Here is a 142,080-nt window from a genome sequence, read left to right on the forward strand (position 1 = left end):
GATTAGACATGTGACTCATGGAGCTGCTTATCCAATAGCTGATCTTTGTTAAGGTTTTTTTTTATTTTTATAATGTCAGATTCACTCTGTTATGTAGTCAGCTAGCTGAAAGCGTTATCAAGATTTGCATATTTCGAGGTTTACAAGTGCTTGCTTGTTTTTTATTTATTTCTTTTTTTATGCAAATCAATTCATAATTAAATAGTTTCAAAAGTTAATAAGATAATTCAACTTTATATTTTTTTAATAAATTGCATATTTTATAAAGCCAGAGAAATATTAGCACAATACTTGTTTGCTCTATTGAAATGAACATATAAGGTACTGGAGGAGTGTAGAACTTGCAGGCCCTGAAATTCTTTTAATTTTACATGGTGACAAAAAAAAATACCTTCTTCATGAAAATTGTGTTTCAGTTTAGCTCATGATCACACACACCAAGGTTACTGGTAGTTAAGTAAATTAGTTCTGTACCGTTTCCTAGCAACAGTGGGGCAACTAGCAAGAGAAAAAAACTCATGCCTGTGGGAGAGGAGGTTAGTAACAGAGGAGCAGGTGACAGCCACAGGTAAGACTTTCAGCTTCAGTTCAGTTTGTAGAATTAAAGACCTTTTTTTTTTTTTCTTTTTTTTTTTTTTTTTGCATTAGTATTATACATTCAAATACCTTTTTTTTCTGGTTAGTTTTGTGTTGAACGCTGCTTTTGAAATACACTGATGTTTTTGTTTTCTTCTTCTGGCCATATTAAAGTGGTTTTAAAAAACAAACAATGTTTTAAATGATTTACAATATTTTTAAAGAGCAGTTAACATCTTTGTGAATTACTTATGTTACATTTATTTGGTTATAAATAAGTAGTTGGAAACTATTCATAATGTTATCTGGCACTGCCAGTTTGCATTTTGTTAAGTGGAGTGATATTTATAGTTAATTGTTTTTGCATAAAGATAGATTTAGTTTGGTATAATAACTTTTTTTTTTTGCATGCTAAAAATAGTTAATTGCTTTTCTTCTCTGGCTTTCTTGTGCAAAACCAATATGCAGAGTTCATCTGCAGCAGCCTCATAGATAATGTAAGAGGTAATGTTAGAGGATACCTACAGAAAAGACACAGGAGAACACACAAACACATGCAGCATATCAAATGACTTCGCATGCAGTGTTACGCTCATGCAAATGTCTATTCACATTTCTGCTGCGATGCAATGGTTTAGGCTCCAGTGTTCTAAATTCACATACAAGAGAAGTACCGGAAAACATAGACAACACTGACATTCTTTTTATAAATCATCTTTGACTGAATTTTCTTTGTGCCATTACAATTGCCCACTTTCTTAAAAAAATAAAAATAAATAAATAACTACACACGGAGAAAAGTTTGCTGATTTGGCAAATAAAGTGACTAGAAACAGTCCCTTATGCCATTATTTCAAATATTCTCCTGCTTGGCATGTCTTGCTGACATCTATATCTCTGCATTGTCCCTCCTCTCTTTTTTTTACCGTTGTCTCTCAAACTGAACCAATCAGGACTAGTGCTGTAAAATATTATTGCATAAAGTATAGGCTCTATCTCTAATTGGATGGGAAGAATGGAAATATTGTACTACATTACACAATTTCGCTGATAAGCTTTTCGTTAGATTCAGGTATATTGCTATTTACCCCACTTATAGTGTGGTTTTTACTTATAGTTTTCAAATCTAAGTGCAGCTGCATTATGTTTATCATGCATCTCAAGTATGCACAGTTATCAAACATGAATATTCATGTCCTCTGATAATAACCTAATTTTCTTTACTTGCAGTATCTCTTCCTCCCACTACCCATGCACACTTTGGACTCCACTGCTTTAAACTAAATCATAAATTAAGTATTAGAGCGTTGTGCTGATGTCACACTGGGCCTGAAGAGCTGAGATAGAAGGCTGCAGAGTGAGAATACAAGTGAGCAAGGGAGAGCAAGTAGACTTCTCGGTTTTGCGATGACATTTTTTTTCTTTTTAGTCTATCTTTTGCCTCCCACATATATGCTGTCCTCCTTCGTTCACTGCCTGCCTGGCTGAATTTGAAATGCTAATAATCTCCTCTGTGCTAGAAATATTCTGACTCTCTTTCTTCTATCTGTCTCTCCCTCTCCTTTGCTCACATTTGTCTGTCTGCCACACGTTCTCTGTGTGTTTTCCAGTAGTCTTCCTCTAGCCATTCCTTGGTTCCCTCGATTCATCAATTCTGTCAGCTTCTCGGCTTTCTATCTGTCAGTCAAGGTCAAAGCTTTGTTTATCACATGCATATCAGTACAGTGGAAAAGAGATACTTTCTATGCATTACTTCAACATGGAAAGTTATTAAAATAAGTAATATTAATGCTAACACTAAAAATACAAACAAATAATCTGTAGCAAAGTAAAATGTTCCATATATAGCTGATACATCAGTAATATAAAGGCAGTCAGAAAAGACAAAAAAGTGCATTGTTTGGTCTTGTTTCACTGTTTGCCCTCTCAGATGTGCTCGGCAACTGTTCTGCAGGACAGCAAACCATATCAAATTCCAGAAGTAAGCCGCTTAAGGTTTCCTACTTTCAGTCAGTTCAACAGCCTGAAACAATGGCTTGAGTGTTGTGTTGTTATCTCCAAGAAACTTCTTAGCTATGACAATAAAAATGGGTAAGATGAAATGACTTCTGAGATATACTTATTTAAATGTTGTAATAATTCTGAAGTTATAATCCAGCATATATTTTGATGTAATAACTGGTGATAACAGTCATAAGTTATTTGGATAATAACTGTATCGTAGTGAACTTACATTATTCCTGCACTACTGTCACCTCAATACTTATTTTAAAATATACATCTCATTACTGCTATATTATACATAATTATATGTTATGCTAATTATAAAAATACAATTATTTAATTGGTGTATTTGTTATTTGTGACCCTGGACCACAAAACCAGTCTTAAGTCACTGGGGTTTATATGTAACAATAGCTAAAAATATACTGTATGGGTCAAATATATTTTAAAATTATAGATTTTTTTTTAATGCTAAAAAATATTAGGATATCGAGTAAACATTATGTTCCATGAAGTTATTTGGTAAATTTCCCACCATAAATATATCAAAACTTCATTTTTGATTGGTAAACTGCATTACTAAGAACTTCATTTGGACAACTTCATAAGTGATTTTCTCAGTATTTTAATTTTTTTGCAGCCTCAGATTCCAAAGTTTTACCAAATATTGTCCTATCATAACAGACTATACATCAATGGAAAGCTTATTTATTCAGCTTTCAGGTGATGTATAAATCTTAATTTAAAAAAATTGACACTTAAGACTGGTTTTGTGGTCCAGGGTGACATTTATTTATTTTTAGTGTGGTATCTTCATGTTGTCATGGCTGATGTTGTCATGACTGTGGTTGCAGCAAAGCAACTGCATTTTTTCCCCCTAAACGGTAATGAGAGTATTGATGATGCACGACAAGGTGTTTTATTCACATAAGTAGGTCTTTGCATTTTATTTTTTTTTTACTTTTAGACTCCAATATGACAAGAATACTTAATACAGTATAAATTAGTAATAGCGGTGCCATATACTGTAAAGTTCAGTTTCAAAAGATAGCTGTTGACATGCTTCATGAAATGTTGATTATGTGTTCCAGCACATCAACTGCAAGCTGGATTTCTTATGTACTTTTTCCACTTGAATGTTTTAGAAATGTTGGCTAATTTGAGTGTTTGCAAAGTTGGTGTTTGACAGTAACATTAACAAAATGAGAGCATCAATGAATTTTCATAACCTGTTTGTTTTGTGTTTAAATGTCATATTATGACATTTTCAATTATATTTATTAAATTAATGTCATTACCATGTACTTTTTTTTATTGTAAATGCCTTAACATTAAATACAAATTTTTGCAATGAAGCTCATTTTTCAAATGGCCTCAGTATTAAACCCTTTTTCTCTATACCTCTCCTAACAGGTCCAATAAGGTCTTGATACAAGCCTTCTCAAATAGCCTCTACAAATTCTCTGCAAAGATGTCTACTGGATCTCCAATGAGCAACAAGACTTCCCCTAGCACATCTCCACAGCCCGCTCTAAGCCCATTAGCACAGTCAGACATAGAAGGTCATGAAGACCCAAAGCCTACTCCTGCAGCCTCTTCGTTTTCCTTACCGTGTTGGGCTACCCAGGCCCTATGTGATTTAGCAAGATGTGAAACAGACCTCAGGCGACTGAGAGAGCAACAAGTGACTGAAGCACAGATGGTAAGTCGAAGAGTGGAGTGTGCACTGCTTGGAGCTCAAAGGGAGGAGCGCCGTCTACTGGAAAGGGTAGAACAGGATCACAGAGACCTACAGCTCAGACTGGAACAGGTGCAGAGGGACAATGGAGCAGCCATAAGGGTTGGACAAAGATTGGTTGACCAGCGGTTATATAAAGTCATTAAACTTAGAGAGCTAATAAAGATATGTGGTGGTGGTGGTGATGGTAATAAAGATCGAGAGGGGGATCTGAAGCGGGACCAGCTTCTTAAGGGTGTTGCAGAAATAGTCCAACCTTGGGAAGTCTCGCTTGCGCTCAAACGTGTGTCTTTTAAACCAAGTGCTCAACCAAACACTGTAACCTTTGGTGAGATCAAAGTACAAGACCACAATGTCCATTTTCCTGTTGGGGGCTGTGGGTCGCAGGGTCAAATGTGTTCCCTCCATGCCAAGGAAGCACGCTATGGGGCTCATGTCATTGGAGAGGGCCAGAGCACACCTGATGGAACAAGTCCTGGGCTAAACCAAGTCCTATCTCCTGTGCCTAATCCAAAGCACTCATCAACTAGTAGTGGGAACTTGAGGGTTGTCCGGAAGCTCCGTTTGTCAGCCCGAAGTGATGAAGAATCAGGGGAAGAGGTGAAGTGTCATTCGCCACAACTGTGTCACATTTCCCCTAAACAAGTCCCATGTGAACAGGATTCATCACAGGAGGATGAGTGTGAATCTCCTTCATCTGAATGCAAAGGAGATGAGCTCTTTTTGGCTGTACCACCACTTAGTCATGGTGAGTCAGAGGGTGAGGATTTTGCCCATATAGAAAATGGATCAATCGCACAGTGTGCTTCACAGAGAGCAAGAAGGCAACACGAACTCTCTCCATCTCCAGAACAAGGTCACCAAGAACAAGGTGGCTGGTTCTTGCATCACTTTGACCATAAAAATCATGCCAGACAGACTGGATCTACATCACCGCAGAGCCCCAGAGAGATCAGCTCTAGTCAAGGCACCAATAACCACTTCCTTCGTGGCAGGTCTTGTTCTCAGTTAAGTGCATCCTCAGATGACCACCCACTAAATCGTGCACCATCCCCTGCAGACAGTGTAGATTCTGGGTACACTTTCATTGTCAGCTCCCCCAGAGATTTTTCCAACTCCCTGCGTCCTACTGCTCGCCTGTCCAGATCAGCCGCTGATCTTTCCTACTGCAACAGACCCCTCAGTGAAACCAGAACACACCAGTCAAGCACATGGAGTGTAACTAAGAGCCATATGTCCTCACTCTCAAACCCCAACTTCCAAAAACGAAATGAGGTATCACAGACTAAATCCTGCCCTAGTCATGGAAACTTCTCTCAAAAGAACACCCGGCAGCAGGCTTCTTGTTCCAGTACAGTGTCCCGTTCACTCTCTATGTCTGTTATCGATAACTCATCTCAGAAAAGACTGAACCACTTCACATCTGGACGGCAGAATTCTCTAAATGAGAACAGACTGCGTGGAGAAAGGAGTGAGCCAGCTCTTCTAGAGTTAGAGGAGGATGCCGAATCATTGGGACGAGAAGAAGTGCGTCTTATTCGTCAGTTTGGTAAACAAGGCTCAGGACGTGCCGATCTCACGTTGCCCAGTGGTGTCCATGCAACCCCACAAGGTCAACTATTCCTTGTGGATTGTGGGAATGCTCGTGTACAGGTAACTGATGCCCATGGCAATGTCCTACAACAAGTGACTTCTCCAAGTAATGAATTGGGAGGCTCCTCACGACGTTGTCGCAATTACTTTGATGTGGCTGTTAATGCCAAGGGTTTGATTGCTCTGAGCTGTGCTGCTGAAAGGGCTCTCCTGATCCTTAGTCGGCATGGGCGTCTCCTCCAAACATTTGGAGGGGGACCCTACATTGCAGGAGTACCTCGAGATGAGTTGGAAGCACCGAGGGGAGTGACAGTCACCCAAAGAGATGAATTCCTAGTTGCAGATATACGAAAGGGTACTCTTACAGCACTAAAACTCGAACCTAAAACTGGTTCCAGATTGGAACGCACTCTGGTGACTGGTTTCCACAGGCCTTATCTAGTCGCAGCATGCTTGCATTCTGGTCTGGTTGCAGTGTCTGAGCGCGGCAGTGAAATGGGGCAGGAACCTTGTGTCAAGATTTTAGGACCAGGATGGGACACCCTACGGATCCTGGGTGTTTGTTCTAGCTTAGGACCCGTACTCTCCTGTCCCTGGGGCCTCTGCATTGATAAGGATGGGTCTGTTTTGGTGGCAGACTGGGGAGATAAACACCGGGTACTTCTATATCCCTCTGAAGGGGCAGGACGAGTGATTTTGTCTGATGGACTGAGCAGCCCTCGTGGCCTTGCACTTTTACCTAATGATCTCCTAGTTGTGTCAGATAGCATGCACCACTGCATTAAAATTTATCAGTACAAATGAAAAGTTACCACAAAGCTTGAAATTCAAAAACTGGTAAAACTTTAGTATAGGGACCAATTCTCATTATTAACTAATTGCTTATTAGCAGGCCCACTGATAATATATTAGCTGTTTATTAGTACTTACAAAGCACATTCTGTATGACCATGTTCTACATCCCTAATCTTGTTCAGTACCTACATTTTACAACTACATTGATAACTATTAATAAGCAGCAGAATTGGACATTAAAATAAAGTGTCACTTAATGAGATGATTATTTAGTATGTATATATTATTATATAATATATATTTCATTTACTATTTGCTGCCAGTACAATATCATCTTGCATAGTGTATAGCAATGGTTGACAATCTACAATAAGCAAGAATAGTAGTAGAGATGAGTAATATCTGTATTTAGTTGTTAACATTGAAATCCCTCAAATATACATGCCAAATAACTGCTTAATGTAATCCTCAGTAATACAGTCTTATAGTTACCCATCAGTTTTACTTCCACTGCAATCCACTATATATATGTGTGTGTGTGTGTGTGTGTGTGTGTGCGTGCTTGTGTGTATGTGTTTGTATACATATAGTAGCTAGGTTCACAAAACACTTCACATAGTCACAAAAGAGCTTGGAAAAGAAATGTTTTATTTACTTGTATAGACAAGTCAGACTGAATGCATATGCTGACTAACCTAGGGTTTTGTGTGTTGTGCTTTGACATTTGTTTCGAATCCCTGGTGATTTTTCTTTATATCGCACTTGTTTGACTTTTTAACCTTTCCAGCAGGAGGCAGTAATGACACATCAACATGTTAATGCATTTGGAAAGGAACTGTTCATCAGTGAACTCCAGACTGAAATGAATAAATGAAATAATAATAATAATAATGCGCAAATAAATAAAAACTTTCCTAACATCAACACATAATGGACAAGCCTCCTGTTCATTGAAAAAAAAAAAAAACTTTTCAAGGATGATTAGAAAGGATGCTTTCTAAAATATCTAAATTTATATGTCTTTGACTGTTCTTAAAACATCATTAAAGAAGGTTTTCTATTTGAGCTCTTCTGTTCATCATTAGTATACTTGGCCCATGAATAACAACAGGAATGTAACTACTGAACGTGAAACATTCTTGGTATGACTGTAAAATCTTAAAAAATGAACCAGACCAGTTGGAATCTTTTAAATAATTCTGGAATTCTTTCCTGTTAGCTCTAGAATCCTCTGAGTTCTGTAATGACTTGCTGCATGAGTGAGAGTCTCTCAAAGCTTAACAAGGAATGTTGACTAACACACCCAGTCTGCTATTCCTTTTCTGTTTGATTTTAGAACACGTTCTCTTGGCTTGGTCCCAAAATGGATAGCTATAATCGAATCAAAATGACTTCTGCTCACTTCTTGAAAGGTCAACACAAATATGCAGACATATAAATAACATAACATATATATATATATATATATATATATATATATATATATATATTATAAAAACTTGATATACATTTTGTGATATCCTTCCTCTGTCCTAAAAATGGTTTGTTATTCAGCAGAAAGGTTTTCCTCTCACTTGTTTATGCTGTCAGAGGATGTGGTGTCTCCTTGTCGGTCAGGAAGTGGAGCCTTGTCTTTGACTTTGTGTGGGACTGAAGCCGGAATTAATTAAACTAAGGTTTTCATTACAATTCCACATGTCCCTTTTTTTTTTGCCTCATGTGCAATGAAAGCCCTTTAACAGTAGTTTGAGATACTTTTATAGTAGATTATATGTTTAGTTGTCAGGTCACAATAGTGTGAGATGTGGAATTGTGAGAAAACACAAGGCAGATGAACTTCCCAGAAAGAGAAACCCGTTCTACCTGTTCCATTCTTAAATTGTTTTAGGAAGTTAAATGTATCAGCCTCTTACATTGACTATTTAACCATAAGCATTTTAACAGGTAACATTTCTTGCATTCCTGTAGCTAAAAATAGTAGATCATGTCTTTAGCAATGTCAAGGTCATGGATTTGATTCACAATGAATGAATAAACTAATCAAATGTATATTTTGAATGCAACCTGAGTCGCTTTGAATGTTTTGTAAAGCTAGATTCCATCTTAGTAAAGATATTCTGGTGTGCATTATTATAATCAACAGGAATAATAGAAGAAATAGTTTTAAACCTGTGAGGTCCCATATAATGGTTGCAATGAATAAACCTTCTACTAAAGAATGATATTCAGAAAGGAATGTTAAATGGCTCTTAAAATTCTCAAATAAAAATATATCCTGCAGTGTCTACAAAAGAGATAAAAAAAACACCCATAAAAGAACTGGGTGCAAGTTGTCCTTCATTATAGAGGAATGCCTGAGTTTGCAGTTTATCTACAAACCCCAAACCACATCATCCCAGATAGGGTAAACACTAGTTATGTCTTGAAGAAAAAAAATAAAAATAAATGAAAGCACACACAGATAACCTACTTTCAAAATGAAAATGATATGCTTTAAAATGTTTCAGCAGTCTGAGGAATTAGAATGTCTCTGAGAATTTAAATTATATGATAATGACATAGTAAATCTTTTGATATTGAGTTTTTGAGGTCTAGCTTGTTGCAACAGTAACAGTTTTGCCACAAGTGCATATTTGATATCCACATGCAACCTATAATAATGTGCTTTTGGATAAGAAATAATTATTAATATGGAGCAGGAAGTCTCAATTGTTTGTATTGTGCATGTCTTAAGGAAATGTACCATTTTTTCTCAAATAATTAATAAATATTTCTTTGCAGTGTGTGTTTGTGTGTAAGATTCTTAAATATGGGTGGCTAGTGTGGGTGTTTTGTGCTGTACATATGGTTACAGTGTGTACTGTATATTACAGTATGAACAATGTCTGTATCTGTGCCGGCTTGCCTGTATGTGCAACAGGCAAAATGCCAACTGAGTGGCATTTTGCATGTTGTTGCACACAGCCACGGTTGTTTGCTTTGAGGGGATTTATGGAAGTAGCAAGTAAACTTTAGAGGAGCAATAAAAAATACCCCTCACAGCGAGAGATGAAAGTGAGTGTGTGTGTGTGTGTGTGAGAGAGAGAGAAAAAGGTCGGTTGGCACGACAAATGTTAGCCATTACTGAGAATGTACAAATAAGGGAAGGCTTGTTGAAGAATGTGCAACATTTTTACATTTAGAGTATGGGAAAAATATAGGCTACACTAACTCAGAAGGACAGAAAACAGAATTCTTGAGCCCATAGATTAAATTTAAATGGCTTGGCCCAAAAGTGTCCATCATCACCCTCATGTTTTTCAAAACCTTTTTTTTTCTCTCTTCTGTTGAACATGAATGTTCAGGCTTTTCTTTTCCTTGCAAAATATCTGTCAAAGTGACTGAGATGAAGTCATTATAAACTGAAAATGTTTCCTTTCAAAGCTCATTCATTCTTCATGCTTTATAACTTGGTGCATTCAAGAGACATGTCAACCATATTTGCACAGAGTAATTTCTGTTGAGAGAATCGCCAAGAATGAATTGCGACAAAAAATTTTTTGTCTGCGTCTAAATAGTTTCTTACACCATGGTTCTTTCCAAATAAATGACAATGACTGAATAATATTTTGTGATGAACTATACCTACTATTAATCTTTATTTATGTAACTTTGTAATGTAACATAATGATAGCTTATTTCTCCATATCATCAAAGCACCATTTTGGAGAATATGAGCTGAATACAAGCAGTGTATGTTCTTCTGTGTGAGCCACGCTGCACGGATGCGCCATTTTCATTCTCCAAAATGGCGCCACGTTGATGTGGAGAGACACAGAGGAGACCAATTGTTGAATAAAGTTATTTTTGTTTTCATAATGTTACGGTTGAACCACTGAAAGCAGATGAACTATTCTGATGATGTCTTTCATACTGGACCTTGATGGTGTAATTTACACACAGTAGCAGTCAATAGGACAGTCACAAGCCTCCCGGTTTTCATCTAAAATATCTTAAATTGTGTTTCAAAGATGAATGAAGCTTTTACGTGTTTGGAACGCCAAGGAGGTTATTAATAACAAAATTTGGAAGTAGAGTATCCCTTAACAAATGCTGGAAAAAAAATTGAATGCACAAATGGTAATTCCATAGCGTCAGGTAAACTCATATAAAAACTGTATAAAAAAAGTTGAGAAAATGCAAAAGTTTAAACTTTAAAGAGTTTTAACTTTTTGTTGTATAAACTGAAAACAATTCAAAGATTCAAAAATCTGCTGAAGCTGTTCTGAAGCTGCTCAACTTTAGATTTTGACAGTGTCTTTACTGTGTCTATATGAGAACTGAATAAATGTGAGGGACAAAGGTGCTAAATGATCCATTTCATGTAAACCAAAGCGATGCCAGGTTTGCTTCTTTCTTGTTCCCACACAAATTTGCACACAGACACACAAAATCATATACAGGTTTAATTAGTGCATCTCAATAAATTTTAACATACAAAACAGTATAAACATTATAAATTACCTATGGCAAAATGTAAAATTCACATCACTGTCTCCCGTCGCACCTCCTTTAAGTTTTCAAGACTTTCCACTTAAATTTAGTCATCCTTTGATGAGCATGCATGGGAGTTCATATCTTCCTCTATAACTGCTTGTAGAACATAACTTCTCACTTTCTTTTTCCCATCTATTTCTGTAATTCAACTGGAATAAAGCTTTAAAATTTGCCTTGGTGATAGGTCAACTGGTTTGCTGTTGACAATATGACATAATGCGTCATTTAAAGGGGTCATATAATGTTGCTAAAAATAACATTATTTTGTGTAGTTGGTGTAATGAAATGGGTTTATGCGTCTTAAAGGAAAATACTACAGTTTTTCTATATTTCTCTATGTCTGTCCCTCAAATTAAACAAACTGATATGCACCTTTCCCATCTCAGTGCGTGCACTCAATCGCTGTAGCACACCGTGCCACTATGATATGCTTAGCTTAGCACCATTCATTCCTTAGGATCTAAACAGGGATGAATTTAGAAGCCACCAAACACTTCCATGTTTTCCCTATTTAAAGATGGTTACATGAGTACTTACACGAGTAAGTGTAGTGACACAAAATAAAACGTAGTGATTTTCTAAGCGGATAAAAAATTAAAACTATAATGTCTGGGCGGAAGAGCACCTCGGCGCAGTAATATCATCACTCCTGAAAACTCCTCATGATGGTTGTACTGTCGGAAGTTAGAGGGAGAGGGGGAGTTTCCATCAGTGATTATTACTGCGTCGAGGTCAAAGTGCTGCGAAGTTCTCTTCCGCTGTTTATTTTGTGTCACCATACTTACTCGTGTAACTAATTATGTAACTGTCTTTAAATAGGGAAAACATGGAAGTGTTTCGTAGCTTCTAAATTCATCCCTGTTTGGATCCTAAGGAATGAATGGTGCTAAGCATAGTTGCGCCGCATGCTACAGCGATTGAGTGCACGCACCGGTACGGGAGAGGTACGTATCAACTCATCTAAGATGAGGGAAGAACATAGTGGAACATGGAAAGACAGAGGCGTTTTCAAAAAACATTATATTCCACATAATGTACATTATTGTTTCTCCTTTATGCCCCACCTTTCTGAAACAAGTTGATTTTTATAAAGCTCATCGTTCTGAAAAGCGAGGTATTCACTGATTGGCCAGCTATCCAGTGCGTTGTGATTGGCTGAATACTTCAAGCATGTGACAGAAATGTTACACCCCTTACTATACTCTGATGCCTTGTGTCCTGAAAACATTAAAACCCATTAAAAACAAGGCCTTTGTTGCATCCAGTGGGGATTCATTCTCGGAACATTCATTCACAGATTTGCGTTGAGCAACGTCTTCACACATGGACAAGTGTGACATCATATACCTCTGTAAATAAATACAATTCAAATTCACATATCGCACACTTCAATGCACTTTGAATGGAACATATACTAGGACTGTGCAAAAAATTGAATGCGATTTTCATGCGCATCTCATGAGTAAAGACGCTCCTGTAATTAGAAGTGTATCACCAGCACATACGTTCAGATCAGGGATGCCAGGTTTTCACAACAAATCCTGGCCAGTTGCTGCTCAAAACTAGTCCAAAACTAGCCCAAGCGTGTTTCTAGGAGGTTCCCTGATAAAAATTGCTTCCCAGGGTTAAAATATAAGTTTTTTGGAAGGGCTGCCTTGATAAAATTAGCATTTTAGGCACTAAATATCACGTTATTGGTATTGGGGTTGCTTCAAACCACAGGCATGAAAAACAACCACAGACTTGGCAACATGGGTTAAGGTGGAGCAGCAGTTACTACACAGAGCCGTAGTCTACCAACAACTAACACAAAATCGCTTTCAAAATTGACAAAGAATCACCTGCGATTTTAGCAGTGACTTACGGCTCTGTGTAGTAAATGCCAACCAGTGTTGCCAAGTCTGTGGTTTTTTTTCATGTCCGCGGGTCGAAGCGACAATACCAATAATGTGATATTCAGCCCCTAATATGCAAATTTTACCAAGAAATATAGTTTTGAGAAGCAAAAAACTTATATTTTAATCCCGGGAAGCAATTTTTATTGGGGAACCTCCTAGAAACGAGATTGGACTAGTTTTGAGAAGCAACTGGGCAGGATTTGTTGTGAAAACCTGGCAACCCTGATCTGAACGCACGTACTGGAGATATACTTCTAATTACAGAAGCATCTTTACTGATGAGATGCGCATGAAAATCGCATTCGATTTTTTGCACAGCCCTAAATACGTTAGCTTCGAAATGGAATCATGGAGGAATATCCTGTGATGTCCACTTTGCAGGGCACATACGTTTAAATAGAACAAACATCTGAAGCGACAAGAGAAACATACAAAATGTGCAGAGCAGGGGACGTGAGGACTAAAATTGAGAACCGCTGACTTATACTGTCTTTTAACATGTTGCATTCCATCATGCTGCGTAAACATAAAACCATGTCTGCATTTTTGATTGGAGAAATGACAAACAACAAGTGCTACTCTACACTGCTCAAAACTTGCATTTGAATCATCTGTGGCAAATGCTTTAAATATGTAAACGTACTTACAGTCTGTGAGTCAGAACATTCGGCATTGTAATCTACTCTCCCAGGATCAGGAAACAATTCACCATGAAATGCGCTGCACACATCTGAATATTTGGGTTGAACAGTTCTGGAAGAGTGTTGTAAATACAACTTAACAAAATATTTCTAGTTGTGTCCTCTTTTGTAAGACTAAAGAAAGTAGTTTCACTTTAACAAAGAAACATGCAGCATCTTTACAACATTGCGCCGTTGGGAACACAGAGAATAAAAGTTACACCTTCTTTCTTTGCATGAACATTTGGGTGGCATTATGCAAATCTTCCCACATCATGATGTAGACATGTGGGGGCATGTTAGAAAGAGCCAGTTTAGGAGGGTGTGGCTGACTCAACTTTTATAAAGAATATCTCTTTGGATTTGAGACTTTAGTCTTTGCAACTTTACAGACCTTCTTTATGCACCAACAGCTTTTAACACTCCAAAGATAAAGGAAACATTTTATTTGCATCATATGACCCCTTTAAAAAAATTACATAAATAAGGAATTGCAATTATGGACACATCTATGTTCTGAAACAAATAGTATATTTAATTTAGCACATCTTTAAAAGACATAAACATTGCTGAAGACTTCCATTAGTCATGAAAACATATCTGGAGTATAAAGCCACTAAGTGACAGTGGCGCTTTGAAAAAGCCTTTTTTTTTGGTCCCAGCAAGTTCAAGTCTGTGAGTCTGAGCAATGTACAGCAGGTCACCCAAAGTCTGTTCTAAATGTAGATTCACTCCAATTTCAACAGCATTCTTATTAGCTCTTATAATTCACCAACATAAAACAAAGATGGCACTGCGGAGCCACAATGTGTAAGAAGATGAAAGAGTGAATAGCTCATTAGTCTATGAAAATTTGTCATTTATGTTGAGTTATGTGCACAGAAATCCCTGGGGTATGTATATGTTGACTTTTGCAAATGCATAACACAAGCAGAGCAAATATCCATACGTGTTCATCTTAATGTAAAAACATTTTCCTGTGATTGTATGACAGAGTATGGGAGAGTGCCAGTTGACCCCTTTGTGACAGCATGAGGAGCAAAAGCTCTGGAATGTACACAGCTTGAGCCTTTGAACTCCAGTTCCTCTTTGCTCTCTATGTCTTTCCCTTTTCTTTTGTGCTTTGGGGTCAATGGGTTAAAGAGAGGTGGAGGTTAGTGTGTTACGACTCTCTCATCTGCCATCTTCCTCTACTCATAACACCTCCCACACACAGTACAGTGATTACCCACACAACCCTCATCTCCTTGAATTCCTAAATGTCCAGGTTTGCCTACAAAAGACAAAGTTGTCATTAGAATTCCAGACATTCCAAGTCACAATCATAAAGACTGCAGCTTAAAAGCAGAATGTGGTTCACTTCCATCTGGCATATCTGACAACTGCCTGATAAGACACATTATGTACATTCAAAGAAATAACCCTGTCTTTGATCAATTAAATAAACTTTACATTTACAAGACAATCGACAAATTAGAATTAAATCTAGACAAATCAAATGTTCTATATTTTGTGAAACATAATGCCTCACCTCAGAGAGGGGTTTCCCGCTTGTAAAGTGCTGCACTAGTTGGCCCTTCAAATTGCAGCTTAATTGCCTGTTTGAGATTCAGCTGGGGGTCAGTAGTTGTCATGTTAAACACAGACTCATTAGATAAGGCACTATTTGGGGAAATAGCTGAAAGGTCAATGGTTGGGGACTTGGATGTCATTTGAATTCCTCCCCAATCCTCTTTTTGTGCATGGGATTGGAAGTGAAAATGTGGGTACCCCAAAGGGGGGCTTTCCCCAATTTTTGTTTGTCGAATTGGGCCCTCTTGGTTTGGCATCACCCCTAAGGAAGCCATAATGGAGTTCCACTTTAGATCTACTCCACCAGCTTGTTTGAGGTTCTTCTCCATCACATCCTCTATTATGTAAGGAGTTTTAGGTTTTAAGAGGTAGTTGCCATTCCCCGAGTATCCAAGCCCTTTTAAGGGTTTGTCTGAGTCCAGGAGTTCAGTGAGTGTGTACTGTTCATTTGTGGGACTGCTCTTTGGAACAGCTTTTTGATTGTGCCTAGAAGCTCTGCCCTGAAGACTGGCTGGATTGGAACCAGGTAGAGGCAAGGTGGATGGCCGACTGCGGCAACGAGGAAGGGAATGTTGTTGAATTTGCTGGATGAAATTTAGGCTGTCAGCAGGCACGGTCTGTACTGTGGCCAGGGAGTGGCAGGTGGAGGAGGAAGTCTGTGAGGCAGGCATGGAATGAAAACGCTCTGCAGTGGAAGCTGGGGAACAGGAGGCAGAAACTGAGGTCGAAGATGAAGAAGATGTGGCTGGGACTCCATCAACACCCACTTCTCCTGAACTAATAGATGCTTGGGTCTTGACTGTGGCTGAAAGATAAGAATTGTTGGGAGCACCACTAGGTGTAAACGGTATGAGACCTGAGAAGGCCTTTGCGCCATAGCTCTCCAGAAGTCGCACAATTGTGAAATTACCTTGTTTTCCTGCTACCTTGACTGGGCTGCGGCCATAACGGTCGACATGGTCTGGTTCTGCACCTTTCTCTAAAAGCATGGCCACAATTTCAGCATGCCCCTCCTGAGCAGCAATGCTAAGGGCTGTGGCACCCTGCTGTTTGCAAGCCAGATCTACATTAAGACCTTTAGCCCTAAGCAGCAGCCTGCCAGCAGCTGCATTCCCTCTCCAGGCCACAGAGTGCAAAGGAGGCCGACCATCAAGATCTCTAGCATTTGGGTCAGCACCATACTTCAGCAACAGTTCAATACCTTCCAGATCTCCTCGCCAAGCTGCTACATGTAGTGCAGTTCGCCCTTCTGCATCTTTTGACTCCAGAGGGACACCCCCTTTTTCAATGAGTAACATGGCCATGTCTAAATGGCCCTCCAGGACCAGCAAATAAAGAAGAGGTCTTCCTTCAGCATCACGGACATCAGTGTCTGCCCCTCTACGCATCAATAACTCCACAATCTCCCGATGACCCTGGAGAGCAGCCGCACTGAGAGCAGAGTGTCCATCATATGCACGATGATCAATGGGTGACTTTCGATCTAGAAGTAGCCTGACTGTACTGCAGTGACCTTCTTGTGCTGCTAGTATTAGAGGGCTCCGACCCTCTACATCAAGCTCACCCACACGTGCCATGCTACCTTGCTCTGTCAATATTGCACACACACTTTTGTGACCTTCACAAGCTGCAGCATGCAATGGAGTCCAGCCCAGGTCATCTTTGTGATTCTCATCCAAACCCCTGTCCAACAGTGCTTTTACAACTTCAACACTACCCTTGGCTGCAGCCAAGCAGAGAGCAGTGCGGCCTTCTCCGTCGATGCCATCCACTGCTGCCCCCCAAAACAGCAAACGGTTAACTGTGCCAGCATGCCCCAGAGCTGCAGCTGCAAGAAGAGGAGTGATAGCAGATGGATGAGATCCAGAACTTTCATCTACATCAGCTCCAGCTTCCAGCAGGAGTTCAACCACTTCCTCGTGCCCTTCGTAAGAGGACAGTAGTAAAGGCGTCATTCCATCTCTGTCCTTATGTTCTGGATTGGCACCTCGCTCTAACAGAAGGCTTACAACCTCTCCATGCCCTCGTCCTCCAGCTGCTGATGGCACACATAATGCAGCAACAGACAGAGCGGTACGTCCATCCCCATCCGCTAGATTCAAATTGGCCCCAGCATTCAAAAGGATCTCCACTGCATCTTTGTGACCCATGTAGGCTGCAGCTATTAGTGGAGTACGTCCCTCACGGTCTGAGCAGTCTACTTCAGCACCATGATCAAGAAGGGTCAACAAAATTTCTTCATGTCCACCCCATGCTGCTGCTCGTAAGGCTGTCCGGCCATCTGAATCACAGCCGTCAATCTCTGCCCCTGCTTCCAGAAGTAGACGCACAGCTTCCTTGTGGCCACCCCATGCAGCGGAGCGTAGAGCAGTCCATCCCTCACTGTCTACATGCTCCAGCAGGGCTTGTGCTGCAGGACTCTTGGTCCCTTTCTCCTTCACCCACTTTAGCAAAACCAGCAGTACACCAACATGGCCTTGTCTGGCAGCAAGCGTCAGTGCAGTCTGCCCCTGGTTGTCATTCAGTAAAGGGTCTGATCCACGGCACAACAGCAATGCTGCTACATCTACAAGTCCAGCATGGGCTGCGGCTGCCAGTAAAGTCCGTCCATCTGATGGGTCTGTACAGTTCACACTGATTCCACTGTCAAGAAGTGCTCTGACAGAGTCTTCCCTTTGTAATGCTCGCCGAACTATCTTGCCGCCTCCTCCAACACAGTGTACCCTGACACTGGAGCTATTGTCAGTTGAACAGCTTGCAGGGTAAATTCCACTTTTCATTAGGAGTTGTAATACATCTTGCTGAACTAATGCAGGTGTATACTTAGAAGAACAGTCTTTTCTGGCACCATTAAGTGCTGGAACTCCAGTCCATAGCAACCACAGTGCCAGGAGGGCTGGTTCCCCTTCATGGACTCCACTGTTGAGGAGGTGGTGGGCAAGCTGGCAAGTGTCCTCTGTACCCAGACTACTGGCTCGAAGAGAGAGGGACATGGCCAAAGAAAGGTGACCATCCTTCACACAACACAGAAACTTCTGTGTGCAGTATTTAACATCAGTTAACCATTCTGCAAAACTGCTATGAAAGAGGAGTTTACTGCCCTCAGGGCCATCTACAAACAGAGATGCCAGAGCCCCCATCTGTGCTTGGAAGTCTCCAATCCCAAGGTAGAAGTCACGGCTTTTGGCAATAGTATAGAGCTGCTCAGCTGTTAGTGGTTGTGGGGATGCCAAAAGGATATTCAGCAAAGGCCTAATATGGACAAACAGCCTTCGAGGAAAGAGGCGCTGACATAGCCAAAGGTATAGGCCATTCAGTGTGCCAGGAATGTCCCGAATTTCTCGAAGTCCAACTAGACCATGTGCAACACCATCTAGTACTCGCTCAAGAAACAAGAAACAGCCACCGCTTTTGATGTGCAAAAGATTAAGCATTTCAGCTGTCTCTGGTGTAAGTTGTCTTCTCAAAGCCCCATCCTGGTCAAGCCTGCGAAGGATATATTGTTGTACATCTCGTACAGTTGCAGGCTTTCTTAAGTCATCCAGACACAACCTCCTAAAACCTAAAGGGTATAGAAGCAAGAGATAAAATAAGACAAAACAATTGTTAAAGCATCACAATGATTTTTTTACGGTTGCACAATTAACACGGAGACTGATTTATACAACAAAAGCTGTGATTTAATTTTAAATATATTTAGTTGGCAGCATATCTCTGAGTTGTATGGGTGAGCTACACACAACTGATCCGATTACTTTTAATGTGCATTATGAATGCAGTACTATTACTCTAGTTCATTGAATTTTTTTTGACATTTGTGTAATTCCAAACTTTTTTTGGCAACTTCAAGTTACTATACAATTGAACAACAAAACCATTTGTCTGAATAATTTCAATATGTTTTTAGCAAACTGCAGTTATTTGTTTTCCAGTCTTTTCATCTCGTAGGCTGAGGAAAAACATAATGGCCCTCGAGGCTTTCCAAGCCAAAGTTAAGGACCTTGAATTCAAATGTGTTTATAAAAGCAGAAATATCCACACAACTAGTGCACAATAGATTGTAGCCTCTTAACGCTATAATTCAGATGTCATCCACAAGAGCTAATGAGTGTGTGGGACCCTCATCTCATAAGACCAGGTCATTTCATCTAGTAAAAAACAAAGTACTACAAAAGCCATAATATATTGCTATAAGCAAAAAACAGCCACAAGCTGTTGTGACTGATGTTTGGGAATACAGAATGTTTTGGTGGCCATACAAGTGTTTCTAAACAGAACATAAAGTCCCTGTACACAGTCTTAACTAAGATAAACAATGCTCAACACTTCAAGAAACCCATAAAGCTAACCATCTCACATTTCACTGTGCTTATGAAGTGATTTGTGCATCATCTAAGAGTGTACCTGAGAATATCTTGCAAATGGCTTTGTTCTGGCGGCGTGCAGAGCAGACTAGCAAGATCCAGGGGGGCAGGAGCTGTATGTATTTTAGCAGGAGCTCTGCAATAGAGGAACTCTGAGTGGCCACAGCTCCTGATATTGAGCCTTCTCCAACTCCATTACCTCCACAATACCCCGAGTCCAGTGAATCAACCACAATAAACACACTGTGAGCAGGTGGTGTCAAGGACAAGAGGGGCTCTAATACTGCCCTAAAGAAAAATGAAAAGGAGAAAGTGTTTAAAATAATAAAGCATTCATGTGCATAACCTAGTTACTGTACCACTGCTAGTATCATCTCATCTTTAACCACACAGACAGATGATTTTTAAATTAAGTCAATCCAGGGAGGAGGAAGGAGAAGGAGAAGAAAGGAGGGACATATTTCTCTCAACAACAGTGAGTAAATGAGGAATTCAATAATTTTAAGAATCGCAAATAGGAAAGACATGTCATCACATATGAATGAAAGTCAATTCAGAACTAAAACAGAGCTTATCCAAGAAGGAAACAAGTGCACAAATGTGACATTGTTTTGTACAGAATGCAATTATAAGAGCGATTTATTTGGAATTATATACAAAATGCTTGAAAAACCATCCAATGAACTCCCAGCTTTTCAAAGTTGTCTTATTCTTTAGCATTTTTTTCTTTTTGCCACTTCATCTGACTTGAGGTGTGGTTGCAGACGCATCGTGACTCAGTGTTATGGAAGCTCAGTGATTTCCTGTTGCTTCCAGGGCAAACAGACGGTGTGAAGGTGCTGCTTCCTTATCAAACTCACATTCACATTTATGTGTTGCTCTTATCACTGACCCACTTGACTCTGGTATGATTGCCCTTTTAATCAACACTTAAATGTGATATGATTTATGATAATATGCTTTCATCTATCCAAGATTAATATGCAGGCAACTAAACAACTTGTCGGTTGATTTCCCAAAACACCAAGGTACTCTGTTAGTTTGAGCATCATGATACAGCCAAATAATGATTCTATTAAAACTTACAACATCTTTCATCTTAATATTTTCCAATACATGTAAAATATACTATTTTCATAATCCATGAGTAAAAGTCTTGTTTTATTGAAAATGAATTAAAATAATACTCAGCCTAATGGAAATACTACATTCTGTTATGAGTCAGCATAGCTCATAGTTCTGATAATAATTAACATCAACACTTGTTTTCTTTAATAGTATAGCATTTTAAACAGCACACCTTATTTTGTCTGTTTTGGTTAAATGGTTCAGTATCAAACTTCCTGTCTCATACATCCACCATAAAATACATAGTTAAAAGCATGCCGTGTTTATCGTTTCCTTATCTCCAACACGTGGGCTCACACAATTTGTTGAGCTAATGCCCTTTTAACATGCTCACAGATCACAGCTTGAGCCGAACAACCTAATAAATGTTCTTCCTGACACATTCTGTCTACAATGACAAGCTATGGGCTTGTCTTGACCCCAGGAATGGTCATGCAAGTTAAGTCATCAAACAGAGAAGGGTTAAAAGATCAAACCTAAAAGAAGAGTTATGTGAAACTTTTTATATAGTGAACAAAATGGGAGGTTTAAGGCTTTTGGCCAAGGCCAGGCAACTGAAGGTTAGGCTACAGGATTTACAACCAACCACTGCTTCAGCTGGAAACATTTGCAAGTCCTAACTGCCAAAATCAAATGGAGTACAAACTTGAACTAAGAAAAGGTTACCGTTGCTTGGCAAAACATTTAGTCATTTAATCTACTTACAATGCAATACTCTAAAATAATAACAATAACAACCATATCTCTATTTATAGAGCCTCAAAATGATGAACAAGTCATAATTGTTTCCTGATGACAGAAGTTCATGTCCTGATAAAATAAACTGTCCTCATCCTTGGTTGCCTTTTCAATAAACAGTGTTAATGATAACTTATTTACGTCAGAGAGCATGTTGAATACAGCAGGGACTGATGCTCGCATTTCACTCCTAAACGAGCCCTTTTTACATTCTCTTGCCAGGACCAAAGAAAAACATCACAACAGTTTGTCAGCATGTGTAAGGCAAATGTGGAATGTGGGCCTGTACGTCAGATCTGTAAGAGAAAACTGAAAGAACTAGTGTAAGAGCAAACACTGAAAGAAGATAGATAGAATAGAGAAAAGTTGTCAGTGCGGCGACCTCACCGAGGGACACAAACTTCACAAAATAGTGGCACGACTCTTGGTCTTCACCCCCCTTTTTCCCCCCGAAGGCTGTAAATAGCGTCATCCATCTGCACTGAACGCTGGGCTATTGTGATAACTGTGAATAGGCGTCATTATTGCGACGAAAGGAATAAATAAATAAATATATGTGGCAGAAAAGCAGAACAATAGCCCCTTTTCCTGCTTTTGACAAAGTCTTTCTGAGGGGTATCAGACGAAAATGAAGGAGGAGAATATAAGGGGTGGGAGGGTTTACTAGGAAACAATAAAAGAAACCTTGTTCAAGCAAAATGTCACTGAGTGCATTTACAACAAACACTAAAAACATCAGCTTACTATGAATAACCAGAAAACGCAAGAAAAAGTATTAACATGATTTTAAAATTTTAAATTTTTTCCCCCTTTGGCTTAAACAACCAAGTATCACAGACCAAAATGCACTCATTTTTTGTCTTTTAAAAAAAGACTAAGAAAAAGTTGTGTGGATTATATTCAAAACAAGCGTCTTCTGCAATGACGCTTTATTTTTTACACAAATGTCACAAATTGAAGGTATAATTTATTATTTGATCGATTCCATGTTAAATGCTAAAATGTTCTGGAGCCTGACTCTCTGTTAGACAAGAAACATAGCAAAATGTCTAAGTCATTTAAAGGCCCCACTGAAGTGTCATTTTCCTTGCACAAACAATGTGAAATACAGAGGGAGAGTGTAAGGTACACCAAAGGCCTAGCTGTGAAACATCTGGGATTTCTCACAGGAGTAGTGCTTGGAGAGCAAACATGAAATGCTTGGAGAACTAAAGGCTGACAGAAATGAGTTCAAAGGGATCTTGAACGGTGAGTGATTTGTTGCAGAGCAAAAGCAAGAGAAAAATGTGAGAAATTCAGAGAAAGGAAAGTGTTTTTTAGATATACTGAAATAGTGAATTTCGATATAGTCTTCTATATTAAAATGTTGTAATTTATACATTAGATAAAACTATTTTCGAGAAGAAACTAAGTACTTACTGAAAAATAAGAAGTAGTACTATTATGGCAGAGTCACATAGGCCATATATTGATTATATATTTTCTCCTCATGATACTGCATTTATACATCTGGTTCTAATAACATTATCATTGTATTTACTCCTTAACTTTAAATATAATTCATTTATGTGTTCATTCACATAATTTCCTACAGTTCAGAAGAAACTAGAAGGCTATCTAAAAAAGAATCTAGCTTTTAACTCTGGTTTCTATCCAATTATGACATTGTGATGTATAAACCAACCTTTTAAAAGTGTCATCAGGTTCTCTTTGGCAGTGGAGGGGCTCCAGTACAGCAGCAATAGCAGCACTGCTTATCGCTTTCACATAGTTCGGTCCCAGAAGTGGACTTTCCTTCAGCTGTTCAACCAGTCCCAGGACAAATCTCCACACTTCAATACTGCCTGCATCCTCTCGCTGGCAAAAGTGCCAGGACAAACACCGTGATGCCAGCCCTGCCGCCCTGCATGCTTCCGACTGAGGCCAAACCAGTTCTGTGAGCAGGGCTGTCTTACCCGTGCCCGGGCCCCCAGTCACTAGGACCCCTGGAGAGACACGGGCTGTTCCCTCCGCGCTCTTGGTGGAGTCTCGCGCCTCTAGGCATCTTTGTAGCTTCTCAAGGGCCCATTCTCGGCAGTAGAACCGCCGGCCCCGTAACAAGCTGGGTAACATGCTCCTCATATGGTCCTCAGGAGATGAACAGGGAAGGACCATGAGGATTTACCTTCTTCCATAGTCCCCAACAGAACAATTGAAGCAGGTGGCTCTTGGAATCTCTTCAAACAACTTGCACTGATGTTAAAAGAGAAAAAGCAGAGTGGTTTGGTTGGGCTGTATGCAAATGTTCGCTACTGGTACTGCATGGAGAATCAGAGACAGTGTCCTCAGATGACTGCTGGCTGCAGGTGTGTTTGTATTTTGCAATCGCGTAGGTCCAAGTCATGCTGCTAGTCAGAAGCCCTGTAAGACAAAACAAACATAAAGCTTGATGAGAAGGGTGTAATTCGGTCAATGTTTAAATACTTTCTCCTAACCCAGTTTAATATGCAGATACCAGTCGTAATAATAATATATTTCATATATAAAATGGAGCTCAAATTGCTTCAGAGGTCAGAAAAAATAGTGTTTACACCATTCACAGATTCATTTTTGAGTGGCTTACTGTACGAATGTTTTCTTGGCATAGTCTACTGTAATGTAGATCTCTTTTAATGTAAATCTCAAGCAATATGGAGGAGCTGCATTTAGCCATTATGCTCCAAAAACATGGAAGCTTTTACCGATTGAAAACAATCATTGTTTTCACAATGATTAATTACACAATTAGGTGATGCTAGCGGCACAGAAATTACACACTTCACCTTTAAATGAAAGCTTGGCATTTAACTCAGCCATGACATGTGAGAAGGAAAGGTTGAGATGGAAACAGAAATAGAAATAGGGGTAGAACATGTCTGTCAATCTCCCATGAAAGCGAGAGCTCGGATATGCAAGTGAGTCAAGGTGCTGACCCAACCCTCAACTCAAACTGTCCTAAGCAATAAAGAAATAAAGTTAAAGAGAGATCAAGAAAGACACTGAGTGAAAGAGAAAGACAACACAAAATCTTACCTTTGAAATGTGTGGTTTCATGTTTTGCCTTTATGTTTTCTCCATGGCAGTGTTCAGTCTCGCCTCAATGTATTACTCTCTTTTCACGTCTTTCTGTTGCTCCTTTCTTCCAGCTCACAGGTCTTATGGTTTTAATGGAGAGACTGAAATCTACTCCTTTCACATATTCTTCTCGGCTCCCAGCTGCTTACCGGTTTTTCTAGTCCTTTATCTCCTCCCCTCCTGCTCCTTAACATGTCAGGGCATGAAGTGAAATAGCTGACTGCAAGAGAGAGAGAGAGAGAGAAAGAGAGAGAGCACATGAGTAAGGGAGGAGTTAGGCTTTGGGGTCAAAGTTTAAACACAGATGCAAGATCATATAGTGTTTCTCTTTCCTTCTTGCTTTCTTTGTCTGTACCATTCTCTTAAGAGAGCTAGAACTCATGGACAGGATCCAGATTGTTGCTCTAAATATACCTCACATGTCTGCAATTTATTAGAAGCCATAAAACAAAACAGAAGAGCCTTCAGTGAAAAGCAACCTCATTACAGTAAATGCAGTGCTGACAGTGTATTTTTTTACACAATGTCTAAATCAACAACCAACTAATCAACGACATATGGTGGGGGGGGGGTGGATTTGAGGGGGACAAAGTAATGGTTGAAGATACAGGCTGTCTGCCCAGAGGTCAAAGGATCAAATTGTTATTGTTGATCCATGAATCCTCTAACCATTGCATCCTCGAGGGAAGCGCCCATCCCAAGATTGCTCCTGGAGGACTCTCCCTGTAATTACTGTACTGTGGGTATCTCTGGATAAATTACTCAATTGAATAAGTAGTTGAGTAATATATGTGTTTTAACTATGTCAGCATACAGGGAGTGGGACTCATTTTCAGCCCTGGAGTGTTGTGCCGAATTCTGCATCCCAGCCAGATTATGCACCCCCGTGTTGGAAGTCTCTACCTGATTGCCTCAACCCAACCCCACTCCATCCTAATCCTAACCCCTCCCCCAAACATACTCCTTTACCTACCAATACTAGGGGGTGCATAATCTGGCAGGGTCAAAATTTCGGCACTACAATTGTTCACACAAAAAAGTGCCAGTACGCCAAAGACTTGAATACAGACGTACAAGTACTAGTGCATACTGGCCCACTTCAAGCACTGGGGGTTGTGTGTGTGTGTGTTTGTAAAAAAATATAAAATATTTAAAAAAAATAAGATATATAATATGAATATATATATATTAGTATATCAGTCTCAGTTTGAGATTCTCGTGAGATCCGATGTGTCATGATGATATCCTCGCAAAGCAGTTTACATTAGAGCTGCAAGATTAATCGTTTAAATATGGCGATCTCAATTCAAACACCCACGCAATCTTATTTCTGATTGACAACGATTCAGCTATGTCTACTATGACTGTTTCACATTGCAAGTGTCAGTGGAGCGCGAGAAGCACATTTTGTCGTTGCCCATGTTAATCATTCATGCTGCCTGCAGCTGATCCAGAAAGAGCAACCACAGATCATTATTTCTGTGTTACAGACATTTAGATAACATAAGTACTGGGATAAAAGTTTATATTTGGGTATAACACGTATTCTCTCTACAGTAGCGATTAAAACGAAAGCATCTTAAAACGTGTATGATTTGTAACGCAATATCCTCTTCCGCCACGAGGTGGCGACAAACCATTTAAAAAAAAGTATTTGTCATTGAATTATTCATTCAAAAGATTGTAATTGAGAAACAGAACTTTATGAATTGAGACACTTTTTGCTCAAATTTATATTATATATATATAAATCATGTTCTCCAATTCATAGGCCTATATATATTTACATGTTGTTTATTGCTTCAAATAATTCATTAAAAAGAAGTTTAATTTCATAAGGTACAAGTTGATTTCAAAATGCATATACATTTTTAGCTTTTTGTGTTTTTCAGTTGAAAAAAAGACTATTTTCCCCTATGTTTCATCATTGAATATTTCCACGTGTCTCGTCTCGTGGGATAAGTGTCTCGTCACACCTCTACTCATTAAAGATCTATATATGACAGATATATAGCTGTTACTTACTATCCCTCACCTGTTTATAATTACAGTTGTGACAAACAACACTGTTTTTCTCTGTGTTAGATTAGATGGGTAGTTGACATGTAAACCCCAGGAGTGACAGCATTGTTCTGTCTTGTGGCATACTACATGTATCAACAGAAATGGCATGGCATTTTAAGTAAAAATGGTTATTAAAATATGAAGACTGAGTTATTGAACTTACGGTTGTGAAGAGGTGGAACATTTCTGGGAAATTTTTCATAAACAAACCAGAAATTTCGTAAACTGTTGGAAGTGTGCTGAAAAATGTTCACACCTTGCAACCCTACTTGAACTGTGCTCAGATAAGGGTATTTTCAGGTCGAGGCAAGTTGTCACATGTTTTAATGTTACACATGTATACACTTTATTATAGGCTACTTTTTACATTATTGCTGTCTCAGGAATTGTTTAATGTTTCATAGATGCTTTGCTGTTTGAATATTGCTGATAGAGGCTGTTTAATGACAAGTTTCAATCTGACAGCCTTTCCAGTAAAAAGTTTTGTGACATAGCCTACAGTGTTAAGAGAACTGCATCATAATTCCCGGGCAATAACAGCTGAAGTGTTATTGCCCAAGGCTGATCATAATGCAACTCTGCCTTTCTAATATGGAATAAAACTCAAACAGTACTTATGCTTCAGCCTTCTTATAATTTAGATGAAGTCTTTATCAAAATGGCAGGTTCAGTCCCTCCTGTAGTAATCTGAGGTTACGCATCTAGAGCAAAAACACACATAGTTGACCTCTACAGGTGAACCTCTCACCTTTCAGAAACATTTTTATCCATTAGACTACACCAAGTTCAACTAAATTCTGTGAGATAAATGATCCAGGAAGCCAATATAAGAACACAGTTGATCGCAATAAAAAGATGTAGAAACCTCACCTGTACACTCGTTTTCCAGCGTTCTGAATAGCGTTTAATTCAGCGGAACCGGAGACTCAGTGCAGGTTACAGGTGCCGCATCTTCATCATTCTGACGCCCACCGCCGCACTACTTGGACAGCAGCCAGGAACCCTAAGCCTCTGGATCCTTCACGACACAACGGGAAAACTGAATAACCGGTTCGTTTTTCGTCAGAATGGAAACAGATCCACGCGTGTCCACAATATCGCTCCAAGGCACATCTGTGGTCTGGTCGAATCCACGCACTAAAACGCGTTGCTTTTGTACAGTGTGCGGTGGGTGTTTGGTTACAAGAAGCAGGATGTCATTGTGCGTCGTGCTCGTCGATAATTTCTGAAGATTTGCACTAAGGCAAATGACTTAAATGTCCGCAAAAACAGAACAGATCTGGCGTTGCTCCCACCATGGAAGTCTGTGGCAGCTCTAAGTTTTCATGCATCTTGATTGGTTTATTCCGATCGTGATCTCACATACAGTCCACGAGGGGGCGCGTTTGTTAAGAAGTATTAGATAGCAGTTTAATGCTGTTATAATTCATGATGGTAAACCTATTGGTAATTTGGAAATATAAATAGACACAAATATAAAAACATATAATTGGGGGGTTACAATGAGAGCCGGAAGTTTGTGTGAAATTCACTCTCATAAATGTTTTTTCTTTGTTTACTAAAATGAGTTGTTGAAATATAAGGATATCATTTTATCTTGACAGCTCTTAATTACACAAATTGTGACATTTTTTCACCGTTTCTGTTGAGAATTATGTAGCCTCCTGAGAATGTTTTGACCTTTCTGGCACAGGCTATTCTTTACAATAGTCTTTTTTTTTTTTTTTTTTTTTTTCTAGGATCCATCGGAAATCCTCTGGTGTGATTTTTTTGCATTTGCAAGGCAGGACCAGGAATTCAGAGAATAATGCTTGGAATAAATTCACAGCCGGCTTCCTGACAGTAACACACCTGCACCTAAAGTTTACTTCCTCTTTCATTTCAAAGTTGGCAAACTGTAGAAAAAATGTCGATAAAGTTTTCAGTCACTTTGATTATAATTATTATATTTTCTAGATAGGCTACAGCAGATTCCATTAATGCTGTAATTAACAGGAGCAAGGAAGATATATAATGCACACAGAGAAACATAGATTGAAATTGATCTGAGATGTTAAAATGATTGCATCTGGATCTGAGCAATGCATTCGGCTATTTTCCCTCTCGCATGAATCAATTTTCCCTCCCACACAAGCCTATAACTTAGCATTTGCATTTGTTGCCTGCGGAGCTCTGCTCAATATTACAACTTAGAACAGATATATTTTCTTAAGAGAATGGAGCAGAGATGGTTCACCTCACAAAGGATCAAATCTGTGGCCGTTCTGTGTAACACAAGGCTATGTAAACATTGAGCAGACAAAGTCCAGACATGCCAGATATGAGATTGTGCATTAACAGTTTCTGGATGCTGTGACTGAGCACTGAGGCAAGTTCAAGGCTGTAGGGGATGATAATGTTACATAATTTAACCAACAGGGTTTTTGTTATTATGCCCAGACACCGCTGTAATACACTCTGGCCATGTCAGGAAAACACAGTTGTGTCACTTGTGTGATCAGCTTTACTCTCTGTGCCCCAGGTGCTTTCAGCTTTCTGGAGTCAGCTGTGAGTGATAGGGCAGATGGCACAGTGTCTGTATCTATGTTTTTATTTTATTTATTTTTTTATTCTGATAGATTATTACTTAGCTTCATTTTGTTCACATAGACTGATGATGTGAAGCTGTTCTTTTCACAACCTCTGTTTGGTTTGCTTTTTAAACCTTGACCCCATGTGTTACTTAACCACTTGCAGTGGGCATTATGCATAATGCTCTTTGCTTACATTACTTGCCTTTTGCTTTATGGTTTGACAACCTCACACTACACAGAATGTGTCAAGATGAAATATTACACTTTTGAAAAATGAATAAAAATTAATGATTCAAACTGTCGGTTCCTCAAAGAATGTTTCTGTAAATGGAAAAAAAAGTCTTTAAAACTTTTTTTCATTATTTATTTTTTTCTTTTTTCACTAAAAAGAACCTTGTGGAACGGAGAGGTTCTCCATAATGGGTTAAAGGTTCTTTATGGAACAATATACGTCAGTGAGGAACTTAATTTTTTATATATATAGGCTTATAAATAAAAATAAGTCAACAATATTTATGACTTTTACACACATATTAGTGGCTTGGAAGCAATATTTTGATAGATGCTACCTTTAATGTAACTTATTTAGGGGCATTCATTTTCATTGATTCATTTTAACATTTGTGCAATGGACGAGCAGTAACAAAGCACAGTTGGTTAGGATGCTGAACTGTCTTTGTCCAGCAAGGGGAGCCACAGTCTGTTAACCATTGTTTTCCCAAGCCACAGTTCGCTGGTCAGCATTGTTAATTCCTTAGACAAACTTTTACACCAGAGGTTTAGACCCAGTTGGTTCTGTGGTGGGCAAAACGTTTTCCAAAACTCCTCTATGTGCTGCTCAAGGCTACGTGACCAACAAGGAGAGTGAGTGAGAGGATGGATTGAGGTGCTGTTCTGTGTGTTGGTAACATTTAAAATCACTCTAATGTTAGATGGAAATCGAACCATTTTCAAGTTTTGTTGATCTTTCTTTATCTTGCTACATCACTGCCACTACGGAGCCCGGCACATGACATGCAGTAAAAAAAAAATAGTAGGCTAGGCTAAATCATGTGCACGATTTACTAATTTGTTTCCTCAATGTACTAAAACGTGTTCACGATTACTATTGCGTTCCCTCGATTTACAATTTCGTTCACTCGATTTATAAATAGTGCGCACGATTTACTATGCTAGGGAGCGCCGCACATGACATGCAAGAAAAAATAATGGCACGATTTACCAATTCGTTCCCTCAATGTACTAAAACGTGCACACGATTCCTATTGTGTTCCCTCTATATCGATTTTTCAAACAAAATATTTTGGCAAAATAAATTTGTTCATATTATAAAATATTGTTGATAAATATGTATTTTTCTATTTGTATTTAGTAATGCATATTATTATAAATTTATAATTATCTATACTTTTGAGTATGGCTTATCTCAGACTAAACATGCATGTTGCGAAGTACATCCCAGTTATACAGTTTTAGTCTTTTTTGAAGCACATACATGCATTTCATGTTCAAGGTCACACTTATGTAATTCATTAGGGCCAGAAATGCTGTAGAATGTTTCTACAATAATAATAATAATAATAATAATATGAATATAATTACTTTTCTGTTCTATTATGTCTTGCTAATTTTTTTTTTTTTTTTTGCAAATCTTGAAATCTTACAAAAGAATTAATTGTTCAAATTAAAATATTTGAAATATTAATAATGACTAAATTTTTAAAATGGTTGCATAAATAAATGACTAAGGAATAAAACAACAGCAGCAGCAACAACAACAACAACAACAAAACATAGTGGTCTGGATGTAACCCCAAGATTTTTATATGTGAAATGTCATTACAATTAACAGTATTTATTGTTAAAAAAATATAGCCTTTAGAAATGGGGTTGCTCCTTCCACAAAAAGGGATCAGCATTTGGGGGTTCTGTCGCATTATAACCTTTGGAAACTGATCAACTAAATTATATAAAATAATTTGATGTAACAGTTTGATAAGCAATTTGAAGTATTTCATTTCTGTATTAATTTGAATTCAGCAACACACTCCTGCTTCCACGAGTATTTTTACAGAGCAAAACTCTGTTAATGATCACCATATCAAACTAAACTGCAGAGGTCAGCATCTTTTATTGATTGTCTGTGTTATTTGGGAAAAAGGTAACAGCCCATTTTATTGGGTTTTCTAGAAAATTCAGTCCTATATATGCACAAAGCAACAGAGCAAACATGCATTTGTGCTCACGTAGATTTTTCATCATCTTTTTATCATCTTTTCATCAGTAAATTATGTTTCTGCAAGCAATTGTTCACATCAGTAAAATAACTGCAAGAGACAATTTATGCATGCTTTTCAATTTAAGGTTCTTTCAAATGCATATTTAGAATTGTAAGAAATCTCCCAACAAATTGAAACAATGGGCCAAAAATCTATAGAGCCTTTTGAGTAATTTTTTTAGAGTGACCAACCTATCTGACAGCTTCATAATTTTTACACTATACATTAATGTGACTTTAAGATTTAGAATTGTAAACTGAATGAAATTAACATGCCTCCATGTTATACTGTTACCAAAAAAAAAAGAAAAAAAATGAATTTGTCAATAAAAAAAGGAATAAAGTGCATGCAATTACTATATACATTATGAAATACTGTGTACACTTCTGTATATTTCTAAGTAAAAAAGTTTAAAAATTCATGCTAGTGCATGTATGAACTATCATGCCACTAACTGCTGACCTGCAAGGGGTTTCTGATAATACTTCATAATACATGCCAAGTCTCATTAGACCATTATACATATTTGCATTGCTCAACTGGTGTTACCTGTATCAACCCAAATACCTCACCAGAAAATTCCTTGTACCTTGACCAGCTTGTGGATGGGGGAGTCAGGGGAAGCGTGCAAACGTGCATTTGTACGTGTGTTGTTTAGTGTGGGCATGTGACTGAATGTCCCTTCCTACGCTTTGTGCAAACGGGGGTGTACGTGTCATCTTCAGCGTGCTTGCGAGATAGTCTCTGATGGAGGGTATAAATTGGGAACATCAGGTTGTGCTGTACCTTCTCCAGCTGAGCTCTGTCTCACCAGAGGACCCTGCTGACCATGAAGCTCATTCAGATGCTCACTCTTTGCCTGGCTCTCTCATTGAGTCTCGCTGCTCCCTCGTGAGTATACACACACACACACACACACACACACATCCCAGTCAACACATAGTTTGCAAAGGCTTAAAATTAATTATAATACTAAATAATGTGCAAATAGCTATTGTGTTACAAGTATGCAACTTTAAAATATATTATTAATAAGGAGGAGATCCCCCCTCACAATGTAAAGTGCTTTGAGTCCCTAGGAAAAAAAAACTAATAAATTATTATAATAATAATTACTTTTTTGCAAACATTTTTTGCAAGTTTGAAGTGTTTTTATGTGTGCACCAACAATTTGATTTCTTTACTTTTGACTGCTTTGTCTGTAACTCATTTACAATGTTTTATCAAAAGGGACTTTACAGATTAAAAACACATTAAACAATGCACATGAGCCAACCATTGTTTTCAGTAGCCTATGCCACAATGGCAAGATTAAATTATAAGGTATATTAATAAAAAATTAGGTATATTAATAAACAACTATCTAAGACACATATATTTTTTAAGATTCTCTTTTGTTACGAATTACCTGAACAGCTTGATGTCTGGTTTTCCCCAAACAAATTACAAAACACAAATTGTGTTGTAATATTTAATTTTAACATCCACTTCATTATTGTTTTTTGTGTTTAGGCATCATAAGGAGGATCATGTTCAACAAGGTAGGTCTTGTAAATGGCAAAATTAAAACAATTTCCCTAAGTGGGCATTAAATGAAAATATATATTAGCATATTCAGATTTCATCAAGACATATTTCATGATAAAACTTTTTTTCTTTTTTTCCCAGATGAACCTCAAGGACACCAGCATGAATTGCACCATGGTGCTAATCTTGATCGCTGTGGAGGAATGGAGTTTGATGCAATTGCTGTGAACGAGGAGGGAATCCCTTATTTCTTCAAGGGTGAGAGATGGTTGATCAGATCTATCTATCTGTCTGTCTGTCTGTCTGTCTGCCTGCCTGCCTGCTGTCTGTGTGTGTGTGTGTGTGTGTGTGTGTAATGACGTTTCTCTTCGATTTTTTACTGAAGGCGACCACCTGTTCAAGGGATTCCATGGCCAGGCTGAGCTGTCTAATGAAACTTTCCCTGAGTTGGATGAACATCATCACCTGGGACATGTGGATGCTGCGTTCCGCATGCACTCTGAAGACAGCCCAGAACACCATGACCACCAGTTCTTCTTCCTGGTAAGTTTAACATTCTCTTAAATGCAGTTTCTAATCCATTGTGAAGTTTGCTTTATGTATCAAACATGTAAACAAACTTCTTCTTTAACACCATTAAAGGACACCAAGGTCTTCAGCTACTACAAGCACAAGCTGGAGAAGGACTATCCCAAGGATATCTCTGAACTTTTCCCTGGAATTCCTGACCATTTGGATGCTGCAGTGGAGTGTCCCAAACCAGACTGTGCCAATGACACCATAATATTTTTCAAAGGTATTATACATTGTGGTCTTTTACCTTCTGCATATGTAAAAATGTTAAGGAAAACTTGTAAGGAAATTAATAATTATTCAAGGTTTTATTTTCTTTAAATTCCTTCATAATCCACCAAAGGTGATGAGATCTACCACTTCGATATGAAGACCAAGAAGGTTGATGAAAAGGAATTCAAAAGCATGCCCAATTGCACTGGAGCCTTCCGTTACATGGATCATTATTACTGCTTTCATGGTCATCAGTTCTCCAAGTTTGACCCAATTACAGGAGAAGTCCAAGGCAAATATCCAAAAGAGACCCGTGATTACTTCATGAGATGCCCACATTTTGGTAAGTGCAAAAATGAACATGCAAGTATTTGGATGGAGAAAGCAATTTAGCATTACAGAAAAAAAGAAGAAGAAAAAAAGAAGAACTTGGAGTCTGGTGTCTCTCTAGGACAAAAGACCACTGATGAACACATTGAGAGAGAACAGTGCAGCCGTGTCCACTTGGATGCTATTACATCTGATGATGATGGCAGCGTATATGCTTTCCGAGGTGAGTTTTCATCCAGACAGCATAATAGTGACGAGTCTCTTTCAGGTTATATTGTTACGCCAGTAGGTGGCGTTTATAAGGGGAATCAATCATTTATTCAAACAATTCCTTCAAAAATGCAGACCCTGCATCTCAATTCACATGCTAACTGACTTAAACAGTATTCAAGATTAGTAAAAATACAATGTAGCTGGCAAAACCACTTGCTAAAGAAAACCACATATTTACCGCCTTTAGAATAGCAGCATGACTGTGATGACATGCAGCCTATGGAACAATCACAACCTTATATTCAAGGAAAAAATCTCTTTTTTCCTTTCCTTAAATATGTATACCAATATAACTATGCAAGCCACTAATTTAACAAATGCCATTTCAGAAGATTCACTGACACATTCATCTGTAAAACAAATTCTTGTTTCTCTTCCCTAGGGCACCACTTTCTCAGCATAACTGGTGATAAGTTTCATTCAGACACAATTGAGAGTGCTTTCAAAGAGTTGCATAGTGAAGTGGATGCAGTCTTCTCTTATGAAGGCCATCTCTACATGATCAAGGTTCATTTGTGCAGTAAATGACTTTCAAGAGACATTATAATATTAGGTGTCTCTTAAACTATTGTACTCAGTGAAGTGAAAATGTCTGCATTAATCTTCTCATATGTTCTGTGCCATGTGCAGGACAATGAGGTGTTTGTGTACAAAGTTGGAGAGCCACACACACACCTGGAAGGTTACCCCAAACCCCTGAAGGAGGTCCTTGGAATTGAGGGTCCTGTAGATGCTGCCTTTGTGTGTGCAGACCATCACATTGCTCATGTCGTCAAAGGTATAACATTGGCATGTTTGTTTTGTAAAATACTTTAAATTGCCTATCCTACGTACAAGTGCTTGTCATCTAGTGACAGAAAGCTTACTGTCTTTTCTATTTCAGGTCAAACAGTTTATGATGTTGACTTGAAAGCCACCCCACGAGTGCCTGTGAAGGAGGGATCCATAGCACACTTAAAAAAGATTGATGCGGCAATGTGTGGACCCAAGGGCGTGACAGCTGTGATCGGTAACCATTACTACCAATTTGGGAGTCCCATGATTATGATGATGGCCAAAATAATGCCTGAACAGCACAGGGTGTCTCAGGGGCTGTTTGGCTGTGACCACTAGAGGGAGGCATACAGAGAAGAAGAGGAGGGACCTAGACTGTGCAGACTGTGTCTCTTAAAATAGCCACGGTAACTGCACTGACTTGGATTTTTAAGCAGTAACATATCCACTTTGCTCTAACTTTTGTCAAACCTGATCTCAAAAGAAAATTCCTACCTCTGAAGTTCTGTTTGAAAAATCTATCCCGCCACAAGCATGTGAACATATTCAAGCAATCCTGGCTTTTGCTGCCATTACAGCATGTGCTAACTCATGTATTTGAGTCTATTGCCAGCGATCTCTTCTTTTTTTTTTCTTTTTTTTTTTTGAATCTCCATCAATATGTAAGACTTAAATATTTTACCATGGTCTTTGTTCTCTGTGGTAAATAAACAATCTTATATAATGTTCATTGATCTGTTTATTGTGGATTCTATTGTGTGCACTTGTGAGTGATGTGAAAATACACTAAAAACAGTGCTAACAAAGCCAAGTTGTGATATATTTGGCATATGATTCATCCTCCTCTCTCCCTTGTTTTATCCTGTTGTATCCCTGTCAGATACAACAATGGCAATTTTAAGACAGAAAAAAACTCTTTCCAACACAGTTACTGGTACACCTGTCATTATGAGGACTTTTCCATATGCATAATGTTTTTTATACTGAGCTAATAATATTTAACCACACTCGTCAACATTTTCTCAGAACATGTTCTGCATTTGAAATTAGTGTATGAATAATTATTTATTTTTATGGGGACAGCTGGATGTTCTCATAATGTAGGTGGTAGAAATAATGAATATATTTTCGTTTGATATATATTTAAGAATGCTCTGGATCTGTTTTATAAGGACTTATATAAACACACATTTAATGTCAACTAGTACGTTTAAACTAGTCAGCACTTTTTGTTCTTAATAAAAATAACCTATATAAACGTTATACCTATGGGATGTAATTGAAAGTTATTAAATGTCTATAAAAATATATAAGCTATATTTTTTTTATTAGTAGTAGGAGGAGGAGGACGTTGGTACCCCCAGCATTCACATGCCTTGATTACATTCTGTCTCCCATGTCAATTGCACAGTAAACTGCATGCAGCTATAGCTATGTGTCTGATGCAAAATTTCAATCCAGTTCAGACTGTGGGTGGTGGTTTAGTATGCAAATTTATTCAGAAAAATATAGAAAATGAAACTACAAATCATAACTTGCAAACAAAATTATTAAGTATCATAACCATCTTCAAATATAGAAAATACAAATCCAAAATTAATATAGTTTTAAAAGCAATCCATATATGATGGATTGTGCCCATCTAAGATTAGTAAAAAATTATTATTGTATCCAAAAAGCATTCAAACTGCTAAAATACAAATAAAAAAAAATTACAAAGTACATAAAAATACTAAGTATCTCAAAAGTCAAAGTATTAAAATTCAAAGTGTCTAAAGTCAAAGTATCTGAGTTGAATAAACCTGTAAAAGTTCTAAGTCAGAATATTCAAAGTGAGCCTGTAATAAAAGTAAAGTAAACTGAAGATGCAAAAGCAAGAAGAGGAATCAAAGATGAGAAATTAAAGTCTGACCAAGGGATGGTGTCTGCACCTCTTTTATATTCCTTCAAAACAAAAGATCTTGTGATCGAAACTGAAGTCATGTCTCAGTATAGGTAAGAGATATTGGTAATTTGTCTCCAGTCTACACAAAAATACCAGATGTGCCTTGCGGTCCAGTTTCGCTTACACATTTTGGAAGATTGAAGCGTCTATGACAGTCAATATTTAGAATTAATTTCTTCGAAGGGAGTAGGCTCAATTAAATACGGGGTCATAAATACATCAAGTATGTGCTTCTCATTAAAAACCCAGACATAGCAAAATAATAAATAACCTAAGATAAGAAGCCTTTTGGAATTTAATTAAGATCTACTGATTAATCTGTCTCTCTTCATGGTCTACAGGGACCTCTGGAAAGAACCTGTTATTTAAGCTAAGGTGTATTTGAACACGTAGCAAATAAAAAAATGGCAAAAGTCAGAATTTCAATACACCAGTGTCTATTGTAGCCTACTGCTGCATACGCCAAACTAACTAGAACTGTTCAGAACTTTTTCTAAACATAATTGAATACTTTCATTTTGTACGAATACAAAACAAAAAAGAAGCAAGCATGCCATCAGTATTCAAGCAGACACAAAGCGATAGACCCTACTTAGAAAGCAATAATTTAATTGAGAATATTTTTATTATTGGATATGTTTTTTGTGATTAGGCCTATGCCTGTATATTTCACACGAATGCACGAATGAACGCTTTGTTTACAACTGTGATGATTAATGCTTATCAGGATCAACTAAACACTGGGTTTTCAAAAGTATGTGGCAAACGTTTGTGGCTTAGAGTCTTTAAAATCCATCTGAGAGTTTTACGCACCGTTATTGTGGCGACAGTCCCATGCCCCAAAATGTGACACTAAACGAAATGAACTGTGATTGGATGTTTGACTGTAAAATGTGTTTTGTTCTAATCTTATTACTTCATCCATGGCTGTATAATTTTCTGAGGTATATAACTCCTCTTCATTTGTGAATGTAATTAAGTCTCCTTCTCCTTCTGTGGGCCCAGACGAGCTGTTGATATTGTTCAATTCTGTTTGCTCAGATATCTTAGATGTAGTGGCCTCATATAAAGTTAAGAAACCTCAACTTAATCCAACTCCATGGCTTAATAGCTATACTTGTTCTCTGAGGCAGGAATGCAGGAAGGCTAAACGGGAATGGAGAAAGGATAAGCTACAGGTTTCTCTTAAATTTATGAGCCAGTGTTTTTCAGACTACCAGGCTGCTGTGAGAACTGCAAGGTAAAATTATTTATCGAGTGTCATTGCACAGAAATATAATGCCCCTGCAGCCTTTTTTTCAGCTTCTCAATCCGAATTGATGTTATATCTTGACCCCCTCATTGGAAGTATGTGAAATGTTTCAGACATTTTTTTGTGGAAAAAGTGAGAAAGATTAGAACTAGACTGTCTACATCTTCAGTTGAGTCTTTGATATCACCAGCTTGTTTTGAGCTCTTTGAACAGGTGTCTCTGGCCCAAGTTATGGACATCATTATGTGTTTGAAGCATAGATCTGGTTGTTGCGATGTGGTTCCTTTACATCTTCTTAAGGAGATGGTTGATGATGTTGGGCTGAGTATTACTTCTATTGTTAGCAGTAGTTCTCATAATGGAGTTATTCCAACAGGCCTTAGCAGGTGGTTATTAAGCCACTTCTTAAAAGCCTAATTTAGACCCTTTAGAACTGAAGAATTATTGGCCCATCTCAAAACTACAATGCCTATCAAAGATTTTAGATAAGGTGGTTTAATGTCAATTTTAAGTAGGTATGAGATCTTAGACAAACTTTAGTCTTACAATCAGGTTTAGGGCAGGTCACATCATTGAGTCTGAACTTTTAAGAGTTGTTAATGACTCCGTATAATCAGAGATGCAGGTAACACGGCAACGTGAATTTGTGGGAATAGTTTTAGAGTGGTTCAAGTCTTATCATTCGCTGTAAAGTATGGTAACTTTGTTTCAATGGCAGCGCCTGTTACTTGTGGGGTCCCCCAGGGTTCTGTTATTGGCCGTTTTTTCCTTGTTACTAAACCTCAAGTTGTTCTAAACCTGAATGAGTTTTTTTCTGTGACAAGTCCCACTGTCTTACACAGTACAAAACCCCACAATGTGTTACAACCTCAGATTGGTCATCTACAACCGTAATCCCAACAGTCATGTTCTTGATGAATTCCTGCTCCGAGCCTGTGTGCTTAAATGAAAACAAAGAGAAGCATTAAAATTTGTCTTACAATCGTAAAGCTTAAAGACTCCAATAAATGTGGATTTATAAAGTAAATAATATAATAATGTAGTTCCTGTAGCTCAACTGGTAGAGCGTTGTGCTATCAAGCGCAAGATTGGGTGTTGGATTATAGGTAAAAATTGATAGCCTGAATGCACTGTAAGTCACTTTGGATAAAAGCGTCTGCTAAATGCATAAATGTAATTTAATTTAAATGAATTTAGTTACAACTATGTCCAAGCTCTACAATATGATTGTCATTTCCATTGTCTGCATAGCATTTTGATGGATACAACTGCAAAAGGTCCATCAACAAGATTACAGAATTCTGCACCAATTCCATTCCAAAATATCATAAACATGAAAAACATAAATCAACATAAATATATATATTTTTAAAAAATCTTTACAGAGAAAGTCAAATATATTGACAAGTTTGTTTTAACTACCAAAGCCCAATTTTACCATCCAACTGAGGCTCACACAGAACTATAACAAAATAAAAGGAAATTTAACACATTTAACACATTTGTGTCTATCCTTATTGTATGGCTATTTATACAGGATATAGCTATAACATACTTTTATTCAAAAACCTATAGTTTGAACGTATGCAATATAAGACTGTATATTCATGCAGGATTACAATGAGTTCTGGTGAGGCATTTGCACCAGTTTATGCATTCTGCATAATTGTTAAGCTTCTGCTGTAGATTTGTGTATATTTGCTGTACCAATATGAGAAGCTTAACTCAGAATTGCAATGGGGTGTTATTTTTCACGTTTGGCCAGTTTACCACACAGAAGTTAAGACCATGTTTGTGCAAATTCTCAACTAACATGTCATGTCCTTGAAACTGCCTCACACTTTGTTTTACACTCATAAAAAATATATGAATTTCTGACTGTTCATTATGATCTCTGATTTAATATCAATATAAGAGCCACATAGCTGGAATAATAGTAACTAGTAGAGAAAAGGTCACATTTGTTTGAATATAGATAGCACAAATTTTCATGTAAGACATTTATATGTAAAAATGCACCTGTTCGTCGAAGTGTTTTGTTAATGCTATGTTCTTTATAGTTGTTTAAGATAGAAATGTCTAATTGTGAAAGATGGTAGTTATTAAAATCAATTACGCGACCAAACTGTATATATAGTTAATAGCCTACTATTGTTGTTCTTTCATTATACTCTACACGTTTGGTCTGTGGTACCGTTCGCCACGTTCACAATGCAGACAAGAATGTAGACGCTAGGTGGCAGCATGTGTCTATGTTCTTCTGTATGTCAGTGACTCCGAAGAAGACGGTCTCCTCACCTCTCTTTGATGTCCCTCCGCACCATGTTTGCGCTGCGCTCGCTGTCCCGTTCCGCGCTCCTCAGATACACCGCTGCTGCTCAGTTTCATGCGACTTCAAGCTGCAGTGGCGCAAAAGTCGCTGTTGTAAGTAACATTATTTGCTGCTGCTGCAGATGACTGTAATTGACGCTGTATGTCAAATTACCTAGACATATTTATTGTCCCATTTTAGAGAAGCCTCGTAGAATTAATAGGTCTCGTCGAAAGTTTATTTATTTTTCGTTGAGAGATTTAGGTTAGTCATTGGTTAGTTTTGGTTGGTTCACGTTACCCTGATTTAGTCTACTCGTTTGCATTAAAAACAAACAACAACAAAAACATTTTAATTTTACGTGTACGACATAATGTAGAGTCACTGGCCGACTGTCATTATGTCAAAATAAACCCCGACAATGTAATCAGGAGGTACATCGCAACAATATTACAGTTACAGATTAATACTGAACTTAACATGTAACGGTTTTTCATCATTAAACGAGACGCAAGATGGAGCCAGTTGCATTTGTATGAAGGAACAGCAAACAACCAAAGACTGTAGAAATACACAAGTCGAGTAACTGTTTTTTCTACAGCGTTTGCTTCCTTCTCTCCAAAACGCATGCTGACAGCAAAGCTGTAACTTCATCTTTGCTTTTATTAGGTGCTGTCAGGATGTGGTGTCTATGATGGCACTGAAATCCATGAGGCTTCAGCGTGAGTATACTATTTTTATGTCCCTCTACTATTTTTTTCATCAGTCATTCAGTGAGTTCACAGCAACCTGTATCCTTGTGAAGGACAGACAGCCAACAGCTGCAGCATGGGTTTCATGCTACTTTAATCAGTATTAAGAACTTTAAAAGCACAATTAACGTCATATTTCAAAATGTTCTTAGTGAAACCTAGCTATGGGTGCTATTGCTTAAACCCTTTTCTTTTGTGTGAATACTTAGCTTTTCTGTGTGTTTGTGTATGTAGAATCCTTGTGCATCTAAGTCGGGGAGGTGCAGAGGTTCAGATGTTTGCTCCAGATGTGTCTCAGATGCATGTGATAGACCACGGCAAAGGTCAGCCTGTGGAGAACGAGTCAAGGTGAAGTGTTCTTAAAGAAATTCAGATTTCAGTGTGATTACGGTGTATCATTATATACCTCTACAAAACTGCACTTTTACGTACTGTTACTTGATGAGTTTAGGGTTAAGGAAAAATCATGAACATATTAATAATCCATCTTGCTCAACTTTTCTTTATAAAGGAACGTGTTGTCAGAATCAGCACGTATCGCAAGGGGTAACATCACTGACCTGGCGAAACTGAATGTCAGTAATCATGATGCCGTCATCTTTCCTGGTGGTTTTGGTGCAGCTAAAAACTTGTGAGTGATGTGGATTATTGTGAGAAATCAGACTTGTGTTTTTTGAAGAAAATATTAAAAGATAAAACCAATACTAAAACCTTTTTGAATTAACTTATTTGTTATTAGATATATTTAAATGTGTCACTAACATTTCTGTTTTAGTGTATTTTATCATCTTCGTCTATCTTTCCCGTCGTCAGATCAACATTTGCCATTGATGGGAAGGACTGTAAGGTGAACAAGGAAGTTGAGCGAGTTTTAAAGGACTTCCATGATTCAGGAAAGCCAATTGGGTTAGTTATTATAAATCACTATCTGTATAGACCCATGATTTGGGGTCTTTTATTTAGTTTATTAATCAAATCCGATTTTACGGACATGTTTTGATATGTCTTCTGGTCACCAGGTTGTGCTGTATATTTCCTGTGCTGGCGGCGAAAGTTCTTCCAGGTGTGGATGTGACGGTGGGTCATGAGGAGGAAGAAGGTGGGAAGTGGCCATATGCTGGTACTACTCAAGCCATCACTGCACTGGGAGCCAAACATACTGTCAAAGAAGTCACTATATCCTACTTGAACAGTTTCTTCTCTTCTCTTCTCTTCTCTTCTGAAACCTATTTGCACCACACACTTAAACTTAAATGTGACATAAAATGTCATTGTGAGATAAAAAGTCAGAATTATGAAATGCAATATTTAAATGATATAAATATCATAAAGAGTAATTATTTTGAGATAAAGATGAATTAAGACTTATTCACAATCATGAGATATAATTATGAAAAGAAAAGTTTATGCCATAATTTCAACTTTTCTTCTCTATTATATTATATATTATAAACATTTGTGTTTGTCTGAATTACCCTTAACCTTTGATCCTCACGAAGCCCATGTGGACAAGAAGAACAAGGTGGTGACCACACCAGCTTTTATGTGTGAAACTAAGTTGCACTTGATTTTTGATGGGATTGGTGCTATGGTGAGAGATGTCCTAAAGCTCAGTGGGAAGTGAAAACTTTACCAGTATATCAGTATTTTCAGATTCATTACATAGAGCTCGTTAGTCATATCGGATCTGTATCAGACTGATTAAATGATAAAGAGTAGGCTATTTCTTGCTGTGATTTGCAAAACAAGACTGAAACGCTTGACAGACATTATTAATCAATTAAATCAAATATATCTGCCCGACAGTGTTAAATGTTATTTTGTTGAATATCCAGCAGAGGGCACTCTCTGTATTTAAAAAAAGGTAATGTGCATTAAATATAAAGCCAAGATTTTCTCAAATTTGGAATCTTTAACTTGCCATGTAGAATAAACTCACCAGTTGTTTAAAAAAAAAGAAAAAAAAAAGAGAGATTTCAGAATACCAACTTAATAGACTGAACCAGTTAAAAGCTTGACCTTATGTCATTATGTCCTTATAATGAGTTCTTATGTTAATTAAAGTAGGCACAGTCTGTGTTGAAATATGAAGTTTGAAATGATGAATAAAGTGAATTTTTTTTCTAAAAATGATTTTTTTAGTTGGTAGTTATTTATCAGTATCAATTTTAAATCAACAATACATCATGTAATGAAGTATTTACTGAAAATCTAGATTCTTTAAAAGTTTTTATTTAGTTAATAGTTGCTAAAGTGCCCCGTAACTGTATGTTGTTTGGCTGTGTGTGCAGAATTTAATTGTCAATGCTTTTTAGATGCCACTTGAATTAATTGAACATCAAAGATACATTCCCCTGACTTGGCACAGTTTACCCTTAATAAAAGGCGAGTTGTCTTTAGACCACCTTATTTTTGAATATTCAGATTTCTTAAATCAGAATATAGTTCATAAGTTAAATTGTAGTCATTATATTTCTAATGGTACTGGCACTTTAGTCTATTTTCAGTAACAAACAGCCTATAATTGTATTATTTCTCCTCGCCTATATAATGATATTAGTCAAAATGATCATAGCTTTGCCCACCCTCCCCTAACCTAAAGAGAAAAAAAAAAAAAACATTATAATAACATATAATACATCTGACGTACATAAAATGTTCAAATAATCATGCTTAATTTCTGAAGTGATTGACTATGGTTACTACATCAGGTAGTGGAGGTTTAAAGAAGTGTCCTGGAAACTGATGAGAGGCAGAAAAGGAAACGGGTGTGTTTAGAATAACGGGATTAGTCACATGATTAGCTACAGGGACCAGGATCGTTGCACAAGATCCCGGGCCCTATGCACAGGCAGTCCTGAAGGGCCCCCCAAATAAAAAATAAAATATATTCCAGACTTTTCAAGGGCCCTCTCTTCCTTTGGGGCCCTGGTAATCAGTACTGGTTTTACCCCCAGTCCGACGCCACTGACAGGCACCGATCATCCTATGGCATCACGCAAGGCTACACACACCTCAAGAGACCTGCAGTCGCCCACACAGACTCATTTCCTGAGCACCCATGTATATCTTATAGAGCAGGGATCCTCAAATCTGGACCTCGAGATCCACTTTCCTGCAGAGTTTAGCGCTAACCCTAATCAAACACATGCTAATGTGTTTAGCATGCTAATCAGTGTCAATCAATGTCTTTGGGATCATTCGAAACTGGCAGACAGGTGACTTTAATCAGGGTTGGAGCTAAACTCTGCAGTGCATTGGACCTCCAGGGTAAGATTTGAGGAAGGGGGTTATAGAGGTATGACTTTATAGGCAGTGCGCACACTTATATTTATATTATATTTACTTATATTTGGACATAAAACATCCATCACTTCGGACAAATACATGTTACACTTTTTAACAAATATGTTGGTTCTTTACTAGATTTGTAAATATTTTTTAAATAAAATATTTACATTTAATTGAAAAAGTGCAGTAAAACAGTAATATTTTGAAATGGTGTTAACATTTGAATGAATCATTATCTATTTTAATATATTTTAAAATGTGATTTATTCTTGTGATGGCAAAACTAAATGTTTCAGCAGCCATTACTCCAGTCTTTAGTATCACATTATGATTCAGAAAACATTGTGACGACCCACAATATATATAAATTTTTTCTTTTTCTTGCCCCCTTTGCTGTAGCGTGAATTCACTAGTTTTCCTCTTCAGTTTCATTCGGGTCAGGTCAGGCCAAGCAGATGTCGATCTGCTGGTTGCTTTAGACCTTGTTGTTTCTGTCAGGCCGGTTCTCAGACCTGGGCATCTAGTTGTTCTGTTCCCAGGCTCGACAATCTTTGATGGGGATTTCTCCCACCCTCCTCTCATCAGCCTACCCACTTCCCACAGCCTTCCAGAGAGGCTGGGCAAACAAGACCTCGTGTTCTGCCAATTTGTCCATACAAAACACAGGGATTTGGGGACGTACAGACTCTCTTGTAGACAAATGGTAAGTATTTCCCTGGCAGCCTGCGATCCCTCACCCCCACCTCTGTCTACACATAAACACACACTCACTTGGTGCTTTCTCTACACTCTTTGGTTACTGGATTCTTTACTATGACTTTCTTTAACCAGCCCTTCTTACAAAAAAAAAAAAAAAAATCCCTGGACTTGCTAAGAAGGTTTCAAAGACAAGTATATATATGTTTTTTTTTTATTTATTTATTTAATTGTTGGTTTTTACTGGTTACTCATCATGGCTATGTTGTTTAGGCTGGGTTACCAGTAATAAGCAGTAACAGATCGAAATAGACCAGCATTGGCCAGCTAAAATCAGATCAGATTTTTTAATTTTTTTCAGATATCATCTGGGTACTGTCTATACCATGTCCAGTAGCATTATGAACTTAATACTAATACTAGTAAATGGTGTAAAATAGTGCAGAAATAAGTATGTAACCCTCTTACTGTAGGTGTCTGGGTTCCACCTGTTTTCAGATAAAATGTCTAAATTGTCTGTGACATGTTTGGGGTTCTTGCAGCCCTGTTGGATGTAAATGGGCTGAGGTCTCGGTGTATTATTGTGAGTGGGGCAGTCTATCAGAGACAGGACTGAGGCCTGAGGCTCCCTGGCATCCTGATCAGAGGATTAGCAGCATACAGCCACAGGTCAAGAGCATGCCAGTCACACACACTCTCTTTGACACACACCCACACTTGTCATTTCACTTTCTCTCACAAACACCTTCGCTTTCACACACACACGCACGCCTGGAGAGAGCATTTCTCAACCTCTCACACTTGTGCAGAAGAGGCCTGTTTGATAGCAGGCTGCGGATTAGGTTCTGTGTTCTCTTTCATTCTTATTCTGATTGGCTTATACTCTTGAGAGTGCTTTTTTTTTTTACTACAGTACAAGCCCATACAATGAAGGGGGATTTTTTTCTCATGACATCATATTCCCCCATCCTCCCACATGTGAAAGTTCGTTTAAGACACAGCCTGGTTTTAATTTATTTATTTTATTCCTCTGTTTTCAAATTATAAATATTATTGTGCTTATTACAGATATCAACCCACAGTTCTACTTCATACTTTAAGCACATATGGCAGGTGGTCAATGTCTTCTTCAGGAGACAGGGGTGTTTGACCAGAGAAGCGTGTCCTGTCTGTTAGTGTACCCCTGCACTGACCCCTGTCCATCCCTCAATAGTGCAATGCCTTGTTGCCCCCAGCATGAGGTCCCAGCATCCCCTAGTTGTGATAGTGGGGGGCACACAGCGAGGGGCCTTAGAGGGGATGCAGAATTAGCAGCTAAAATGGTGAGTCACATTTCCATATGCATGCCACGGACAAGTGTTATACTGAAAAACCCGGTACCAATACGTGTACAAGGTGGCCCAATGCAACAAGATCGGGGGGAAGAAGGGGGCGCTGGGGGTTGGGCTTTAAAGGGTGCAGCAATATTGTACTAATTCGTGCAAGAGACTCTCTATCAAAGTGAAAGACTTACGGTAATTAACGAGGGGTGAGGGGAAAAAGAGAGGAAAGAAAGAGCAGGAAGAATGAGTTTGGGAGCAAGAGGGACAGAGATGCTGATTTTGACGTTTAAATGCTGTGTTGATTAGCATATGTTGGTTTGTCCAGACCCAGTATTTATCAGCAGAATTGAATGTGTGTGCGGCATGGATGTGACTTTGTCCCCCCTAAATTTACAAAGCCACCTTTTCAGATACAGCCTCCCCCCACACCCAAACACTGCCTCACCTTTCAATTCCTTTTCTTACCCCTTTTCTATGGCCAATGCAATTGCTCTTTCTCAATGGTGTGAATGTAGAATATAAAGGTTGCTACCAACGGCCAGGCAGATTGTTTTTTCATGTTCTTTTTTCTTTATTGAAATATCAGTCTTGTCCAGAAAGTACAATGTGATCAGCGGATATTTACTTTTATTCTTGACAAAAGTAATAATACTAAAAATGCCACAGATTTGAAACATTAGCTCCACAAATATGAAAAATGCATAAGAAAATTAAAAGTGCATTCTGTAATTAATAAATTCAGTTATCTTTGGTTTTGGTCACAGTTAAATTAAGTGTTAAATAATTATTTCTAGTTCAGTTAAGTTTTATTATATTTTTATTATTATTTTATTTATTAACTTAATCTGATAATTATTTATTGTTTATTATTACTGTTATTGTTATTATTATTTTTTTTTTAATGAAATGATTAGGTATTTGTGCCATAAACTGCATGGCTACGCTTCTGTTCTCACTTCTCAATTCTCAATATTAACTGACTTTTGCTTCAATAATCTATTAATTTACTGCTTATTAATAGTTACTAAGGTAGTTGTTATAAATTTAGATTTTGGGTAGAATTAAGAATGTAGAATATGGTCATTTAGAATATGTGCTTTGTAAGTACTAATAAACAGCCAATATGTGAATAATAGGCATGCTTATAAAAAATTTTATAGTGAGAATTGGTGATTATACTAAAGTGTTACAGGTAGGGATCTAAAATATGGTAATGCAGAGTAAAGCATTAATATGTGCTTTATAAGTACTAATAAACATCCAATGTGCTAGTAATGTGCATGCCAATACGCCACTGGGGAGTAGTAAGAAATGGTCCCTAAACAAATTATTTGTATTAATTGTATTTTACATGATTCGCCATCTGTGCAATGATCTTCTCGTAGTAAGGTAAAGTATTTCACACTTTTCTCTGAGACTGAAAAAGAGCAGAGCAGGTCACCCAGTGTGGTGCCTCTCATCTTTTGTGTGCTGGTTTCCTCATGCCAGCTTTCTGCTGTCACATTAGTGCATGTCAAATACCAAACCTCACATGCAAATTAAATCTTAGACTTTTAGCTTTTTGTTAGCTCAGAGGCTTCCTTTGCTAACAGGAAGTACTTTTTAGTCTTTCAAACCGATTTGCTAAGTGTCATCATGTTTGTCTTTCCTTTCTAAGTGTCTCTGAGGGGTGTTTTGGAGCGATTGTTTACACCTGCTGCAATGGGTAAGTGGGAGCAAGAATCCTTCATCATATAATGAGCTCCTGGCAGAACCTCACCACTGAATATTTCCCTCTGGCCAGTGGAGTAGCAAACCAGATATACAGTTATATCAACCATGTGTGATTGTGAAGTTTGTGTGGGTATGTGTTAGACGATCAGTGAGAGTGGTCAGCCTGTTACAGGTCAAAGTTCATGGTCATCAATGGTTGAGGTAGACGGCTCTCCATCTGGTGGGGACTTGGCCTCTGAGGGTCAGGGCTTAAAAAGTGTAAGTGCAAAGCTTGTCTTCAAAAGTTTTTTCCTGTGTGTGACCGATCAAGTATGTAAATCACATGTTCGTGTGTGTCCTAAAGGCCTCTTCAGTTTACAGTGTGTTTAGACGCAAATTTAGCTCACGGCTGTACTGAATGCTGTAATCACACACAACAATACCTGTCAAACCATTTGACCATTCACAAACACTGCGCTCCTCTCTTTCTTTCTCATCCTGGCAGGTAGATCTTTGGCACTGCAGCTGCATGTCATGAATTGAATGAAAGCAGGCACTTGAGCAACTATGTGTGCACCAAGTAAAAAGGTGAAAAAGCCTATTAAACCTTACCACAATTATTGCTCTAGCATTGCCCAATTACATCCAGCTCAGTGATAAGATGAATCGCTGATCATATTAATTTTGTCTGTTGAAAGCTGTATCGTTTGCTTGACATGTAGCACATTTGGTTGCTCTATGTTAACAATACGTCTAACTTATTAATCACATAATTCTGATAACACCTTCTGTATTCTGATAAAACCGTATGTGGGTATGCTTCATAGTTTAATATGCATTTTTTTGTCAAGTTAATGCACCTAAATGTAGTATTTTCTTTTTAAGTAATTGTGAAAAATTGGTTAATCACAACATCTCTGTCTCCATTCCACCCACTTTATCACTCAATTCTCTCTCTCTCTCTCTCTCTCTCTCTCTCTCTCTCTCTCTCTCTCTCTCTCTCTGTGGCTGTCACTGCAGCACAATGTAGGAGCATTAGTATGCTAATGAGGTGCGGGGCGACAGGTGGCCTGCTAGACAGCTCAATTAAGCAGCTCGTTAAAGGCCAAGCTAACGAAGCGGCCTGCACTGCAAGCCTCAACAAACAATGTGACTGTGCAGGCTACAAATTGGTGAGTGCTAGTTGTGTATGTGTGTGTGCACGTGTGTAGCAGGCAAGAGCCAGAGAGTTGGAGACAGAGACCGTTTTAGGTGTGTGAGTAAATGTGTAAGCAGTGAGTTGGAGGGAGAAACTGATTCAGTTTGTGTGTTTAGCAGTTAGCAAGGCTTTGTGATGGACACAACTAATAATAGCTAATAAGAGGGGCTGTTGCTTTTGCTCCTCAGGAAATTGAAAGCAAAAAAAAGTAACAAAATGAATTATCATAAATAAATCACTTATATACAGACCTTCCTAATTTTTTTATAATTTTCCTTCAAAACACTTACTCACTTGCAGTAAACTGTCCCATACTTTGTTAAATGTTTTCTGTGGATACACACTGACGCTGTACCTGTAACAGATGTAAAGTCAAATGAAATTAGGCACGAATAGAAAAAGTTAATAAAAATGTCCTTTTTTTTTTTTTTTAGAACATAATCTTTAGTTTTAAGAAAACCTTTAAGGTTAAATGTTTTAATTAGAAGAAAATACGTTTATAAGCCCCGACCTTACTGACTTCCAAAATCATCCTTAAATAAAACATTTTTATTGGGTGATAAAGATATGGTCACCAATATCTTGTGTATCCTCAATGTTTAAATGCATATTAATTGCTAATACGTTCTTATCAAGTTACATAAGTGTATACATTTATTTGATAGATTGATTTGTCATATATAAATAAAATTAGGGAAATTAGGGATTCACTGATTTTTCAAGTCATGGCTGATAACTAATGAATATACAGTAATAAAATGTTATACTATTTTGACGTAATACTGTACATTAAAAATAAAACAAAAAAAATCTTATGTGTGAATTTAGGCATTATTACATTATGATGCACTATGAAAAATGTATATTCATTATGAAATCTGTTAAAGATTACATTTAACAGTGTTATTAGATATCAGTTATATGGCAGCAAATGTAATTTTAAATGTAAAAAATAAAGTAAACAAGCATGTATAATTTAATATCTAATATAAACCATTAATGTTAAAACGGTAATCAAATAGTTTGTACTCATATAGTCGGTCACTTTACTCATATACACCGTACCAAGTTTAATATGCAAAATAAGCACCAGTGGTTTAAGGTTATGTTTACAGTGGAAAAATTAAATCATGTTTTTAAAGATCATTTCAAACAATGATGTCTGGGATTAAATGCTTAATGATTATGTTCCTGCATATGACATGAAGAAATAAACATCTCTTTGTCTGATCACCCAGCAAATTAACCAGGGCGGGGAATATTTGAGCAGCTCTGGGACAGTATCAGAAGCCGCTGCAGTTTATGGTGGAGGAGCATTGTTTATTGTGGCTAGATAAAGTTGTAACACAGACATTTTAATCAGTTTGTAACACTTAGCATTTGAGCCTTATTATCCGGGGTGTGTTCACTGGTGCGTGAAACAGCAGCGTTTGGGTTCATAACCCGACCCTCCTGTCTGAGTCTCGCTGGCATAAAGGGATCATGAGCTCTAATGGTTCAGGGATCTGCCCAGCAAACGAGGTTAGGTATGGAGGAAGACAAAAACACAGGGGCTAAACAGAGCCACCCCATTCGCGAGCAAGCTGCTGCAAAGCTGGCCGACTCATGAATATGCTAATCCGCATTTGCCCAAATAAGTATGTAGAGAGGGAGAGAAGGAAAAAAAAACAACAGCACTCATTAATTAATAAGGACAATGAGCCTTTAATGACAGTTTTGACGCTGTTGGTGAACAAGTGATTGGGGCCTGAGAACGAGAGGTCATCAGAACGAGAGGAAGTGACACAGTGATGGGCGTTATTGTCAGAAGGAGAGGTTTTCTGTCCTAGGAGGGCAGAAAAGGTGATCGGGGATGGACATGCCGAGTATAGTAAAGACAGAACTGAGCCATGAAAGAGAGCGAGAGAGCGAGACAAACAAGCCAATTAGACAAGTAGACAGCACAGAGGTCAGGAAAGTTAACTTTAGATATAAACTGGCTTGGAGGGAGAAAAGGGGACACTTCAAGGATATAAGGTCATTATTTTATTCCACTGTGTGCAATGTATGTGCCTTAAAATAATGACTGTTTTCAAACAGGTTTCGTCAACACACTCCCTGACTGCCATTGGTTGGAAAACATATGAACTTGACCCAGTGTTCCTTTAATAGGCTGATCAGGATGCAGAACATTTTTGACAGTTTACATTTTTATCAGTTACAATATTTATTATATTTTTTTTGATATTATGATTATATTATATAATTTTCTCTACATAGTTACTACATAGTAACCATTTGATGCACGACAAATTGACAGCCTAGATAGCATTGTAAATGTATACAATATTGCAAGGAAATGTTTACATGGTTGCCACTACATTTTATAAAAAATCTAATTGAAAATTGAATATTGACAGAATATCTTCCATCTATTTTGTCTTAAAGAAATAGGCAGGAATTAACCTGTTGTCCTCTATGATTCCAATCCTTTCCAGCAACGAAGTACCTGAAGGTGACAAACAGTAGTAAGCAAAAAAAGAGGTGGATAAACTATAAATTCTGGGTGACCACATCGGTAAGGTGGGCCACTGCCTACCGGTGTATGTGTATCCTGATGACATCGCTATAGGCTATAATTTGATATTACTACCAAGGGTAACACTGGTTGTTCCCTCACATAGGTCACACAATCACTATTCAATTCATACATTAATCAAAGTTCTTGTTAAAGAGACTCAAGAAGTAATAATATGGTTGAAATCTATAAAGTTTACTAAATGACAAAACGGAGAGTAATTTTTTTTTTAAGAGAGACCGAGAGGGAGGCTTATATCCAGGGGTTCCAATGCAATGCACTTGTACATAATAATTAGGGATTTTGGATTATTTTCGTAGTTGATTAATCGGTTTAATATTTTCTCAATTAATCGGTTCGTTGTTTGGTCTATATGTCAGAAAAATGTGGATCAGTCTTTCCCCAAAAGCCCACTGTCACAGAGGAGAGAAGACACTTTTTGAATGTAGGATATCAATTACACACTAACCTCAACTAAAGTGTAGCTACAAGTGTGGTCATGCTTCATTTCAAATTTGAGGATGATATCTCTAAAATTATGCATTTTATAATTGTAAGACCATAGGCGTTTCTCAATGTCAAGGATACTTCCTTGGCAGGACTGGTCCTTCCAAGTCACTTCCTTCAGAGGCTAGGCGAGGCTCCTCTTTAGCATTCGGAGAACACGCAAATGGTACAGGCTAGCAAGTGCACGTCATTGCATCATTACTTCAGTGAAAAGGTCTGCTTTCGGCACTGAAAATAGAAAATGCGCTTAAAAAATTGCCGGATATCCATTTTTGAATCTTGATGCACTCTGTTGCGTGTCGTTCATGAACGTTTCGTTCATTTTGAACGAATCTTTAATATGACTCGGGACTACCAAGTTTTCTCAGAGAGTGATTCATTCATTTTGTGTTGACCGCACATGCGCATTACGCAACACAACATATGGGTTCTGAATCGACAGGTGAGGTATGAGTCTTTTATTCTTTCTGTCAGTCCCATAGAGATGGAAAGAGAAAAGATTAGTTAATTTTGTTGAATGAGACTCAAAGATCCAAGTCAGTAAAATGATCTGAACTTCCCACTACTACTGGCAACAACGCAAGCAATTGGTCAACACTGACAGTTGCAGCGCAAATTCGTCTTAGGTTTAACAACAAACAACCTATGAAACTAATAATGAACAATATGAAACTAAAATGACATAAGCTTAATTTAAAATGGCTTAGGAACTGTAGGCTATTTAGAGGTGGATATACTCAATTTAGAAGTGGATAAACACTTTGGAGGTGGGTAAACGCTATTTCCGATTTTTGGGAGGTGTGTAAACGGCGTTTACATGCGTTTAGCCTCCACTACATCCCTGGTGACAAACCCATAAAATTTTTGCTGGCACATTATGCTACTGTATGTTTCACGAATCAAGTGAAAAATCTCTCACATTTTCATCAGTATTTGTTCATCAAATTTGCCAATATAAAATTAGCAAAATCTGACTTAGAATAGAAATTAGACGAGATGCTAATGCCATTCACCAGCAGCATTTCAGCATTTTTGTGCAAATCCCCCAGGCCTTATGGTGTTTGATTCACAACAGTAAAACCCAGACTTGCATTCAAACACACAATCTCTTTTTGATGCAACACATTTAAGCATTGCATCGAGGCCTGAAAGGAAGACAATGGCTCAATCTTTTCAAACACCAGAGCAGCACCACACACATAAAGATCAGAGTAAGTTTATGAAGTAATCTCTCTTCTCTCTAGCTATCACCCGAACCCTCCCTTTCCCCCTCCCTCTGTGTTATGACACAGTAATCTGTGTCTCTAGCAGCTTGAATGAATAGGCGTATGAATGGCTGTTTTCTGCATACATGAACCTATTGGAGGTGGATCAACCATATGCCCATGGACATACACACTCAATGACAAAGGCGGATAGCAACAGGTCCTCTCTAACACAAAGTGCCGTGGGGCTGAGGGCGGCGTGCGAGACGAGGGGTGCATCTTAACCTGAGACGTCCGTCCAACACACACACACACACTACCCACTGAATGCCACCCACACTGCAATATGGAGGTGCGACATTGATACAAACACAGTTTGTGAAGATGATGCTTTGTTGTGTTGTTTTTGAAAGGTCTTGGTTTGTGCGGGTGATGTTATTGTGTATGTAAAATGTATGGAGGAAGCGGGAGGGACAGTAGGAAAGGCAAGCACTTTTTTGGAGGGGGCCAATCTGTTGCAGCTCTGGATGAAGTCTTGTGATGGAGAGACTGTGTGTTAAGCGACATATGTAACACAGAGGGACAAAAGGATTATGGTCCTCTTCTCGTTATCCGTGTCTTTGGACAGTGGGATTATCATCCGGGGAGTGAAGATCTCAACTCTTGTGTTCTTGTATATCTTATCTCTTGTGTGGGGTGGGAAAGCAGGGGTGAAGGGGGATCCCTGGAGAGCAGGCTGCTATCAGGATTTACATATTCAGCAGAGATCAGAGCTATGTTCTCTTTCTTTCACTTTTCTCTCGTATTTTTCCTCTGTCTTGCATGCACATGCTCGAACATGCAGAGATATTTTATTTTACTGTTTCTGGATTTTTTTTTTTCTTTTTTGCTTCTAATTTTTCCACATTTATTATGATATTTAATATTTTTATATCATATGCAAAGAGGTTCAAAGACCACATATAAAAATGCTTGTCCTTTTATATTGTTATATTATATTATATCATATTATAAAACATTTTTAAAAAAATATGTATTATATTATACATGTATTATATATTGCATTTTAACACTAAAAAGATTTACAAATAAATGCATCAATCTGGCATGGAAAAAAATGTAATACATATTAATTGAAAAAATTACAGAAGGAGTGCAATGGAGTAACTACTGTAGCGGAGGACAAACGAAGTTTAGCTGAGGTGAAGGGGTGAGACAATGTCAAAGAAAGGACAACAGCAAGAGAGAGGTCAAGAGACGTGTCTAATGAAGGAATGCACACAGAGAGATGAAAACTAATGGAGACAAAAGATCTACAGAGTGATCGAGAGAGGGAGAGAGATGGCTATGGGGTTGCTGACTGCTGTTGAACTCATCGTCATCTTAATTGATGAGGTCATACTGGGGACTATCCCCAAACTAGAGTGTCCCCCGGGAGGTCATCACCAGGTCATCCAAAAGTCAAAGTGAATTGGAGAGATGACATAGCATGTAACTTTTCTTTGTTTTTTGCCATTGTTTGTTTGTTTATGGGGTTTTTGCATTTAACTGAATAGATAGTTTAGACCAGACAGGAAAGTGGAAGGAGAGAGAGGGATATAGGGTCAGGACAAGATGCAAGCTGGATTCGAACCTGTGTCCCCTTGAGCACAACAGATATATCTATGTCCTGACTTTCTATGTGCACTACCATCTTCACCATAGAAAGTGAAGTGACATTCAGCCAAGTATGGTGACCCATACTCAGAATTTGTGCTCTGCATTTAACCCATCCGAAATGCACACACACAGAGCAGTGAACACACACACACACACACACACACACACACACACACTGTGAGCACACACCCGGAGCAGTGGGCAGCCATTTATGCTGCGGCGCCCGGGGAGCAGTTGGGGGTTCGATGCCTTGCTCAAGGGCACCTAAGTCGTGGTATTGAAGGTGGAGAGAGAGCACTGTACATGCACTCCCCCCACCCACAATTCCGTCCGGCCCGAGACTAGAACTCACAACCCTTCGATTGGGAGTCCAACCCTCTAACCAGTAGGCCACAACTTCCCCCTAATAGCTCCAACTTCTATGCATTTCGATCAACAAATATTACTACTTGCTGCTTTAAAATGTCTTTAAATGAATTTATATATATATAAGATATATAAATATAAAAAAATATTCTTTGGTAAAAAATATTCTTATAAAATTATATTCTTTATATATGTATGTATGAAGTAAATTAAAGATGCAACAGATAATAAAACCCTTTTCCCCCTTTTTTTTCTCACACACATAGAAAGGTTTGTTTTGAAATTGGGACAGAGTCTTTGATATGCTGTCAATCAAATGTTCTCTGCTGGAGGAATTGCTAGAGTGTAGGTGTCAAAGTAACCTTTGCAACACTGGCACACACACACACATACAGTATAGAAACAAATAGACTCGCTCAGCGACAACACACTCAGTAATTGCTGCCTATTAAGGTCTTCGCTTCTCTCTCACACCTCATTACAGGCCTAAACACACACTGCCCCCTCATTACAAATTGCTTGCTAAACACACACACATATACAATTCCCTCATTCCCACCTGTCAGTTAAACACTCAACCTGGCAAGCGTGACCATTGAGAGTTGGGTGTTAACTTGCTGATGACAGTGTGAGAGGTGTGGGCTCTGTAACCTCATTCCAATACATGATAGAAAACTGTTATGCATGCTGCTGGCCTTATGTGTCTGTGTGTGTTCTGGAAAGTATTTAACGTGGCATTTTTCAGAATGGTACAGTTCTCTTGTTGGATTAGGGTTGACTTTGAACACCCTATAAAGAAAATGGACTCTCATACGTGCACCTCACTGTTAGAAACGGGTTAGTGTGTTTGCATCTGCAAAAGCAACAGGTTCAAATCTATTGTATGAGGAAAAAGCTGGTGATGTGAGTGCATAAAAATAATTTTTTATGTATATGCAATAATTCAGTGATTTAGTTTAATCAGTTTCATCATCATAATATTTGTTATCATAACTATAATATCTCCTTCTTGTACTATTGTTATTCTCTGCAATGAAATGTGCAACCTTTAGCAGTGGGGGGTTTGTTTGTTGTAAATTGGTGCAATTCGCTATAGACCCTAGTCCTTTTCTCATTCTCTCTTTCTGAAGGTGAAAGGAAATTGAATGTGCCAAAAAGAACAGATGGGTTGTTGAGAGGAGAATAAAGGAACAAAAAGTTGCTGCAAAACCGAGGAGTATAATCATGGTTATACCACTGTATGTGTCAGATCAAAAGGGTATGACAAAGTAACTGCTTTATATTACAGGCACAATCCCCCTGGAGTAACCTGGGATGAAGTATCTTACAGACACAATGATGATAATTCATGGCTCGTTCTTTTGAAAGACTTGAATGAGCAACTTTCCAGTGTCAGACTTGGTTTAACCACCCCTTCATTAATGGTGTCATTTTTGTTTGTTATGATCATTTAGAAATGAAGAAAATTTGATTACTTATGTCCAACAGTTTCATTTTTTAATGTCATTTTGAAGGAAACTGGAAGAAGAGCATTTTGAAACAAATCATGGAAGCTTGAAAAGAATGGAGGAAAGGAAGTTCAGTCCAGGGTGATTATTGATGTAAAACTCAGTTATGCAATTGGCCATTTTTATTAATATTAAATACAAGAAAGAGAGGTTTTATTTTGACAATATTTTGATGCAAAGACTTTGCCATTAACTTTCTAAATAATTTGGATAAAAACAATATTATTTGCAAAATTGTGTTCCCAGATGACTGCATCAAGATGCAAAAGCAAGTAATTCCAGCTTGTGCATTGTTCACACAGTGGCTATGTCCTAATGTGTTGTTTGTCTGTGTCCCAGCTTGCGATAGTTTGCAGATCCTCTTCAGAGTACTTCAGATGACAAGGGACTCCTCTTAAAAACACAAGCCTTAACTCTTCAGTTTAAGAGCCCGGCAGTTTGCCTCACTGTGTGTTTTTTCCCCAGGAAACTGACAGATGCCCATAAATTATTTGCCTTTATTTTTTAAAGCACAGCTCATTTGCATCAATTTGTAAGAGGCGGGGGAAAGTAGTGAGGTGTTTGTAACTTTAGGTATGTATATGCAAGTGTGTAAAGGGGGGTCATCTTAGGTGGTCAGTGGAGCCATTCTTTTGCCCTAGTATCCTGTCATATTCCTTGAACCATTGCAGACTCACCATTTCCACCCACACACAACCCAGAGCTCAGATGCCTCCCCGCTAATTAGCAACAAGTCAGAGCCGCCCACTTCTGCAGGGCAGTAAATATTCCCACACACTTGCACAGACATCCCTAACTCGGATACAAGACCTGCGTTCCTTCTCCATTCTTTCCCCTGCTTTCTGATTTTTATCTCCTCCCCTTGTTTTGTTTCCACTTCTGCAGCCATCAATCATCCCATTGACCTATCTTGTTAGGGGAAACTCACAGAAACGCCCCCTGGCCCCTTCCAGGTCTCAATCTCGTCCCACACTCTCTTTCTTTCTATTATGTACGTATGCATTGGAGCCCCAATGTCCATATCTGACTTATAATTTCACACTCCATCCCGTTCTCCTTTTTGCGGTTAGTGGTCAAGACAGGGTTGTGGCCATGGGCCGGACAGGGTCGTGGGGAGGTGTTGGGGGGGGGGGGGGTTGGGGGTTAGATTTAGGGAACACTCTGGGTGGTACGGTAGCCTCTGCGACGAGTACAATGCCTCCTGTGTCCCCATGTGACACACACCCTTGTTTTACAACAGGGGAGGAGACACCTTCAATGCTCCAATGATGTGAACCACCCTGAGCCTATTCACATTGACAAACGGCCACTGCTGGCCACTGCTGGTCCCTGCGACAAACACATGCACAGACAGACCGAGACTATCACACTCATAAACACGGCTTTTGCTTCATGTTTATTTGCTAAACTGTCTTGGCAAAAAAAAAAAGAGACTACCTAGATGACATTAATATGCACACTCAGATTCGAGACAGATGGAATAAAAGGCTTTCCTCTACCTTTAGCGCTTTCTCCCTCTCTTTTCTCTCTGAAAGAACCGTCTTGGCTGGCTCTCAGTGGAGTTGAATTGGTATGGCTTTAATTGAATCAACTAGCTCTTTTCTTTTGCCGCACTTATGAGGCAAGAGCAGCCAAATGGCTTGATGACAACGTAATGGCAAAAGAATGAATGAGCGACGCTGGCGGTGAAGTGAAAACCCAATGGCATTCCTTCGCATCTGCACTGATGCACAGTCGCACACAACACTAATACTATTGCTGAACTTAACCAAAACACAGGAAAAAGTAAGTTTTAGCGGAATTTTGAGATTTTTGTGAACTTGTAGATTCTGTTGATGTCATGATGAGCAATGTATACAATATTATATTTAAATAAGCATTCTACATAAGCAGTTACAAAACTTTTTCATCTGGTTATATATTTATTTTTAATGAAGATTATAGGTTATATATATATATATATATATATATATATATATATATATATATATATATATATATATATATATATATAATTTCTTTTCGTCATAATTAAAATACAGGTGCTTCTCAATAAATTAGAATGTTGTGAAAAAGCCTTATGAGGATTGTCAAGCGAAATCTATTCAAGAATTTGAGTGAACTTCACAAGGAATGGACTGAGGCTGGAGTCAAGGCATCAAGAGCCACCACACACAGACGTGTGAAGGAATTTGCTGAACCACAGACAACATCAGAGTCGTCTTACCTGGGCTAAGGAGAAGAACTGGACTGTTGCCCAGTGGTCCAAAGTCATCTGTTCAGATGAGAGCAAGTCTTGCATTTCATTTAGAAACCAAGGTCATAGAGTCTGGAGGAAGGGTGGAGAAGCTCATAACCCAAGTTGCTTGAAGTCCAAGTTTCCACAGTCCGTGATGATTTGGGGTACAGTGTCATCTGCTGGTGTTGGTCCATTGTGTTTTCTGGAAACCAAAGTCACTGCACTCATTTACTGTACCAAGAAATTTTGGAGCTCTTCATGCTTCCTTCTGCTGACCAGCTTTTTGTAGATGCTGATTTCATTTTCCAGCAGGATTTGGCACCTGCCCACACAACCAAAAGCACCAAAAGTTTGTTAAATGATCATGGTGTTGGTGTGCTTGACTGGCCAGCAAACTCACCAGACCTGAACCCCATAGAAAATCTATGGACTATTGTCAGGAGGACAATGAGAAACAAGAGACCAAAAAATGCAGATGAGGTGAAGGCCACTGTCAAAGAAACCTGGGCTTCCATATCACGTCAGCAGTGCCACAAACTGATCACCTCCATGCCATGCTGAATTGTGGCAGTAATTAAAGCAAAAGGAGCCTCTACCAAGTATTGAGTACATGTACAGTAAATTAACATACTTTCCAGAAGGCCAACTATTCACTAAAAATTTTTTTTTTTTTTTATTGGTCTTATGAAGTATTCTAATTTAAGGTTGTGATTTGGTGGATTTTTGTTAAATGTGGGCCTTAATCACAGTTAAAAGAACCAAAGACTTAAACTACTTCAGTCTGTGTGCACTGAATTTGTTTAATACACGAGTTTCACAATTTGATTTGAATTACTGAAATAAATTAACTTTTTCATGACATTCTAATTCATTGAGAAGCACCTGTATTTGATGGGTGTTGGCTGACAAAATACTACATTATTTTAGACCTCATTTGTTAAAAGCAACTTTTTTTTACACCCATGGGATAATGGGATATTGAACCCATTGATGTGCTGTAATGTAGCTAAATTAGTTGTGATGGGAAATTAAACAATAGAAAAGTGATTGAAAGGTTCAGACAGTCCCACACAAAATCTCTTTGTGTTCTTTTTTGTCTGATCTTCCATATGCCAGATTTGGCCGGCAATTTTGAGACCCATCACAGTCTGTCATGACAGCTTTCTTTCTTTCTTTCTTTCTTTCTTTCTTTCTTTCTTTCTTTCTTTCTTTCTTTCTTTCTTTCTTTCTTTCTTCAGCTTCCAGCGGAACATTGAGAGGATGTGCCACCCATTTTTTAAAGATGTTCAGGTTTTTGGTGAACAATTAGTGTGAGGCTGACGGAGATGGTCTCGACCCCTGGTTGCTGCGAACATTATAGGGATGCAGAGGAGGGATGGAGAGATGCGTTCCTCATAAAGAATCCTGCTGAGACAATAGAACAGCACACAGGCACTTGGGGAACAGAAGGGTGACACAGAGGGCAGCTCTTACCCACAACAACTCTCCTCCTTTGAAAACAAAACCCCAACCTGTTACTGCTTCAATCTGTCTGTGGGAGGGGATGCTCGTAATAAAGCTGCCAGCCCCCTTGTTAGGCATCATGAGGGTAAGTGCATGTGTATGTGTCTGAATGAAGGAGTACAGGAATGCTCTCTTTCAAGCGAAGTTTGGGAGTGAGAGCTGTCACTCTTTTTTTCATATGTATGTTTTTTTGTGTTCTGTCACATTGTTTAAAGCAAGCAGATATGTGTGTGTATATATATATATATATATATACAGATCAACAAAACACTATATTTATTCAAGTGGTAAAATATATAGAGCCAAATGATCACTCAGGATTCATAAATAATAAATAAAAAAACCTGTATGACTGGCTTTTTATGTGTGAGGAATATAGATCTAGATGTGAAAGGTAAAGTCATTTGGCTCCAAAAAAAATAAATAAAAAAACCCACTGAGTTTCACTGAATGGACCATCCTTTGTGTTCTAAAGAAAGATTATCATGAGAGTGAGTAAATGATTAGAAAATATTTTTTTGGTGAACTGTGCCTTTTGGTGTAGATTTTATAAGATGCAAAATTTCTTCTTGACATCAGCTCCGCATCCCCCCTCCTTCACACAAGAGCACATATACAATCACGTACCCCTCTACTTTTTATCTTTCCCTCTTGCAGGATCAAGGGAGCAGGTTGTGGTAACATTTGTAGCATTTGGCTGCAGCAAATCACACAGCTTTTTTCCTGAAAAGAAGCAGCCACCTTAAAAGGGGGGCTGTCCTCCAGTGAAGACCCTGGTCTTTCTCCTGCTCTCAGCCTGCGCTCAGCGGTCTGCATGCCCCTCACCATCGCTTGCAAATCCCCCTTTATCCGCTGGCAGCCAGATGGGGTGGCAGGAATAATAGGCAGAGCCTGATGAGCACCATTCAATTTGTCCAGCCGTGTAAAGGAGCTTGTAAGCCGTTCCATTTGAGCAGGGTGTAATAGTAGCCAGGGGAGCAGAGGCTATGTTAAGACTTAATTACCTACTAATGGCTGTTGTAGGGACAAAAGACTTGTGTAGACCCCAACAACTTACACTCCTGTAATAGAGGAGAAAGGCTGCGAGAGGAAGGGGTTGGGGGAAATTGTTTGAGATGTTGTGGCCAGAAATTTGTGATATGCATGTGTTAAAAATGTCATCAACACAACTGTGTTAAAGGTGTGTATGAGGTGTGGATGAAAAGAAAAAGGAGAAAGAAAAAGACTTTGCTGCATGTACTTTGATTTTCTTTAGAAAACATTTTGGCTCAAAAACCTGTTAGAAAAGGTTTTCTTTTTTTCATTGTTTTTTTCTTTTTCTTTTCTTATTCTCTTTTTTCAGTTTGAGGGAAGATTAGCAGGATTAAGACTGACTCACATATGCTGCTTATCACTACTGGTATTCAACACAAGCCCAACTGCCACCCAGATGGGGAGAGAAAGAGAAAGACAGAGGGTGAGAGGGAAAGTTTTCCTCTGATATTAAAGCATTGCTACACTGAATCAGAACTGTTTGGAATAATTGTGGAAGAGAAAAAGGCTGTTTAGTGAGAACGGGAGAAACCGTTAGATGGTGAGAGGAGGGAATCATAATGGATTTATGATGGAAAATAGTTCAAGGGGTGCAGGATATAGAGTGGGGTCCAAAAATGTTAAGACTATATATATATATATATATATATATATATATATATATATATATATATATAGTTTTTGGATTTTGATGATTGTTTAAGTTAATGAGGGGAAAAAATCTTTAATATTGAGCACTCACCAATCAAATTTAAGCAAATTTGTGAAACTGACTATGGATGTCAACTGAAATGATTGTCAGGTTTTAACTGTAGTGTTCATGAAGGGGGAAGAAATTATTACATTTATTTTTTTTTAATTCAACCTTCAATATTTATTCTGATAATATATGTATAATTATATAAAGATTTTTTTTTATGTACCCTTTTCACTGACTGGGATAATGCTTTCCCTAAGTTAATAACATAAACCAAGAGGTTTTTTTTATGTATTGTACATTTATAAAGCTATACTTTGTGTTATATATTTTAGACATTATTTCAGAAAACTTGTGAATTTTGCTTTCTGGCGTTGTAACACATCACTGTTGGAGTGATTTGGCTTAAAGTGTATGCTAAATTCATAAATGTACATTTTTCTCTCTTCCACCACCATAATAAATCTCCCAATTTTGTATACATCTTTTGGTCATAGAAATGCTGAAATGATCTTTTTCTTTTGCTATTGGAACAAATGGATTCTTGTTCTTGAGAAACTTGGAAATGTAAAGATGCCCATTCATTGAATTTTTTTTTTTTTTTCCGCAAAATAACCCATAAAAATAACTTCTGCTTTACAGAAAAGAAGAAAAATGTGCCGTGACATGAGTTAGATCTAACATGAATATTCAGGAATCATGAACACATACAGAAACAGACAAGCTTCCAAATACTGTAAAGTACTGTGTTGAGTTTTGGGTTAACTGTGCAAAAAAAATGCTGAAACTGAATTCCAGCTGGATTCATTAATGTAAATATGACTGCAGTTACAGCTCTGGCTAATTTAGCTCTTAGGGTTAATAGTTTTTACACATATACACACCTCTGCCCACCTCATTATTGGAATGTGCACAGAAACGCATCATTATCTCATAAAGGTAATGAGAAAAGAAGAGTCTGGCTCTGCCAACAGGCGGAAATTAGTCTCCTTCTACACTCATCCACCAGGCTTCATTCATTCAACCTGAGGTGGCAAAAGCTCTTGTGTCTCTCCATTTTTTTTTCTGAGGCAGGCTCTCGTTAAACAAATAGCTTTTAATTAAATGACTGAGTGACACTAAATGTAGCCAGTTCTGTATTTTTGTAATTTCAGTTGATTAAATTTTCTGCACCTGAACTGTGAAGTTTGAATAAGCTGTAAAATGCTGACTTGAAACTGCATTGCTTTCTAACTTTTTTCCGTTTTTAAGCAAATAGCTACAGAAAATAAATATTTAGATTACAATATATGTACATATATATGTCTTAGGGAATAAAAACGTATCACTTTGCATCAGTGTGCATTTTCATTTATTTAAATAATTACATCTGCAGCAGTGACAACGGGTTGACATGAACTGGTCCACAAAAACTTAAGTACACTGCTCATTAGGCTTTCACGCAGCACTTATGTAATCAGTAATGTGGCTAGTGTTTATGCCATAAGTCTTATTTAAGCAGGTCTGTAAAAAATGAGTGTACATCTTTGTCATTGGCTCAGTGTGATCTAAATCAAGTGTAATGACGTCAGCGCTGCATGCTCTTAATTAGCCTTAATTGGCAACATTCTCGGCGGACTACAGTTACCAAAGTTGGGATGAATCGAGGGCAGACCAACCCCTGTCCTTCTCTCTCTGTAATTGCTCCCAAGACAGTTGTCAGTCAGTGTGTTATGTGGGTGCGTGTGAATTGGTGTGCATTCTTCCCCGGGTGACATTTCAGATAATTATATGCGCGAGGAATAAACTACAGCTCTGACAATAGGGCTCTTTCTGCCCCCCCCCCCCCCCCCCCCCCCCCGTTTCTAATCCAGACAGTCGCGGCATATATTACCATTTTGCTACACTTAACAAGTGAGATTACCGGAATCTATAATGAAGGAACTGAACTACAACTTCTCTCTGACACCGTCGGTTTAAACCAGCTCATCTACATAAGCGTATTTAACGAGAGTAAACAAGCAAACAGACAGACGGGACTGTTCGCACGGGGAAAACAACCAAACAACGAGAGCTCAAAGATGCTTCAATGGAAATATGTTAAAGACCTTGATCTGGTGATGTCTCCCCTAAACTCATTGATGCGTCTGTTAGATCACCTGTGGAGTCAGAAGAACACAGACATTTCCCGACACTTTTGATCTATCTATCTATCTATCTATCTATCTATCTATCTATCTATCTATCTATCTATCTATCTATCTATCTATCTATCTATCTATCTATCTATCTATCTATCTTAAACCATACATTTCGCCACATATATGCGTTCATGTCCAATTAATTTCCAAATAAGCGAAATGTAAATTGGTCATTAACATGGCGAGGAGTAACCCGCCTGTTTATCCCCTCCTCTTCTGCACCAAACAATAACTTCTGTTTGACCATATTGGACAAATTGAAATGTTTCAGATCATAACCGTTAAAACCATTTTAGACGCCTCGTTTATAACGATTTAAATGCGCTTAACGGCTGAAATCAGTCAGCTGTCAGGCCCCCGCATGGGGTCACCGGGTTAAAACAATATGAGCGCATTCAAACCGCTAAGTAGTGTCTGCTACTGACCGCGCTCAATCCTGCGGGAAGTAGCACACGATCACCAAGAAAATCTTGCATCGGCATTATGCATCTATCCGCCCCTCAAACCATTAGCCATTATATAACATTCTGCAAAGCTAATTAATTAATATGAATCAAGCGAGAAATGTTTAACTAATACAAAATAGTTAATGTTATTTATTATTTATTTTATAATAATTTCAAAAACAATGTTAAATTATGCATATATTAGTTGATAGTTCGGTTTAGCCTATTTTTTTCAGTGTCAAACATGCACATGCAGTGCATTTAGTGATAGGAAAGTTAATTAAATTATCAAGCAAAGTTCTCTTGAGTTTTTATTTGTCCACCCATGCATCAGCTAACTTAACAACTTAACTTAAGTAGCCTACAGTCTAGAGTTTGTTCAACCGACTCTCTGTAATCCAAACCCAACGAGGTTCTGTGAGGATGCACCATATGCGAAGTGTGTCTAATGCGTTTAATGAAGCCTCAGTTTTTTTGGTATGACATCAGGTTTTAGGACCCCCACCCACTGGAGCTCATTGGTTCTTGACGGGCTGTCGGAAAAGCGTTGACATTGTCCCGGTGACTTGCCCCCGGGTGATGGGGAGGAGGGAACTACTATAAAATTGCCCTCGTCACTCTCGGGCGTGCCAAACACAAACGGTGCACGAGGGAACTGGAATAACGAGTGAATTCTGCAAAGGCACACACAAGCACGCGCTTGCACCTGCTACCGGTAAGTCTAAATATATAGAAAATAATGATTAATTTGTATAAAAGTATAACAGCAATGTAGCCTACACTAGTAAAGGCTCGCGTTATTTAGACGATTAAATCATTTTCTCCTTGCAATTATTCAGTGGGGTAATTTATTATAGTTTGATATAGGCTATTCGATAATCGCTCATTTTTTGTCATATTTATTTTTATAATTTGCTGAACTGGAAAACTGCGTAACAAACTTTACAGCTTTACTTTTTGTAAACTTATTTTGGTAGTTAATAAGAATATCTAGGACATATTAGGACTTTAAATATGTTGTAGGATACCGCATTTAATCACTTTTAGTTTTTATGTTCATATTACATTTTTTACATCAACTTTCAGTTTTTAACCATTCCCTTCTTTCAAAGGAATATTGACATCTTCGAGAATCTAAGAGCGCACTGAACACCATGGACTCCGACACGAGCCGAGTGTCCAGTAGACCTTCTTCTCCTGAAGGCGACGATCTCTTCCTGTCCGCTGTCAAGAAGTCCGTGGGTTTCTCCGGCGCCGTCTCCTCCACGCAGAGCGATTCTCCTCCGGAGTTAAGAGGCACAGACCTGCGGGGCCTCTCCAGCGCCGACGAAGACGCGCTATCTCTGAAGATGCTCTCCAAAAAAGACCGTAAACTTCTATCCGAGTCCGAACTGCAGAACATGCGCCTCAAGATCAACAGCCGCGAAAGAAAACGCATGCATGATCTCAACATCGCCATGGACGGGCTCCGAGAGGTCATGCCCTATGCCCATGGGCCATCCGTGCGCAAGCTCTCCAAAATAGCCACCCTGCTGCTCGCGCGCAACTACATCCTTATGCTGAGCAACTCGCTGGAGGAGATGAAACGGCTCGTGAGCGAGATCTACGGAGGAGGGAGCGGCGCTCATCACACCGGCTTCCATCCGTCCAGTTGTGGCACTCTTACGCACGCGGCGGGCGCTCCATTACCGGGTCACCCCGCTGCTGTCTCGCACTCGTCTCACCCGGTGCACCATCCTCTGCTTCCACCAGCAGTCTCCACTGCCGCATGTCTCTCCGGCCCTGGTCTCTCAGCTGTCAGGCCGCATCACGGACTCCTCAAGGCACCATCAGCCAGCGCTGGCGCACTCGGCGCTGGTTTCCAACACTGGGGTGCGGGGATCCCGTGTCCGTGCAGCATGTGCCAGGTTCCTCCGCCTCACGTGTCCGGTATGAGCTCCGTCAGCATGCCACGACTGACCAGTGACTCAAAATGAAGGACTGAACTTTGATAAAAAGAACTTTGAGGTGCACCAGTAGACTTTTATATATTAAAGCTGTATTATCTCGTGTTTGTCAGTTTATTGCTGAACGATTGTTTTTGGAAATCACAAATAGTTCTGAAGCGAAGAAAATGGATCAAAGCCACTAACATAGAGTTTTCTAACACTTTATAGGTATTAGGTTTACTATCCATGTGCATTTCTGTGTATAACGTTTGTGAAAATGGCATACCTTACTCTCTTTAGCCTTCAAACACTGGACTGCTAGTTCCAAAATAAGTTTAATGCGAAACAGATTTATAGCATACAATAAAGAATAAATTATAACTTACAATTCATGCTACAGTTAAAGAGGGCTAAATAGTTTAATGAGCCATTAAAATTAGACGAAATTATACATTTAAAGAAGTCCTGTAGCTTTGGAAAACATAATGGGACTGCACTGTGTAAATATGTAGATGTCATTTGTACAGTTTGAGAGATTTTATATTAGGCTACCTTCCTCAGTTTATGTTTGGGGTCAGAATTCATTTTCCAAGCGCTGTCTGAAGATGCACCTGTTCATTCCTGCACTGTATCTCTCTCTCTCTCTCTCTCTCTCTCTCTCTATCTCTCCCTCTTTCTCCCTTTAGTTTTCTGGCTTTCCATCTTTATTTTAATATCTTTGTTCTGCACAAGCTTACCCGTCATGGCCGATGCGAAGAATGATCAACTTTTATTTTTTATAATAAAGTGTAAAATGATATTTATTTACTTTTTTTGACGGTATTTTCAAATAAATGTGCTGTAAATGTTTGAGTCCTAACTGTAAAATAAAAATGTTTTAAAATGATGCATTTATTTGCTTGCTTGTGCTTAATTAACCTATTTTTTTCCAGTATGCAAATTCACACATAGGTTATAAAAAATTAATAAAGACGAAAAACAAAAATATAATATCTATCTATCTATCTATCTATCTATCTATCTATCTATCTATCTATCTATCTATCTATCTATCTATCTATCTATCTATCTATCTATCTATCTAGCCACCTACTTACCGAATCCCCAATACGTCAAAAAGTAATATTAGAAAAATAAATTACAGCAGCTGATTTGTCGAAATAAAGTGGTAGTCAATTCTCGGAAACAAATAATCACTTATTCGCTCGTGTAAAGAACAAACAGAGTGTGCTCAGACCGACACCCTTTACTTATTGTAAACTGGAACAAAGAACAGTTCGTCTAAAAAGACTGAGAATATACAATAACTTACTTAGAGCTTACATTAACACCCAAAACCATACACTGTTTTTATTTTAGATAATATCTTTTATAATACAGTTTAATATTCTTATTGTGGTTTATATTTTATTTTGTATTTTAGGCTAGCAATATTTTCATTAGGAACAACTAACGCTTAATAAATTCTAATCTAATTTTATTTAAGAATATATATATATTTCAAACGCATTAATTTATCTGAACAATGATATATTCGTGATTTATCCCAACTGAATGATATACATATTATCCAGTATTATTTGAAAGTATTCATACAGGCAATTTAAACTAAGATGCAACTGAATGCCGAGTTTCTTTTTAATTAACAAAAACAGAGAGAAAGAAAATGATGTAGCTGTTGATCATTCAGATCAACCCTATTAAATGGATTTTTAGTTGTTATATATCCTTCATGCGTTCGATTGCATTAAAATGACTAATTTGTTTATCATAACTCGGTTATTCTGAACTGTAGGCTAGTCATTGATTAAGTTCCGACATAGATTGAGACAAAATATAAATCCAGGTTATGGTGAGACGGAGAACAAGTTATTTGTGATATGATGAATGTGTCACAATTACTTTTCCCATGATTTGGCAAGCTCTGGATCTCGCCTTAATTTCTTCACTTCACTTCTGTGTCACCTGTGAACACCCTTACCTGTCAGCCAGGGATTCTGCTGTTGTGGGCAGCTTTCCAAATGATAAGTTGTAGATTTTCTTATTCATTTTTATGAAGCATATTCACTTCATTCTGGAAAAAATGAGATAACCTTCATGTTTTTAAGCCTCAAGGAAGGGATCGTTTATTTAGAATGCAGGAAACGCATTTGAAGTCTTGCACTACACAAAATATGCACCGAAAAAAGGAGCTGCGAGATGGAGAGAATAAATAAAGGAGTATTAGGCGGAATACATAACTAAACGCCAGCAGCTGGATGGCAGATTGCTCTTTCTGTTGCAATGTTTTCCAAGGGATATTTGATCTGGGACGATATGGAGTGAAGCTGGCTTTTGAATATTCATATTTGCCACTTGTTTATCTGTTTTAAAATTCATTATATTATATTATTATAATTCGTTATATTATTATTTTTTCACAACAAAGAGGGTCATTTTTATTTTACATGGATTAACGTTAGCTGATTATTATAGAAGACAGTTTATTTATTCACTGTTTCATTTACATTTTTTATTTGCCGAATTATGGATGCATTGTGGGCAGTTTAATAACATCATGCCAACGGAAAAGTTTAAATCAAACAAAAATGGATCGTGTACATCAACAAATCTACGTAAGTTTTTTAAAGTTTCAATGAAAAAAAAAAAAAAAAGTTTCAGTATTGCACCCACCCAGCAGAAGTCAGTGTAATAGTAATTTCGACCCCAGATTGAGCTCCATGAAAGCAAACAGGTTGCTGATGTCTTGTCTTCCTTCACTAACATCTGCTTGTTAGTAATTTTCAGCCGTCTCACCCATTTGCTCCGCGTAAAATGCAATTACTCCGAAAGGTAATGAGAATTACATGCTATCACGTTTCCAAATTAATCAGAGCAGCACCTCCCCCGCAGAGCCACTGACTGAACACAATCCACCTTCACAAAGATCCCCTCTTACTCACTGATTTACTGACACATATTTACAGATACTAATAGGCCTTAACTAATAAATCTACATAAGTGTGTCATGAGCTTAATGGTAGAACTAAAAGTGCCTACTTTAATAGGTCACTGCATACAGATCATTGCATAGCAGATCAATCAAATGTGATGTCAGTGTAAATTAACTGAAGCTATAAACTGTTGCATTATATAATGTAACAGTGTTTAGAAAAAGTATATGGCTATGAATGAAACTTTTTAAAATAGATATGAGCGCATGAGTCTCATGCATAGTGATTTCACAGATTGTGTTTAGTGTTTTAATATTTATGTGTGTGGTGGTTTTAAACTCAGATCTTAAAGCCATTCTTAAATCCTCTGATTCAGCGCAGATGTTGGGTCATTCAGACGCAAACACTGGGCCTTGTTAGCCCAAAGGATTAGAGCGAGAGGATTGAAGAGATGCATCAAAGGTGGTGGAAAAACACAAATAATGTGGAGCCAAAATAAACAAATAAATGAAGTGCATCTGTAGCATTGTGGGACAATAGAAAGTAACAAGAAAGAGAGATGGGAAGAAGTAAAGTTAGCTACTCTGTCTCCCTCAAGTCCTAAAATGTGTCCTTCTGCTTCTCAGTTTCATTGATCCATCATCGTTATAGTGCGTGTCAGTCATTTATCACATAATCATTCCAAGAAGTGCATTTTAGAGGAGGAGCAGACGGATGATTTGAGGAACCCATACAGTGGCCATATGAGACCACACCTCCCCTGGGACGAGTGTTTATCTCACCCTCCATCATCTGTTCATCCTTATGTAACACACCCCATGGAGTCGAGAACATCTCCATGTAAAAGACATTGTATTATTCGTTTAGTTGGTTGGGATTTGTTAAGTGTCCTGTGATGATTGCATGATCAATCAATCGTGAAATTATTTCATGAAGGAACGTGAGTAAAAACATTAAGTGAAACAAGACTGGCAAGAATGTGGGTGATACATTCTACTGCATACTCTATATAAACTTTTTTTTCAGTACATTCATAATTTACATCACAATTTAGTATTCATATACATTGTTACGGTAAGGAACCATTTCTAACTTTTTTGGTGTAATGTATTAAATTAAATATTTTTAACGAGGGAAGATCAAATAATTTAGATGTTTAGATTATCACATGTAGCACCTTAAAAAAAGTTTGTCTTTTTGTATTAAGCAGTGTCTTAATGTTAAATACAAACATAATTCAAGCGTTAGTGTCACATTGATGTGACAACATAGTTCTTATATTTGTAACATTATAAAATAAAACCCAATAAAATTACCTATAAAAAATACATAATAATCTATTATCTAACAAAAATGACCTTCAAATTACCTAATAATCTAAACCCAACATTTGGAAAACAAAACAAACAAAACAAAATACAAAACCTTTTAATTAGAACGTGGCCAACAAATATTAAGGTTTTAAAGTAAGACAAAGTTTTTTTTCAAATTGTCTCTGTTGCAGCTAGTGCTATTGGGCTTTTGAAAGTGAGTGAGAGTAAGAGAGAAAGCATGTATGTGCATCTGTGTGTTTGTTTGCAGGTCATGAGCTGGGGTGCTGTGTATACATACACATCTATGATTTTAAAGCCAGTGCACTCTCATACAGGGTGGATCAATGTGTTTACTGAAAGAGACTAAGACAGATGGAACAGAGGGACCGAGAGAAAGAAAATAGAGTAAAAGGAGTGTAAAATAGATAGAAAGATGTGCATTAGAAATGTTTGAGCGGTTAAAGAAAGAGGGGATAATCCTGTAAGGGGCTGAACTCTTGGATATTCATGACTGGCAGAGTGTGGATGCGCTGTGAATAGAGGACAGGGCCTGGACAACTTAACATCAAAGAGCACCATGGGAGCTGCGCAGCCCAATGAGGGTTTGTGTCTGCTGGATCTTTTGTTTGTGGCTTTGTTGCAATCCAGCTGAACCTTTTCAGAGGAATGATCTTATGAGCAGTGTTCCTAAAAAACTGTGTGTGTGTGTGTGTGTGTGTGTACCCGATAATCTCTAAATGACTTTGTTCTGCAATCTGATCCTGTTCTGGCATATGCCTCTCTTCTTCAATCCACTGGGAACACACTCTCATTCGCTGTCCTTCTGCAGCACAGAATCATATTAGTAACTTTAAAGAGTAAGAAACTTTCTCTGCCCACTTCTGTTGTCACACACACACACATGTTTTCATTCATGCTCTGTATTGGTGAATTTAGATGTGTGTGCATGTGTCAGGGCGGTTGATGGATGGTTGGGGTGATAGAGGTGTTCTGCTCTCAGTTTGCATGGGTCGCCTGACTCTTCTTTTCTCTCATTTATCTTCACTTATTTTCAGCCGCCACGACAAACGTCTGAGAATCCATCCTTCATCGGGCCTGCGCTGCGTCAATGGAGGGCAGACCGGCGCTATAGTTAACATTCAACACCAGAAAGCTAAATTAGGACATTTACTCTGTACACATGCTATATTCAAACAATGGAACATCTCAAAGCCTTGTTGCCTGTAGCATGAGTTTAGAATCTTTGGCTGGTTAATTTTTTTCCCCCTGTAACCTTTTACCACTGGTGACTTTCTGCCCTTTAGCCTGTGATCTTGACTGTGGGCGTGCGTGTTTCTATTTGACTTTGTGTGTGTGTGTCTGGCTTGTTCTTTTTTCTTGTTGTCTTGTTGCCTGTTTAGCTAGTCAATGAGTTATTCCTTGCCTTCTTCTTAAACCTAATGCGCTGTCAGCTCATCTATCATATCTCATGAGCCTTCACTTTCCCTGGATAGGAAGTTCACTCTGAAGTCTTTTTTAAAGCTAATGAGCCCATCTCGGTACTAGCACAGGGTAGCTATCAACTGAATGGAAAAAGACTGGAATCTCAGTGTTTATAATACTTCAATAACTTCATGAAATCTCCTCCGAAGTCAGATTTTAAAAAATGTTGATTTCTAGATTGTTGTTGCTTTTTATTCTAGCTGCTTGACAACTCTTAAAGGAAAGTGAAAAAAAAAAAAACAACAACAACAACAACAACCTTAAACTGAGTGGAATAACATGGTGTGAATATGGGTGACAAATTCTGCTGCATAAACTAATTTTCTGCCTCAATACATTTAGATACAAATTTATGTTTTTTTCATCAAGCAGTTCTTGAAGAGAGGAATTTGAAGAGAAGAGAGAATAAACCAAAAAAAGTAGGGAAAAGAGGTAGAATTTATTGTAAAGTAACACTTCAACTATTGCAAATAATATTTTATTTTGCCCATTTGAAGTATTTGTGAAAAATATTTTATAAAAAAAAAATGACTCACAAAAACACATAACCTATATTTTCAAATGAAAACAGTGAAATTTGGCAATAAATAAATAAATAGAAGTTTGCATCACTGGATATTACTGTGGGTTGTTTGACATTTCTATCTTAAAGCAACTGTCCAATATTAAATGCTTACAGTACATCGCACTCTGTTAAAACTGAAGAGTTGCATTGGAATTCATCTTTGGTTTCCATGAACATTAAAGCTCACCTTATTTAATTTGCCTGATCTTAATCATTCTGATAAGCACTATTAGAAGCTGAAAAAATTAGCTGAAACAGACCATCCTAAAAATGAACAAACAGAAAGTTGTGTAATGAAATGTAGCAGAGCAGCATCAAGAATATCAAATTACTGGGGGACATTGGGAGTTCAACTTATGAACTGAAATCTTCTTTAATTTTGCACCACCCAAACACACAAAAAGGAATACTGCCTGAATATTGATGATTATATCAATCTAACAGAATCCTTGGAAAATGTGGATGGGATATATAGTAGTGTCAGTAGAATGAGTCAGTAGCAAATGAATAAATAAATACAAATTTAAAAAACCTTTTGTCTGGGCAGGAGATATCCTTGAAATAGTTACTTCACCCCCACAATTTACATGTCAAAATTAATAAAGAAATGAATGATGAAATGAACTGACGAAACTCAACGGTCTTCGCATTTATTCCTAAATCAGTGCAATAAAAAGATCAACAAAAAGGTGAAGACAACTTTAAAAACCATGAAATGGAATTCTGCCTCACAAAAGCTTAATTTTTTTTTTTTACATGAAGCCTTTTGGCATGGCATTCTGCAATGCATATGTTCAATGTGACGTGTCAAAGTGAGTGCTCTTATTAGTGAAATGTGACACACACGGCAGCTGGCACTGAGTAGCCTGTGACAGCTATAATCAGTGTGTCCTCAGCAGGACCGCTGCAGAGTGTGGCTTTTAAGAGTGATCCCCAGCACTTTCTGGACATCAGCGACTGTGTATGATTTTGAATCTGTTGTGTCAACTGTTCTTTGGGCAACTTGACAAAAGGCCCATGGGGTGACACTTCGCCTCTTCTCATCCATCTGAGAAGCCAACCGTTCTGTCCAGGCCAACCTTTCCCAGAGCATGCTGGGAGTGACAATACCCAGCCTTCAGCTCATTGGTTCCGCCCTATTAACAGCTTGTAATCTTCTCATATCCATGGCCGCCGGCCCAGAGCAACACATCAAGCAGGGTTCGCAGTGCTCAAGCTCTAGACAGCTCACCTCCCCCACGTCAACTTTTTTACAGCATCTCCACCAGATACACGTTTGTGAAAGTGAACGTGAATCGTCTGAGGGAGTTTGAGGCCCTCTAGTCTTGCCCTCACACCTGCTTCCCTCCAGGGGAGAGAAAGAGAGAATAAAGTTGTGACATCTGTTAATTTCTCATTAGAACTTTTCTTTATGCAGGTTTGTTGGTGTGCGAGACAGCTCCGCAGTACGTGCAGTACGGATACAAGCTGGCGAAGGGCTGGCCAGCCGGCGGTTGAAATATCACGCTCGGCATTTAGCAGACGTTTCTCGGCGTCCATGGTCTGGTAATGAATATGGAAGCAGACCTTCTCCATTTCAATGTTACTGATTTTTGCATCAGCTTGTGTTGTGACCTTCCAAATCATGAAAAAGAGTTAGCAGTGCAAGCTGTCAAAGTTAGCACAGGTAGTCCAACTTCTTTATGCCCAATGTTTTCTTGTTGTTTGTGGTTTTGTTTCTGGGTAATTAAGCTCAAGTGTCTGTCAGTGAGGCATTGTGTTTCCACTGGTCACACATTTTGCCTTTGTACTGTAGGATCCTTTTTGCCCTTCATATTAACTCAAGAAAAGAAATAAAGAAATGGAGTGAGGAATTTGTTGCAAAATGGTTGGTCGATAATATGCATTTGTAAGACAATTACTTGGAAATGTTAAAAATACAGAAATGCCTAAGATTGATCATCCACTCTCACATTGTTCTACTTTTTTTTCCATCAGGGGTCAGGTTTTTTCAACTTCTGTGGAACACAAAAGCAGCTATTTTCCAGAATGTCCTGGCATTTATTTTTCATACAATGAAAGTGACTGGGACTGAAGCCAATGTTACCTGTTTGTTATATTCCACAGGGTATCTGAAGGTTTAAGAAAATGAAATGTACAACATTTTAAGACTCTTTAATGCAAATAGTTCAAATAAAAATACATTTTATATAAGTTTCATGTAGTGAAAGTTTTAACACATCAATTCCTTTGATATTAATGGTAAATAGGGAGATATATAACTATTTTTAACAGCAGTTGTAAACAGCAACATGAAATATTTATAAATAAATATATGAATTAATACATTGATTAATTTAAGAAAGTAAAACTTACTGCTGTACAAATGTCACACTAAATTACTGTTGATTTCCATGCACAGCAACATTTAGGAATTTACTATGTAAGATTAAATTAAGAAATTTTGTTATGGATCCATGGACACTAATCTCATTTGCATTTGTGTATTTTTAAAATGGCAAGATGCAACATTAACTTTCAGTGATCTTGATTCATCCCTCTCTGAAAACCATATCATTCACAGCAATCCAGTCGTGATACAATGATATTAAGCTTTAAATATATTGTTTCCCCTTTTAGTGTGGCATGAGGGCAGTTGAAACAGGTTTTTGTATAGTTGCATTAAGTTTTTGTGCATGTGTGTATTAGCATGTGTGTCTCAGAGATGGGAACCTCAGCGGTGCCAAGTGAACACCACCTCAGCCAGGCGTTTTACTGGTAACTACAGGAAACAGGCTTGGTGTGAATGAGCTGATTGAACCCCCAGGTGCAGCTCCAGAGACCCAGCCCAAGCTCGCCGGCTTGGCCCAGACGGAGCACACACTGACCCCCACAAAGACAGCCCTCATCATTCCCCCTGTCTGGCTCCATCGGTCCCTGACCCGCTCCAGCCTTGCCATGAAACCCACGGAGGCAATGGGCGCTGGGGGCAGGGGGTACGGATGTGAGCCCCCCGGCACCGCGCCACCTCATTCAACCCCCCACAAGCTGGAAGGAAGGACGGAGAGAGCGGGAGGGGGGCGGTGTTGCGGGTGGACACCAGGTTCTTTCTTTCCCTCTCTTTTTCATCTCTTCTCTCTGTCTCTATGTCAGAGCAGGTGTCCCTTTCGGCCCTCTCTTCTCGCCCTCCCTCCTTTCTGTTGCCGTTTCTTTTCAAACACACGTTCACAAATGTACAGCTGACGAACATCCCAGCTCTAATCCATCACAGGCTGTCTTTTATAGGTCAGCTAGAGGCACACACACCCCAACACACTGGCAGGTTGTTTTCTGTTGCCCTGCAGGTGCCTGGCGTTGCGATTGCTCTTTAAATTCTCTTTCCTGTCTGAGCCTACGAGTATGTGCGCATGGATGCCATGATACCATTCACCGGGACCGGGTGCCGCCACCTTCTTACCCTCCTCTCACCCCTACCAGACAAACAGGAGATTCTATGTTCTCACCTCCTGCTCTCAATGTGAACAACATGCTTTCTGTTTATGTCTCTTCCTTCCTCTCACGTTTAGAGGGAGGCTAAAAGAAAGTGTTTCAATAGTTTGGAAAAGGAGATAATTACACCGTTTGTATGTTTTACAATCAGTCTTACCCTGGGTGTGCCACCTGTGACGAGGATCATTAGGCCTTCTGTTTGTTGGCTCACTTGTTCATTTGCTTCCTCATTCAATAGCTGATTATCAATGTCATGATATGTCCCACGCGTGCAAGAAAATGTCACAGTATTGCATTGATATAAGCAGAAATAAAGACAATCCCATTCATTAAACATGGGGCATGTGTTCATGATCAGGGTTTTCAACCATTGGAAATGATGATCAAATCATTAGCATGGAGGGCAGATGAGGGGGCGTCAGGAGCAGAAAGAGAGAGAGAGAGTGAAAGAGTAAGTCATTAGCTCATTACAGCAGTACTTCTCTCATATTCTTCCAATGGTTAGGGAGTGTGTTAGGCACAGTTAAAAAATCTCTATTAAGGACAACTACGTGGACAAAAGAGCAAACTATCTAATTGAGCATTTAGCATTTAACCATTGCTGTTTTCAGAAAAATTAAATCACGACTGGATGAATATGGACTTGAAGAAGTGAACTGCTTTATTGTTACTCAAATAATCCCTGGAAGAAGATCTGGAGTGTGTGGACCAAGAGCTTGAAGGTAAAATTTTTGCCTACCAGTGGGACTGAGCAACATGACAACTGAACTTTGAAGAGATCACCCAAAAATGAAAATGTTGCCATAGTTTACTCACTTACTTTGCTCACATTGTTCTTTCTTCTGTGGAACTCAAGGGATGATATTTTGAAGATGCTTCTGTGCAAGAAAAGTCAGAGGGGTCTAAAATTGTTTTGGACCCCACTGACTTTGATCATAAGAACAAAAACAGACATTTCTTAAAATATGTCCCACAGAAGAAAGTAAGTCAATCTTAAATTGGAAACATTTGGAACATTTGGAACGACATGGTGATAATAATTAAATAAAAAAAAAGAGCAATCCCTTCAACACATTCTGTTAATCCCAAAGATTTCCTGCTGATTTTTTAAAATGTTTATTCTATTTTATTTTATTGACTTAAACATGTTTTCTTAATATCTTCTTTCAGAATGCAGGCTGTGTCTGGTTTTAGGTGCAAGGAGCAGGGCGAGGGCTCTTTGCAGCAACTCATGCCAAGAATTGTACGAGTAACAGGAGGATCAGGCTCCGGTGCTGGGGTTCTCCAAGGGCCTCAGAGATCTTCTAAACCCTCTCGTGAGCTTAGTGTGGAAGAGCAACAGGAGCTACGGAGAAAGATCAACAGTCGTGAGAGAAAGAGAATGCAGGACCTTAACGTGGCCATGGATGCTTTACGGGAGGTCATGGTGCCCTACTCTTCTTCCACTGGTGTAGGTGGAGCACTGCAGTACCCTTACCTCCCTCCTGGAGCCCCTCCAACCGGGCGCCGCTTGTCTAAGATCTCTACGCTGGTGCTGGCCCGTAACTACATCCTACTCCTAGGCTCCTCCTTGCAGGAGATGAGGCGTCTGTTGGGCGAGGTCAGCATCGGGATGGGAGCCAGCGGGACTGTACCACGTCTGCTGCTGACAGGAGGGTGGCCATTTCTTACCGGGCCAGGACAGCTTCTACTTTCCCCTCCTGAGCAGCAAATGGGTGCAGCAAAGTGCCCTCTTCTGCCTCAGGGTACTCAGGAGGAGCCCTTGGCATGGGGGTCAGGCAGCATGTCGGCGAGCCCGGTGTGCCAGTGTGGGGTGTGCCGGACCCCACGGGTGGTGCATGTTAATCTCACCACACGCTTGCCAAAATGATTCCAACATGACTTAGAGAACATGCAGTTATTAATGTCTGTGAAGGGTGGGATGTATGGTTAATTTTTTGGTAACACTTTACAAAAAGGTTAATTTTGTTAACCTTTAGGAATAGTTCACCCAAAAACTAAAGTTATTTCATAATTTCCTCACCATCTTGACATTTACAGAACTGTTTGACTTTCATCTGTGGAAGACCAATAAAGAAATCAACTGTTTTATGTTCCACAGAAGAAAGAAAGTCACATGGTTTTGAAATGCCATGATGGTTGATAAATGATGACAGAGTTTTTTGGTAAGCTGTCCCTCAAACAAACACTGAGCAAAACTTTTACAGCATTTAATACATTTTAGTTCATGTCAATTTTCACATATACTAATACATTGTTAACATTTCAACGTGAATTTGCAAATTTGCATTTGGCTAACTAAACCTTTTTAAGTGTTACCACTTTTCACTTGCAAAAATGCTCCTATGTATGTTTCCCATACAGCTACTCTCTTCTATGTGTTTGCTAAGAATTAAACTCGCAATACTGAAAGAGTGTGTGTTTGTGCATCAGTTGTTTGAAACTGCAAAAGTTCATCTCTCAGCGCATTTCCTTTTTTTACATCTTGTTCTCTGTAGTAGGCATGTGCATGTGTGTGTGTGTGTGTGTGTGTGCTTAGCTGCATCCAAATGGATAGAAATAATTAATTGTGCACCCCTTTTGCTGCACAAGGACGGAGGCTTTCTTTCACCACAGCCTTCCCTGAACCCACCCCATTCAACTCCCCAAACAAACCCCACATCAAATCCGCTAGCCCCATAATAATTAGCCCACACTCTTTCTCCAGCTTCACCATCTTTAATCCACTCGCTCGTTCTCTGCTTGTCGAGGTAAATGCGTTTACACGGGCCAGTGTGGCACCATTCTTTGCTCTCTGTGAACTGCAAATTCAAACGCACAGAAAATGTGTTTCCACCAAAAGAGTTCACTTACAAACAACACCCTCTCCAACATCCAAACTCTGACATCCACCCCTCCGAATGCTTGGCGGGTTGAAAAAAAAAGAAGCAATTCTTTCAATCTCAGGGCACAGTCAAAGCCTTGAAAGGAGGTAAAAGCAATTCCATCTTGTGGATAGGGGTGCGTGAATGAGGATGCAGATTATAATCATAAGAATAATGATAAAATACGAGGAATAATCGCCCCCACTGCAAAAGGGGATTAGTCCGGCCAGGCGCATGAAAGAGGGCGAGAGGCTGAATGGAAGGAGTCTGTTGCCCATCGCCCGGGACAAAAGGAGAGGTAGATGCTATTAAGTGAGATTAGGGTTAATAGGTCTTGATTTTCTTACAAGGAGGTAAAAAAAATTAAAAAGAAGTACAGAGGGGGGAGAGGTGGGACAGAGAAGTAGGAAAGATCAAAGTAAGACGCAAAGACTTAAAACCCTTCTCTTTGCGAGGACGCACACACACACACACACTTTAACTTGGCACCTCTTAAATTTACATATAGCTGCCTTATGTCCGCTGACAACTTGAAGAGATTACTTCACTAATTTTATCTCACTTCAGTGCTTTTCTTAAAGCCATCTTCTCCTGTCCTTCTCTCCTAAGGTGATAACTTTCTCTCTGATGATGGTGGGCGTATTGTGAGAAGGATGCAGGGGTCTGCTCTCTCTTTGTGTTCATTCTTCAGCTCATCAGTGGAGCTAAATCCAGCCAAAACAAAATGAGACAAAAGAAGAGAAAGTAGAACGGGGTGTCCTATTGTTCTCCACTAAATACCAATGTGTGGTATACTTCACTGATATATGGCCTGAACAACCACTGTGTGAGTATGTGTGTGTGTGTTGGAGGGAGAAAAACTGACCTCTGTATGAGAGGAAAATGTTGGTCAAATGAATCAATTATGTAAGGAATGTGTGTGCATACTTGTGAGGACCAAGTAATAAAAAAATTGTCATGGAAAATGCAGTGATTTTCATTAATAGCAGGCTCTAAAATCATGTTTTGCTTTATTTCTACTGATATCAACAAGTATGTTTTTAATGCTTTGGTGCTGAAATAAGTTTATTGAACTAAAAAAAAAAAAAAAAAAATATTGCACAACTTCTTGTTTGACACACACAGGAAAAGTGGTTCATAAATAATAAAATAATTAAAAAAAAATTATTTCTTTTTATATAAAAAATGTATTTTAATATTTTATTTAATTGCTTTATTTAATAACAACAGAAGTCTAGCTAGGTAAACTTGTGTGTGTGTGTGTGTGTGTGTGTGTGTCAGGGCAAGTTTAAGACTGATTGAGGGCCATCCATCCTTAGCTATTGGTGAAAAGATGAGTGTGAGAAGATCTCCACTCCTCCTTTCAGAGCCTCTGCACATGTCCCAGGATTTATCTCTCTCCTCTTCGGGTTCTTTATTCCAGCAACCCGGCCAAAAAAACACCAGCCTCTTTGTGACTTATGCAGGGTTAGAGAGTCATCGATATATCACACACACCAACACAAAACACACCACACACATAGATTAAAACTGATATATTTGCTGAAGTGAGGAACAGGGGACTCTTTTTATATTCACTAAGGTAAGAATCACCATTACTATTGCTCATCCTTGCTAAATTCAAGTGGTAAACTTTGATGTGTAACACCATTTATGTTACGAGCTTCAGTGTTACAACTAAGGAGAAATGTACAATTATTAGATAGATAGGTAATTAGACTTACTGATTACAAAAGAAACCTGGCATGGCTTCATTTTGCGCCAGTAAGCAACCATCCAGTACACACTAGCAACCACAAAGCAACACCCTAGTAATCACAGACAACACCCTAACAACTCCCTGGCAACCACCACACTGAAAAATAAAATAAAATAAAATAAACAATTGGTGTAGAAATAATTCTCACTCAGAAATTGCTAGTATATTTCACAAATAATTTTTGAGAAGTCAAAAGTAACAAAACAAGTTAAATGTACAATTTTAAAGTAGAAAGAATAAAATAAAATACTTTTTTTTGTCAAATATACTTCAGTAATTTCCATTTATATATATGCAATTTAGTAATTTAATGATTTCAATTTAAATAATTTGTTTAAAATAAAATTATCAAACTTTTTGAAAAAAAAAAATTATTTAAAGCAACAAATGTAATTTAAATAAGAATAAATCAAACATGTTTTATAAACACTTTTCATGCTTTTCTCATAGTATTATCTAAGAATCTTTTCAAAATCATCTTCAAACTTTTTCTCTCTTCTGCTCTCTCTCTCTCTGTCTTGTCAACGTGGGGAGTCTTGGAGATAGGAAATGCTGAGCCATAAATTGGAACATGTGAATGAAAGAGAGAGTGGGAGGGAGGGGTGGAACAGGGGACCCCTCTCCTCTTCCCACCCCTCTTATTTATCTCCTCGAGCATTAAAACTCCTGTATTCCCTCATCCATCCATTCCACCCTCCCTGCCTCCCTCTCCTCCCCAAATTCTTGCCTACTGTTCTCCAGGCCAGATCAGCCCAGTACACACACTTTACTGGGCCCAGTAATGACCTGTGCCATTAACCCGCCGATCCTCTCACACCCTCTCTCTGTCACACACAAACAGTTTTATTGGCTTCCATAACAGCGTCTCATTACCCTTATGCCCCTAAGGACTGTGAGTGTTTCAGGGTGGTGTGGCATGGGAACAGACCAGATCCCAGCAGTCAAACACTCTCATGCAGACATTAGAAAAGAAAGTTCAATGTCTTGCCAAAGACATCTAAAACATCATCAACCAGACTGAGGGAATGTTGTATTCCTTCAATTTATGCCTATTAAACTGGGTCTTCTGCAAAATTATGTGGCATTTTATACAGTTGCCATGAAAATAATTTGGACATTTAAACCAAAAATGTAATCATTTGATTGCATTGCCTAACAAAATATAAAATCAAGTAGCATCTGCAAAAAATGACTTGTCTCAAGTCCTTTTTAGTGCTTTCCAAGTCAGTTCACCTCAAGTTCACACAGGTGTCCTGAAGCATATAACTACTGGTGATGCTCTTTACATTAAATTAATTAATGTTTCAATGGCATTTGACAACCAGAAAGTGTCTAAATACTTTGTTTCTACATTTTGTAATATATTGTATCATTTAAAACTGTATAAATAGTTGTAATTAAAATATATATAATATAAAATAATATACAGTATAATTAGCACTGTCAAAAAATTAATAATGATTAATAACATAATAAAAGTTTTTGTTTACATTCAATGCTTGTACTGTGTATTTATTTTGTATAAATACACACACACACACACACACACACACACGCATGTATATATTTAAAAAATATTTACATATATTCATATATAATTTGCATCTACATATCTACTGACTCTCATTCGAGTGTTAGTAGAGTATTAGTAGACTGGTAGGTTAGGGTTAGAATAAGTTGACATGTATTTTCAAAGTTACTTATAGAATGTCTTATGCGATGCCGTCACAATAAAGAGTTAGCAGATATTAATCAGAGAGTCTACTGATATTCTAATGAGAGTTTGTTAATGTGTAGGTGCAAAGTTACTTTTTGTAGACAATGTTCAAAAGGGACCATTAAAATAAAGCGTTATGAATATTTTAAATATAATTATAACATATTTTTCCATGCATGTGTGTGTATTTATATACATAATACATTTACAGATTCCACACACATATATTATTTAAACAAAAACTTTTACTCTGGATGTGATTAATCACGATTAATAATTTGACAGCACTAATATAATATAATATAATATAATATAATATAATATAATATAATATAATATAATATAATATAATATAATATAATATAATATAATATAATATAATATAATATAATATGACTAAAGTATCAAAAAAAAATTCTATACAGAATTTAAAAAACTGCATTTAAATACCTTAGTGTTAAGAAATAAAGTTCTATAGGGGATTTGCATTCAAAGCAAAAACGTAGACATGGTTCAGTTCTCAAAAGAGTCTGTGAAGAGCAATATAAATACACACTCACTCGCACTCTTGGGGCAGAGAGAGTTCTCTCCAGTCTGAAGAGAAGAGCAAACACACACACACTCACAATCTCTCTCTCACACACAGACACACAGTTCGGGCCGGGTGTCCCTGTCGGCGTGGCAATGACCCAGTGGCTCTTAGTTTGACCTGTGCCCCAGTGCTGCCCTGGGGTCCGGAATGCCAGTTAACACATCACAGAGCTTTCTCTTTTCACTCCCTCCCTTTTTTCTTCTCTCCTCTTCTTTATCTCTGACGTGTTCCTGCCCTTCTTGCCCCACAGAGGCGGCCGCGCAGCTGACAGGGAACAGGCTTTTCTCTTTCTCTCCCTTTCCCTCTCTCCTCTGTTCCTTCTCTTTCTCTTTCCTACTCTTTTCTGCTTAATTGAGTTGTTTGGCAGACGGGCTTGTCAACCCGCCGCCACAGCGTGGGGAGTCTGTGTGTGTGTATAGACACACACAGTGTGTGTGAGATGCTCTTTGTGCTCAACTAGACGGGTTAGTTTTTCAGTGTTAGTGCTGCTTGACTAGATATTCCACAGTGCGATAGAGACAGAGAGTAGTAAAAAATAATAACGCTTTTTAGTTTTAAATATCCATTAAAAAAAGAGTTTCATTTTCGTTGCACCAATATTTATATTTTGACATTATATTAAGACATTATATTTAAACATTAATCTCTATTATAAAGTAGTTACAACTGTATAATAATTGTGTTATTTTGGCTGTAAGTACTGTTATCATGGTCATTTTGAGAAAGATGTTTTGAAATTCTCTGCAGAAAACTGTGAAATTATTAAAGGCAATTAAAATCTGCTCATTATGTAAATGAGTGTAAATGATGCGTAAAGTGTTGTAGTGTCAGAGGAGAATGCTTTAATGTTTCACCAAATGTATGGTTTTCTTTCTTTAAAAGGCACTTAAAAAGAGCCCTCAGCTCTGACAGGCAAGCAAACGCCATAAATATACTTCATTTGAGTTCAAGTTCCTTCTATATGATTCTATGTGCAGTTCTACTTCACCACAAGAGGCTCACAAGCATATCTCTTGAGATGCAAGACAAAATAGAAGTGCACAGTAAACACTACTTGTGTGTAGCCTATTAATCACACATGCCTCCTAAAACATCGGCCTACAAGTATTTCATGTACATTTATAATTTCACTACAAATAATATTTTAATCGCCTTATTCCATTGCAAATTAGAACATTTAGAAAAATACAAATCTATAATCCATAATACTGCTTCTTCCACTGAAAAGTCTGTTTTAACTTGCTTGATCTGTGCATCTGCTCTCGATTAAGATTCTCGATTCTTGATTCTCGATTAAGATTATTTTTTCACTGGAGAAGGAGAGGATTCGTATTTTATCCGGAATCAATGTTTTAAAGTAAAAAAATAGTTAATTTCAAGCATTATTTTACGACATTAATTGATAGACTAGATTATGAATTGAACATATTGTGAAATGTTATAATTGAAAAGTGTGTTTTTCGGATTATAGTAAATAGTACATATGCATCAAACTTGTCTATTTGTCTTATTTGATGAAGTTGGCATCACCGATTCTGTTATTTCTCTGTTTAATACTGTGAAGCTGTTTAGAAACAAACTCTTTTTTAAGAAGCATGATTAGATTTGAATTGACAAAAGTAACTGATCCACAATGACATGCTTTTGAAAGCTCATTTCTCATTGTATTTGGTATGAGCCAGAAAAACCCGTCACGGGACTCGTTTAAATGTGTGTGTGCAAAGCATGTGCTTTTTCACTCAGTGTGAGTGATGCTGTCATGCCCTCTTCCTTCTCCCTTGTGCACTCTGCCACTGATCAGAGACAGGGAAGGGCAAACGCTCTGTGTGTGTGTGTGTGTGTGTGTGTGAGAAAGAGAGACACGAGTGTTTGTGTCATTTATAGACAAGGTCTGGACTTGAGCCACCTTACCTCAGCTTTCCCCCACGCTACAACCCTAACCAAACATACACACCTCTCCTCATTTGGGAAACACTGACAACCATGCCAAGTCTCAGCACACACACACACCCTCTGGAACTGTACTGACAGCAGAACTCAGCCAGACGGTGGACAGACGTTGTGCTGACCAGCACAAACCTAAAGACACATCGGCACAAGGGCAGTGGAGGAAAAGAAAGAGAGATGAGGGGAAAGAGGGAGAGAGGGGTCAGATCCTCTCCTCTCCAGCTTGCTGGAATGCCAAAACCAGCAGGCAGGATCAAAGCACACCATGCTGCAGAATTCATAAACGGCCCAAAATCTGCAGGTGTATTAATGACATGCCATTTAACAAATGGTGGTTTACCAACATTTCTAATAGTGCATCAATTTTCGCAAGCCATGTTCTGAAGCAAAACTAAAACTATTGATTAAAAAAAGCTGAAATTAAATAATTAGCAAAAGTAATTACTGTGATGGTTCAGACTTCAGTGTCACACAATCCTTCAGAAATCATTCTAATATGATTTTGTGCTAAAGAAACATTCTTTATTATTATCACTGTTGAAAATATTAATGTTCATTAATACTTTTTGTGGAAAACTTCAGTTTTTTTTCCAGAATTCTTTAAAGAATAGAACAGCAACTGAACACCATTTATTTGAAATATATATTTTTTTCAATGCAAAAATCTTTACTAATAATTTTGATGATTTTATTGCAACCCTGCTGAATAAAAGTATTAATTTCTTGGAAAAAAAAAAAAGTACACAAAGCAATTAAGAATCCAGCAATTGCACACAAAGTCAACTTTCAATTGTCTCAGTTCAATGGAGTTCAGTTCCAGATGAATTTATTATTTTGTACATATCTCATGCTGATTATAAAGTCATTTCATTCAGCCTGTGTACAAATGTCCTTATGCTTACGGAGGGCAGTGAGAAAAGTGGGTGGTGTAAAAAAGCACTCTTTTGGAAGGGCATGGTCCACACACACACACACACAGGTCACTACTGGTCTCGAACTGGTCAGGTCCGCAGGTGCTGCTTGGCTTGACTGCAGCCTCGTTTGCATATATTTGCATACTGTCAGACAGCGTCAGAGAGTTGGAGTTAACCCAAAACCAAAGAGAGAGAGAGAGAGAGAGAGAGGCAGAGAGATGCTGCTAGTTTGAACTCTAAATACAGAGAAGAGACAGGGTGATGAAGAGAAAATGAAAATGTCCTGTTATCAATATATGCTTTTTAAAAGCATTATTACAGTTATGTAAAGCTAAATGGTTTGATATGAGTGTTTGCCGTATAATACAACTTACTGTCTATGGACAACATGTCATCATCCCTCAGTTTGAAAATAAAAAGTGAATAATGCAATGCAATAAACTTTTTTAAATATTCAGCTATCAAACTGTTTTCTGATGATAGGAAAAGAACATATATTTTTAAGTATAGATTTTGACTATGCAAGTATAAACAAACTAGTAAGAGAGGTTTAGGAAAAGACAAGTTACAGAGTGTACTGTATTTGATTTTCTTCTCAATAATTTAACATATCACTGTCTAAAATGAGTCTCTGCCCTCTCTTTCTCACCTTCTCTCTCAGTTTGTCCTCTCCTGCTGAGGGACACTGATGCTTGTTTACTGCCGTGGTGTCTCTGGACAGGGAGGCTTGTAGCACAGCATGAGTCTCACACAGGTGTGAAACACACGCAAACACTAAATATTACAAAGTGAGCGAGGAAACGCGATTTGATGAAGATTCCTGGAAATTTGATCATTATCTTTGAACGATTAATATTAAAAATGTCATAAAAAAATGAATTAAGTTTTTATATTTATAAAAAAAGAAGAAATTATACAGAATAGAATAAACAATATATAGACATTATGGCTTGTTTAGGCACTGGGAAAAAAATAATGATCACCTTTACATAATAATATTTAAGAGTAATAATAGCAGATTTTGGTATCTTGGCAAATTTGAGCAATGTTGAGATAATCTATTGTTTTCAAAAACTTTTAATTCTTTAAATTAACAATATCATTTAGCAATGATGAATTCAACTGATAAAAATCAGAGTGAAGACATTAATAATGTTACAAAAGACTACTATTTACTTTTCTCTTTATCAAAGAATCTGATTTCCAAAAAAAAAAAAAAACATTTTCAACATTGATTGTAGTATGAAAGGTTTTATTAACACCAAATCAGTATATTGATTTCTGAAGGATGTGACACTGAAGAATTATATATGTAAGTCTTGGTGTGCATAAGAGAAAAATAATTTTATAAAATCTTTCCGTTCCTAAATTTTGCTATCGGTGAAACAATCAAGAGATCTTATTCATGATTTGGGTCTGTTCACCTGATCATTCAAAACTAATATATCTATTTCATACTGAAAATTCCTGTTGCCATACAACTTGGTAAAGGACTTGAGTGTTGATGGATGGATGTGAAAGTGTTACAGAATGACAATCGCTCTCTTTCTTTTGATACAAAGACGGGTCTGTTCCACAGCAGCTATGAGTAGCCTGACCATCTGTCAACAAACCCCCACAGTACAAACATTGTGTTTATATGACGGATTGATTCGCGCACACACACACACACGCCGGCACACGTTCACCTGACCGGCCCAAAGCATTACATCTCAGATTGTATTCCTGCCAAGAGTTTATCACAATGGAACGCATCTCGTCCCTGTGCAATGATATCATAGAGAACCCGCTGGGCTCTTTTCTCCTTTCTAACTCACTCTCTCTCTCTCTCTGTTTCTCCCTCTGACACAAACCCTCTTTCTCAATGTGTGCGTTTTCAGCCGGCACAATAAGATCTGGTCCCCATACAGCAGGCATGACAGTAGAGTATTGAAACGCTATTGGAGAAGAGAGACGCCACTGTGTGACAGAAGACAGAGAAGAGACAGCATGAGTGAGAAGAAGAGAGAGCGTGTTTGTCAGTCCTTACAGCTTATGGAGCCATCTTTCACTAAGATGCTCATTATTGCTGTGTTTGTGTGTGTGTGTGTGTCTTTTCCAGCAGGTTCTCTCACACACACAGCTGTGAACAGGGTGTAAAGGGGAAAAGAAACCCCCAGACTGCACCAGTCATCACCTAGGAAACAAGATACCACCTGCATCTTTCTTTCTTTTACACTTTATCTCCACTAAAGTTTCTGTAGATATGTAAGTTTTTCCAAAAACAGAGTTTTGTGGCTTTGCAGTGTAAAACATTATGTTAGTTATGTGATTATTTATGATTATCTATGATTATGTGATCTTATGTGATCACTAAGTTGTGGCAGTAATTAATACAATAATACAAGATTCAGCTAGATTTAAAGTAACATGTACAGCCTGTTTGATTATAATTACAATTTTAAGGTAACTTAAGCTATATTTTTAAGTCAAATTAGCAGGACATTTTTTAGTGTACTCCATTTTTATTTACTTTGAGAAACAATCTTTTTTAGTGTACTCTTCAAAACGAGTAAAATAGAATTTTACTTTAATTTACTAATTATATATATATATATTCCAGAAAAAAAAAAAAAAAACATTTGGTTGATTCTTGTCTAATCAAATGCATTTTAAAATAATACACAACTTAAAAAAAAGTTGATATAAAAGTTCATGGTTTGATATAACTAAAAATGTTGCTTAAATATATATAAAGTATTGGTATTAGGGCTGTGTCAATACAATTATATACAGCTATACTGTAATAATTCATTCTCTGATAAAACTGCTTCAGGTTTCATATCAATGTTTTTTCTTTTTTTTGGAGGGGGGGGGGTTAATTTATCTTCCTACAATTCAACTAATTAAGAAGCAAGTTGCCAAAGTAAGTATAAACTCTGAAACTGGAGTTCCTCAGTTTGGTTAGAGACACTTCTATGAGACATTATGGTTGCACTTTTTTTACAGTACGTGTACTAACATGTATTTATAGTGTACTTACATTGTATTTATCTAAGAAAGTTCTGGTAACACAAGGTAACTACATGGGGTAGGGTTAGGTTTAGGGGTAGGTTCAGGGTTAGTACCTAGTTATTACATAGTTATTATAATTACTATAATAAGTACATAGTATGTACCTGAGAAACAGGACTGCGCTACCAGCATTATATATAAAAGTTAAGTGAACCACAAAAGAAAGAATGACACTGAACATACCTAACATTGGAACATACCTACATTTTGATCAGTTATAACCTCAATGCAGTTATGAAATTGCGATACACTGCAGTGTGTTGATTCGTGGCATACTGTAGTATATGTACAAGTGTGGTAGTTATGAGGTAATTGGCAAAAACTGACCCTATTTTATATGCCTTGTTCAAGACTACACAACAGAAAAATAGTTTTTCAAATTAAATTTTGCAGTGTAGCTTTGCTGACTATAAATGGAACATCCTTGTTTTGACACAGCATGTCGCTCTGTTGCAGTACAGTCCCTCATGACGATTAAAAACAACTTGATAAAATAGTTTTCTTGATTGTGTATGTTTTTAAGTTGCTTTAGCAGTAAATTGCACCTGTTAAATGAGACCGTCAACATGCGAGGTCACCGAATGGTGAATAGGGCAATATTTGGAAAGCTAAGTTCAGAAAAACAGTCAGGTTGCCACCGTGCATGCAAGCAACAGCAACAATAACAAGGTGAGACATTGAATGCATTGGGCTTAATTTCCCAAGTGACTTTCTGTTCCTCTTCTTAGCACACACACACACTTGCAGGGGGCAGGGGGAGGATGATCTGCTTTAATAAATGTTGTCAGGTGTGTTTTGTGCTTTACCTCTAATTCCGGGTGTTTATCCGTACTAATGAACAACTCTGAGTAAGCGCAAGAGAGCTAATTGTGTGTTTATGTGTGTGTAGAGGGGACATAGGTTAATTAGTAGAAGAACATTGGAGATACAGTGACTCTGACATTTATAGGCAATTAAGGATGGAGGAAGGAGGACAAATAAAAATACATGGGTTATCTAAAAGAGAGGGGAAAGTAAGGTATGTGTTTGGGTTTATGCAATTTCATGACACGCCAGTATCGAAAGCAACTTATTTGATTGTTTTTTTTAATAATGTTATCATCTACAGAATGAAGGTCATCAGTATTAGCACATATATTGTTTTAGATGAACTGTGATGTTCAATACCTTCAATACCAATACCAATGATGCACCTTATTTCACATGGCCAAATGTATACACCCCATTTTAATTAATAGGTTTGTCTATTCCAGTGAGGATAAATCTTCATGCTATGGCATACAGTTACAATGATATTCTAGGGAATTGTGTGTCTTAATGGATGGATGGGAAGACTTTTCTTTAGCTAGCATAAACACTGACTTGCTTAGCCTACTTATAAAGCACATATTCTGCATGACCTTATTCTACATTCTTAATCCTACCCAATACCTAAACTTAACAACTACCTTACTAACTATCGATTAGCAGTAATTAGGAGTTTGAGGAGGAAAATAATAGTTAATATTTAGCTGGAACTGGACCTTAGAATAAAGTGTAACCAAAGCTTTCTCTTAACTGCTGTCCTGGCAGAGCAACAGTTGGAAGAAAAGCAATTTAACTAAAGTTATAGAGACTCAGTAATAACACATAAGGATAATTTTATTTTTGTTTGTGATAGTTCACCGAAAAATGAAAATACTATCATTATTTTACTCACTCTCGTGCCGTCTCAAAACTTTGCCGTCTGACTTTCATTCATCTGGGGAACTCAAATGAAGGTACTTTGAGGAATGCTGGAGAAAAGAGTTTTGGTTACCATTGACTTTCATTGTATGGAAAACTACAGATGATTTCCAAATGAAGCACTCTTTAACAAACATCTTAGAGACATACATCTGCTGTTTGGGTCCTTGCACAAAGTATGTTTCTGGCCTAAGACTAAGAAATGTGAACAAATGTCAGCATATATCCTGAGACATAAAACCCAGCCAAACCTTGGCAAAAATGGTCACCCAATCTAAACTCACACACGCATTGAGTCATCGTGCCAGATGCCCAAACATTACACAATCCAGCACGGCTGACAGTCATGCTCGTTTCCATCGGCAACAGCTGCTGGGAGGCGATGATGTCGTGCCACACAATACGGCATGTGAGCGCTGACAAAGGCGGCACTGTGTTGGCGCAATGCCGTCACAGCCCGCTTCCTAGTTCGGTTGCCATCAACGTTTGCTTTTTTTGTTGTTTTTGTTGCTGCAGTTGTTTAGAGGCCTGTTTTGGAGACTGGGGAGAACACAAGGGTCTTAACCCCCTGGTCTCACAAAATAGCCACAAAAGAAGGGTGCATTCAGCAGCCGCAAACACACAACAATGCACCACACGAGGGGGGATGTAGGTCATGGGAAGAAGCCCTGGATCTGGATGGAGATGTGGCATGGATAGACAAGGTAGTTCAGTGCGCTGAGTTTTGTGAAGGCTGTGGAACATTATGTTTACTTGAGTCTTAGTGGCTGGTGAGGAAGTATTCCCGAGATATTCACCTTGACGACCTCTCAAGTCCAGTGGGCAGTGTTTGCCCTCACTCTTTTCCACTTGAGATTTAGGTGTATTCTCATTAGTGGGCATTTTCAGTGTCTTTGTTAATTGCGTCTTGGTTCTCTCCACACCTGGAAGCTCCATTCCTTCTTGTCCAAGCTTATCCAGTCGTCTTTTTTTGGTCTCAAATTCAGCCGACCTCAGGTTTAATCTTGTTCCAGAAACTTTCAGAGCGTCTTGTACATTCTAAAGGTACATCTTTGACTATGTTGTCTTATTCGCTCCCTTTCTCTGGTTAATTGTGCTCATAAGGATTTGCTCCCTGTCACAACTGGAGAACAGACTGTAAACAGACAGCGTGCAGCCTGCTACCATTGGCCCCCAGAGGCCCTTAAGACGGCCTGGCTTTCCCGAGGGCCACACCCACAAACACAAGTGTAAATGTACATTCAAACACATCTTCATCTCATTTAAGCCTTCTTACTGTATACGCTTACTTTGTAATTTATATTGTCTTAGCACACTAATCGTCATAATTTCTCTATAGCTCACTCGATGTGTACAGATGTACAAGTCGGCAAGACAGAGTCAACAAGGGCCAACAAGAAACTGTCCATTGATATTGTAGCTAACAGGCAGTTTTGGGAATTGCTGGTCCCAGGATTGGAGGGTGGGGGAGGTAAGATAGAGTAACGAAGCCTAACTGGGAATTCTCATAATATGTGGCACTGGGACATAGGGACCAATGTATTGTAACCTAACTGAGAAAATACACTTCATTATGGGTCTGTGTGCTGAGTGCAGAGGTTATTAATGTTGTAGACAACAACAGGCCTCCTGAACTAGTGTGTCTGCTGCAATAGGAGACAAATGTCATGATATATGGTGACAGAAACTGTAGAAGAAAAAGAAAAGATGTATCTGCTTGCATCAAGCCAGAGTGTGATACAAATCAGGAGTTGTATAGCTAATAAATTGTGTTCCTGTAGCTAAATTGGTAGAGCACTGCATTATCAAGCACGAGGTTGGGTGTTCAATTCCCCAGGAACACATGATATGTTAAAATTTGATAGCCTGAATGGACTGTAAGTTGTTTAGGATAAAAGCGTCTGATAAATGCATAAAATAAAGCATCTCTGTAATTACTTATAATGCTTTAGGGTTTTGGCAACTTTAGTCCAATACCCCAACACTCAAACATAAAATTATCCTAGCATGAGCAGAAAGAAAAGGAAATCTATACACTACAATAACATTATAGAACACACTTCTTTCTTATGTTAAGTTTCTTTCTGTGAATGATATTAGCGCATTTCTTCAACGTTTGCGCACCAGGGGATTATTAGAAACATTTTATTTGGTTATATGAAGATCAAATTATAATTGTCTTGTCCTTTTATGTACAGATTCTATTGTTCTGTCTTTTGTCACAGACCCAGATCTTATAAAATATATCTTATAAAAACTATATCTTATAAAAACTGAAAATTTTGCTTACATTTATAAAATGCGATACATGTTTAAAACTGATAATATAACCAAAGATTCAAATACAGTGAATGTTTATCCAATATGTATTTTATTAAAGTGATTGACCAACTTAAAAAAAAGTCCACCAGTGTAATTATTGCTCATAATATTTATTATCAAAAATAAGTCAAATAATAATAATCTAATAACATAACCACATCAATTGTTTTTTTTTTTTTTTAAATAAGGTGGACAAAAAGACCACTGCCAATTTTCACTGCTTTAAAAAATATGCTGGGGCAACTCAGGTACCTCCTGAAAAAGACAAATTAAACTCGTCTAAGATGGTGTGATAGCCTGGTTTAAGTTATTTGTTTGTCTTTAGCTCTGCCAACTTTAGTTATGACATTGGCTACTGCACTCAGCTCAGTGTGAGTTAATGACACTGGAGCAGTACTGATATGCTGTATGCTTTCATACTGAAAAAAAGCAGTTTTTCTGAACCTGATGGTTAAGAGGGTACTTTGGCACATTTGGCACAGGATGGTACAGTCAGTGTGCTCCTGAAATGCATATGTTATAGCTGAGGGTGACTCTGTGTGTGTACGTATCAGGGAATGTGGTGATCTCAATAAGATATGTGTGTGTATGTGCGTGTTGTGTATCAGGGCATGTGGTTTCCTCAGTAAGGGGTCTTGCGAGTCCTTCAGTCGGACAGCTGGAGGGCCAATCTGTCCTCTCGCTCGCTCAGCGATGGCAGGGCAGATAAGCGGCCACTACGGACTCGACCGTTACCCCTCTGCCCCAACACACATGCACACACCCACACCAGGAGCCCAGGAGCGGCCCGCAGCCGGGGGCTGACAGCTCGACACAGCCGGCTCAGCATGGGGTCTGCGAGGGGAGGGGAGGAGAGACCAGAGGGAGGGGCCGGAGGTCTGGAGGAGGCTGTTATTGCAGCCAAACCTAGGCTCACTGCCAACTTAGAAAGGGAGAGAAAGCGAGAAAGAGTGACAGAGGAAGGAGAAACAGAAAACTGTCTCCAGATATACCAGCCAAGTGTTAAACAGCACTAATGCCTCTCTAATGCATCAATAACTTTCCTGTTGCATCTCTCCTCACACTTTTTGGATAAGAAAATTAATATGAATGTGAAAATTAGTTTTGGTGAAATAAATTAACATATAAAATAAAAGTTCACATGACATCTAGCACCAGCCTTGGTAGATCTTGCATGGGCTTCAGGGAAAATGTCACTGAAAAGAAAAAAGAAAAAAGGCTAATATATTTAAAGTATGAGGGCAAAATGTCTACCTTCATTCTGTTAATCTAACAAAATATACATTTAAAAATATTTTAATTATATATATATATATATGTATGTATTTAAACAGACATGAAACCACACACACAAGAAGAAGAAGAAGAAGAAGAAGAAGGAAGAAGAAGAAGAAAAATTGAGCTTTTTCTGAATATTCTAATATGTGTTATTTTTTTATGGGGACACACATTAAAGTTACAGAGTAGCCTACCGAAGGAGTAGCAACCCAGAGTCCTTTGCTCCATAGGATAGATATACAGCCCCACTCACCTTAAAACTCTAGCTGTGTCCTTGTCATATTATGGTTAAGCAGACAAATCTTTTTGGTAAGCTCTTGTGTGTGTGTTTGTAAGCCTATGCATCCATACTTATAATATTGTCTGTTTTGACCTGAACAGTGACTGACATGCATTGGTATGATGCCAAAGATGTGTGTGTGTGTTGTATAAATGCATAGCATCTCTTGGAGTGCATGAACATGATCTCAGAATGAAGCTGGCACCATCTGTCTGTGGGACCCACAATGCTATGGCACAGTGGCAGGACGTCCCGAAACGCCATTCACATACACACACAAACAGGGTTAAATGGGCAATACACAGATGTCTGTCAGACTTTGGGTTTCTTAATTGGATAACCTCTAATTTATCACTAACACTGAACATGATGTTCTGAGGACTGAGAGGAGAGGATGAAGCCATGAATGAGACTTCAGTTAATGTTAATTAATGATCAATTGTTTATATTATAAAAAACAACAACAACAAAGCTATTTAAATAGTCAATAATTATAATTAGAGGTTTTACACTTAAACAAATCATGATGATAGAATGTTACTTAGTGGGATTGTTGCACATAGAAATATATCTATATCTCAGAAATGGTTGTGAATCAAATGTGCAGTTAAACAAATAGTTGTTTTTAAGCAGTGTTTTCCCCACATTATTATTAATCCTCTTCTTCTTCTTCTTCTTTTTTATTAACTGCATTTCTTTTCCTGAGAAATAATGGTGTGTTCCTTCTATACAAACTACACAAATCTGCTGCAATGTCGCCATCTGTTGGTTAGTTTAAGTAGGCGTTTCATTGTCGGTCGATGTCTCTGTGTTTGACACTTTTGTCTGACACTGTTTTTTTTTTTATCTGCGACGACGGTAAATGGGCTCATTATGTTTTTAGTTTCATTGGTTTGTACATTAATTCATAAATTGAAAAAGAGACTCAGTGTCAGTTTGGACGATACCACCGTTTTTTTTTATAAATGTATTATACACGTCGCATTGCTGCAGTAATTCAGAAAAGAAGCCCAAACTAAGTATTGAGTGCTCAAGAGTCGAGAGGCATTTATTTGTCATTTGCATAGTTAACACTGGGGAAAACTGGACATTGAAATGCTTGTGACGAGGCTCAGACACACAGTGACAATAACAAGACATAAGACATAGACGTACATGGAGAGCACTGAGATTGAGTGACTACAGTGCCCTTAGACAGAAAGACATAGACAGAGCAGTATATACAAATAAGTGGAAGTAACAGGTACAATAGAGGTAATCAGTGTTTAGAATATATAGAGTACATAAGAAGTCCTGAGGTAGTATTATGATTACTGAGGTAGAACTGTGTCTAAAAATGTCTTTGTAGTGTGACATAGAGCTATATGTAGGAAAATTAAAGTGGCAGTGCAGATGCAATAAATAAACTTAAGAGCAGCACACATTCAGATGTATTCCTGAGTAGAGCAATGTCCAAAAGTCATTGTAGAGTGTCATTGTATAAGTGAAACATTAAGGAGTATATATTTTTTTTTTTAAAAAAGTGGCAGTGCAAGGCAAGTACAATGAAGTAAACATAAGAGCAGCATGTATTCCGGTTTTTAGATGGAGGAAAGCTGATTGTTAAGTAGTCTTATGGCTTGAAGATAGAAGCTGTTCTTCAGTCTGGTTGTCCGTGAACGGATGGATCAGAAACGCCTGCCAGATGGCAGTGTGGCAAACAGGTGATGAGCAGGATGAGTGCGGTCCTTGATGATGCTGAGAGCCTTTCTCAAGCAGCGAGTCTGATAGATGTCCTGTAAGGCTGGGAGTTTGTGTCCAATGATGAGCTCTGCTGTTCTCACCACTCGCTGAAGAGCTTTGCGGTCCAAGGAAGAGCAGTTACCGTACCACACAGTGATGCAGCTGGTCAGAATGCTCTCTATAGTGCAGCGGTAGAAGTTTGACATGATGTTAGAGGAGATGCCAAACCTCTTCAGTCTCCGCAGGAAGTAGAGACGCTGACGGGCTGTTCTCACTATGGTCTCTGAGTGAAGGCTCCAGGAAAGATCCTCAGAGATGTTAATGCCAAGGAACTTGTAGCTCTTAACTGTCTCTACTATCTCTCCGTTGATGTGAATGGGAACGTGACCCTCTCTCTGTGACTTCCTGTAGTCCACAATCATCTCCTTGGTCTTGCTGACGTTTAGAGAGAGATTGTTATCAGCACACCATGTTGTGAGTGCATTAACCTCGTCTCTGTATAGGATGTCTCATCGCCATTAGTGATGAGTCCTAAGATAGTTGTATCGTCAGCAAATTTGATGATGGTGTTGGAGCTATGCTTAGCAGAGCAGTCATAAGTGAACAGGGAGTACAAGAGAGGACTGAGTACACAACCCTGTGGGGCACCAGTGCTGAGTATAAGTGAGGAGGATGTGTGATTGCCAATCCTGACCACCTGGGGTCTGCCGGTCAGGAAGTCCAGGACCCAGTTACATAAGTGACTGTTAAGACCCAGATCTTTCAGTTTGGCTATAAGTTTGGTAGGGATGATGGTGTTAAATGCAGAGCTGTAATCAACAAGCAGCATCCGCACATAGGTATCTCTTCCCTCCAAGTGTTCCAGGGCAGAGTGTATGGCCATTGCAATGGCGTCATCAGTGGATCTGTTTGAGCGGTAAGCAAATTGTAATGGGTCCAATGTGTCAGGCAGAGAGGAGCAGATGTGGGATTTGACTAGTCGTTCAAAGCACTTTATGATGACTGATGTTAATGCTTCAGGGCGGTAGTCGTTCAGGCAGGAGACGGTTGTTTTCTTGGGAACAGGGATGACGGTGGTTTGCTTGAAGCATGTGGGGATCACTGTAAGTCTCAAGGAGAGGTTGAAGTGCTGTACATGCTCATACTTTTCATGGTCTTACTTTTCAGTTGGCCAAGATTTCTTCAAGTAATTTTCAAATTTTTTGAGATACTGAATTTGGAATTTTCCTTAGTTGTAAGTTATAATCATCACAATTAAAAGAAACAAACATTTTAAATATATCGGTCTGTGTGTAATGACTGAATATAATATTCAAGTTTAACTTTTTGAATGGAATTAGTGAAATAAAAAAAACTTTTTGATTATATTCTAATTATATGGCCAGCACCTGTGTGTGTGTGTGTGTGTCTCTCTCTCTCTCTCTCTCTCTCTCTCTATATATATATATAGACACACACACACACACACACACACACACATATATATATATATATGGTTCGAACCCCACAAAGCTTCATACATAAACTATCACCTATCAAACTAATCATTGGGTCCGAACCTGTAACTTAATTCATAAAGTATCCAAACTGCATCAAATAGCTCTACTAAAAAAAAAAATATTGTGAATAGAGACTATTATGTAAAGTAAGGTCTGTCACCGTTACAGATTAATGTTAAATCAATAAAATAATAAGTGCGATGTGTCATCTTCATGTGCAACTTTCACACACTCTTTGCAAGTGTAACCAACAAGGTGTTGATGACTCAAAACTTAAGCGTCACGTTGCCCACAACAACAGGAACTGCCCAGCACTTGAACCTACACGTTACTCTCGACCTACACATGCAAAAGTCAAAAAAACTTTTTCACAGCAAGCTAGCTGCTTGTTCTCTGTTTTTTTTTTAATGAATCTAATAGCAATGATGTCCTTTACTCAATCTTTATCAACCCGTTACCCGTGAATCACTTTTCTCTGTGGGTCATAAACGGTAGAAAAGTATCTTCTCTATACTCTTTATTTCAGGTGACTTACGAGGTCCAAGTTTTCTTTTTTTTTTTTCTTTTTTTCTCATCTACAAAATCAGTTAATTGTTATAAATCAAACCAAAATCGTGCATTAATTTGAGAGATAGAGAGAATTATTAAAAAAGTATGAAAATATTATTTGATTGTATTTGGGGGGAAAATAGAAACAAAATAGGCTATATAAAAATATTAAATTAAAATATGAAAGGGCATTTTTTCAAAAAATAATAAAAATAATGATAATTTAATCACATAACCACATCACATATTTTAAAATAAGGTTGAAATGACCACTGTAATGGCAATTTTCATTGCTTTCTTGGTAAGCTCGTGTGTATGTGTGTGAGCGAGAGCCTGTATATCCATACTTATGCTTGTAATATTGTCTGTTTTGACCTGAACAGTGACTGACAAACATGCATAGCATCTCTTAAGTGGAGGGCATGAACATGATCTCAGAATGATATACTAAAAAGATAACTTTATTAGGGAGTGAAATTGTGATTTGAGGTGGAAACAACTGTTGCACAGTCATTAAAAAAAAAAAAATATTTTCACAAAATGTTTAATTTATTTTCTTCATTGTTTGAATCACCACAGTTCTACACGTTTTTATTTTAAACATGATATTTGTAATGGATTGTCTGCATGGATTGTCTGCACATTTAGGGTGTACTCACACTAGCCAGTTTGAACCATGCCCAAATGCGTTTGACCACCAAAGCACGGTTCGTTTGACTAGTGTGAGTGCTCCGAAACGTGCCCGGGCGTGGCTCGATTAGCTTGGAAGAGGTGGGCCAGGGCACGGTTCAGTTGGACTCGGGCGCAGTTAACATGCAGTGTGAGCGCTAACCGTGCAGGAGCCAGTAGTGATGGCCGATTCGTGAACGAATCGTTCAATTTAACCGGTTCTTCTTAGTGAACCGGTTGAACCAGTTCACCAAATCGAACTGAATCGTTTGAAACGGTTCACGTCTCCAATAAGCATAAATCCACAAATTACTTAAGCTGTTAACTTTTTTAACGTGACTGACACTCCCTCTGAGTCAGAATAAACCAATATCCCGGGGTAATCCATTTACTCAAACAGTACACTGAATGAAATGCTGTGAAGACCGAACTGAAGATGAACACCGAGCCGAGCCAGATAATGAACGAACACGCCCACTGCTGGAGCAGTTCTCGTTCTCGAGTCAAGAACCGGTTGCTTCGGTGTTCGGATCACCAGTACACTCAACCGAGAATCGTTTCTGTCGGACGCGTCCGAATTGAGAACCGATGAACTGATGATACTGCGCATGCGTGTAATTTTGTAAGTATTTTGTTAAACATCGGAAAGTGTGATAAAGTAACTATATTTTATTTTGATTTTTTTTTATTATTTTTTTTAGATTAATGTTTCCAATCTGTATTTTGTATATAATGTATAGGCCAAATGGGTTTTCAGGGAAGTTGGACAATAATTAAGACTCTAAAGACTCTTATGTTTAATAGGAATAAGGGATGATTTATGAGATATCTGTACTGTATTTATAGTTAATGATGACATTCACAAATTGAGTTTGTAGTAAACAGAACATGAACACGAGTAGAGCAGCTGATGACACTGAACTGCAGCACGTGCCGGTTAGAGCGATTCTCGTTCTCGAGTCAAGAACCGGTTGCATCGGTTTTCGGATCATCAGTACACTCAACCGAGAATCGTTTCTGTCGGACGCGTCCGAATTGAGAACCGATGAACTGATGATACTGCGCATGCGCGATTCAGCGTGAAGCCAACTGACTCACAGTATGTCTCTGAACCGAAGGGATTCTTTTGGTGATTGATTCTGATTCTGTACTAGTAGTTATGAGCGGGTATTTTGAGGGCTTGGATGAAGGGCAATCTGGCGAAACGTAAGTTAATTTAATAACAAATACATCGCAATGGATTATGTTTAGTAAGTGGATCATGGTTTCTGCACTGATGACACCTAATTTATTTACTTTATATCTTCAAAACTTAAATCCTCATATGCACATTATTGCTGTTACTGTATTTAGGTGTTGTTTGCAAAATTCAAATGTAAACTTTTCATGATTATGAGGTTTTAACTGACTAAAGTTATGATTACTGACTTTATATATTTGAATGTTTGATAGACGTGACGCCATTACGTCATCGCCAATGACGTCATTACGTCGAGCGTGAAAGAACTGATGAACCGGTTTTTTCAACCGGTTTATTGAATCGAACCGTCCGAAAGAACCGGTTCGCGGAAAAGAATCGAACTTCCCATCACTAGGAGCCAGGGGGCAAGGAACTCGACCGGAAGTTGAAGTCGGGTGGGGGCTGCCAACTTTACATCTGAGGCGTTTAAAGACTCCGTTTGTCCATTATTTATTTCTAAAGATACACGACAATGTATAAAGGGCTCCATTACCTTCTATGTTACATTATGGCCCCGTATAAACAGTTTTTGTAAAAAATAGGCTAACGATTGCATCATAACCACTCGTCTCACTGTCGCATTACCGTACAGACAGGAGGAGAAGCTCGCAGGCAATTAACTTAATATGGCGTACTGGCGTTACATTTTAAAATACTATACAAAATAATTAATCAGAATACTTACTCCTGCTCACTCACGACAAAGAACTCCCTGCTCAAGCTCGCCGTCTCTGCAAGATTAACGATGGCAGTTTGCACGCACAGCTACTAGAAGATTTACATCTGTCAGACAGGTTGCTGACGTCGTCAAGCTTCGTTTGAGTCTGCGCGTCAGAAACGGAAGTGCTAAAAAACGCGAAAAATGGGCTTCACTTGTCTCAATTGAGTTCCAATGGGGTCGCTGTGTCCATTTCTTTTACTGTCTATGGCAGGAGCACGGAAAAGGACGCGTTGCGTCACGGTTTTGCGACGCTCCAAAACAAACATGGCAGGGAAAGGGTCGCTTTGGTCTACGGCAGAGGTGCAAAACGCATAAAAACTAAAAACTGCAAAGTCCTTGCTGCACTTCATCAGCTGGTACCTTGCAAACATCCTCATACGAGCAGCACGATTACATGAAAATTTTCGCGCCACTAAGGCGACACATCTGTTTAACAACAGGCTGTGAGAGGGCTGTGGACCAAACGACACAAAATTATCCACAAAGAAAACAGAGCGATGGACTCCATTGTGGTCAGAGAGCGCCGCTCTTCCTGTTTATCCCGAAACCGTCGCACCATAATGACGTAAGCGTGCTCCGGCACGAAGGCTGAAACCCTATATGTGAGTGCAGGCCAGAGGGGAGTGGGGAGGGGGGACAATCGTACTCGGGCCCGGTTCATGGCAACCGTGCCTAGTGTGAGTACACCCTTAAACGCAAGTCATGGACTAGCTAAAACAATACAAATCTAATATTCAATAAAGACATAGTAAAATGTATCAGAGACTGTTTTAATGTGATCTTCATGGACCAGAGAACCAAAGTAGGAGTGATGCTAGTAACAAATGACTTGCTTCTTGCATGCGTCAGACCAAGGCTGCATCTCATTGTTAGTTTTACTTGATCTTAGTGCCTTTGTTCAACATCACAGATCATGACATACTCATAAATCAATTACAAAACTATATAATAACATAACTTTGTTTATTTAAATGGGGAGTCATCTCATTTATCGCCAGTAAAATATGGAGAGCCACAAGAATCTGTCCTAGGTCCTCTTCTATTTTCAATATACATGTTGCCCCTTGGTAATATTATTATCAGAGTTTGTTAAAAGTTAAAAAGATTGAATGACCAATGATTTTCTCCTATTAAATTCGGATAAGACAGAGATTTTACTTATTGGACCTAAAAAACAGTACACAGAATCTCGTAGATTACCATTTGAAACTAGACAGATAGCAAAGTCCACTAAAGTGAAGATTAAAATCTAGATTAAAAACACATCTCTTTGGCCAAGCAATTTTGCATTTATATCTGAACAAATGTGCATTATTATTCTTTAGCTTGGGACAAACTAATGGATTTTACTTGGTTGAAACAGCAACTATGCTGATTATGTCTTTGTATGTTTCTCTATATTGCCACGGTATTGACATCCCGCAGTCACACTAGGATTTACACAAGCTCCAGTCTGGATCCAGAACACCTGAGGAGAGATGATGCCAACCTCTCAGAGAACCTCAGATGATGTTAACCATTAAACAATATACAGAACTACCAAATTTTGCTATAAGTGTGATTGCATCATATAATAATTGCTGTTAATAGTGTTCATCGTTTGTTTGATTACATTGATTGATCTTTAATTGATTTTTCCATATATTTTCATAGACTGACAGTAACAACTGATAAGCTACAATTAAATATTTTAGAAACTTAATTTTCTGTAAGGTTGATTTGCAATGATTTGTATCGTAAAAAATGCTATACAAATAAGCTTGAATTGAATTGAATTGATGCTGCAGGGCAAAGCAGTGTAAACAACACAGTTGGTAGTGGATCAGTTAGTAAGTCCTTCCCAGACTCAGAAAAAGCTAAAACTGAGCAGCAGGGACCAGAAAAGGTTCCAAGAGAAGATCAAAGAAAGAGGAAAGTCAGAGTTCGGAGAGTTGTATAATTCTTCCTCATCTCTTAAGATCCGGAAACAGTATTATTGTCAGTCCTTTACAGGTCTGTATATTGCATGTTCATTTTCCGCTTTAAAGCTATGCTAGGTAAAGCTGTATAAACATAAACAAAGCAATATAAACATCCAAACATAAATCAAAATGTACTGACTGCACCTTTTAGTGGATTTCCATTATATAACATGCAAATAGAGACCATATTATGTATTCATCTGTCTACAGACAGGCAACCCCATTCTAAAGATTGTGAGAAATGTGCCTTGGGAGTTTGGAGAAGTTGTGCCTGGCTATGTTTTAGGGTGGACTACTTGATCTCTTTTACTCAGGTTGGTTTTGGGGTATATGTACAGTACAAGAAAGAAGATGTATTACATCGGCTTGAAAATCTAATCATTTCTACTACTGTTGTCAGTGTTTCGTGTTGGATGCGCCTCAAAATGTACACAATGAAAACTTATTATTTGTCTGATGCCAGAACCAGCCCCAGATTTGTATATTAAAGCTTATGAAATTACCACTAGGTTTAGCCAGCTCTACACTACCCTTTATCTGCTTACAACTTGAATGTGTGAGCTTTTTTATTATCAAAAGAATTACTAAATGTCTGTGCAGATATTTTCAATGCCAAGAAACCATAAATAATACTTTATTAATACTTATTTATTAAGACACCTAACCCCAGCTGCTCCCGACGAGCTGGATGGCACCTTGAATGGCAGACACTGCAGTCGGTGTGTGAATGTGTGTATGAATGGGTGAATGTGAGTCAAATTGTAAAGCGCTTTGGATGGCCATGTGGTCTGTTGAAAGTGCTGTATAAATGCAGTCCATTTACCATTAATATTTAATTCAAGGAAATACTGAGTGTTAAAATATAGAAATGTTAATGCAAGCATGTGTATGTGCACTTGAATGTGCGAATGGAATCCTCTCAGTTAGTCAGGTGTGAAACCACATCATCCTGTGTTTGCAAAGAAAATTAGTAAGAATTCAAGGTAGCAAGCTTGTTGTGACTGACAATCATGATTGGCATGACAATAGCTAGGACCGTGGACAGACCATGGGAAAACTTTTTTTTTTTTTTTTTGGTTACATCTTAATGACAAATAAAAAACACAAAATAATAGTCTCAAAAGCTTTAGATTTATTCACTATTACTAGTTATAATAATAATTTAGTTAGATTTTTTATTTTATTTTTATAGCTATACTGTTTAGGTTTATAAGCTAATTTGTATTATTTGGTTAAGACATTTAGTATGTCATTGAGAAGAGGGAAAGGTAAAGCAATGTATTTTTGCCAAACTATTTTTAAATATAATTTGATATAATTATGTCCAACACAATTCCAGTCAAAATAGGAGATTATAAGAAACTATAGCCATACTGTCACTATAGCATATCCAAGATGTAGTCAGAAGCTCTTTTTAATACCTCTCTGGTGATGCATGTGCTCTTCTCTGTCCTCCGCACCGTGAAGATGTGCTGTTTTATTTCAAAAACTGATAGCAGATGGAGTATTCTGACGACAACTTTCATACCTTTTATGGACCTTGACACTGTTATTTACTTGGCAGTCTGTGGGACAAGCCTCCAGGTTTTCATCCAAAATATCTTAAATTGTGTTCCGAAGATGAACTGAGCTTTTATGGGGTGAATAATGACAAAATTTTCATTTTGGGGTGGAGTAACCCTTTAAGAGACTTCTTTCCAGTCAGTCAATCAATTCAATATACCTAAAATGTTTAATTGTTTGTTCTTTTATGTTAATGCCATTTTAACTCTTCAGTCTTTTGAGGGCATCATTATTTGTCCGAGATATTTGAATATCTGAGATCAGAGGGTGCAAAAAAAATCGAAATACTGAGAAAATTTACTTTAACGTTTTCCAAATGAGTTCTTAGCAATATTACTAATCAAAAATTACATTTTGATATATTTACAGTAGGAAATTTACTAAATATAATAATGGAACATGATCTTTACTTAAATATAGTTTAATTTTGACCCATACTATACTTTTTTGGCTATTGCTAAAAATATACCTCAGCAACTTAAGACTGGTTTTGTGTTACAGGGTATTATTATTGCTCATGAATTGTAACAGTAAGTGTATTTGACACTTTAAATGACCATAGTTACGCAGTGGTTTAGTTATGTGTCTTAATTTCCTTTCCTGTTTGTGGTTCATTTAGGTAAGAAGTCTTTATGACTTTTGCTTCAGCCACTCATAAAGACCAAGAAGGAAGGCTGATAAAGCCAAACTGCTTTTTATTAAATCACAAACTGTCTTCAAACAGTTGGTGCATAGAATAAGAATCTGGGGCCATATATCACAAGGTCTTCTGAAGGCTTCACAGCCTTGATGATTCACAGCCTTGGCCTATGATGATCTCTTCCTTTAATAGGAACATAAACAGCTATAAATGCAGTGGTTTATTTATACATTTTGGTATAATGTATAACTAGCCTAATGTGTAACTAGCCTTTGTAATTCTGTAAATTCAGTCTGACTTATAGGATGAGGCAAAGTTAAGAGGCAAAGATTTTGGTCAAAAAAAAAAAATTGTGTTTAGTGAAAAATTAAACAAATTCCAATTATGTATAACAGTAAATGTATGTTATGCTATTTTAGAGTTTAAATGGAGATTCTGTTATAACTCCATGATTCTTATTGCAACTGAAACAAGACCTGTAGAAAACACCTGTTGTAAATGGTTGTCAAAAATGGTGGAAACTTAAGAACAGACTCAAATGATACGTCAGTATAAGACTACGTGGGCAAACTGACTCTTGAGTATGAATGTGTTCGTGGGCCAAAAGATCAAGGCCATCACAACTGCCACAGTAAACTACAGCACAGCCTTGATCTCACAACTGACTGACACCCAGCTGGGAGGTTTTACTACAGACAGTGATAACTAGAATCTAATCTAACTCAAAAATGAGAGTTCTGTTATTTCCAAACCTGTAAGACCTTCATTCATCTTCAGAGCACAAATTACGATATTTTTGATAGAATTCTAGGGTTTTTTTTCTGACCTTGCATAGACAGTAATGCAACTACTATGTTCAAGGCCCAGAAAGGTAGGAAGGACATCAATAAAATTGTTCATGTAACATCAGATATTCAACTGTAATGTTACGAAGCTGCAAGAATACTTTTTTGTGTGTGCAAAGAACCTGCCATCTTTATAATTCTGTCATTGCTCAGCTCGGCTAATGTCCGTCCTGTGCATTGAGCACTCTCTCATCCCCATCATGAGTAGACACACTCTTACTAATGATTGGATACAAGTTTGTTTTGGTACTCTGCCCAACTCGGCCCAAGTTTTCTAAAGCATTTTTCAAAAAATAATTTCTTGAATGTTAAAGAGGGGGTGAAATGCTATTTCATGCATACTGAGTTTTTTACACTGTTAAAGAGTTGGATTCCCATGCTAAACATGGACAAAGTTTAAAAAATTAAGTTGTACGTTTGAAGGAGTATTTTTGTTCCAAAAATACTCCTTCCGGTTTGTCACAAGTTTCGGAAAGTTTTTTTCGAGTATGGGTCTGTGTGACATTCGATGGAGCGGAATTTCCTTATATGGGTTCACTGATCAGAGCGAGAAAAGCCTACTCACGCTCGTGATTCTTTAGCTCCGCCCACACATCACGCCTCCAGCGGCTCGTGTTTTTCCGAAAAAAATCGGCACAGACTATTTTTCTCATAAATATAATAAAACTAAAGACTTTTTGGAGATATGAAGGATGCAGTACTACTCTATAGGTACTCAAGATTAACAGGAGATTGAGTGAAAATGAGCATTTCACCCCCCCTTTAAAGGTTCTTCCTACTAATAAAAAAGCTTTTAGTCTTTGTAACAATGTACTGTCATAATCCTCTACAGTGATCACCACTAATATAACTTTGACATTAAATGTTTTCACAGTCAGACCTCCAATTACTTAGAAGTTGTTATGGGAGCTCACGATATTAGCCAGAACAAGGACAGCCAGCAGATTATTCAAGAAGACAAGTATATCAGACACCATAAGTATGAGAACGATAACAAGGAAATGTGATATCAAAGGTATTATTGGTGCTCAAATTGGGTGGATCTTATTTTTTTGTTTATTTGTTTTTACAAAACTCATAGAGATTTTCACTCACTAATATGTTACAGCTGAAGACCAAAGCTATGCGTAATGAGTTTGTGGATGTTTTTGAGCTACCTAAGAACACTGAGAATATTCCTGCTCATGTGGAATGCTCCATTGCTGGCTGGGGGATAAAAAAAACCCAGAGGACGAGCATCAGATGTTCTGCAGGAAGTCAGCCTCAAACTGCAGTTCAGCCTCGAGTGTAAAAACAAATGGAAACAACAATTTAACTCTGAGAAAATACTATTTAATTACGCTTTGTTCCTTTGAAGTAGCTGTTTGTTGGATAATGGCTACTTGTTATTTTACACATATTTGTGGTTTGAGGTAAGAGTGGGAGGAGTTACACATCCTAGAAAGTGGGTTTGAGTAGTATTTTTGAAGTATATTTACAATTACTGCTTAAACACAGGCTGTTGCACCATGGTTCTGTATTCTTTTCTTCTTCTCCTTGGTATCTCTTTGGCTGGTAAGATATCACTTATTCATTTCTTTTCCTGAATTTATATTGTTACACTGCCTGATAATTGTAGCAAAATACAGTGTGAATACTGAAATGCATTCTGAGCCAAATGTGCAGAAAATGGTGATTTAAATGTCTTTTATCTTTCTTAAATGCATTGACACTTACACTTAAGAGGTTTGAATTGCATTTTCATTAAATACCCTGCGATCAGTGTAGACCAGTCAACTTGGATTTGAAAATCCATTCCAAGCCGATCACGCCCCCAGCCTGTCAGTCATTATATCAAGGCTGGGCTCGGCAACAAGACGCACAATAGATCAATATCCCCCATTAACCAAACGCTTTTCTCCTGCCTCTACATCTCTCTCGTTTTACACTCTGATTGATGCACATAAGCAAACAAACAGTGCAATTCTACACTTATTTACTTGCCACCTTAAACCATGGCCACATCGGACGTGACAGTTGTAACTTATAATGGATTCAATACTGTTGTTTGTCACGCTTCTCACGTCCGTAGTAGACACGGTGTTGCCTTCCTCTCTGCAGATCCCTCAGTCTGTGTTATGAGAACTGTTACCAGTTCTGGTTGACCTAATTAATGCAGTCTAACATTACTTTAATGGATTTGAATAATAGAAATGTGCTAGTGTGTTATGTGTAAGTGACGTTAAAGAGATGGGTCTTTAATTATGTCCCTTCTTCATTCAGTGCCTAATTTAATACTATGAGAATTACTCATCTTTTTTATTGCAGGTGGGATGGAGAGTGGTATTATTGGAGGAAAAGAGGCTAAACGTAATTCCAGGCCATACATGGCATCTATTCAAAATAATAAATGTCACACATGTGGAGGGATGCTGATCAGAGAGGATTATGTTCTGACAGCGGCCCACTGTCTGAAGTGAGTATGTCTCTGGCTTCATTATTATTGATGATTATTATTAATATTTATATCATTAATATATATGAATATTATTTAGTTATTTAAACACTTTACAACAAAAAAACACAACTACACACTTTTTATTTATTATTTCCGCAGTCTCGATGTTAACTCAGATCTGGACAACATTGAGGTTGTTCTGGGAGCTCACAGCATCAACAAGGTGGAGAAGAACCAGCAGAGAATCCCAGTGATGGAATACATCAAACATCCTTTGTATAAAAAGAACAACAAGCAGGACTTAAGCTATGATATCATGTTACTAAAGGTATTTTTAGCTTCACCTGCTATAATTCTATATTTTGCGCTTTGTCTGCTCTCTAGACATTATATAATGTTATTTGCAGCTGAAGAACAATGCCAAGCTGAATAAATTTGTGAAAGTTATTCATCTTCCTAAGAAAAATAAAAAAACACCAGCTAATGTTAAATGCTCCATTGCTGGTTGGGGGTTAAAATCCCCAAAAGGAAATGAGGCATCAGATGTGATGCAGGAAGTCAAGCTTAAACTGGAGGAGAACTCAAAATGTAAAGAAATGTGGCAGCATTACTTCAACCCTGAGATAATGATCTGCAGTGTTTCAGATGGAAAACATGCTTTTTGTAAGGTATTATATTATATTATATTATATTATATTATATTATATTATATTATATTATATTATATTATATTATATTATATTATATTATATTATATTATATTATATTAATATATTTCTTTCCTTCTTATTCATTAGGGGGATTCGGGAAGTCCTCTTATCTGCAAAACTATACCACAAGGACTTGCTTCATATACCTTTGATGGTAACTGTACAAATACAGTATATCCTCAAGTTTATACAAAAATCTCATACTTCCTCCCTTGGATTAAAAAGATTATTGGCTAAATAACGATGAATAAATAAATTAAATGAATAAATGCATTTGATCAATCAATAAATACATTTGGATTTTATATTAAAGGTGATTTTTTTTTTTTTTTTTTTCACTTTCAGATTTTTTGTTCATCTGCGTCTGCTAATTACTTGTTCCTGCTGCAGTAGTCAAGATCTTAGTGCATTTGGTTTTAGACAGTTTGAGATTAATATTAACATGTGATTACTCTTAGATTATGTAAAATATTAATTAATTGAAACCCATATAAATAAAATTCACTGCAGTATTTGTTAAGACATTAGAAGGCCGAATGTAGATCACAAATGAAACATTAATTCATAAATAAATATTATTTATAATCTTTTGTTATATATAGGGTCCATATATGTGCCGTCATAGCTGCAAGGGCCAGCCAGATAGGAGATTCAGTTCAACAGTGTAAACACGTAGCTTGATTACAGTTTTACATACTTCACACTTTCACACTTTTTGCTTTTTAATGGGCAAACTAGTTTTAAATAATGATTTGATACTCATCAAATTAGTCTATTACTGCGAAAACTTTTTTGTTGCTCATGTAATTTAATAGTGACCTTGTGAAGCCTGGGGTTGATAATGTAATAAATTTAAATAAAAAAATCACTGTTTGTGATAAAAAAAATATATGAAAAAAATATACAAAATATGTTTCAAATTTGAGAAAGTTACATGAGCTCCATTTTTGTCCTTTGTAGATGAAACATTTCCAGCTAATGTGACTGTTGCTCACTAAATAACGAGGAGAAAGTGCATCAAGGATGCTGCAGGAAATCGCTCTCTATTTGCTGCTCTCCTCAGAATGTAGAATCATGTAGCAGTAAAACTTCAGTTCAGAAATATACATCTGGTTACAGAATTATGGCACCACTGGACTTCGGAACAGTGGAAACATGTTCTGTGGAGTGACATCCCGCTTCTCTCTTGGGCAGTCAGTTACCTGGAGTTATGCCAACTGTAAAGTTTGATGGAGGAATGATAATGGTATGAGGCTGTTTTTTGACAAAAACGGACCTGAGCCATATTGCGTGTTGCAGTGTTTCATAAGCCTTTGTATTTATATAGTCTTAGGTTCATACCTAAGGATTCCACTTCCGAAGTCTATTACACTATTACAAGTACTTGCTGCTTTGCTGCCTCTAGTGTCCATTTTTGTTGGAAACTGCAGTGATAATACTACATATGTTGCGTCTTGCAAAATTTTTTTCCACAGGTACGTTTTCATCATGAGATCACGTAACGTTAGCTTAACCAACACCTCAGGGATGAACTGGAGATTGCTACCCAGGCCTTCTTGTTCAACATTAGTCCCTGACCTTACAAATGCTTTACTGGAGGAGTGGGCAAAATTTCCACAAGAATCTCACCCCTCAACAATAATCACTTCAACTGTTTGATTCAGTGGAGGCTTGTGGGTTTTAAAATAGAGGAGACACTAACTTTATTGGTCTGGTGATCCCTGCCGATTGCTATTATTAATATTTGCTTAACCACTTTAAAATGGTTTTCTGGCAACTTTTAGTCAGAAAATGTAAAGAAAAGGACACACATACAGCAAGATAATATAATTTCACTTACTCCATAAAATTCTGGGTTAAAAGAGAGCTGCCTGTTGTGCTATTTAATAAAGCCAGCTGCTGTTGCCTGTATCCAGCTTAGGCATGTTCTCCCTTTATTTTTTATTTGTGTATATATATACTTTTTGAATGACAGCTTGGCAAATCTGTTGGCAATCAAATATTAAATATATCGCAACTTACAATAAGTACTTGGTACATTATCAGTACAGCGTAAGACATTCAAATTAATAGCCAGTAATTTATGTCTCTATGATGACTGGTTGATACAGAAGGGAGACTAGTAGTTGTAGTTGTAATTACATACAGCAGATTCGGCACATTCGTAAAAGAAAAGCAGCGCTTTCCAACTTCAATAACATGTTATGGCATTACATCTATGAAATATAAAATAAAAATGCACATTCAGAGACATGAACTGAAATGAATTGTGAATTTTAGAACAATTAGACCTTCTTGTGCCATCCAAGTGGCAATATTTGCTCATCCCCACAGCCATATAAAGAGAGAAAGTGCTTTATTTTGCAGTAAAAAACAAACAGGTTTTTCTACCATTTAAAAATCAATAATGTATTCATAACTATCAAATACATGATATAACTGGCATAATAAAAAAATGATGAATAAATATTTTAAAATATATAATGAAAACAGTGTTCCCCTGAAGTTGTCTCACTGGTGTTACCATTTAACAAGAATTATTTATTTTGAAATAAAAATCACACTGATGACATCAATTGACTTCCTCCTTCCTATTTTCTTAATATCAATGAAAAAAAGGCCCATGTTAAAGGGATAGATCACTTTGAAATTAAATTGTGGTATGTTTTAGCTTACCTGAAGAGAATCCAAGATTTAGATGTCTTTATTTCCGCAGTACTTTCAATTTTGATATTATTAGGTCAAACCGTTCTTGTCTGTCAAGCATATAATGGAGGTCTATGGTCACCACCTCTAAGAGCATGCACAGAGATGTCCAAATTAAACAATTCCCCATCGTAAGTACATGTTGATGACTTAAGACATGAAACGAGCGGTTTGTGTGAGAAACCTCTTATACACAACCACGTCCAAGTGATCTGAGGGCATGCGCGCTTCCTGGTGTGTGACGTGGCTTAGTCTGCGTAAGCGCCGAAAAGTGCCAGAAGTGATCTCTTGCATGTGTACGTCACTCATTGTTTACCGTTTACCACACGATATGTCACCAATCACTTCTGGTGCTTTCCGCACTTGGGCAGACTAAGCCAGAGAGCGCGCACACGTCACATCAGGAAGCACTCGCGCCCTCAGATCAGTTGGACGTGGTTGTGTACAAGAGGTAAAAACGATATAAATACTGTTCGTTTTCTTACACACACCGCTCGTTTCGTGTCTTAGGTCATCAATGTGTACTTACGATGGGGAATTGTTTAATTTGGACATCTCTGTGCATTCTCTTTGAGTTGGTAACCATAGACCTCCATTATATGAGTCACAGACAAGAACGGTGTGACCTAAAAATATCAAAATTAAACTACTTTGTAAACAAAGACACCTACATCTTGATTGCCCTTGAAGTAAGCTAAAACAGACAAAATTTTATTTGACAGTGAACTATCCCTTTATGTCTACTGTTTCTTTTCTGTTATTAGAAATGTTCTCATTTAACTAAATTTTATAATTTTTTATAGCCTAATTTTTATATACCAGTTAGCATCACTGGTATTAACGATTTATTGTTAAGGAATTGTAAAAAAAAAAACAATTTAATGGGTATATCGTGATTGACAACATATGGTTTGATACCTTACAGCAGACATTTTGTAAAATGCATTTTTCAAGAAAATTGTTACTGTCACTGGTATTACCTTCCTTTTGGATAACAATTGTGAAGATCAGTAAATCAGGTCTTATGTGTGTCACCTATTAATTTTTAGTCATTGTGCTGTGATACTGTGCTGTTTTTTTTTCTTTCACAATAAATAAATAAAACATAATCTCCTTATTTTTTGCATTTTAATTTTCAGATTGTTCTGTAACACTGACTATATGTGCTGAAAAAAAAAATGAGAAAAAAAATATTTAAAATCTTTTAAAGGGGGGGTGAAATGCTATTTCATGCATACTGAGTTTTTTACACTGTTAAAGAGTTGGATTCCCATGCTAAACATGGACAAAGTTTCAAAAATTAAGTTGTACGTTTGAAGGAGTATTTTTGTTCCAAAAAAACCTCTTCCAGTTTGTCACAAGTTTCGGAAAGTTTTTTTCAAGTATGGCTCTGTGTGAAGTTAGATGGAGCGGAATTTCCTTATATGGGTCCTAAAGCACTTCTGCCGGAAGAGCGCGCGCTCCCGTATAGCAGAGCACTGAGAGGCTGAGCACAGCCTGATCAGAGCGAGAGCGTCGCGAAAAGTCACAAAAGAAGTGTGTTTTTGGTTGCCACTAGGCAAGACTTGTCTCGTGTTTTTCCGGGAAAAATCGGTACAGACTATCTTTCTCTTATAAATATAATAAAAATAAAGACTTTTTGGAGTTATGAAGGATGCAGTACTACTCTATAGGTACTCAAGATTAACAGGATATTGAGTGAAAACGAGCATTTCACCCCCCCTTTAATATTGATAAATAAGGTAACACCAATGACAAAAAAAAATGGTACATGTGGTCTTGAAATAAATTAATTGCACTAAAATGTTTTGCCATACCAAAAGTGGACGTTTCTGTAGAATGACCCATTAATAAATGCCAGTAAATACTCTGTACCTTTCTGGTGTGCACTTTCATATGTGACAAAATAGTCTCGGACCTATATACTGGCCTACTCTGTCACATATCAAACCAAACCTCAGTGAGGTTCAAATCCTGTTCATGTTCCACTCCTGATAACATCAGGGTTTAGAGAGTGTTATTGTAGTTGGAGGTTAAAGAGGTTAAGCATCATTCCAGACCATACATGGCATCTGAGACAACATAAGTGGATGATTACATACTGACTTTGGCTCACTGTTTGAAGTATGTCCATGCATCTCACTAAAACAATTGTGATAGAGACAAACAAATAAAGTTAATTTTTTTTTTATCAGGCGTATACTATTTAAATTCAAAGCCAAAAATGAAAGCAGTTGTAGAACTTTGGTCCTCCAGAACATTGTTCCTTTTTGATGTTGAAAGTTATAGATTAGCAAACATATGCACCATTACATACCTGTATATTAATAATATATTGAGACGTATAATGTATATTTGGGATCCCTGTTGGCCCTATTTTTTTTTTTTCATCAAAAAACTTTTTGATGTAACACACTGTTTGTTTGTTTGTTTGTTTTTTGGTTCCCACATCATTGACCGCAAATAAAATAGTACGTTGATCAGTTATTGTGTATTCTCTACAGGACACCAAATCTTCAACTCTACAAATATTTTTTAAGCATGAGATTTGGAATTAAGGCACTTCTTTATTTCATTTCTTCTCTGATAGCAACACTGAGTACATAATTGAGTACAGAATTAAACTTAATGCTTCTTTACTTGTTTGGGTGACACCTCATTGTTAATCAGTCTACTGCTGCCCCCTTGGTTTTAGCAGTTACTTTTATACACACATTTATGGTTTTTGGTAAGAGTGGGAGGAGATACCACTTGTGAGTGCAGAGAGTGGGTCTGAGTAATAATAATAACTTGCACACATAATGCTTAAACTCAGAGTGTACTTCTCAGTCAACAGCTGCACCATGTTTCCTTACATGTTTCTTCTCCTCATTGGTCTCCCTTTGGCTGGTAAGATGTTAATCATTTTGTTCTTTCTGAATTTGCATTGTGCATTGTTTCCCCCAAAACATTATTTGAAAGCTAGAATATGATTTAAATAAAAATTAGTAGAATTGGAAATTTTTAAAATATAGTCACGAGTGGAAATAATTGGGGTCCAAGCACCAACGGTCCATGTGGATGATTAGGCATTGCAATGGAAATGTATATTTTATGATGTTATTTGTTTTTTACACATTTATTTTAAATTTTAACTGATAGGTAGGGTTTGATGAAACAGGATACAGCAACACACTGATGTCACAAGGGACAGCTAACTTTCAAAAGAAATCACCCCGTTATTGTCAGACTGAAAAAGAGAGAGAAAAAAAACACTGTAAACATTTTTTATATCATGAGATATGTGATCAGAAGATACAGTATGTGGCTCTTGCTTAACATTTACACTTATATGTGCATGTCTCAGGTCAATTTCTGGTTAGATATAAAAAATCATCTGCAGCTAAAAAAAAAAAAAACAATAATAATAATTACCACTAGTCCCTTTTTAGTCTATATATTTCTATGTGACCTTCTTTATTTGTGTTGAAACTATTGTTCAATGATTTGTAAAACTGAAACTACTAACCAAGTAAACACCCTAATACATATATTTTCAGCTTAAAAGAATTCACAGCTTTTGTCTATTTGTACATTGATAAAATATAAAACTGTTTAAGTTTTACATGGTTTAACAACCAGATGTTGATTGGTACTTGCAAGCAAGCACAAATTATATATATATATATATATATATATATACACACACACACACACAATAATATAGCAATACTGTGGTGCAAAAATACTGCACAGAACAAATTTTCAAATCACTAAACAGCAGACAAAGTAAATCAATTAATATCTGGTGCTTCCAAATGGGTGCAGAATATTATGAAACTTGGTGTGTGTCCTCAGAATGTCCCTTTGTGTCAAGTTTCAAGTTTTTGTTGGGTCTGACTCAAGGATTCAGTGAAAGAAAATAAATCCATATACCTTGAAGGCAGAAAAAAAGGAAGAAAAATCTGTACAAACATGGGTTCCAGCACCTTCAATAATCTGGTAATGGTGTGAGTTTGGCTTTTGTCACAGGTGGCATGGACAGTAGTATTATTGGAGGGAAAGAGGCTATACCTTTTTCCAGGCCATACATGGCATCAGTTCAGAGTGTTAAATATCACATATGTGGAGGGATGCTGATCAGAGAGAATTATGTTCTGACAGCGGCCCACTGTTTGAAGTGAGTATGTCTCTGGATGCATTATTTATGATGCTTTTAAAAATTATATTTTTATGTGTAAATATGTTTTATAGTTATTTAAATACATAAAGACCATTTTGTTATCCGTTTTTTTTTTCATGGTCGCAGAAACTTATCTATTAGAGGCAACATTGAGGTTGTTCTGGGAGCTCACATAATCAACAAGGCGGAGAGGAGCCAGCAGAGGATCCCAGTGATAAAACACATCCAACATCCTTTGTATGAAAAGAACAACGAGCAGGACTTAAGCTATGATATCATGTTACTAAAGGTATTTTTAGCTTCACCTGCTATAATTCTATATTTTGTGCTTTGTCTGCTCTCTAGAATTTATTTTCTGTAATTTGCAGTTGAAGAAGAAAGCCAAGCTGACTAGATTTGTGAATCTTACGCCCCTTCCTAAGAAAAATGAAAAAACACCAGCTAATGTTAAATGCTCCATTGCTGGTTGGGGGTTAAAATCCCCAAATGGAAACAAGGCATCAAATGTGATGCAGGAAGTCAAGCTTAAACTGGAGGAGAACTCAAAATGTGAAAGAATGTGGCAGCATTTCTTCAACCCTGAGATAATGATCTGCAGTGTTTCAGATGGAAAACATGCTTTTTGTGATGTATTATATTATATTATATTATATTATATTATATTATATTATATTATATTATAATCTTTCCATCTTTCCATTAGGGGGATTCCGGAAGTCCTCTTATCTGCAAAAAAATACCACAAGGACTTGCTTCATATACCATTAAGGGTGATTGTACAAATACGACATATCCTCAAGTTTATGCTAAAATCTCCTACTTCCTCCCCTGGATTAATAAAACAATGGAAATGAATGAATGAATAAATAAATACATATACATTTTTTATACATATATTAAATGTTATAGTTTTCTCTTTTAGACTTTTAACTCTTTTTTTAAAGGTTTTTATTCTGCACTGCCACTGTTAAAATCTCAGTATATGTATTTTTAGCCTGTTTAAGATGACTAAAATAATAATTGAATGATAAGAATTGATTTCTTTGAAGAATTAATTCATTTTCAATGAAACCCCTAGAAATAACTACCATATACATTAGACCATTAGAAGACCACATGTAGATAAAAAATAAACCAGTAATTCAGTAATAATAATTTCTTAGTATATAATCTATTTATAAATATATAGGTTTCAAATATGTGCCATAATATCTGCAAGGGCCAGTAAGATCAATCTTAATATGAAATTAGGAAAAGTGTTGATTCAACAGCAAAAACATTACTTTTTCTTTGCAGAGGTTTGTGTGTGCTTTTTTTTTTTTTTTTTGATACTTATCTGATTAGTCTCTTCCTGCAAAAACCTCTTTACTCTCAGAGTGAAAAGTCCCCCCTGAAGCTCTCTGTTTGTATGTAAGCCCAAGGTTCATGAGTTCACGTTTATATATAATTATCTTAAGTATGATAATCCATATTTGGTGTGCTATCCAAACTCGGGGAATGGCCCGAACCTAGAGTACCCCGCTCCCCGTATAGTAGTAAAATGAACTCGAAGAGAGGAGATGGGGTGGAGGAGGGATGCTGATGAACTGTCAATGGATAGAAGTCAGCTGTATTTATGCTGTGGTGTTGATTAACTTGATTTTGCTCCACGGGTGTTGATTAGGCTAAGTATCTGACGTGCTCCTCTCGAACCTTAATAAAACATCATTAAAAGGTATGAAGATTATTTGAGCCAAATTTGAGAACATTCTTAAGTTGTCAGTATGTCTATTCAGTCTGTCTTATCTAAAGTAGGACCTTTTGTGGGAAAGTTGTGGCCTTATGGTTAGAGTTTGACTCCTAATGTTGTGGGTTCGAGTCTCGGGCCGGCAATATCACGACTGAGTGCCCTTGAGCAAAACACTAAACCTCCATCTGGGTGTGTGTTCACGGTGTGTGTGTTCACTTTGGATGGGTTAAATGCAGAGCATGAACTCTGAGTATGGGTCACCATCCTTGGCTGTGTCACGTCATTGACAACTAATTACACTTGTAAATAGTTAAAATACAGCTTTTCAGTTTTTAAGATACAAAAGTTCTAATCCTGTTTGGGAAATGACCGGGGCACTTTATATGGCAGATCAGTATCAGAAACCATAAGAGTTGGTGCTGATATAAAGTAAAATAAATAAATCATGCTTTCTTATCTGCTCGTTTACTGAAAACAAATTAATAATTCCATACAATACCATACAACTGTAGAATTTGATTTGATAAATATATATAAATAAAGAAGTGGAAAAGAAGAGCCAAACTTATTATGCAAATAAATCTATACACAATTTTCATGGCTTGCTAATATAGCAAAGAATTCTGAATCATTTTTAAATAAAAAAAATCAATAACAAAAAAAGTTAAATCTATGGTAATATTAATTTCTTCCTTCTGATGACAGGAAGATCCTGAAAATCCTAAAGATTAAGCAAAAATTGTTTATTTAATAGAAACCCTGTCATATCTCCTGGAATTACACAAACGGGGGAAACCATTTCCGTTACCTTTTACTGAAAAAGGGGGATCCGTGTCACCCCATTAGTATGAACAGTAGACTTGAGAAGGGAAGAGTAGTAGTATTTCATTAAGTACACATTTTTTACCATCACATATGAAAATACATACACAAATCTCAGAATAGAGATGATGATTATTTCACATAAATTGTTCAGTCATGGTAAGCCGGATGCTAAGATTAAAAGTCATTTAAAAAAAAAAAAAAAAACACTAAAACTGATTGGATTTTGCAAAGAAACATGATGACAAAAGAATATTCATATATATGTCCAGGTTACAAACATGACTAAACCCACCAGTCCAAAGTATATTTGTACACTCAATCATTGTGCAGACTCTTGAAATTAAAGCGCCTCCTGTCTGTGAAACTCTGCATCTAGGGAGGGAAAAATATGATTAAATAACAAAATAAAAATGCATTCCTCTACATTAAAATTATAAATGAAGTACATCTAGAGTTTGATTTAGAATCTTAGAAGTAATTCTCTAAAGTTATTACAAAACAAACCGTGTACACAAATGCAGTCACATGCAAACAGAGAAAGCACACACTCTCACCTGGCTAGGGTCTCTTGTGAAGTATCTCTTCTCGATTACCTAAAGAGAGAAAATAATAATTTACACCACATGCTAATACACTGCACAGAGACACAGTACTCACAGCAGGGAAGAAAATCATTAGGATCAGAGTGGGAATAGACATTATAGTTTCACTGAAGTCTCTACCTTGTCAAAGAATCGGCTTAGCTTAACAGCATTTGAAGATCCAGCAGCAAGATACCGTGGATTTGTACAATCCTGAGAAAAAAAGCAGGCAAAAGCTCAGAATTCACAAGTGTGAAATTAATACAAGAAATTGAATTTTTTTTCTTAATATCATATGAGTTTGGGTTAAGACATTATTACGGCACTAAAAAGCACACACCAAATTGATCTCTTCTGCATTAAAGTCTTCAGATAAAAAGGCAGTGCGGGTCAGAACATCATTCCTCTTGTTTTCTGGGATTTGATCAAATTTGGTGCCAATAAGCAGGAGGGGAACTGAGTTCTCTGCAAACTGTTCTCTGTCATAATCCCTGCAAGCGCAAAACATCCGAATTAGTTCCTTGTAACATATCTATGAATTTATAGACAAAATAAAGTATGATGTTCTCTCACTGTATTCTGAACCAGAAGTTAAACGTGACTCACCCATTTGACACAATGATGCCAGTTGGAGAGGAGTCTTTACTCAAAGCCTCCAATGACCAGGGATTCAGATTCTGGGAGGATTTCTTATTGGTCAAATCATGAACTAAAATAATGCCTAGAAAGGAAAAAAGACAAATGATTAAACATTAAAGTAGAGTCATTAGAAATATTCCATGCTTTTTTGTTTGTACACATGTAAGAACAACTTTTAATAGTGTATCTGATACTTAACCATTTACAGAATTGTAAAACACAGCTCTGGTGCTTTTGACACTGCTGGCACTGTCAACAGATCCCCCAACGTCCCAGAGTTCAATGTAGCATGTCTTCTCTTCTGGAGTGCCTTCTTTGTAGTCATGAACCTGTGCAAAGAATCAAGAGAATGTTTTAGTTGGATTAAAACCCTTATTTTCTTTATTTTAATTTTAATGACAAAAACACACTGTTCCCCATTCTGTCCAATGACCTTAAAACAGAAGTGCTAACAGAATGCTATGAAAACATACAGTGCTTAATTTTTTTTGGGACAAATAACAAACTAAAACATCCAAATAGTATTTATTCACATAATAACAAAAATGGTCTCCTTTGCCTTTGATAACAGCTCACTACCTTGCTGTCATTGTTTATGTACTTTTTGACTAACTGGGTATCTGAATAATAAAAAATAAAAAAACACTATAAAGCACTTGACAATTATTTTCCTAATTTCTTTCACATAAAACAGCAATAATTATATTATAGCATTAAAAATAGCTTACTACTGTTACTAAAAAGCTTACACATATTGGAGGTTTAACCAATACAGAAAGCTACAAAAATATTTTGGTAATTACCAATACTGTTAGTTAAAAGCAGCAGTGGCACAAACCCTACAAAAGAGGTTAAAAACCTTACATAAATTTGTTTTAATAAATTTGTTAATCACTGTTGGCTACATAGTGAATATAGTTTCAATCTCTAGATCAAAACATTTAACAATAAAGTTAATAAAGACGAATAAAATCACAGTAATGCTCTGCAGGGACAGTCGCCTCTTGCTGTCATTTCCTGTAAAAACCTCTGATATTTATATTCAGACAATTACACACTGCTGTCTCTTCACAGTTCCTACTCTCATAAATTACTCACACTACATGTTGACTTTTAAAACTTAATATAAATGTTAAACAACAGACATTTCCCCTATTATTTGTACATACATTTTGTCAATAGAAATGCGTTATTCAGTGCTGTAACTTGATGCGACCGGCTGCAGTTGTACGTGCACTATGGACAGACCCGACTAATCAATCATGAGAATCGTTGTCGATGATTTTCATTATCGATAATAATCGATTTGATCTATTTGTTGTTGCAGCACTAGTTTATATGATAATGCTATATATATATATATATATATATATATATATATATATATATATATATATATATATATATATATATATATATATATAATCGCTGCGAATTTACACTGTACCCTGACGTCCACTGAGCAGCCCACAGTCCATGAGGGGTTCCCCAAAACTTGATTCTGGCACAGTAAATGTACAAGAGAGGACTTCCCTACTCCTGTAAACAGACACAAAATAACACTGATCAGAACTGCAATAACGAGGCTCAATGAAGAAGTGCTTATTTTTAAAAGAAAAAGTAAGTTACAATATCGAAAGTGTGGCTCCTCGTGGCAGATATTCTCAAATAATAACGAACATAATAGTAATCCTAGAGAAATCCAAGCAAATGTGGCAGGCTAACACTTCTAACTTGAGTCGAATCTTAGACAACATGCTTACATTTTAAATGTACATTCACAATATCTTTTGTGAGGTTACAGAAAAGCAAGGTTGACATATTATTTAGATTAAAAATATATATTACCGGAATCTCCTAAAACCAACACTTTCACCCTGTCCAAAGATGCCATTTCTTTCCGGAAGTTGTTTTACGCTGTGCTGTGCGTCCTTGTATAAGAACAAAATAAAAGCTGCAGAATTACGTGAAGAATGCATAGACGAAGAATGTACCAAGCTGTGAAAATCAAAACCAATAAAACGGAAAGTATGAATTAAAAATAAATAAATAAATAAAAAAGTTTTGTATTTAATGCTAGCCCTTGTGTGATATGTGGCTGAAGTTGTATTATTAGCTTCGCTTGCTTGCGTTTAATATCAACATTACTTGGCTTACCAGTTCTTATAATATAATATAATATAATATAATATAATATAATATAATATAATATAATATAATATAATATAATATAATATAATATAATATAATATAATATAATATAATATAATATCATATCATATCATATCATATTATAATATAATATTAGATGGGTCATTATGAAACCTTTTTCGATTGAACTTTTATAACACTTCCTTTTTTAAAAAGAGGCGGGACTTGTGATAGAGCAGGAAGAGGCTTTTTTGATAGACATCACAGAAAGCAGTGGAAAGAAACAAGGACCCATGGCTGTTAGAGGAATGAAATTATCGAGTGTTTGTTTTCTACTTTTATATCTGATATTGGCAGTACTGGCCGGGTGAGTGAATATCGTGTTGTTTTCAGGGTCTAGGTTTAGTGTATTAAAGCTCAGGGCTCTGGCTGGTACACATGTTTCACTGTGATTGGTCTACGCCACTCTCCGTGCATCATGCTGCTGATTGCTCGCCATAATATACTTGATCTATAAAATATTTATATAAATAATAATAATAATAATAATAATTATTATTATTATTATTATTATTATTATTTTCCAAAATAGGACAGTGTTTTTTTTTTTTTTAAAGTAACGTTACCAAAATTGCTGTAACGAGGCTGATAACTTGTCATTGTTGCCACAAGTTTATATAAATGTCACATTCCTTATTTATATTCATACTGCTGTACTCTTACTGATTTCCCCAACAAGATGTATTGATGTTAAATAGTTGGACATCATGTCAATATTGCTCATAAGCTTGAAGGAATGAATGAACTGGTGTACGATTGCAAAGTTAATGTGTATTTTCAGGAGGGATTTCTACAAAATTCTGGGGGTTAGTAGATCAGCATCAGTTAAAGACATTAAGAAAGCCTACAGAAAGCTGGCACTGCAGCTTCATCCAGACAGAAACCAAGATGACCCAAATGCCCAAGACAAATTTGCAGACCTCGGAGCTGCTTACGAGGTATGATGTTTATTTTTTAACAAGTCATTCGTTTTTGTTTTGACCGTCACGCATTATGCTGAACAAAAATATTGTCTTTACGTTACTGGATATTAAAGTGATTAGGATAATAAAGTATTAGGAAACGACATGACTTCGTTTTAATGCGAATTTTTTTGCCTAACTTTAAAACAAATATTTAGATGCTTTGTGTCACTAAAACACTTATTTACAGACGTATTATATTATTCTTAACAAAACAGCAATATAAAGCCAGTGAATCTGACCAGCATGAGTGTTGCTGTTAGAAACGAACTGATGGAGCGATTGGATTGGTTGGAAGAAATGTGTGGCCGCCTCTGATTGGTTGAAACGTCTGCTTATTTATGACGTGGACCTGCAATGTAGCTACTAATAATAATGCACGGTGTATAAAAAGGATTTCATATTACATTATAAATGATTACCTGTTTAATGCCAAGTAGTCATTTTTACTTTATGATAAGTAAAAACTGATAGCCTGAATGTACTGTAAGTCGCTTTAAAGCGTCTGCTAAATGCATACATTTAAAATTAATTTTAATTTTAATTTAAGTAGTCAATGGTTGTCTCCATTATAATATTAACAAGTATACCATTCATATGATAATAAAAGATGTGTTTATTGCATAAAATAATAATTATTTATTAGAGTTATCTATAGATAGATAGATAGATAGATCAATAACTATAATAAATAATTATTATAGGGGCGAGGGGAAAAAAAAACCTCCCCAGGTATTTAAAATGAGGCAGAATGTCTATTTTCTTTTTTTTCTTTTATTTAACATTTAGTATATTTCATAATATCTAATTGTGGCTTTAGGGACTTTAAATTAAATGTAAAATTTAAATGTATGCATTTAGCAGACGCTTTTATCCAAAGCGACTTACAGTGCATTCAGGCTATCAATTTTTACCTATCATGTGATCCCGGGGAATCAAACCCCCAACATTGCGCTTGACATTCGCAATGCTCTACCTGTTGAGCTACAGGAACACTAACACTTTAGTTACCTGTGTGTTTTATGTTAAACAGAAATTGCCCCTAAAAACAACTTCAGTTGCAAATATTGCTCATTGTTCCATTAATAATATTTTCTGATTGTCTGTTTTGATCACAGGTGCTCTCAGATGAGGAGAAAAGGAAACAGTATGATACATATGGAGAAGAGGGTTTGAAAGAAGGCCATCACAGTTCACACGGTGATATATTCTCCAGGTAAATGAGCCTCAGCTTGATTAAGATTTTCTTCAAATGTTAGCAACAGAAATGTTTGTCAGATTTTCTATAAATTTTGTGAGATTTGCAAATGACTGATGCATAGTTGGTGTTCTCATTTCAGATGTGAGCCCTTTTGAAACAAAACTGTTGGTACTGTCACTGTGAAATTCGTCTGTGTCTATATTCAAATGTGTTTTGTTTTTCAAGTTTCTTTGGCGACTTTGGATTTATGTTCGGTGGAAACAGGCAGCCGGCCGGCCGGGATATTCCTAGGGGTAATGATATAGTACTGGACCTTGACGTAACCCTAGAAGAGGTGTATTCTGGGAATTTTGTAGAGGTGAGCTGCTTTTTTTCCTTTTTCCTTCCTGATGTACTGTAGTATACACAGTCTTTGTGTACTTCTATAGGCTTTGTCAGGCAGTGAACATGCAGAGTCACATGGAAATGGACACTCTCCTTTTTCTTTTTCCTGTCCTTCTGTTTCCCCTCTTCTTCAAAATGTAGGTGGTACGAAACAAACCTGTAGCAAAAGAAGCCCCAGGCAAAAGAAAATGCAACTGCCGACAGGAAATGAGAACCACACAGCTAGGACCAGGTCGCTTCCAGATGACACAGGAAGTAGTCTGTGATGAATGCCCTAATATCAAGTAAGTTTGCCCAGTAATCACTCCAACTTCGACTCAGTAGGAAATATGATGGTTTTCTGTTTAAACGCTGTATCATTGTTTTTTCCAGGCTTGTGAATGAAGAGAGAACACTAGAGGTGGAGATCGAGCAGGGTGTGAGAGATGAGATGGAATACCCTTTCATTGGGGAAGGTACAGAAATGAAATGATTTTATTATTATGTATACAGATAACTCAGTACAGTAACATTTGTTTTTATGAATTAGCTAGATGCAGCAACATATTATTTATAGAATGTACACGTGACATATCTGTTGTTTGACTGACTACAGGTGAACCTCACATTGATGGTGAGCCTGGAGATCTGCGTTTCCGCATTAAAGTTTTAAAGTAAGAGTCGTATGAAATTACAGCAATTACAACAGTGAATTGAACTTTTCTCTTAATGTACAGTACGTTTAATATAATTGATTTTAATGTGCCACTATTTATTCTCTGTCTTGAAAGAGTGAGACTTTATGAACTGTTTCCCGTTTGTCATGTGTAAATCTCTTCTTCTCCAGGCACCCAGTGTTTGAGCGCAGAGGTGACGACCTCTATACAAACGTCACCATCTCTCTGGTAGAGGCTCTGGTCGGATTTGAGATGGACATCACTCATTTAGATGGTCACAAGGCATGTTTTGTTTAATTTTTAGAATATATATTTATATTTCATTTCACATGTGCAACTAAGAGCCGTGACTTAAGAACTTGTGTTCTTATAGGTACACATTGAGAGAGATAAAATCACTAAGCCAGGAGCTCGTATTTGGAAGAAGGGTGAGGGATTACCAAATTTTGACAACAACAATATCCGTGGGTCGCTTATAGTCACCTTTGATGTCGATTTCCCAAAGGAGCAGCTTGATGACCAGCAGAAAGATGGTAAGAGAACATTTTTTGAATACGGACAGTGGGCTGTTTTAGCAGAGACATGGTGACTACTGTGGAGTTTTTGTGCATTTGTGAGTTAATAAATCATTTATTTTTCCTCAGGTATAAGGCAACTTCTGAAACAGGCACCATCTCAGAAGGTTTATAATGGACTGCAGGGATACTGACAAACCAGCCAAGTAAATCCGGACTGATTGACTTGTCCCTGACTGCCCTTAACACACATACACACTTACATGCACACTGAGGAACAAGCAATGGGGTGTATTTATTTTTTTCTGATGGTTCTCAGGAAGGGTTGACATCGATATGTTTTTATTATTTTTCTTTTTCTTTAATTTAACATTTTAAAAGCCTTGTTTTCTCATGGAAATAACTATTTGTTTTATTTGACTTGTCCAAATTATTAGTTTTTCCTTATATGGTCCCTGGTTTCATGCTTGGAGTAAGTAGTTCAAGACCTTTTTTAACAGTTGAAGTGTTTGGACACTTACTTTCTGCTATGACCAGTCAATCACCATGCACTTACGGATCTCAGTATAATGTTTTGTCCCAGTCGACCTGAGATTGACTGTACCACAAAAACAGAAAGAGGACTGAAACTTCAAATCGGAGGACAATTTAAACACCTGCCTCAGCACTGTACATCTTTTAAGAAAGAAACAGTTATATGAATGTAAGTTCAAGGAGCTTTCTCAACTTCAGTCTTTGGTCTGCTTGTTTTAAAGAACAGATTTTGTGCAGTAAGTGGTGTTTTTGTACTCCTCAAGCTGCAAGTGTGTGCGTGAGATTGAATTGTTCAGATTTTCTGTCTAGCTTCAGGTCGGTTTCCTCTGAGGCATTGAAGTTCAAACAGAAGACCTCTTAAACTGTTCAGTTTAACTTGTTCCTGTGAATTTTTTTATGTGACAGACTCACTTTTGACTCTTTGACAACCCCTCCTGATGCCCAGCCCACTGGGTCTCTTCCTAGTTAGTATGTTTCCTGTGCTCATTTGTGGACTCTACCTGAAAAAATTACAAACTTCTTAGGATAACTTGTGCACAAGTGAAGGATCATTTGTCATTTTCAAATAAAAAATAAAAAGTTTCTAATTATGGTTAAAAATGGATTTGATATGAAAACAGAGTATTTGTTTATTGTTTTATATATATATATATATATATATATATATATATATATATATATATATATATATTTCAGACACATGGCATCAAATTTCAACTTCCGTGCCTAACTGGATTTCTTTCAACTTTAATGGTTACAGTGAAAATCGAGTGAATATGAATTGGTGTAGTTTCAGCAGTAAATGACTTGTCCGGTAGAGGGCAGCAAATGATAGATGATCTCCAGGATTAGTCTTCTCAGAGTTTCTTGAGACTAGAAGTTTGTATAAACTAATATTATGCAGAATATTTGTTTAAATTTACTGAATTTAAAAGTTATACATTTATATAAGAGTTATTATATTGTTATTAAATTGCAAGTGAGGGCAATAAATGATAGATGATTTTCAGTATTACACCTCTTAGAGTTTCTAGAGTTTATGTATGTATATATGAACAATTACATATATTATGCAATATATATTATGTAGAATATATACTATTTAAATTAATTGCTTTCTATTTGAATATTTAAAAAATGTCATTTATTCCTGTGATCAAAGCTGAATCTTCAGCATTGTTACTCCAGTCTTCAGTGTCACATGATCCTTCAGAAATCATTCTAATATGCCGATTTGATGCTCGAGAAACATTTCTTATTATTTTTTAGAATGATTTCTGAAGGATCACGTGAGACTGAAGACTGGATTAATGATGCTAAATAATCAGCTGTGAAATCAATTATTTTAAATAGTAAACATATTTCGCAATTTTATGTTTTTTTTTGTTTTTTTTGCTGTACTTTGGATCAAATAAAAACAGGCTTGGTGAGCAGAAGAGACTTTTAGAGAAACATAAAAAATCCCAATGTAAAAAAATTATATTATTAAATCATTTAATATTATTTGTATTTGCAAAATGTATATGACGTTACTGGTATATGTATATGTATGTATATATACCCCCCCCACACACACACACACACACAATCATATGATACATTACATGTGTGTGTATTAATGATGATATGACATTTATATGATGTACATTTTATGTCTACTGTGTGTGTGTGTGTGTGTGTGTGTGTATATATATATATATATATATATATATATATATATATATATATATATATATATATATATATAATTACATTATTTATAAATGATAAAGTGTCATAACATGAAGGCAATCCCACATTTGTTTCTCAGAACTCCAACTGTATTTAGAACAGAGTTATTAATGCCCACATTATAGGCTGCATTAATTACAGCTCATTACAGATCAAAGGCTTTTTCTGTCTTTAATCATGCAGTGGAATCCCACCCAGCTTCATAAAAACTACTGTGCTTGTGAATGCCTTGTGAGCATGTGACCTTTTGGTAAGGAATAAGCTCCATATACTGAACACTCTACATATGGAGATTGATGTGTGTCTTTGCTAATCACTGTCATGTTTGCTGATAATACAGTGTGTGTGGTGTCGTTCAGAGTTGAATGTGTGACTGCTTGTCTGACACGGAGTTCACCCATTACATTAGGTTATGACCTCTGCACTGCAGGTGGTTTTACTTATGCTGTGTTGGAGGCACTGTTGCGCTGAGTCAGGCCTGAGCCCCCGTTCTCCAAGTCCGGGGCGAGAGAACGGGTGGTCGCCCTTCTTGGGGAGGTCGTCTGTCAGGGTGTAGCCTGGAACTATTAGAAGCATCTGTTTGTATGACTGTTTTACAGTGTGGTTTTACATGATGTGATTTTCCCTCTGTGTATCTGTAAGGCTGTGTGTGAACACTGTACACATGTTTGTTAGACTGAGCGACAAGGATGAAGAGAATCCATCTGAATGTAAAGGACAGTCAAACCAAATGTGTATACGAGTGTTATGAGCGTTTGTAATTAAAGGGATGAAATAAGGCGTTTCCTTGAGGGTCTTGTAAGCTGTATAAAATGTACGCTTGGAGTATATGGGGGGTCCCTCTCAAACATCTCCTTAGCATCTGCTCAGTAGAGTCATTCACCCACAACTCAAAGCCACAGACTTCTCCATTTACCCTGCTATTTACCCTGCTTCAGGTTTCCTTCAAATCATTCTCAACCAAGACTTACTGTATGCCACTCTTCCTCTGTTTTTCCTCTCACATGGCCTCCGGAATAGATTTTCAGCATTCCTTATGGTTGCCTGCACTCGCTGTACAGTATAAAGTTGTATTGAACTCCCACAAATATTAATACTTAAGAAGAGGGCGTTTCTATGGTGGTCCACCGCAGGGTTGACATAGCAGTCGCTTGAATCTGGTCTCAGTCTGACTGATTTAATAACTGCTCATGTTGTTCACTTTCTTAGCTGTGGTCTTCGGCAAATATAACTTTGACGGCGCTAAAGTTCATCCCTTGTGCTCTGTACCTACAAACAAATTAAACACTTTACTTGGCAGTTCGGTAAAAAATGAGTTAATAACAAAATAAATAAATAAAAATACTATTCAGTCATCATGTAGCCTACTCCTCCTGATGTTATTCCAAACCCGTATGACTAAGCTACTTTCTTCCACATAAATCAAAACAGTGAACATTTCTACTGGTCGCTTAATAAAATGGGGACTGAGAATTAAGCATCAAAAATGAAAAGCTCTGTAAGTATAAAGCGGTCCATGTTCTTCAAACACTTCAATATTAATTGTAAGAAAATATTGATATCCATCTATCTCTCCTCAGGGTGATAATGGGAGAATTTAAAAAAGCCCTCATTCTACAGAATTTCTCCTGTGTTACACAGAAGTTTTGCAGCCAAACACGTTTGGAGAAGCTTTATTAATTAACTGATTATCGAATGTTTGGTTTTATTGTGCTAATATTTTATAACAGACACATAAGCACAATAGTTTCCTGATGAGGGCAGTGTTCTCTTTACAATGGTAATGCAGGAACCATCTGTCACAGAAAGCTGGGAGCTTGGGATGTGTGCCACCGAGTGAGATGAGGTCTGGGAGCACGCCTGAACACACTGCTTTTGGGAACACTTTCTGAACAGATCCTTGAGGTTCAAAACAATCCTGTCAGGCCGTAGATTTTAATGGCACAATTGCAGAGACTTCCTATAGCTGTGCTGGGTCACAGCCACCCGCTTACCCTGTAGTTTGCTGTATGTCTTCTAAATGATTTATCATGTATAAATCATTTTCAGTCAGTTTCCTTTTTTTTTTTTTTTTTTTTGAACGATAAGGATGTTTAATATAAAGGGGCTAACTTATTTTCATTCATTCATACATTCATTCATATATTTTAATGAGACAGTTCCTGGATGTGCTGGCTCAAATCACTTCCACTTACGCTGACATTGCTATATGTCTTGTTAATAACTGTATCTTTTTAATTGGTTCATTTTGACTCATTGTTTAATTTTTCTAAGTTTCGAGTCTCAATCAGGAATAATATTATTTCAGTTTGAATGGAGAAACCTCTAATATGCAGATTATAGTTTATAGTTTGAATTTAATAAAACCTATTTAACATCATGCATCCGTCTATGGTAGGTCTATATTCAAAAATTCCACAATTTTTGCCATCTGATAATTTACTGTACCAAAGTATGGTCAAAGTATGTTTTCCAAAGGGTTCAGCTATTACAATAACAATCTGTGTCATGTTTAGCTGCTTGTGGTTATCAGTGCTCCAACAACATACAGAAAGCACATAGTGTGGAAAAAACAGGGTATCCAAAATAGCAGTACTTGATGGACAAATCCAGCTATTTTGTGGCCGGAAGCCTGAAGTGAACAAAAGGCAGCACTTATGTAGAATAATACATGTCAGTTGTCTTCAGCCCACTGCTGCTTTGAAGGCGGCCATGGATGGCCAGCACCGTCCCATGGCGCGGGGAGCCTGTGTACGTCGTGCTACTATATAAAAGGCTGTCGATTCAAAGGCAAAAAGCCTCAACTATTTAACAGCGAGTTGTGGGCTCTAATTATGGGAAACGCAGGCAGGAAAAAGTGGCTTGGGGTTTTTCAGTCCGTCTGTTTGTGAGGACGAGATGCTGTTTATTGAAATATTTTCAGAGCTAAACATAGACAACTGTCATTATGGACGCCCTCCTGAGAATGTCACAAAAATACTGCATCCCTATTTCACAAGCTAATGTGTCGCTGTGGGGGCTGAAACTGGACTTCGGCATCCACATCCTCAGGAAGAGGTGGTAGAGTCCTGTGAAGTCAGAGACACAGACAGCGCTCAGACCACTGTCTGATTAAAAGAGTTCTGACGGCGTTTGACGCAAGGATAAGCAAGGCATTTGTTTCCTCTATGCAGGCATATACAGGCTACTGTACAAACATTTACAGGGTCATGTTGTACTAATATCCCATAATGGTTTGCTTTCAACTGGAACTGAGTGAGGCACTCTGTCCCATTTGACCTCCCTCAGCTTTTATCAACATTGATGTGGTTTTGAAGTAATATGCAAATACCATGGTACATGAATATGGTAATCACTCATTACCATAATATATACAAAGTGATAATTGGTAACACTATTTGATACAATCAGTGTACCATGGTATGCCACAGTATTATTTTGTAAGAGTATTAGTTTGTCCGTCCATGAGTTGTTGGTGAAATTACCCACTCTTGAAATGCTCACAAGATCAGCAGGATTTAAAAAAATGAGGTTAAATGTATGTATGTGAAAGTACAGTAAGTGTGTATTACAGATGCTTGAGGACCGGAGCGCTGAAAGCAGTCTTTGTGTGGGTGTGGAGTCCATCTTACGCCCTCCCCGCAGCCGCGGTGGCGGATCACAGTTAATAACTGTGTGGTTGGCTGTCAAAGGCACTTAGCCTGATGCTGGGCAGGCAGGACCTATGAACAGAGCTTCCTCTGGCCGATTGAGCGTGCATGCGTGCGTGCGTGTGTCCTCATGCATACACTGGTATCTTGACCTTAAAGTAGAGGAGAAAAAACTTGCATGTGAAGGTGCTGAGATGATTCTGTAGCTCTGTGTTCTTTCTGAGTTTAGGATGATATTATAGGAGTTTTTGATGACTCTTACTAATGTGTATTGAGCATTTTCTGAAGCAGGCTACAGTTACTGATTGTTTTACAACATTATGATACAAAAATGAATAGTGTAAATATCAATCAGAAAGAGCAGACAATGACATAAAATGCAAAATGCTAACTAGCTGTTCTCTTGTGTCTCTCACCAGTGTGAGCTGATACTTTGGTAGATATTTACAAGGAACTGTTAATGAGCAAAACCTGACTCAAATGGCTTTTATTTTGTATTCAAACAAAGCAAGCTATATATACACTGTTTGGGATTCAAAGTCCAGCTCATCCTCAAGTGTGTAGATTAGATAAAGACAGGGATACCCGGCCTTCAGCTGTTTGCTCGGTTCCATTCCTATTAGCATCTGATCCTCCTGATAGAGATAACAAGTTGACTTCTTTGTATTGAGGAAAGAAGACATTATCTGTTGCTGAGGTTTGGGAAGCACATGGACAGTCACAACAATAACACAGGATAACACAGAATTGTAAATTTGGCATGAGTGAAAATATGTGACTGAGCAAGTGTTCCCCAAATAGCTTTTGGGCTGCCATTTCATGGGTCTAAGAAAAGTCCAATATTTTTGTCTCATCGATCATAGCTCATTGATCCCTTCCACACCTTTCCGCAGCCCATTTTTCCAGATCGCTTCATTGGTTACTGCTGCATAGGCTGTCAGTCAGCATGCTCCAGGGCTCCTGTATCAGACTCCCATGGGTGGAGGCTGGAAAAAGTTCCCTGCAGTCAGGCCAACAAGTTAGATCCCAATCAGTTAGAAAGCCCCAAACACTGCTTCTAGCCAGACCCCCAAGTCTGCAAACACAAGCCACCTTGCAGCTCTGATTCCACCTAGAGCTGCACAAAGCAGAGACAGCTTTGGCCTTGTCCCTGACAAGACCCCTGAGCTCACCACCATTCCCTTCTCCTCTCCCCACACACTCTTCCTGAAAGAAACCAGGTGCTACAGAGGCTGAAATAGTGTTGGCTGTTCTTCTCCTCTCACCCCTGGAACTGGTACGCCATTTTCAACCACTTGGATCATTTGCACTTTCACCTTTCCACTTGATTTTTCAACTTCTCGCTTTCCAGTTTCAAAGCAACAGTCTTTATTTGTAAGTCACTTCAGTGATGTCAAAATTGTACAGTGCAAATTAGAATGTGGAAAAGGTTCAGCTCGGTTTATCGAATGGGCAATTATTTACGACAACTCCAGTTTATGAAGACATGATGTTTTGTCTGTTGTATAACCGGCATTAAAGTGACATATGGATATATTTTTACTATTAGAAATAAAAGTGCAAAGTTATTATGATTCATATTTGTCCAGACTAACTCTGGATTGTTTTCTGTTAACTTTGTGTTACCCCTAATATTTGAACACGTTTTTGGTAAATACTATTTACGAAGAGGTTTCCCTCAATAAACTCTGCTTATTGATATTAAGTAAGGTTATTAGTGTTAAGGGATCTATATCTGGGTCATGCTGAATAAGACATTAATATGTGCTTTATAAGTACTAATTAACAGCCAATATGCTAGTAATATGCAAATAGTGAATATGTGTTCCCTAAAGTGTCATCAAATATTTAAATGCAGTCTTTTATCAGACTCTACTTACTGTAGCAACTATAACAACATCTTTGTGACTTGAGTTGTTGTGCAAGTTATTTATGAACTGTATGTGGCTTCATTTAGTGAACACTGTCTCCATAAATGAATCTGACAAGTTTTCCCATGCAAAATCTGAACAATACACCAGAGTTTATTAAAAATTTGGCAGTTAGTTGAACCATTTTTTTTTTTCAAACTATATACCATATTGTTAATTGATACTGTTTCAGTGAGAATAGACAAATATATATCACCAGATGTGTGAGTGAACAAATTAAGAAGGTGAATTGTCAGATAGGGTTACTTAAATGCTTGTAGTTACACGACACTGGCCAAAAACCTGAGCCAGGTTCATGCTCATTACTTTTCCATATTGCCACTCTGAGATCATATTTGTCATTTGCTTGAAAAAAAAAAACAAGTTTTTGACATTTCCAAAGGCTTAATTCTGCATGTCTTGCATAAGAAACCAATACATTTTCATTTGACAATACTTGTGTTACAGAGTATAAAAATCCAAGCTATTATTCAGTGCCATCACTCAGATAATTCATTTCATTAGATAGATTGTGCTGAACTGAAGTCAAGCTGTTTGCATAACCATTAATGTACTTGCTGTTGGACCCCACCCTTCATCTGAGAGTCTTTATCCTCTAAATAGCTTGAAGGCTATTAAGTTAATTAATGGCACATGGAGAATGAGGATCACCCAGAATCTCAGTCTCATGCAGTTTTTATCCCATTGTTTTCTGTATTCTCTCTCTCTCTCTTTTCTTCTTCTTTTTTTTCTTTTCTCAGTTCTTCAGACAAGTCCAGTACACTAAATACCTCTGTTCCCAATCCAGGCAGAACCAATGGTCAAGTATTACTCATCCAGAGATTCCATTCCTTTTAATTGTGGCTCTGGCTCCACCTTTGTTCAATCCTGCCAGCATCTTTTTCTCTAATGAACTGAGGGTATGCTGTCATTGTCCAAGAGCTGAGAGTAAAATAGGTTGGGAACGAAACTGACATGGGGACAAGCAAATACATGGCAAGATGGCACTTCTAGGAAGTGAAGTTATCTCACGTGGTCCATTAGATAGAGTATCGAAGAGGAAGAAAGTGTCAAGAATGTGAGAGTCTAAGCAAGGAAAGGGGGGTTAACATCAGGGGGGAGGGTGCTAAACTGATCTGGTTTGCTCTCTGATGAATATATCTGTATGTGATTATTTTGACAGCAATTATAAACCCATAAGGCCTGGCCCCAGTTCCTGCTCTTGTTGATTTAACCACTGAGCCTCATAAATAATGGCTGATTAAGTGGCTGTGCCAGCTCTCTTAGCCCAATTTACCACTGCCTGGGTCTGAGTGCTGTGGCCCTAAATGTGTTCTACATTAGTATTACCGAGGAGGACTGGGAATGTGTGGCGACTGGTCCCATGAGCTGGAGGAAGCTCTCAATGAAAGAGAGCATCTTTTAATAATCATTTGAGCAGACCTAAACTGTGCCTTGATTCAAAGGAAACATGGCAGAGATATACTTATGTCATAAACGGTCATAAATATGTCACGCTGAGTAAACTCATTAATTACGGAAGTCTGATATTTTTAGATGCAAATACATGTACATTTGCTCTAACTGCTCTGTTTATGTCACTTTTTTCACTGTGTATCAACAACCCAGCTGCCTTTTTTAAAACTTAATTTTAACCTTTAAGAATACTGTAATTTAACAAACCTTGCTAAACCTTGGCAACTCTCAAAATGAATATCCATTGTTCTAACTGTACATTAAAATGTGGTGATGCCTAAATAAAAAATATATTATATATTATAAGCATTAAAAATATATAGTGATTTATCTGTAATTTATTTAGATGGAATAGTATGGAATTTAGTGAATTATCTGCCATTTATTGGTTTTATGTCATAACATTACTTTATAATTGTCTATCAGTATTAAATTATAATATATTTTTTTTATTGTATAAACACTCAAAATTATTATTTATATAGTGTACTTTCTACCATGCATAATAATTATAATTAAAAACATGTTTTCTATTTAAGTAATGCATAAATAATTGTTCTAATATTAAGGGTCACAAACTTAATACATACAATTTTAAGATGGTCTAGTTATTTCAGCTTAGTTTTACTTTTACAGCAGACTTTGAATACTACTGTACAGTTGGCCACTGAAGTGTGAGAGCTCCCTCCAGCTGTCACTTATCCTGTTCAACAGTGCAACGACTTGGCAAGCAGTCTTTCTGACAAGGGAAGCATGCGCAATGGTGGTAAGTATGCTTTGAAATTTCATTTCCCCCCTTTAGTGGGATAACATTTCACCACTTTAGATTAGCCACCCCAGGTCCCATCAACACATTTAAGAGGGTGACCTCCACCCTCCCCCTCCGGGGCGCACAGTGAGACGTCTGAGATGACGGCGCTTGTGTTAACCTGGCCAAGGGCAGCATAGCAATAACAAACACAGGATCACAGAACCAGTGCGACCCCTGACCTCACAGCCCTTTCCCAACACCACATAGGTTATTATCAACAGGAACGGCTTCCAAGACCCAAATAAGACAGGAGGTAATAGTCACACTAGGAAGTATTTTTATACATTGTTTTGTTTTCAATATAATAAGCATATAATTAATTTTTTTTTTTTTTTTTATGTAACGTCTTTTTCTAAAAACATTTGTTGATTTCATGCAAACGTAGCCATCATCCACATTTAAACTTACATTTCTGTTTTAGGACAGTGGTGGAAAAGGTCGCTTTAGTAACGCTAAACATTGACTAATGCTACACATCCATTTTAACTTTCAAAATAATGCAAAACGAAGGATACTGTGTGGTTTGCAGCCAAATGCTGTAGCTGTTTTCTTCAAATCTGTGATACTTTGCATTAAAACATGTCTCTTGTGCATGCCACTGAGTCATAATGGTAAATGAGCTGAAATGTAGACTACAAACATGTCAGAGAGAAAGAGGAGGATCAAGTTCTGTGGTACTGCTCTGAGTCGAGTCTGACAGACTGCTCGAGTCCAGAGCTCTCAGACCTGATTGAGGTTTTAATAAGTAAGAGTAATATGACCTGGCTCCAGTCCCTGTTTCTCTCTCTCTCTTTCTCTTTGTATTTCTCTGTCCTTTCACTCAGTGTTTGAGTGCATCAGAAACACACAAATCTATTCCAGCTTTGGGAAACTTCACAGAGCCAGTGACGATTTAGAGCTGAGAAGGTGGATCAGTGATGTGTAACAGTGCTCACTGCTATAACCCTCCCTTAACAAACACATCAGCTCACGAAGCGGTTGCATTCGACAAAATACTCTGTTTGTCTGACTGGCTTAACTCTTCATTTTATTGAAGTTTGTCCAGAATAAACCATCAGTTCACTACTGAAAGCAAACTGTAAATCAGACACTTCTGACAGGCGACACGCCAATCAAAGACATTAGCTGGCAATGGCTCGGTTCTTCATTGGTGAGTGGCAGTAAATGATTCACACTAAGTGTCATAGTTCCGCCCAGTCATGAAACCAAACTTGTGCAGGCGCTTGCTTTCATTGATTGACTAGGCCGCTCTTTTGCCAAACTGTTGTCGGCAAAGGCAGTGAGAGTCAAAAAAACCAGATGACCTGATGAAGAGTGTCCAGAGTCATCTGCCTTTATGTTCTGGTTTAACAAGTGGTGAGTAAAAAGGGTAAGACCATTTCATTTGATATCTATCAGTTTGCATGTTTGCCTGAAGATATCTGGTTAAATGTTTTGGAAACATTCTCAGTTGCATTAATTGTAAAGCCCAAATTTACAAGTGGGATTTGCTGATGGCTGCAGCAGTGTATTGTTGTGAACTCAAGGGTGTGTTTGAGATGTGTGACTGATTGTGTTTGTTGGCCTCATTCCTTAGGAGTTTGTTTATTGTCCTAGTCACTATAAGATGGTGAACTTTGGTCCCTGTTAAGTTAGTGACGACAAAAATGGCTTCAGCATCAGTAGCTGTAGACTACTCCCATCCGTCCTTCCCATCACCTAAGTCAAGTCAAGTCAAGACTGCTTTATTGTCAATTCTTCCACATCTACAACACATACACACAGATAATTGAAATTGCATTACTCTCAGACCCTTGGTGCATACAGATAAAACTAACAGTAGAGCATAAAAATACAGATAGATACAGATTAAAAATAAAATACAACTATACAAATAAGGGCATGAGTCCTGAGACAAAACCTTTGATAAGAGCCTATACTCCTTGAGTGTGGTGAATGTGTCTGTGTAAATGTTGATTCTTTGTCTAGACATCTACTGGCTTGCGTGTTCTCGTGCTCCCTGTGGTTTTCCTAGAGATGCAGAGAAAAAAACCACTTTTCTTAAGATGACTCTCAAGTTTAATTGTTGGGGTGTAAAGGATACTGTCAGGAGGGGAAAAGTACAGATGGGCCATTGAAATGAAATCATTGCTAAATCTTGTAGAATTTGGTGGGATCCGTTTTAACAGGGTTTTTTTTTCATAGACATAATGTGCTGTTCAAATGTATTTATTCATTAATTCATTCACTCACACATACACACACACACACACACGCAAATACATCTCTTTTAGCAAAATATATAATATAAAACATTGTTGCATTGATTAAGCCTTTGTAACGTACATTGAAAATCAAATAAATAAATGGATTTTGTCAGTAAAATTCCAAGTTATATTTCATTGTAATGTTGCTTATAATTTTGATTATATTGTGTTTTCAGTTGGAATGTAATTTTATTAAATATATAGCTCAATGGGTGTTTGCCACTTATTTATTATTTATATTTATTTACAAATACAATTATTATTATTATTATTATTATTATTATTTTGTTTTTAAAGGGAGAATGCACATTTATCGAAATAAGCACGTGTACAGCATGCAAATGTGCCAAACTCAGCCATATAGGCTAATTTTAATCTACAGTCCTGAAGTTGCAACACAAATGGCTAAATGACATAAATCTATAAAAGTCGGAAAAATTAAATATACCGACTTTTCAATATAGACTAGGCTACTTGTTCATGTTCATATACAAAACATGTATAACCTAATTTAAATACGAATACGCACGTGGTATTTACCATACTCAAAAAGTAACTGCGTTTACTTCATAACAAAATGTAGCTTCCTTTCTGAGCAAGGGCTGTTAGATCGAAAATATATATAAATAAATAAAAACACTGCACACTTGACTTTATATCTTCCCCTTGTCCAGTAACTGTGCTGTGATTCTTACCTTCAGCACAGACCTGCGACGTCCCTTGACGGGGTTCTTTATCAGCTGAACTTGAATAAATTCATAAGGAACAGCACTGCGCGAGTTATGCGGTGGGTCAAAAACTCATCTTGCCCAAAAGACGTCCTGCTTTTCATGTTAAGTGGGCAGATCACATTCTTAAGGGCCCCTCCTCCGCTTACAAACGCGGGATCAAATTCTTTTTTACTCTGTTTATGTTATCATTTGTAAATTTTACCAGAACTGGACCATGAGGCACAAGGGGGAACTCATACACAGTCTAATGAAGTATTTACAGATCATTCCAACTGTCAAATACTTTTGTCCAGTGACATAGTGCAGAGTGCTCACGCTTAACAACTCGTGTTTGCTTTCCAAACCCCTCCATGAATGTCTCAGGTCAGGCGGATTTCGTTACAGGTAAATACTAATGCGAGGACCAGCAGAATCCTTAGCTTTTACTTTCTGAGGGTGTTTTACAGGTGTTTACGAGTGAGAACATTGCACTTGTTGTTGTTGATGTTTTTAAAAAGAACTTCATCCTAGATCCCAGTGCATTCAAACGCTTTCGTGCTCTGGCGAAACGTTGTCGTAAAAGATTACAAATTTGACAAGCAGAATATATATATATATATATATATATATATATATATATATATATATATATATACATATATACACAAGAGATGCACTTCCCTTAAAACGTCTGATCGTGTGTATTTAAAAAAAAAAGATTAATTTTTGCGGTTATTTTAGGCTACAACGACAACAATAACAACAATAATAATAATAACAATAATAATGATAATAATAAAAATAATAATAATAGCAACAAACTGTTAATTTTGATCTCCTAAAATCTTGAAGGATGCAGACATGATGGTGGAACCATTAGAAGGGGAAAATGGGGGGAATCGTGACCTCTGAGTGGAAGTAATTGCCCTTCCTATTAGAATGTCGTTTACAAAACAAATGGGTTTAACGTTTATTTGGGGAGTTGTTTTGTTTTCTACCAAATTTTAGTTGGATAGCTAATACGTAGCACTGTCTATAATAGCAATATTGATAAAACTACATGAGATCATTACTTTAATTTTCCTTCAGGCCAAATAGCTAATATAGCCTAACGAAAATAACCAAATTAGCCTAAAGACTTGGAATGAGGATATTATAGGGAAAATGTCTGTCATTTATTTAGTGATGGTAAATTTGTATTTTATTGCATTTTCGTCTGCGGCGTATATAATGTTGGAAATCACACTTTTAAAATCACCTTAACATTTGTCGGGCGTTTTACGATTGGAGCAAAGCCTATTTCCTAAACTAATATAATGCACGTTATAGAAGAGAGATCTAAAGTTATAATAAGGCCAAATATGGTTTATTTCAGAAATGTATACTGTGAAATAGGCTATTATTAAATATGAAATTATTGTTTGGTATGACATAGGCTAATACAGATTTTTATAAATTGTAGTGCTCAACTAATGAAAGGGCTGCATAATTGCACTGTAGCAATATGCAATGAAGACCTGTCACGTGGCTGCAGACTGCAGAATATCATTGTAAAGGCGATGAAACGGTTCTCGAAAATAGTGCACATTTCCTTTGCAACAATCAATTTGCATCAGTTGTGTGCCGAAAGCAAAACTATTAAGTTTGATATGTTCTGAGACTATGCATTCATGATTTAGGCTGGGAGCTGTAATAGAGTAGTAGTACTGAGGAGGAATAAATGTGGAATATTAACGGATAAAATATGTTTTTATCTAGTGTAATGTTTAATGTAAACAGTAGCCTATGTTGGTTGAACACAATGAACATTGATGTACATAAGTAATAAATATTTATTAAAGAAACTGTGTAATGAAACGAATAGAATGGACTTAATTATTTTGCTTAGTGTCTCTATATTGTCTTATAGCATATTGTCTGAGAACAATTGCTCAAAATCTGTAGGCCTATGGGTGAAAAAAATATCTTCATAAAAAAACTGCTTACTACATTAATTTCGCAAAACGTGTTTGAACTTTAACAAAACTATGTTCTTTCATATCGTCACCTGAGGATTGTATAGTTT

At 37.5% G+C, this 142,080-nt stretch overlaps 8 protein-coding genes and 1 long non-coding RNA gene across 10 annotated transcripts; 7 read left to right on the top strand and 2 right to left on the bottom strand.

Moving 5' to 3' along the window:
* Nucleotides 1-14,919: 14,919 nt before the first annotated feature.
* On the bottom strand, nucleotides 14,920-28,124 carry LOC113108435 (ankyrin repeat domain-containing protein 50-like). The gene is made up of 6 exons (XM_026271565.1): nucleotides 27,650-28,124; nucleotides 24,674-24,935; nucleotides 23,307-24,022; nucleotides 19,797-20,044; nucleotides 15,352-18,954; nucleotides 14,920-15,093 (listed from the first exon to the last, which is right to left on the bottom strand). Exons 3-5 carry the CDS (start codon nucleotides 23,774-23,776, stop codon nucleotides 15,353-15,355), a joined length of 4,320 nt encoding a protein of 1,439 aa, XP_026127350.1. The 5' UTR covers nucleotides 23,777-24,022; nucleotides 24,674-24,935; nucleotides 27,650-28,124; the 3' UTR covers nucleotides 14,920-15,093; nucleotide 15,352.
* Nucleotides 28,125-32,369: 4,245 nt separating this feature from the next.
* Nucleotides 32,370-35,754, top strand: LOC113108436 (hemopexin). Its single transcript, XM_026271566.1, has 10 exons — nucleotides 32,370-32,522; nucleotides 33,144-33,172; nucleotides 33,300-33,416; nucleotides 33,544-33,701; nucleotides 33,801-33,954; nucleotides 34,075-34,287; nucleotides 34,396-34,497; nucleotides 34,930-35,054; nucleotides 35,178-35,325; nucleotides 35,431-35,754. Exons 1-10 carry the CDS (start codon nucleotides 32,461-32,463, stop codon nucleotides 35,658-35,660), a joined length of 1,338 nt encoding a protein of 445 aa, XP_026127351.1. The 5' UTR covers nucleotides 32,370-32,460; the 3' UTR covers nucleotides 35,661-35,754.
* Nucleotides 35,755-40,783: 5,029 nt separating this feature from the next.
* LOC113108437 (glutamine amidotransferase-like class 1 domain-containing protein 3A, mitochondrial) lies at nucleotides 40,784-43,714 on the top strand. The gene is made up of 7 exons (XM_026271567.1): nucleotides 40,784-40,942; nucleotides 41,499-41,551; nucleotides 41,816-41,929; nucleotides 42,093-42,212; nucleotides 42,395-42,487; nucleotides 42,601-42,757; nucleotides 43,077-43,714. Exons 1-7 carry the CDS (start codon nucleotides 40,826-40,828, stop codon nucleotides 43,203-43,205), a joined length of 783 nt encoding a protein of 260 aa, XP_026127352.1. The 5' UTR covers nucleotides 40,784-40,825; the 3' UTR covers nucleotides 43,206-43,714.
* Nucleotides 43,715-48,085: 4,371 nt separating this feature from the next.
* LOC113108439 (uncharacterized) lies at nucleotides 48,086-62,973 on the top strand. Of its 2 annotated transcripts, XR_003292787.1 has the most exons (5): nucleotides 48,086-48,861; nucleotides 49,088-49,170; nucleotides 49,603-49,754; nucleotides 61,060-61,409; nucleotides 61,982-62,973. It is a non-coding gene; the product is annotated as an uncharacterized LOC113108439 (long non-coding RNA). The 2 variants fall into 2 exon arrangements; XR_003292788.1 differs by lacking the exons at nucleotides 61,060-61,409; nucleotides 61,982-62,973 and adding an exon at nucleotides 51,860-51,975.
* A 3,315-nt stretch (nucleotides 62,974-66,288) lies between these two features.
* LOC113108440 (oligodendrocyte transcription factor 2-like) lies at nucleotides 66,289-68,460 on the top strand. Its single transcript, XM_026271568.1, has 2 exons — nucleotides 66,289-66,394; nucleotides 66,792-68,460. The coding sequence occupies exon 2, from the start codon at nucleotides 66,834-66,836 to the stop codon at nucleotides 67,653-67,655; it is 822 nt and encodes a 273-aa protein (XP_026127353.1). The 5' UTR covers nucleotides 66,289-66,394; nucleotides 66,792-66,833; the 3' UTR covers nucleotides 67,656-68,460.
* A 9,382-nt stretch (nucleotides 68,461-77,842) lies between these two features.
* LOC113109307 (oligodendrocyte transcription factor 1-like) lies at nucleotides 77,843-81,181 on the top strand. The gene is made up of 2 exons (XM_026272927.1): nucleotides 77,843-78,090; nucleotides 78,539-81,181. Exon 2 carries the CDS (start codon nucleotides 78,540-78,542, stop codon nucleotides 79,236-79,238), a length of 699 nt encoding a protein of 232 aa, XP_026128712.1. The 5' UTR covers nucleotides 77,843-78,090; nucleotide 78,539; the 3' UTR covers nucleotides 79,239-81,181.
* A 27,513-nt stretch (nucleotides 81,182-108,694) lies between these two features.
* LOC113108039 (coagulation factor IX-like) lies at nucleotides 108,695-118,459 on the top strand. The gene is made up of 10 exons (XM_026270867.1): nucleotides 108,695-108,783; nucleotides 109,537-109,684; nucleotides 109,826-109,994; nucleotides 110,074-110,334; nucleotides 110,464-110,608; nucleotides 115,891-115,971; nucleotides 117,094-117,241; nucleotides 117,371-117,533; nucleotides 117,613-117,873; nucleotides 117,948-118,459. Exons 1-10 carry the CDS (start codon nucleotides 108,738-108,740, stop codon nucleotides 118,104-118,106), a joined length of 1,581 nt encoding a protein of 526 aa, XP_026126652.1. The 5' UTR covers nucleotides 108,695-108,737; the 3' UTR covers nucleotides 118,107-118,459.
* A 963-nt stretch (nucleotides 118,460-119,422) lies between these two features.
* On the bottom strand, nucleotides 119,423-122,965 carry LOC113108442 (rab-like protein 3). Its single transcript, XM_026271571.1, has 8 exons — nucleotides 122,867-122,965; nucleotides 122,466-122,557; nucleotides 121,218-121,347; nucleotides 120,986-121,100; nucleotides 120,720-120,870; nucleotides 120,521-120,592; nucleotides 120,353-120,391; nucleotides 119,423-120,170 (listed from the first exon to the last, which is right to left on the bottom strand). Exons 1-8 carry the CDS (start codon nucleotides 122,910-122,912, stop codon nucleotides 120,114-120,116), a joined length of 702 nt encoding a protein of 233 aa, XP_026127356.1. The 5' UTR covers nucleotides 122,913-122,965; the 3' UTR covers nucleotides 119,423-120,113.
* Nucleotides 122,966-123,392: 427 nt separating this feature from the next.
* LOC113108441 (dnaJ homolog subfamily B member 11) lies at nucleotides 123,393-128,086 on the top strand. Its single transcript, XM_026271569.1, has 10 exons — nucleotides 123,393-123,536; nucleotides 124,011-124,167; nucleotides 125,310-125,407; nucleotides 125,618-125,750; nucleotides 125,918-126,060; nucleotides 126,149-126,231; nucleotides 126,372-126,429; nucleotides 126,603-126,714; nucleotides 126,806-126,965; nucleotides 127,077-128,086. The coding sequence occupies exons 1-10, from the start codon at nucleotides 123,463-123,465 to the stop codon at nucleotides 127,139-127,141; spliced, it is 1,083 nt and encodes a 360-aa protein (XP_026127354.1). The 5' UTR covers nucleotides 123,393-123,462; the 3' UTR covers nucleotides 127,142-128,086.
* Nucleotides 128,087-142,080: the final 13,994 nt, after the last annotated feature.

The sequence above is a fragment of the Carassius auratus genome, chromosome 9 (genome assembly GCF_003368295.1).
Source record: "Carassius auratus strain Wakin chromosome 9, ASM336829v1, whole genome shotgun sequence".
Classification (NCBI taxonomy): domain Eukaryota; kingdom Metazoa; phylum Chordata; class Actinopteri; order Cypriniformes; family Cyprinidae; genus Carassius; species Carassius auratus.

What these genes read in the sequence shown, in the direction of transcription:
- LOC113108435 (XM_026271565.1), bottom strand. Translation starts at nt 23,776, where the DNA reads ATGGTCCTTCCCTGTTCATCTCCTGAGGACCATATGAGGAGCATGTTA. An exon ending in CCTGATGACACTTTTAAAAG is followed by an intron (nt 20,045 to 23,306) that starts GTTGGTTTATAC and finishes ATTTTTCTTTAG; the next exon opens with GGCAGTATTAGAGCCCCTCT. An exon ending in CATTTGCAAGATATTCTCAG is followed by an intron (nt 18,955 to 19,796) that starts GTACACTCTTAG and finishes TATACCCTTTAG; the next exon opens with GTTTTAGGAGGTTGTGTCTG.
- LOC113108436 (XM_026271566.1), top strand. Translation starts at nt 32,461, where the DNA reads ATGAAGCTCATTCAGATGCTCACTCTTTGCCTGGCTCTCTCATTGAGT. An exon ending in TTGAGTCTCGCTGCTCCCTC is followed by an intron (nt 32,523 to 33,143) that starts GTGAGTATACAC and finishes TTTTGTGTTTAG; the next exon opens with GCATCATAAGGAGGATCATG. An exon ending in GGAGGATCATGTTCAACAAG is followed by an intron (nt 33,173 to 33,299) that starts GTAGGTCTTGTA and finishes TTTTTTTCCCAG; the next exon opens with ATGAACCTCAAGGACACCAG.
- LOC113108437 (XM_026271567.1), top strand. Translation starts at nt 40,826, where the DNA reads ATGTCCCTCCGCACCATGTTTGCGCTGCGCTCGCTGTCCCGTTCCGCG. An exon ending in GAAATCCATGAGGCTTCAGC is followed by an intron (nt 41,552 to 41,815) that starts GTGAGTATACTA and finishes TTGTGTATGTAG; the next exon opens with AATCCTTGTGCATCTAAGTC. An exon ending in ATACTGTCAAAGAAGTCACT is followed by an intron (nt 42,758 to 43,076) that starts ATATCCTACTTG and finishes TTTGATCCTCAC; the next exon opens with GAAGCCCATGTGGACAAGAA.
- LOC113108440 (XM_026271568.1), top strand. Translation starts at nt 66,834, where the DNA reads ATGGACTCCGACACGAGCCGAGTGTCCAGTAGACCTTCTTCTCCTGAA.
- LOC113109307 (XM_026272927.1), top strand. Translation starts at nt 78,540, where the DNA reads ATGCAGGCTGTGTCTGGTTTTAGGTGCAAGGAGCAGGGCGAGGGCTCT.
- LOC113108039 (XM_026270867.1), top strand. Translation starts at nt 108,738, where the DNA reads ATGGTTCTGTATTCTTTTCTTCTTCTCCTTGGTATCTCTTTGGCTG. An exon ending in GAAAACATGCTTTTTGTAAG is followed by an intron (nt 110,335 to 110,463) that starts GTATTATATTAT and finishes CTTATTCATTAG; the next exon opens with GGGGATTCGGGAAGTCCTCT. An exon ending in CATTGGTCTCCCTTTGGCTG is followed by an intron (nt 115,972 to 117,093) that starts GTAAGATGTTAA and finishes CTTTTGTCACAG; the next exon opens with GTGGCATGGACAGTAGTATT.
- LOC113108442 (XM_026271571.1), bottom strand. Translation starts at nt 122,912, where the DNA reads ATGGCATCTTTGGACAGGGTGAAAGTGTTGGTTTTAGGAGATTCCG. An exon ending in GCTGCTCAGTGGACGTCAGG is followed by an intron (nt 121,348 to 122,465) that starts GTACAGTGTAAA and finishes TTCTTTGCACAG; the next exon opens with GTTCATGACTACAAAGAAGG. An exon ending in GGCATCATTGTGTCAAATGG is followed by an intron (nt 120,871 to 120,985) that starts GTGAGTCACGTT and finishes TTGCGCTTGCAG; the next exon opens with GGATTATGACAGAGAACAGT.
- LOC113108441 (XM_026271569.1), top strand. Translation starts at nt 123,463, where the DNA reads ATGGCTGTTAGAGGAATGAAATTATCGAGTGTTTGTTTTCTACTTTTA. An exon ending in ATATTGGCAGTACTGGCCGG is followed by an intron (nt 123,537 to 124,010) that starts GTGAGTGAATAT and finishes GTGTATTTTCAG; the next exon opens with GAGGGATTTCTACAAAATTC. An exon ending in CTCATTTAGATGGTCACAAG is followed by an intron (nt 126,715 to 126,805) that starts GCATGTTTTGTT and finishes GTGTTCTTATAG; the next exon opens with GTACACATTGAGAGAGATAA.